Below are 144179 nucleotides of genomic sequence, written 5' to 3'. Positions count from 1 at the left end.
AACCACCGTACTCTGAACACAACAAAAGTCATGGGAGGACATCTATTATAATGTCCTATAAGGCAAGGCAACCATGGTGCTTACTGTAATCCTAGCAGTCCAGAGGCTCACAAGTTCAAGGTCAGCCTGGGCTATGCAGTAATATCACAAGTCTAGGACCAGCCTAGGTTACAGAGTAAAATCCTTCCTCAAAAGGGGGCATTTCCTTTCTACCATGCAAGGGCTTTCATCCTGCTTTATTTTTGCAAAGAAGTAAACAGTATCTTGAACATGTTGGCTATCTAGTTGTGGGAGTTGGGGGTGTAGTCTCTTTAACTACAGAAGTAGAACCACTAACATTTCTTGGGAGCCATCAGATCAGTAGGTGTCTTCTAGGGTACTTGTAAGCTAGTACTTAACAGTGCCTAGGAAAGGCAAGACCTGTACAAAGAGAGTGTTCCTAGCAACCAGGAGACATAGGTCCTATGCTCACTGCTCCCTCCTTCTCTCCATTCAGTCTAGATTGCTGTTATAGTCCAAGCATCCCACTGAGTCACCTGATACTCCCACCCGAATGGGAGACGCTTCAGGGTGAGCAAGTTCACCAAGGCTTGTCTGGCTAGCAGTGAGGTCTTCTCAAGGCAATGAAGGTAAGCATCTAGAGTGGTCATGACTTCGAGATCCCCTGAAGCAGGAGGCATGACCCCTGCAGCCAAGGTCACAGTGCTCCTGTAGCTGGAAGGTAGTTTTCTCAAGGCTCCCAAGAGCTGTTCAAAGCCTGGTTGTCACATGAGAGTCCAGCTTGTCACCTAGACAAGCTGCCAGCATCACTATCAAAGCAGCTGAGTGTAAGGGAAGGGTCCAACAGACGTCAGCCAGAGTCAGATCTGTCCAGCCCACCCACAACTTAGTTTATTTGAAGGAAGAATAGACATTACAGACTATTTACAGTAATTCTGTCTTTAACAATCTACAATAAACCTATCATTAACATCACCAACTCTGCTCCATCCTCAGCCCGACATCCTGGGAAGGCTGGGTGTTTCCTACCTGTCTCACTTTCAAAAGGCAAAGCAATTAGAACATGAGACCCACTGTGGCAGTAAATACACAGAGTGGCTTCTAAGACTCCCATGGCCACTACGGCCAGTTCAAGGTCCAGTCCCCACCAGAACCCCTTCTACAAAAAGTACATTACCCATACATCTTCAGGCAGTCACAGTTCAACGTGTGGGACACAAGGGACAGGGATAACTGAAAGTTCTCTTGCATTGGTTTACACTTTTGTACTAGGATTTGCTCTGAAACCTTTTCTATGATCACAAAGACTACCACAGTACTGAGGATATCTGTGTCTCTCTGGAGCCAGCAAAGACACAGGAAGTACTACTTTTTACAACTATATTTAGCAAAGATGTGTGACAAAGACATCAAAGGTTTTGTCATGGATGCACTAGCTACCTTTACTGTGCTAAACACCAGAGTTAATCAGGGTCTAAAAAGTCTGTTCTGGCTCACAGACTTGGAAGTTCCTGTCCACGATTGGGAAACTATTGGTAGGGGCAGCAGATCATGTTTTCAGGCCTTAGCTACTGAGGGTGGGACAGCATTTTATGGTTTGCAGCAAAGTGAAACCATTCGCCTCATGACTGTGTCTCAACAGAGAGGAAGAGGAGGGAGCTGGGCCCACTCTTCCCTCCAAAGAGCCTTTCTTACCAGGCCCCGTGTCTCAGTTTCCATATACACACACAGTTCCATTCTGGAGACTAAGCCTTGGGAAGCAGTGTCCAGGAGTTTACTAGATACCCATCAATGTTTTTTGTTGTTGTTGTTGTTGTTTGCTTTTTGTTTTTTGAGGCAGGGTTTCTCTGTATTGTTTTGGAGGCTGTCCTGGAACTCACTCTGTAGACCAGGCTGGCCTCAAACTCACAGAGATCCGCCTGCCTCTGCCTCCTGAGTGCTGGGATTAAAGGCGAGCGCCACCCATGAATGTATTTTTAACTTATCATTTATGCCCCAAATTGCATTAATTTTTCTTACCTTGTGAAGTGTGAGCAGGATTTACTTAACAAATTCAATAAACACATGGTTTTTCTTTATAAGTATGCTCACTTATTTATTTAGGTTAAATATAACAATTATTTAAATTGTTTGCCTATAATTTTAATTTCCTTGTCCTTGTTCTATGATAGTTTTTCATTTATTTGAATATCCATAATCTCAAAATTTTTTATTTAAATTTTCACCGTATACTCTCAGCTGTGCTTGGTACTGCATTACAGAAGAAGATCAAGACTTTAATGATGGAATAAAGGAACAGTTTTTTGTTTTTTGGTTTTTGGTTTTTTTTTTTTTTTTTGGCTTACTGTGAAGGGACTAGACCCTCACCCAGCCCCTGCTTTGGCAGCCATGACAGGCTGCAGAAAAGACCCAGCAGGATGTAGACCTCTGACTCAGCACATCTTCTGACCTTCTGACCTTGCTGGGCCTGCCCCAGTCACTAGGAAGCCGGATGCCCTCCATATAGCAAGGAACCAATCAGAAGTTATCTGGCAGATTCTTGATGTGCTTTATGTCAGCAGTGACTTACAGAGCATAGCAACTGCCCTGGGAGCCTTATAGGCCATAGCAACCAGTTGACCAACCAACACAGGACAGGTGGTCCAAGCCTAGAAATGTACCAATTCTGAGACTGTTGTGGACCCCAGACACTCTCCTTGCTCTGCCCCAATATATGCCCCACCCCTCGGTCCCTCCAGGTCCTCTTGGCTCCACCCACTGTGTCAGATGAACAGAGGGACCGAGTTAATACAGTTAACTTGTTAGAATTAAAGACTCTTTGCTTTTGTATTGATTGGGTCTCTTGGTGAGTTGGGGGTTCAGAATTTGACACAACAACTGCAGCTATATCAAATTTGCAGATTTTGAGGGACAAAGCAAGTGATGGCATGAAGGGAAGGGAGGGCTGACTGTAAGAAAACAGCCTTGTGGGAACTGGCCAGGGCCGGATTCCCAAGGGCAGCACCTCTCAATGGGACAAGATTTGCTTAGCTCCTGTTGAAAACATAGTTCAAAAAGAGAAGATGTTTAGCACAGCAACTGTGTGGACGAGGGCTGACCCCAGGGCTGTCAGTTGGTTCTCTGTAGCTTGAGCCACCCCACGTTTGGCTTCTCCCTGGGAAAAACTCTTATATGTCTAATTTAAAAAATGTTCTTCAGTCAAGATTGATTCAGAAGAAAAAAAAATCCAGGACTCACACACACCTCTTTTAAATACTGCTGTGTTTTCTCATAAGTTTGTGTGTTTAGGTGTGTGTAATGGGAGAATAACGAAAATCCTTTGGTGATGAATGTTTATTGATCCTATTTTAAGAACATATGAACCCTTGAATAAATACTGAGCCACATTATGCTTGGCCTTATGTAACTTACAATCTCTGACCTTCTTCTGGCTCGTGTGTTTGCTTCAGTTAAATAAAAGGCAAACAAAGAAGAGAGATAACTCATCCTGATATTATCAGAATCTCTTCCTGCTTTCCATTCAGAACAGTTTAAAATGTATCTGATTTGATTTGTTTTTCTTGGAAACAAAAGAGGAAGGAATGAGGGAAAGAGAGATTGAAATGGAACAGTAAAGACTAAGGTGAATCACTAACCTAAAGAAGGGGAAAATTAGCCATCAGGGAAATGAAAATCAAAACAACTCTGAGATACAATCTCGCTCCTGTCAGGATGGCTAAAATAAAAAACACTAATGACAGTTTATGCTGGAAAGGATGTGGAGGAAGGGGAACACTTCTTCACTGCTGGTGGGAGTGCCGACTTGTACAGCCATGTTGGAAATCAGTATGGAGATTCCTCAGAAAAATGGAAATCAGTCTACCACAAGATCCAGCAATTCCACTCTTACACGCATATACCCAAAAGATGTGCATTCATACAATAAGGACATCTGCTCAACAATGGTCATAGTAGCATTATTTGTAATAGTCAGAACCTGGACGAAACCTAGATGCCCCTCAACTGAAGAATGGATAGAGAAAATGTGGTACATCTACACAATGGAGTACTACTCAGCGGAAAAAAAAACAATGGAATCTTGAAATCTGCAGGCAAATAGATGGCATTAAAAGAAACCATCCTGAGTGAGGTAACCCAGTCACAAAAAGACAAACATGGTATCTACTTACTTATATATGATTTTAGGCATGGATCAGGGGATTGCCAGCCTACAATCCTACTGCCAGAGGACCCTAAAAGAGATGTGCATGGTAACCCGGAGAAGGGATGAGATCTCCTGAGGGGATTGGGAGCACGGGGGGGGGGGGGGGGGGGAGAGGATGGGAGAAGGAGAGGGGGAGAAGAGGAGGGGAGAGGAGGCCATGGGGGAGCAGGAAGGTTGAGTCAGGGAAAGAATAGAGAAGAGCAGGATGAGAGATACCATAATAGAGTGGCCATTATGACCCGGCTGGTGAAACCCACAGAGGCAGCTGACCTAAACAAGGGGGAGCACATGGACCCCAGACTGATGACAGAGAGACCAGAATGGGACTGATCCAGACCCCCCTGAACCTGGGTGTCAGAGAGGCCTCGACAATCTTTGGGAGTTTGGGTAGTATATCATTATTTATCCCTGGCACACAAATGGTCTCTGGGAGCCTATTCCACATGGAGGGATGCTCTCTCAGCCTGGACACACGGGGTAGGGCCTAGGCCCTGCTGGGGATGATACAGCAGATTTTAAAAATCTCCCATGGAAGGCCTTACCCTCCCTGGGGAGTGGAGGGGGGATGGAGTGGGAGGTTGGGGGTATTGGGGGGTGGGGGAGGAGGGGAGGGAGTGGGAGCTGGGAGTAACATTTGTAAAAAGTTAAATAAAAAATTATTGTAAAAAAAGAAGGGGAAAATCCTGGAAAACTAAAAATGAGTGATACTTAATTCCATCATTGCTATCTCGGTTTTTATTGTGTGATCAGAACAATCTTGTGGTGGTGCCTCTCTCCTAGTGCCTTTATATGGCTTCCAGGGATTGAACTCAGAGCACAGGCGTGCACCACATGAGTCCTTGCCTTCTGAGCCCCTAGTCAGCTCAGTTATTTATTCAGTAAACACTTATCCAGTATGCTATACCACACACCATTCTGTGCCCTGGGGGTACAGCACATAAAAGCCTTGCTTTCCGAGAGCAAGCAGAAGCTTTCTAATGCAATAAAGTAAGAGAATGAAAACAAATCTGTGAGACAATTATAGGAAGTAATTTGGAAGACACGATCAAGAAAACACAGAAGAGCTGGGTGCTATTGTATTTTTGTGTTGTATTTTTGTGAGGGAAACCGCAGCAGGGACAAACACACCAGGCAGACAGAGCTTAGTGAGAAGTTTTATTAGAAAGGGGAGGGAGGAGGAAGGGGAAGAGAAAGAGAGAGAGAGAAAGAGAGAGGAAGGCAGAGACAGGGAAAGTCCTGTCTGCCCCTTCAGAGGAACAGCAGGTAAGGAGGGCAGAAGTGGGTGGGGTTTTTCTCTTAAAGGTCCTTTGCCACTGCGTGCAGACTATGCAGTGATGGAGCACTCATAGGACTCCGGGCTGACCAGGGCACTGCCTGAGTGCATGCTGCCAGGTGACAGGGGGCAGACCAGTATAATGTCTGAATCCTTACACTGGGTATGGTGGCACGTGCCTGTAATCATTCTTGGGAGGCTTAAGCAGGTGGATCTCTGTGAGTTTGAAGCTGGTGTGGCCTACATAGCAAGTCCTAAGCCAGTCAGGCTACATAGAGAGACCATGTCTCACAAAGTAAAGTTCCATCTCTTACTAGCTGTGTGACAGCGAGTAAGGTGACTGCCTGGACTTCAATTTTCTTGTCTGTAAGGTGGGGAAATACATATATTTAAAAAGCAGCGGGTTTATCTTAGGGATTACAGGACTCTTGGTGTACCTATCCACTTCAAACTGTAGTGTGTTTCATGGGTTAATGATTTGATAGGAGTTCATGTATTTCTGACCATTTATTGCCTGTTCTTTGTGAATTGTCTTTTTTGTTGTCTGTGTCCATCAATTTTGGTTTATTTTTCATTAATTCTTTTCCAAGTACCCTTTGAATAGTAACAGTAAGCCTCTCTTTTGTGTCTTAGTACATATTTTTCCTGGTTTTCATTTGCCTTTCAATAATGATTATGGTATTTTTTCCTCCATAGCAATCTCAAAGGTTTAATCCTTCTGGCTCTATTTTATTTCAGCGGTTTAGTCTTATATACCTAAGATATGCTTTTGCATATCTGCTCCTCTGTTTTTCTAACACTGTTTACAACATTGTGTCTAAATTTTTCACAGATCACATTCGTAAAGAACATTTTGGTAAATACCTTTTATATCTCCTTCAATGGATAAATGTTTGCATAAACACACATGAATATAATTTCATGCCAGTGGAGTCACTGTATGATGATGTTCTATGCCTTGATGTTTCTTTTTACTTAGCAACATGATAGAAATCTTTCCATACACGTAAGTTCATATCTATTCCTCCTATTAATGTTTGCACAATACTATATATTTATGATACTTTGTAGACACTTAGTCTGCCTTCCAATATCAGTATGACATTGTATCTTTATAATTTTTATAGCAGAGAAAATATCTTGCTAGTATAAATGAGGAAACACCTAATTTCTGGGTGATTTACATGGTGGTAAAGACACTGATGTCAAACTGTTCTTTAGAAAAGTCAGTCAGACAGATTTGATTACACCAGTGGTGTATGGAAATGGAGCAATGTTACGTTTTCCAAGGTTCTGTATCTTTTGAATTTCTGATAATCTTATATGGTGCATAGAGAATATCTCATCTGCTTTTGTGATTTGTTAGTGAGCTGGAATCTCTCTTCATACCTAAGGTCTCTGGCTCAGGCAAAGAAGACCAGTGTCCTAGTGTGATTTCTATTGCTGTGATAAACACCATGACAAAGACTTGGGAGATCAAAGGAGCTATTTTATCCGACAGCTTCCAGGTCATGTGCATCACTGAGGACATCAGGGCAGGAACTCAAGGCAGGAACACGGAGTCAGGAGCTGAAGGAAAGACCATGGCGGATGCAACCTACTAGCTCACTCCCCATGGCTTGCTCAGCCAGCTCTTACACATCCCAGGACCATCCACCAGGGATGGCACACACCCCAGGACCATCCACCAGGGATGGCACTGCCCATTGTAGGCTGGGTCCTCTTATATCATTCATTTCTGAAGAAAATGCCCACAGACTTTCCTGCAGGTCAATCCGATGGAGACCCTTTCTCAGCTTGTGTCAAATTGAAAAACGCCAACTAACCAGTAAAACCAGGATTAGACAAGCCTACTAAACCAGACTGACACTTAGAGGGAGAAACTAAGGAATGGAAGGTAGGAGGCAGCTCAGGGAACCAGTGCTTAATGTCTGGAAGCTGTGATAGTCTGAGAAAGAGGGCAGGTTTTGAGGAAGAAAATACAAGAAACTGGCTGGCCTGGAGAACCGTTGTGGGAAATGCCAGCAGTGCTTTAAGGCACATCAGAGACAAAGGAAGCCATTCTCACTGCTAGGCGAGGGAAACCATCCTCACTGCTGGGCCGGAGGTTACAGGTAACAGTCTTACAGGCAAAGACTGAGAACTTGAGACAACTGACAATCGGCAGGAATTGGGAGGAAGAGGATGAGTGCAATAGCCACTACATGGTGGAGGAGGATCTGTGGTGAGTTTATGCTTCTATTCACCCAGGGGTGCACCACACTGGCTTCTCCGTCCCTGCTGGATACATATTGGGCATCCACATGTGATGGGAGATATCCTTCTGTGTATAGGTTTCTCTTATTGGTTGATGAATAAAACACTGATTGGCCAATAGAGGCAGGAAGATAGGCAGGACTAAAAGATGAGGAGAATTCCGGGAAAGGTAGGCAGAGAGGTGCCTTGAGGAGATGCCATGTAGCTGCCAAAGGAGTAACAGGTCTGGGCATTCTCTGGTAAGCCAAGATCATGTGAAAATACATAAATTAATAGTTGTGGGTTAGTAATTAAAAGAGAAGTAGTCAACAAGAAGCCTAGCCATTGGTCAACTGTTTAATAATTATATAAGTCTTTGTGAGCTTTTTGGGGGCTAAAGGGGGTGTGGGAGCAGGCTGGAAAGAAAAACCAGCAACACAAATGTGCTGCTGTTGTTCTTAGGGCTGATCTAAGTGGAGCAGTTGCTAAGCATTCTGGGAGAACTTGAAGAGTATCCACAGCAGGTGAGGTCAAGACAGGTGTCCAGTTGTCCAGTTCTTGACTGGTGAGCTCCAGAGACCAGAGCTTCTTGAAGTCATGTTGTGGGTAGAAAAAAATGACAAGAAAAGCTTTGGGAGTGTCCTCACCCACCTGTCCCCACTGTGTGTCAGCTTCTAGATTCTTCCCTGTGGTCCAAGGGTCCCGAGTTAGGAAGCTGAGAGCCATTCTCGGTTTCTGTTTTGCTCCCTACCTCCAGGAAAGCACTAACCGTTTCTTGTGTGTTCTCATTGTGTCAGTTTCTCCTGTGCTTCTGCTAACATAGTTCAAGCGCTAAGCACTTTGCTACTTTGTTACTTCAAGAACTCCTTCTTTTAAGATAAGTGAAACTCCGAAAATTAATCCTCTTGAGTGCGAGAGATAAATACTTCCTGCTGATCCCAAGCCAGGGAAACTAGACAGAGAATAATTTCTTATCACCAAATATGTTAATGGACCCTTACTACTAAGCTTTCCTTTTGTTTCCTCGAGACAAGCTTTCTGACTGTTCCAGGACAGTCAATCCTGGCTGTCCTGGAACTCGCTCTGCAGACCAGGCTGGCCTCAAACTCACAGAGATCTGCCTGCCTCTGCCTCTTGAGTGCTGGGATTAAAGGCGTGTGCCACCAACGCCTGGCTACTTCTGCCCTTTCATGTGTGTACACGCGTTCATGTGTGTGCGTAGGTCACATACACGCATGCGTGGGTACATGGAAGCCAGAGGGTGGCATTGGATGTCTTCTTCTGTTGTCCTCCACCTTGTTTTGGGGGGATGGAACCTCTTACTGAACCTAGAATTCATTGATTTTTCTTGGTTCTCCAGGAGGTAAACTGCCTCTGTCTTGACAACACTGGGATCCCAGAGGTGTGCTGCTACAGTGAGGTGTGTTTGCACAATGCTGGAGATCTGAACTCAGGTCCTCAACCTTGCATGGCAAGACAGATCCCCAGCCCCTTCACCTTTGTTTTTAATTATTTGTTTGCTATTTTTCACTAATGCCAAAGTGTGTTAGTTAAGGGTCTTTTTGTTGCTTGGCTGACAGAGATCCCACTCAAAATTTCTTATGCAAAGCAACAATGTTACAACTGCACAGAGCAAAGGTTGACCCACGTGCAAGCATGGCTTCACACGTGAATCAGTATCATCTTGATGCCACTTCTCCGTTCTGATTTGCTGTAAATCCCTCTCTATTCGGTCTACCCCAGGGATGTGCTTGGAGCAAGACAGTGCAATGACTCTCCTCTGTGTCTCCTTGGGCATCTAAAGGAACAAAAGTGTGTTGTAAGTCTGTGAACTAGTAACTGTGGCCGAGCTTGAGTAACAAGCCCCACCTGTAGTCTTCAGGGAAGAGATGACTGAAAGAGATAAAGTGATAGCCACAAATGTGCTGACAGATAAAAGCCACATATATAAATGGATATTGTTCTAATAGCCACAGTTTTTTTAAAATAAAAAAGGAACATGGGACTTGTGTGTGGTTCATAGCTGTTAATAAGCATTGGATGAATTCAAGGCAATCAATGTAGGCTTCACATCAAGGTGTGTATGTGTGTGTGTGTGTGTGTGTGAGAGAGAGAGAGAGAGAGAGAGAGAGAGAGAGACGCCAGTTAAATAAAAATATTGTTATTTTAACATGTAATCAATATTTCTGAGCATTTTACATTCTTTATTCACACGGAGACATCAAAACCCACCATTTTAACAGAGCTTCCAAACCACAGTAAACCGAAGGTGGAAGGAGATACTCTGAGAAACAGTGTCCTAGAGACACCTGCGTCCTTGGTGCTTCCAACCTCACCTTTGGCGGTCAGAGGCCTGCTGACACATTTGGCCATCAGTGAGGAAGGCTGGGTGTCACTGGGCAGAGCCAGGGTTGCTCAGACTCTACTGTTGCTGCTACATTGCTGCCCTCTGTTAGTCATAATGTATACCACAAGCCGTATAAATACAAATGAAACTGGGCTTTTGATGTTTCTGGCAGTCTTCCTTCAAGGGCTCTTGAGATGACTTTCTTTTGAATTTGGAAGCATCACAGAGCATGAGAAATCTTGTTATTATGGATTGTCTTATTTGTCTATCAGGTCTTTTTCCTGTGTGTTACATTAGACTCACAGTCCTTCAAATCCACCATTCATGTCCTTCAAAACCATTGCAAGTACTCCTGTTTTCTGTTTTTGCAGATTTTCTACTTCTTGAGAAGGCAAATGGAAAGATGCTTTGACATTCCTAAACCTTACTTTGTTCAGCCATAAAATATTGGATGATGATGTTACTTTTATGGCTTTTAAAGATACTGCTTAGTATATTGGAAGAACACATGTTATTATAAAACCTTAAAATTCGAACAATGACTCATTGTTTTCTGACAGAAACTTGAATTTATGCTGTCTTTTAAAAGAGAAATATTGGCCCCAATTTGGTCACTGTTGAAGCTGGATGAGAGGCACATGAAGCTTTTTGTTGTTGATGTTATTTTGTCCATTTGAAGTGAGTTTGAAATTAGTTCTAGAAATTTAAAAAATTTTAATTAAAAAACACAAACTTTTGTATTCTTCACAACACTGTGTATAGCACTGTATATAGTGTGACTACTACACACCGATCTGCTGGTTAGTTACTGCCGTGGGCTAGAATTTTGTCATTTCAGGGTAGGTTATAATTTTCCTAACAGACAAACTCAAGGCTGGGCATGCTGGCTCAGGCCGGTGACCTCAGCGTTTGGAAGGCAGAGGCAGGAGATTGCTGCAGGCCGGGGGCCAGCCTACATAATGAGCTCCAGACCATTTGCTGCTATATATGAGACTCTGTCTCAAAACAACAACAAAAAAAACCAAAACAACCAACCAACCAAAAAAAACCTAGGCCAGTGGTGACACACACCTTTAATCTCAGCACTTGGGAGGCAGAGGCAGGCAGATCTCTGTGAGTTCAAGGCCAGCCTGGTCTACAGAGAAAGTTCTAGGACAGTCTTTGGCATCTCTGGCAGTGGAACCAGTATTTATCCATAGTGCACAAATGGGCTTTGGGAGCCTATTCCCTATGGAAGGATACTCTCTCAGCCTAGATACACAGGGGAGGACCTAGGTCCTGACCCAAACGATGTGACAGACTTTGATGATCCCCCATTGGAGGCCTCACTCTCCCTCGGGAGTGGATAGGGGGTGGGATGGAGGGTTGTTGGGGGGAATAGGAGAACGGGACGGAGAGGGAACTGGGATTGGTATGTAATATAAGATTATTTTTAATTTAAATAAAAATTAATAAAAAGAACCCAACATCCTTGTTTGATTTGAATGTTGGCTTCTAAAATGTGGTGCAATGAAAGTTCTATGTCCAACACAGCACATAGCAGGGTTTACTGAATAAACGGAACCACCTATCAATTCCTATGAAGTTCTGTATATGGATTGGAGTCATTGAAAATTTTCCATATCAAAAATCAAATGTTAGCAGTTAATCTGAGGAATTATAAAAAAGCATGCAAAGCACCCTAATAAATGATCCCTCAAAAAACAACAAAACAAAACAAAACAAAAAGATCAACTAAAAAATAATTGATAGTACTCAGAGGCTAAGCATTTGTTCCAGCAGAGGACCCAGATTCAATTCCCAGCACCCACAGGATGGCTGACAACCATCCATAACCCTAGTTCCAGGGAGCCCAACAGACATGCAGGCAGGTAAAAACATCTGTTTATATAAAGCAAGATATATTTTAAAAGTAAAAAAAATAGATACTTAGTGGTAAAAAAAACAAAAACAATAACACCATGAAATTTTCAGGCAAATTGATGGAACTAGAAAAAAAATTACCCCGAATGAGGTAGCCCAGGCCCAGAAAGACAAACATGGTATGTATTCACTCATAAGTGGATATCAGATGTAAAACAACGGATAACCAGGCTACAATCCATAGCCCCAGAGAAGCCGGGTAACAAGGAGGATTCTCAGAGGGACACATGGATCACCCTAGGAAGGGGAAACAGAAAAGATCTCCTGGGTAAACTGGGGAAGGAGAGGGGATGGGGAATGAAAACATGAGGGAACGGTATGGTCAAGTTGGGGGGGGCAACAAAAGAGATATCTTGATAGAGGGAGCCATTATGGGGTTAGGGAGAAACCTGGTGCCAGGGAAACTCCCGGGAACCCATAAGAATGAACCTAGCTAAGACTCTTAGCAATAGCAGAGAGGGTGCCTGAACTGATCATCTTCTATAATCATATTGGTGACATCATAGAACCTTCATCCAGGAATTGATGGAGGCCGATGCAGAGATCCACAGCCAAGCACTGGGCTGAGCTCTGGGAGTCCAGCTGAAGAGAGGGAGGAGGGATTGAATGAGCAAGAGGGGCCAAGATTATGATGGGGAAACCACAGAGCCAGCTGACCTGAGGTAGTGGGAGCTCAGGACTCCCGACTGAGAGCTGGGGATCCTGCAGGGGACAGAACTAGGCTCTCTCTGCATGTGGAGGACAGTTGTATGGTTTGGTCTGTTTGTGGGGCCCCTGGCATTGGGACCAGGATCGGTCCCTGGTTCATGAGCTGGCTTTTTGGAGCCCATTCCTTATGGTGGGATGCCTTGCTCAACCTTGATGTAGGGGGGAGGAGCTTGGTCTTGCTTCAGCCTGTATGCCAGGTTTTGTTGACTCCCCATGGGAGGACTTACCCTTTCTGAGGAGTGGATGAGGGTTGCGGTGGGGGGAGGTGGGGAAGGGAACAGGAAGGGGGGGGTGGGAAGGGGAACTGCGGTTGGTATGCAAAATGAACAACTAAAATAAAATAAAACCCAAACCAAAGAGATCTGGTGTCACTCACCCGAAATCCTAACCCCTATATTCAGTTATGACCCACGATTTAAGCTCTGTATTGGAAAAGCCGCCTAATCGTCCCCAAAATAGTTGTGTTTGTACAGTAGTTACAGCTCACACATTGCCTCCAATTAATCTCTATATTACTGGTTCCTTTTCAAACATGCCCCTCTGTTCTTTAAAACCTGTCATGCCAAGGACATAAGTTTTCTCTTGTAAAAAAGATTATTATTTTACATGAGTGTTTTGACTGCATGTATGTATGGGCACCAGGTGCATGACATGCCCACAGAGATCAGAGGGGAATGTCAGCTCCTCTCGAACTTGAGTTACAGACAGTTCTTATCTGCTGGAAATGGAAAGTCAAATCTTTGAAGGAGCAGCAAATGCTCTTACACACAGACCCATCTCTCCAGTCCCCTAATAGCTTTCCTAACACTTCCATTTTTTCCTACATTATCTCTAGTTCCATTAACCCTGTGCATCACAACAAGCTCCTAATCAACATGCATATTTATTTGTGTGCCCCAAATGTTTTGATCATTTAACTTAATTTTTCTTCCAGTGTCTTGATGGCTTGGAACAACTCCTTCACTGAAACATCAAACGCAGCACAAATAGTGAGCATTTTCAGCTTAAGTGCTGCTTCCGCTTGGAGAGGTTTAATTCTGTGAGGACAAAGGCTGTGAAGAGGCAATCCTTCATAAGCTGGCAGAAAATGGCTTGAGGGACACACTTCACTTCTCCAGATCCTCTTATCACAGCTTTGCTGAGGGGGTTGGCAGATTGTCTCCTTTTCAATAAATTGAGTCAATCAACAGTATAATTGTGTTGGTTCAAATTCCACAAAAAAATATCCATGCTTGGAATCTGAAACCATGGCTATGAATTCTGCATGAATACTTACCAGACTTGGAGCATCAAGCGGCAGCTTAATCGTACAGGAGCAGAGGTCTCCTGCTTTGTTACAGCAAATGGCAGGCTGATGACACTGACATGGGCATCTCGTTGTGACCAGGGCTGGAATCTTCGGATTCTACCAGCGGTGCAATGGCACTCTATCAACACTCATTTTTAGAACCCCTGAGGGCCTTACACTGCACAACCACCTTCTTAACCCTCTATAGAAGAAGTCGAATGACTTAAAATTCATCTGGTAAACACTTGACAAGTTCCCCTGTGTAAGGCAGCCCCAGAGTAATTTCTGTCTTAAGTATTTTCTCTGAACCAGATACATGATTTGTAAGTTTTCTCTAATACTCTTCAATGGAAGCATCATCACTGTTAATTACTTCATTATCATATTTAGAGAGACAGGCAGACTAATTCCAGGCACAAGCAAAAGAATTACAGGAGGAATATTTCTAGCAGCAGGACTGACATAAATTATTATGCACATACCTCTTGTTTCTATTTTTCCCATGCCTCCCTGCCTCAGAGATCACATTCACTTTGGTGTCTATTTTGTATCTAATAAAATCCTCACCACCCTTTAAGGAGTTTCAGTCCATTGTGACACTGTCAATTCATTCATAAGGCAACTGTTTATAACATATTTGGGCAGTGGGGAGGTAGCTGGATGTCTCGAGTAAAGGCTCTTGCTGTCCTGCCTGATGACCTGAGTTCTATGCCCAGAACCTAGGGGTGGAAGGTGTCACCAGGCTGTCCTCTGGCTTCTGCATGCACTACGCACACCACCTCCTATAAGTAACTTAAAGTTTTAAAAAGCGTTTGAAGTAGAAAGAGCTGACGTGGGCACTGGGGGTGGCGGTGAACACAGCAGACAAGAATCAGCCTCCATGCAGCGTAGATGCTGCCGGCAACAGACAACGTTACAAATGAAGATAGCAACTTAACTAGAAGATGAGAATTGCCACCGGAAAGAAGCACCGGCTCGGGGAGGATGAGAGTAAGGGTGAAGATGGGTTTGCTGGAAATGCCATTAGAGTGCTCCAGACTGGCCCCTTGAGACTGAGTGTGTGGATGAGGCTGTAGTGAGGGGACGGTGGCAGCCGGGCGGACGGTGGGGGTGCTGTAGAGATAGCTTAGTAGTAAGACCACTGGCTGCTCTTCTAGAGGGTAAGCATTGGGCTCTCGGCACCCGCATGGCAGCTCACTGTTCCAAGGGACCTGTCACCTTCCTCTGGCCTCTATGGACACTGCTTGCACGCAGTGCACAGACACACACAAGCTAAACACTTGTGCACACATAACACTTTAGATGGAAGAAAATCGAAAGGGGGGAAGGAGTAGGTCACTCGGGTGGTGCTGGGTGGATAGGATGAAACTGTTGCATGTGTGGATGAAAGGTCCCGTCAGCTGCCTGACACTGCTTGTGCAGGTGGCCATTTCCTCAACTAGAGTGTGACTCCCCCGCAACCAGGGGTCTTGTTGACAATTCTTTTGCGTCCACTTCTGCGTGACAAATGATACTTTGTACCTAGTTTTTGTTCCTGTCTGTCCTTGTTTCCAGAATTATTTTTAGAGTATTATGGTAACCCTGTCCCCACACCAAGACACAGGGTTTCCTTTTTGAAGCTTCCTACTTTCTCCTCAGTAGCCATAAAGGAAATGCATAGTGGAGGAACACTGCCCCCTTCTGGGATGTTAGTGCTAGTAGCTTTTGGCTAAATTCCCACTTACAGGCTTAGACTGTTAACATTGTAGCTCTTTATTGATTTGGTCAGTCGATGACCACTGCTTAGATTATTATTTTGATAGAAATTTTCAAAATAAATCTCTCGGGAAAAGGTTAAGAATGAAGTATAATAAAACCATCAGATGCACAGAGCAATGGACTACATAGCAGTTAGTGTGAAAAACGCCTGGCCTGTTCTTCTGGTGTTTGTTTTAGCTCAAAATAGTTAAGGGAGATTTAACCCTGGAAAACCTGTGACAAGGCTAAGGTAGGTCAATTCCAGGGGTGGAGTCTTCAAACCCAAGAGTATGAGACAGCAGGGGCTTGGGAGCTGGGTAGCTCAGTGGGTGACGTGCTTGCTGCACAAGTGCAGGAATAGCTGAGACCCCCAGCACCCAGGTTAAAGTGGCCACGGCAGCATGAGTCTGCAACCCCACACTGGCATGTGGGGACAGTGGACCCTGGAAGAGACTTGGTGGTCGGCCAGCCAATGGAGAGCTCCAGGTTGAGCGAGAAGCCCCGTGTCGAACCACAAAACGGAGTGATGAGAAAGACATCATATATCAACCTCTGGCTCCCACACGCATGTGCACATGCCCCTCACAAGTTTTTTGGGTCAAAAGGGGTCCAGGTAACTGTGCTTGACAATTAGAAACGTGTCCAGCATGAGGAACCCGGGCATAGACTTGCTGGAGGACCTGGGGCAGATGCACTGAGTCTGACATTTACTCAACACACAGCCTCAGGTATGTTTTTAAAATTCTTCTCAGTTCTTTTTCCTTCTCTATAAAGCAAGTTTAGTCATACCTGCCTTGCAGTTATGATCTTAAGAGCACTATTTTATTTCATGTTTGCTATATGGTAGCTTCCTAACAAGTAGTAGCGTGGCCATCAGAGTTGTGGCGTGGATGGCCAGTGCCCTTGCCACATCCATCCTCCCCCCAAATCTCTGCTGGTGCCAGCATGACCTGTAAGTTGGCCCGATTCCTCCTTAACACCCCCTTTCCCTTAATTTTTTTGATGTATGTGAGTAGGTGTGTGTGTGTGAGGTATGCGCCACGTTTTGTTTGCCAAACACTAATGGACAGTGAAGCTGTTTCTTTCATGGGTATTATAAACACTCCTGTGATGAACAAGTTCTTCGACATACCGATTTCTGTTTTTTGTTGTTTTAATTTTTTAAGATAGGTTTCTCTGTATAACAGTCAAGGCTGTCCTGGAACTCACTCTGTAGACCAGGCTGGCTTTGAACTCATAGAGATCCACCTGCCTCTGCCTCCAGAGAGCGAGGATTGAAGGCATGTGCCACCACCACCCAGTCAGTATACAGATTTTCTTTCCTTTAGCTATATACCCAGCAATTAGATTCTGAATAATACAGTGGTTCTATTTTTATTGTTTCAGTAGTATGTGTATCAATTTACATTTCCATCCATGACATCTATGAGTTACCTTTTCCCCCCACAACACTTCTTATTTTTTGTCTTTTTCCCCCCAGATTGTTGATCCAATCAGGGCCTAGAGGCTGTTAGGCAAGGACTCTAACACTGTGGTAAATTCCTAGCTTCTCTTTCCTTTTTGATAACAACTGTTTCAACAGGCATGGGACTACCCTGTTACATGGTCTTGTATGAACCATCTCTTTACAGTGCTCAGACAAAGCACTATAAGCTTTGCTGTTGGGATGAGTCTTAGGGTCTGCAAAGCCACAGGACAGCAGACGGTAGATCACATGAAGAAAGTGAAGGAGCAGCAAGACCCAGAACCAGGCTCCCATCGTTCCAGCATCATTAGAACGTTCTTTCTCATCTGGAGAATGGAGATTGTGGTGACATCTTGTTTGTAGTCTAACAAATAAAGCTTGCCTGAAGATCAGAGGGCAGAGCTAGCCACTAGTTAACCATAGAGATCTGGTGGTCTGTACAGACAGACAGGAAGTGTTATGGCTGGGTGGAGAGAGGAATATAAAGTGGGAGGAGACAGGAGCTCACTCTCTTTTCATCTGAGAAGTTGTTGAGGTAAGGTGTGGCTGTGGCTTGCTCCTTTGTCTCTCATCTTTCAGCATTTACCCCAGATCTGACTCCAGGTTTTTATTATTAAGACCAATTAGAACTTAGGCTGGTATAGAAGCGGCTAAATGCTCAGAATATTGAAGAATCAATCAGCCCTTGGAATTACCCTGTATTTGTTATAAAAAAGAAATGGATATTGGAAACAGATCTAAGAGCTGTTAATAAGATGATTCAGCCAATGAGCTCTCTACATTCTGGAATTCCTTTACCTTCTTTATTATGTAAACCACAGCCTCTTATAATTATTGATTTAAAAGATTGTTTCTTTAGTATAACTTTACAAGAAAAAGACAGAGAAAAATTTGCCTTCATAGTGCCTACTTATAATAATTCTCAGCCTGTTATGAGGTATCAATGGAAAGTTCTACCACAGGAACTCTGGGTTTATACAAATTAAGTTTTTGTACTCTGGATGTCCGTAACAAATATTGGTCCTTTAACTTCTTTGAGATTTGCTGCATATGACATTTAAAATGTTTTAAGTTTTCTGCAGTAAATCATGACCAAGTCTAATAGTGACCTTTAAAGTCTCCAAAAAGGATGGGTGCCCCATAGAGATGATTTTTACCAGGACTCTGTTTAACACCACTAAGTTAGAAAACACCACCTAAAGATCGGCTTTGGACTACAAACTGCTCAGTACAATTTCAAGATGGCTAGCTGAGATGATCCAGCCTCACAGACTACTCTAGCCAGGACTTGAGACAAGCCCTGCACCTTCGCATTAGGCAGAGATTGGATAACAAAAGACACGGCCTTCTCTCGCAGAAGTTGACAATTAACCCAAAAAATTTTTCCCTTCTGGATCCTCTAAAGATGTTGTTGCTGGCTGGGCGTTGGTGGCGCACGCCTTTAATCCCAGCACTCGGGAGGCAGAGGCAGGCGGATCTCTGTGAGTTCGAGGCCAGCCTGGTCTACAGAGTGAGTTCCAGGACAGCCTCCAAAGCCACAGAGAAACCCTGTCTCGAAAAACAAAACAAAAAAAATGTTGTTGCCACCAGACAGCAGGAAGTAATTTTAAGAACACAATACCCACATTCCCAAGAGGTGGGGTGGGTGGTTTTTGATCATTCAATAGGTTATGGATATTTGTCATTGTTCAGGGTGGTTGCTTACAAGTTGTTATTGGTAATGGTGAGGAAAAAAGTTGAACAAAGGCGATTAGATTCACAGTTCTTGTTTTGAAAAACAAGGGGGGTATATAGATAGGATATAAGGGTAGATTTTTGCATCTACTCTGAAAAATGGGAATATAGAAATAGAATAAAAGGTAGATTATTGAATCTACTTTTAACACAAAAAAGCAGGTACTACTAGTTTAAGTATTTTATATTGATAAAGATTTTTGTATACTGATACAAATTTGGGATTATTTTTGTTAAAATGTGCTGTACATACATTTCTAATCTTGTCCAAGATATTGTACCTATGCAACTTATTTAACAATGTAATGCAAATTCTTAGCTCTTGATAGGTATTATTACCAACTATTTAGGATAATAAGGAAATGTAGGTTAGCAACTATCACCTTAGGTATGTCTTCTAGGTCAAACAGAGATGTATTTTGGATATCAGGTCATCTTCAAACACTTCAGAGAAGCCAGGCAGTGGTGGCCCATGACTTTAATTATAGTTCTTGAGAGGCAGAGGTGGGTGGATCTCAGTGAGTTCAAGGACAGCCTTGCCTACAATGTGAGTTCCAGGACAGCCAGGGGTGTTACACAGAGAAAACCTATCTCAAAAAAAATCAAAGCAAGAAACAAACCCAAAACAAAACAAAAAAAAAACAAACCCTTTAGAGATCTATAGAATACGGCATTTAAGATATTTTAATAACATAAGTCCTTTTTTTAAATGACAATGACACGTTTGCTCCTGGCAACACCAATCTACTTCAGAGATGATGGGCATTGAAGAAACTTCACATGGAGTTTACTTTCTTTTTTTTTTTTTTTTTTTTTTTGGTTTTTACGAGACAGGGTTTCTCTGTATTGTTTCGGAGGCTGTCGGTCCAGCCCGGCCTCAAACTCACAGAGATCCGCCTGCCTCTGCCTCCCGAGTGCTGGGATTAAAGGCCTGCACCACCACCGCCCGGCAGAGTTTACTTTCTTTGTGGTAAAAGCTAGACATTGGGCAAGAAAGTGCCCTTCCCTCAACTGTTGGCAGTGTGCTGTACAAATTGGAGATGCAGGACAAAAAAGAAAGTGCTGAACTTGGCCAAGACAAGGTAGGGCAGCTCCTAAGAATTTCCTACATCACAGAAAATTCTGTCAGATATGCTAGGCCTGTAGGCATAAAATGGATGCCCCGACATTGCAGAGGACCCTCGGGTGACTGTCCAGGAAGCCAGCTGTGTCTATCATTTCTCACATTATTTGGAAGTTGCTTGTCTGCACTTCCTGCTTATTCAGGTAATATTGTTTCCTTCTCAGGTCTCTCATGAAGTTGAAGACTTTATAGTTACAGTTTTCCTTGTTACCAGATTCAGAAAAGAAATTCACTAAAGAGGCGAAAATATACATAAAGAGACATTAAAAGATAGTTTTGGTGATGCAGGTTAGAATAGAAAGTGAATTAGGAGCCAGGTGTTGGTGGCCACGCCTTTATTCCCAGCACTCGGGAGGCAGAGGCAGGCAGATCTCTGTGAGTTTGAGGCCAGCCTTGTCTACAGAGCAAGTTTCAAGATTCAGGACAGTCACAGCAGTTACACAAAGAAACCCTGTCTTGAAAAACAAAACAAAATGAAACGCAACAAAACAACAACAAAAAAAGAAAGTGAATTAAGTACAACCTTTTGGACTCACCAAGATATGAAGTATTTTCCTCACTAGACATTGTTGATGTATTTATTGCCTGTATAGATTGTATGTAGTAGTGTACTCTTTGTATATAGTTTCTCTTATATTAGTTATAATCTTTTTATTTTAGAAGAAGGGAGAAATGTGGTGATATCTTGTTAGTACTCTAACAAATAAAGCTTGCCTGAAGATAAGACGGTGGGGCTAGCCAATAGTTGACCAAAGAGGTCTGGAGGTCTGTACAGACAGAAGTGATGTGGCAGGATGGAGAGAGGAATATAAAGTGGGAGGAGACAGGAGCTCTCTTTGTCTGAGAAGTTGTTGAGGTATGGCTGTGGCTTGCTCCTTTCCTTCTCCAGTCTTTCAGCATTTACCCCTATATCTCACTCGAGGTTTTTATTATTAAGACCAATTAGAACTCATGCTACAGAATGATGGTGGTGTTTCTGCCTAGAACAATCACTTCACCCTCCTTGTTTGTTTGTTTGTTTGGGTACTAGGTACCACTTCCTCAGTAGAGCTGGCTATCCCCAACTTGATCCTCATAGATTAGCATGCTTCTCTCCTTTACTTGTCATGGAACCATCTCATTATAGAACTACATTCCTACTAAGCTCTAAGTGACACAAAGTCATGGGATGGTTCTGATTTAGTTCTCTTTTGTTTGCCTGAGCAGTGGAGGAGTGAGTAGGTAAGTAAGCTTGCAAACAATAGGGAACTCATACTCCAGAAGCTGTTGGGCTGTTGGGCTGCCCCGGGCAGGCACTTCATCTGTATGGTTTTCTTTGACTTCTCCTACTTGGTTCCTCATTTTCTTCACGTCTGTGCCCTGTATCTGATGCACACTTGACATTCACTCTACTCCATTCTTCCCATTCTGAATCCAGAACAATCCTTTTACTCAGCTAGGTCTTTATTTCCTTGGCCAGCCAACCAGAAGAAAATTCACTGGTGAGTTGTTACACAAGAACGGAGTAAATGGGGTAAAGACCCCCCTTACACAAGAACAAAATAAATGGGGTAAAGACCCCCTTACACAAGAACAGAGTAAATGGGGTAAAGACCCCTTTGCACAAGAACAGAGTAAATGTGTAAGGACCCCCTTGCACAAGAACACAGTAAATAGTATAAAGACCCTGCAGCACAGAGCTTATAACACGTCTGCTCATATTCCCTCTGCCACTTTTCCCTAAGGTGGAATTAGGGACTTAATAGAGAACATTTGGAGAAGAAACAATAGGAACAAGTCTCTTAACGGGATGCTTTCAGGATAGAAATGAAGAATGCGACTGGGTGGAGTAGAACTATTTGGGGCCAAGAGTCATTTAGGGGAGTCCTCACACTCTGTGTGGGCATCACTTCTTCTCTTTGCTGGAGGAAGCTTGTGTACTTGCCCTTGAAGGTCTTGCAGCTGGCTTGGTTGTTCTGTTCTAGGTGGATAAGAATCATGGGTGGGTGAGAAGCTTTTCCTGTGCTGAGATGCCAGGCCCTTGAGTGTCCTAGGGCTTAGTAGCCCAAACCAGAGAACTGTAGTTCCTAAGAGCTAGGGACCAGTTTTGTTCCGGGCTTAAAAGTCAGAGGCTTATGGCTGTCTGAACTCAGGCTGAAGGACTGTTGTTTTGTACTGCAGGCCCTGACCCATGCTCCACACCTGTCATCCCTCGTAGTCCTGTATGGTGGAGGCAGACAGCAGTACACTACAGCAGGGAGCTTTCCCTAGTGTCGCTGCTTTCCTTCAGCCCTGGGCGCTGGGACCCGAGCTCTCAAGGGCAAGTGTTACAGGTGCTGCGTTAGGGTTTTGTCACCCTCAGTTACTAAAAGCAGTGCGTCTGAGACTAGGTCCCCAGGGCCTGGCTGTCTCTGGGAGCTCTCCCGGCAGCCAGGGCCTGCACTTTCTCCTCTCTATACACACCCTTTCCCTTTCCTCAGCCTGTCCCTCACCACCTCTGCTCCTGCCACTCATCTCTCTCTCCTGGCCACTCTCTGGACGCTTTGGCTGACTCTCACCCTTACTGCCACGTCACCACTGCTGGCCCCTGGTGCTGCTTCCACTATCATTTTCTCTTTTCTTGTCATTCCCTCACCCTGCTCTACAAAGGATGACAATCAAAAGGAGGCAAGAAAAGACCTCGACAGAGAAGTCCTTTATTAGACCCGAAATTTCAACACCAAAATGGTAGTGATCATCCAATTATGTAGCCAGAGGTGGCAAGGGTGTCTGTACCAATCACGGAAATCCATGCAAATAAAGGGCTGGACTGTTCTAGAGTAGGCCTGTAACTAGTGAAGTCCTCTGCTCTCGCCAGCATGGGAATGGCTGGTGAAGGCAAAGGCATTTCACCCTTGCTCTTTGAAACAGCTGTGTGCTACGGTGCCTTCAGGAGGCCGGTTATGTTTTGGTAGCCAGCAACAGTAGTTTCCTCAAGGCATCTGTGGAGTGTTCAAAGCAGCTAACACTAACACAACGATAATCTGATAGGCAAGATTAACATCATCCTAATCCCCACATTTTAGCTTACTTGAAGGAAAATGAGACATTAAGAGGCATCATTGTTGGGATGCTGTAGACTCATCTGTAACTTCAGCACTGGGAGACTGAGGAAGAAAGGTCACAAATTCAAGGCCTGCTGGGACTACATGTGAGTTTGAGGCCAGCCCAGACTGTTAATGAAACCCTGTTTCAGGAACCAAACTCCATACAAGGGAGGTGGTGGGGCAGGGAGAGCATACATGAGAGACTTAGCATTGACAGTGACTCAACAGTTCCTAACACTGCTCTGATAATTTGTAACTCCTGCCCAGTGCCCTCTATCTGCTCTGCAAAAGCAGTTACAAAGAATTGAACAGATGGCAAGTGGGGCTTTCTCTGAGTCTAGCACTGTGCTAAGTCCTCAGTTTCTCATATGCCCCCCATTAGATGTTATCCGTCTAGTCCTATAAATGTCACATGGCCCAAATATCAGCATATTTACAACTTTAATGCTTTGTGTATGTGTGTAAATGTAGTACAGGCACAAGTGTGGGTGTGGGAGCCCACACACAAGTCAGAGGAGAATGCTGAGTGGCCCATTCTATCACACTCTGCCTTATTCCACTCAGAAAGTATTTCTCATTGTACCTGGGGCTATGCCCATTACCAGCAATCCTCAATGACTCTCCCCTATCAGCATAACCATGTCTAGCTTTTTAAAAACTGATTGTGTGTGTGTGTGTGTATGTGTGTGTGTGTGCGCGCACTTGAACAGTGCACACAGTGTGCAGAAGAAGGCATTGGGTCTCTAGGAGCAGAAATTACAGGCAGTTGTGATATAACTGATACAGGTGCTGGGAATTGAACTTGTGTTCTCTGCAAGAGCAGTACTTTCTCTTAACCACTGATCCCTCTCTTCATTCCCCATGTCTGGCTTGTTATGTGGGTTCTGGGTCTAAATTCAGATTCTCATACTTGCCCAGCACACTTACCCACTAAGCCATCTCTCCATTCAAAGTCTAGTGCATCTAAGTTCTAGACTTGTGCTTCTAGTAACTTCTCTATTGGTTCAAGCTGGTGTTTCAAATTCAATGAACTCAACTCATTGCCATTCCTTTATTCTGCTCTTTTCCTGTCCTGCTGATCTTTGCATTGGGTTTCACTCTCCACTAATCATCTAAAATAGCTGACCTTGCAATTCAGTTTTAAGACATAAAAGTCACCTCTCACTGGAGAAAACAGGGAGTTAGTGAAAGTCAACAGTTTTAGCCTGTTAAGTCACAAGTATTACTAGCTAGTGAGAGACTAGGGATATAGGGTAAATCACTATATTAATAATTTTAAAAGCTAGTGAAAAGCAAATAAACTTACAGAGCTATGTGGTCATAGGAAGTAGTACAGCCATCATGAACAAAAGATTTCAGTCAGAATTTTGATCGTGGCAGAGCCAAAAGAAAAGAGAAGTTAAGGATTTCTTCATGGGACATATTTGCCAGAAATACCATCTTTTATGTGAGAGAAACTGGTTACTATGTCATTATTTTGGGACTCTGTCTTGTAATAGCTGCATCTCTACATAAACTAAATTTGCATATTCAGTCCTACTTTGTTGGCAGAGTGGCAATAGCTGTGGGGATGAACACTGTTTTATAATGAATAGTGGCAGTGGTAACGGCACCATAAAGAGAGATTTGAATAGCAACAGAGGAGAGGATGAGAATAAGGAGATCCATAGAAGAAAGAAAATCAGTTGTTTAATTATACTGACTGTTGGGGGCATGTAAGGGCTTAATCTATCCATTGCTTTACAACAAACTGTCCTACGAATCTTAGTAGCTAAAACAATGACAATATTTATCTTGTTCATAAATACGGCAATTCAGTAAACCAACAGCCAACATCTAACTAAACTTTGGACAGAAACTCAATTCTGATTCCTCTAAAATCAGGAACAAGACAAGGCAGTCCACTCTCTCCGTATCTCTTCAATATTGTACTTGAAATTCTTGCTAGAGCAATACAACAACAGAAGGAGATCAAGGGGATACAAATTGGAAAGGACGAAGTCAAACTGTCACTGTTTGCAGATGATATGGTAGTCTATGTAAGCGACCCAAACAATTCTACCAGGGAACTCCTACAGCTGATAATGATAAACACTTTCAGCAAAGTGGCGGGATACAAAATCAACTAAAAAAAAATCAGTAGCCCTACTATATATAGACAATAAAGGGGATGAGAAAGAAATCAGAGAAACATCACCCTTTACAATAGCCACAAACACCATAAAATATCTTGGGGTAACTAACCAAACAGGTGAAAGACCTGTATAACATGAACTTTGAGTCTTTAAAGAAAAAAGTTAAAGAAGATACCAGAAAATGGGAAGATCTCCCATGCTCTTGGATAGGTAGCATTAACATAGTAAAAATGGCAATCTTACCAAAAGCAATCTACAGATTCAATGCAATCCCTATCAAAATATCAGCACAATTTTTCACAGACCTCGAAAGAACGATCCTCAAATTTATATGGAAAAACAAAAGACCCAGGATAGCCAAAACAACCCTGTACAACAAAGGAACTTCAGGAGGCATCACCATGCCTGACTTCAAGCTCTATTATAGAGCTATAGTCCTGAAAACAGCTTGGTATTGGCACAAAAATAGACAGGTAGACCAATGGAATCAAAGACCCTGGTATCAACCCACACACCTTTGAACACCTGATCTTTGACAAAGAAGTTAAAACTATACAATGGAAAAAAGAAAGCATCTTCAACAAATGGTGCTGGAGTAATTGGATGCTGGCATGTAAAAGACAGCAGATAGACCCATATCTATCACCATGCACAAAACTTAAGTCCAAATGTATGAAAGACCTCAGCATCAATCCAGCCACATTGAACCTGTTAGAAGAAAAAGTGGGAAGTACCCTTGAACAAATTGGTACAGGAGACTGCTTCCTGACAGACACTGATATCAACAAATAAATAAATGGGACCTCCTGAAACTGAGAAGTTTCTGCAAGGCAAAGGACACAGTCAACAAGACAAAAATGGCAGCCCACAGAATGGGAAAAGATATTCACCAACCGCACATCTGACAGAGGGCTTATCTCCAAAATTTACAAAGAACTCAAGAAGCAAGTCTCCAAAACACCAAATAATCCAATTAAAAAGTAGGGTACAGACTATAGAGAATTCTCAATAGAGGAGTTTAAAATGGCTGACAGGCACTTGGGAAAGTGCTCAACATCCTTAGCCATCAGGGAAATGCAAATGAAAACTCACTCCCATCAAAATGGCTAAAATCAAAAACACTAATGACAATTTATGCTGGAGAGGTTGTGGAGAAAGGGGAACACTCCTCTACTGCTGGTGGGAGTGCAAACTCATGCAGCCACTCTGGAGATGGTTATGGAGATTCCTCAGGAAAATGGAAATCAGTCTACCACAAAATCCAGTAATTCCACTCTTAGGCATACACCCAAAAGACGCACATTCATACAACAAGGACATATGTTCCACTATGTTCCTAGCAGCATTATTTGTAATAGCCAGAACCTGGAAGCAACCTAGATGCCCCTCAACTGAAGAGTGGATAGAGACAATGTGGTGCATTTACACAATGGAGTTCTACTCAGTGTGTGTGGGGGGCGGGGACGGGACAAACCAATGGAATCTTGAAATTTGCAGGCAAATGGATGGCACTAGAAGAAACGATCCTGAGTGAGGTAACACAGTCACAAAAAGACAATCATGGTATGTACTCTCTCATATTTGGATTTTAGACATAGAGCAAAGGATTACCAGCCTACAATCCACATCACCAGAGAAGCTAGGAAACAAGGAGGATCCTAAGAGAGACATACATGGTTCCCCAGAGAAGGGAAAAGGGACAAGGTCTCCTGAGCAAATTGGGAGCAAGGTGGGAGGGGAGACCAAGATAGGAGAAAGAGAATGGGAGAAGAGAAGGGGAGAGGAGAACATGAGGGAGCAGGAAGATTGAGTTGGGGGAAAAATAGAGGACAGCAAGAAAAGATATACTATAAGAGAGGGAGCCATTATAGGTTTAAAGAGAAATCTGGCACTAGGGAAATTCCCAGAGATCTATAAGGATGGCACCAACTAACAATCTAAGCAATAGTGGAGAGGCTACCTTAAATACCCTTTACTGATAATGAGATTGATGACTACCTTATATGCCATCCTAGAGCCTTCATCCAGTAACTGATGGAAGCAGAAGCAGACACCCACAGCTAAACACTATGCTGAACTCCTGGAATTCAGTTGCAGAGAGGGAGGAGTGATGAGCAAAGGGGTCAAGACCAGGCTGGAGAAACCCACAGAAATAGTTGACCTGAACAAGGCAGAGCTCATGGACCCCAGACTGATAGCTGAGAAACCAGCTTAGGACTGTTCCAGACCCCCTGAACAAGGAGGTCAATTTGAAGGTCTGGTTAATCTATGGGGCCTCTGGTGGTGGATCAGTATTTATCCCTAGTATACAAATGGACTTTGGGAACCCATTCCACACAGAGGGATACTCTCTCAGCCTAGACATATGGGGGAGGGTCTAGGCCCTGCTCCAAAGGATATGAGAGACTTTGGAGATACCCATGGAAGGCCTCAGCTTCCCTGGGGAGCAGAAAAGGGATGGGATAAGGGGCCAGTGGGGCCAGGGGAGGAGGGGAAGGAGAGAGAACTGGGACTGACATGTAAAACAAGCTTGTTTCTAATTTAAATAAAAACGTGTACTTGGGTTAAAAATGCCTACAGAATGAAGGGTTGGGAGAAAGAAGAAGAGTAAGAGGGTAGGAAAAGGAGAGGAAAGAGGAGAGATGGAAAGGGAGAGAAGAGGGAAGGGAGAAGTATGAGGGAAACAGAAGGAGGAGGAGGGGAGAGGAGGAGAAGGGGGGAGAAGGAGGTAGTTTTGTCCCTAGCCTGAGAGTCACCTGATAGTACTTCTCTTTCAATCAAGTCTACTTTTTAATTTGAAAAGTACTACTCTTTGGACTTGGTCTAAATACACCACAATGAATGTTATTCCATCAAAGATTATCAGAAATAATTTAACATACAATAAATGAAGAAGGACATTGGTCAGTATTTGGTCTCATGCCTATCCTTAGCTGTTTGGCACAGGCAGCTGCTATTGTGAACACCTGTCGGTCCAGCTGAACACTAATATGAAAAGGAGAACGAGGACCGTTGGAAGAGAGTTTGCCTGGCGTCCTAGAAGGCCTGGGTTCCATTCCCACCACCCAGTAATGCATAAACTTGGTGTGGAAGTCGACACCGGCAATCCCACACCCAGGAGACGAAAGCAGGAAGATCATAGCCAAGTTCAAGGTCTTTCTCAGCTGTGTATGGGGTTTGAAGCCAGTTTGAGGCACGTGGGACAGTCTCAAGAGAAAAAAAAAAAAAGGCAGATGAGCAGGAGGGTGGGGATGGGGGAGGTGGAGGGATGATTATTTAACAACAGCTAGCTTTCTTCATAACATTAAAACCATTCACTCGCTCATTCATTCATTCAGTCAGTCTTCTCTCAAGATAGAGGAGTAATATTCATGTAATGCTCAACTCTATGGGGTTCACTACAGTGCCTGGGTTGTAACCTTTCGAGAAAAGTAGCGTTAAAGTTTTCTTACTGGAGACAGTGATTGCGAAGTGGGAATGAGATCTCAGACCCCCGTGCTCAATCCAGCAGACCAGCTCCCGACCTCCTAAGGTGCAGGGCCATTCTGGGCGAGCCCGCTGTGTCACCCGCCACCCCAACCCCGAGACACAGAAGGCAGATGTTTCCTAGTCTCCCTCGTTTGCGGGGTTTCCGGGCGGAGTGTGGGTGAAGAAGGGCTCGGCTGAGACCCAGGTGTGCCTTTCGGGGATCACAGTCAGGATGGGTGCCTGGTGACCTCCCGGTTGCTCCCCTAAGCTCCCAGCAGCAGACGGAGACACTAGCTGGATCTCCGAGACCCAGGTAAGGCCCGCGGCTGCCGAACTCTCCTCTCTCCCCTACCCACACTTCGCTTTCCGCAGGCCGCGCCGAGCAAACAACGCTTTTACTTATTCGGCCGGTCCCCCCCATCTCACGGACACCCGGGCCACAGGGTCCCAAAGCGCCGGCGTCCGTTACGACAGCGTACGACGCGGCGCCCCGACGGACGGCTTCCGCCCGCCCGGGCCAATCGCGCTGCTCCGGGGCGGTGACGCGCCGGCCTCGCGCATGCGCAGCGCGGGAGACCTTGGCTGGCCGGCCGTCGCTCCGCGGAGGTGAACGCTCGTCGCCAGGGTCGGCACTGCGGGACGACGATGCAGAGCTGGAGCCGTGTGTGCTGCTCCTGGGCCAAGGTGAGGCCCGGCCCGAGGCGCAGGGGGCGCCCGGGGGAGACCGGGGCTGTGCGGTGACCGCCCGCGGCCCCGCTCCGCACTTCCGGGCGTGGGCCGAGGGGCTGGGCCCTGACCCGGGCCGGGGACACCGAGCCTCGAAGTCCCCGCCCGCGCCTCTGAGCTCGTGCCCCGCGCCGCCCCCCGCCAGGCCTGCGGTTCCGCTCGGGTCCGCGCCCGCCAGTTAGTAAAGGCGGCCCAGCCGAGTGCGGGCGGCGCGGGAGCGCGAGGGCCCCAGAGGCGGCCCAGACCTCGGTGGCTGCGTCCTCAGAAATTAGCGTAGCGTGCGAAACGCTCCTTTAAGGGAGAAGCTGAGCCGGGGCTAGAACCAGGGACAGGCAGCTCGCTCCTCCTTGGTTGGCGCGCCTCGACCTCAAGCTGTCTCCCAGCGGAGGACGGCGCTGCCACATCGGAGCATGTGTATACTGTCACTGCCTCCCGCTAGCCACGGACTTGCCCGCCGTCGTAGGAGCTGGCACCCGCGTTGTTCCTCGGGTCTCTGGGCTCAGGAGACCAGTGTAGGCAGAAAGTGTAGGCAGGGCGAGGGTTAGGGAAAGTGTAAGCAGGGCGAGGTGGTGATGCAGTTGGTGGACCGTCCAGAACGTGGGCGCGCTGACACTGTTGGTGCGTTTCCTACTTCAGTTTTCTGTTCATGGTCGGCGGCTCAAGAACATCCTCATAAACGTTGTGACTGCAGACTGTTCACCAGATTTAAGTCAGGCAGCGTAAGGGCAAGTGAACAAATACCTGGATTCAAAGTTTCAGACTTCCAGTTAGAAACTGAAATGCTTCTTGGCATTAAAATTAGCTGTGCTTTCTGACATTTTAGTGACACTAAGTCATTGAGTGTATTTTATTAAGTTTAATACGAGGTGACACATTGAATATCCATATCAATAAGGCAGATCTGGAAAGGTGAGATTGTGAAAGTTTAGTATTATTGACAAGGAGGGGAAATTGACAGCATACCCTTTGTGGTAACAGAAAGTCCGTTAAGAGTCAGTGCTGGTTGGACTGAAGCAAGCCCCCTGAATGTGGTTGTCAGTTAGGAGGTCAGGGCAGTCTATAGAATCTCTAACAGTGGAACCAGTATTTATCCCTAGTGCACAAATGGACTTCAGAAGCCATTCCCTATGGAGGGATACTATTGCAACTCGGATACACGAAAGAGGGCCTCTGCGGGTCGGGGTGGGTTGGTGGGGGCTGGTAGGGGGCATAGGAGGAAGGGAGGGAGAGGGAACTGGGGATCGATATGATTGTATCTTAAAAATAAAAAAAAAAAAGAATCAGCGCTTGATACATTTGCCCCAGTATGTTGTCATCAACCTCCTAAATTACATTTGTGCGTGCGTGCGTGCGTGTTAGCGCGCGTGTATACACGAGTGAGTATAACTTTGGGGAGTCAGTTCTCTTCGTCCACCATATGGTTCCCAGGGATTGAACCTGGGAGTCATTCTTGGTGGCAGGAACCTTTACCCAACTATCTCACTAGCCTGTCGTAAAAAAATTTATTTTACTTAACAAGAAAAATTTCTTTGCCTTTTTCTTCTAGAGAGGCCATTTCAATCGGGTATCTCCTGGCCTACAAGGAGTTTCTTCAGTGCCTTTAAGAACTTATGCAGACCAACCAAGTAAGTACTCAGTGCAGCAGTTTTCAACTAGAGGAGCTGATAGCTCTTTTCCATTTTTACTCAAACTCAGAGATCCACCTGCCTTTGCCTCCTGAGTGCTGGGATTAAAGGTGTGTGCCACCACTATTTTTCTGTTCTTAATGTTATTTTCTGGACTGTGGGAATGCTTTTCAGAAAATGTTTGTTTAGCCTGTACCTGAAGTATTTTCCTTGAGCAGCTTCAGAGTCTTATGTGAGGGTTGTTGGTCCACTTTGAGTTTTTGTACATTGTAAGAAACGACACTGTAGTTTCAGTCTTATGTGTGCACAGTCAGTTTCCCCAGCACCACTTGGGGAAAGGTTTCTTCTTTGGTGTCCTGGTAAAAACAAACAAAAACCGTGTAGCTGTAGTTGTAGTTTTCTTTCTGTGTCTCACACTGCCCATTGGTGTGCACGTCTGTTTTGTGCACCTTGCTTTTTTGTTGTTGTGCTTCTATGGTGTTGCTCTTTTTCCTCAGGATTGCTTTGGCTGTGTGGGGTCTTTTGTGCTCCTATGTGAACTTTAGGAGTTTTCTTCTATTTTTGTAAAAGATTGCATTGAAATTTTGATGGATATTGCATTGAGATTGTTTGTCTTGTTTGGTAATATAGCCGTTTTCACAATATTAATTCTTTTCATGAATAGGGAGGTTTTCTGTTTTCTGGTGTCTTTTTCAATTTCTTTGTTCAGTGCTTTAAATTTTCATTGTAGCTGTCTTTGGTTAAATTTATTACTAGGTTTTAATTTTTATTTTGTTTATTCATTTGATGATACTGCAAATAAATCTTTTTTCTTTTTTTTCCCCCCAGCATGTTCATTATTGATTAAAAGAAAAACTACTGATTTCTGTACACTGATTTTGTATCCTGCTGTTTAGCTGAAAGTGTTCATTAGATCTGAGAGTCAGAGGAATTAATTTTTTGTGGACAGTGATGTTGGATTGCCTCCTTATTACCACAGAGCAGAACCAAAAATATATGTAGCAAAGAGAAGTTAGAAATCTCTTATGTTAGCTGCTTGGATATAGCAGTGATTTAAACAGACACAACTCAGCTGTTTTGGAGTTCACAGTCTTTGTGGGGAAGACAATCATTTAATAAATACTTGTCATCATGATTAACAGTCCAGTGGCTAAGGACAGGGATTTATGAGGTGTGTATGTGGATTGGGAGTGGTTGCATAGTTCTTAGGGATTTTATGTTTATGTACATAATGATTATTAATGTCAACTTGCCAGTTCTGGAATCAGCCAGGAGATAAAAAATAAACCTGGAGGCATGAGGTTAGGTTAGACTTGGAAGAATTATTCTGATTACATTGATTGATTGATTGGGAAAATCCACCTTAACTGTGGAGAGACTACTACTTGGGCAGGGAACTGTATAACGTAGAGAAAGTGAGCGGAACACTCAGATTTCTGGTTGTGGGTGTGATATCCCCAGCTTCCTGAAGCTCCTAGTGTCTTCACTTCCCTGTCATGGTGACTGGCACGACTTTGAACTGTGATCCAAAACGTGTATTTTGTCCCATCAACAGGAAAAGAAGTCCAAGCATTGTCTGAGGAGGGATGGATGGGCATGGGTGAATATTGTAATATGGGAAGAAGCACAATATATTTAAACCAATAAAAAGGCTACAGCGTATTGAAGATAGTTGACTTCTCAAATAGGAAGTTGGGAGTTAGTACAGTGCTTTAAGCAGAGCCAGGGCAGGAGAGACGGCTCAGCCGTTAAAGGCTAGGCTCACAACCAAGATATAAGCAGAGCCATCGTAGGACCAAATTGATTTTAAAAATCATTTCTGTTAAATTTACTATTTTTATTTCTCTCGAATCAGATCCTAAGAGGCAGACTAATCATGCACATATATTCCAAGAGTTCAGTGTTTGAAATGTGAAATGCATGCTGTCAGTATGTTCTAGATAATGAAACAATATAGACATAGGCTACTGTAATCCTGTGGTAGGCATGTCGAATGGGGTGGAAAATGAGACTGGAGAAATAGATAGCAAAAAGATGTTGGTGTTTTACTTAGTAAGATGGAGTTGTTTGAGTAGGAGACAGGGAAATCCATGAAGAGTTAGAAAATTGATCTGAGCTGGGCTTTTCAGATCCAGCACAAGGGGTAGCAGCATTGTCTTTTGCCAGGATGGGACTGAAGCTGGGTGCTCATTTTCTAAAGTCTGGCCAGACAGAATGTGGCAGGCAGATCCAAGGAAGGAAGTAACAGTTACTGAGTGCTTGGTGTGTACCCAGCACCTTCTTAGGTTTTTTACGTGTATTTTCTTTGGTTATTAACAACCTTGAACTATTAGACATCATCACCATTATCCATATGTTGTATCAACACTCAAAAGAAACTTTTTTTGCTCAAGAATTTATAGTTATTAGTTGAGCCCAGATTTGTTTTTAAATATTAGTTTATCTTTAGGTGTATGTGCACGTGTATATATGTTCATCATTTGCATGTCTGGTGCCTATGATGGCCAGAAGAGGGTGTTGGGTTCTCGGGGTGGCATTACTTCCATGTGGGTGCTGGGAATCAAACTCAGGTCCTCTGGAAGAGCAGCCAGTATTCTTAACCACTGAGCAGTCTCTTCAGCCCTGAATCTAGATTTGTTTTAGTCCTTATTTTACTCTTAAGGACTAAATGTTTTTAAGATTATGATCAGAAAGTGAATTATCCTGTTCAGGATTTCAGATGGTGAGCACTTTGGGGATGAGTATGATAAATTTATATGAGAAGCTTGTAAAATAGTTTGGAGTTGAAGGTCATTGATAGCTTAAAAACCACGGTAGCCCTCAACATTCTGCTTTGACTATAAAGTAAAAAATTTTTTGTAATTATTTTGCCGATGAAGGGTTAAAGCAAAACAGGTCAAATTACTTGCCTAGGGTCATCTTGCTAGTGGTTTGGAGCTTTGGGATTTTTAACTTATGAAGGCTGAAACTAAAGAAAGGGATTTTTTGTTTTTTTTCCAAGACAGGGTTTCTCTGTATTGTTATGGAGCCTGTCCTGGAACTATCTCTGTAGACCAGGCTAGCCTCAAACTCACAGAGATCTGCCTGCCTCTGCCTCCTGGGTTCTGGGAATAAAGGCGTGCGCCACCGATGCTCGGCAAGAAAGGGGTTTTATTAAATGAAAAGAAAAACACCAGATGTAGAGTCAAAAAGCTTAGTTTGCGTCTGCTACTTAATTACTAGATAGTTGGGGCTCGCCAGTTCATTTCAGAATATCTTATTTCTTGTTGAAAATGTTCTGTTTATAGCATCCTTGTCGTCTTCACATTACAGAAGAGTCACGTCAACTGATATGTGATGAACAGTAAGTGGCAGCTGCGTGTAAGGTTCATTCCCTAGGACGCAGCTGTGTCTGCACATGCTATAGAAGATAAAAGTGGGGTTTCAGAATGTGTACTGTTTCTATTTGCATCAAGGAACATCAGATATCTTGGAACAAAATAACACTTTGTGAGCCATGCTGATTATTTGGAGGGCTTTTGGTAAATGTTAGTGATTTACTATTGTATATCAATCTGCTCTTGTGATAGTTGATGCTGATGTGACAGTGATTGGTTCTGGCCCAGGAGGATATGTTGCTGCTATCAAAGCTGCCCAATTAGGCTTTAAGGTAAGATAGAACCAAAGTTGATGTTGCTTTCTTTTATGTGGGCCAAGCTTATTTTAAGCCACAGCATGTTTTGCAGGTAAAAACATGGAAAATGATTAGAAAATTTTTTTCAGCTTTTATGCATCTGGGTATTTTACATGCCTTCATGTATGTTTATGCACTGTGTGTATGCAGTGCCCACAGGGGCCAGAAAATGGTGTCAAATCCTCTGGGACTGGATTTGTAGATGGTTGTGAGCTGCCATGTGGGTGCTGGGAACTGAACCTGGGTCCTCTGGAAGGGAGCCAGTGTTGTTAACCACTGAGCCAACTCTAGCTCAGGAAATTACTTTTTTTTTTTTTAGCTATAGTTTTTTTTTAAATCTGAGACTAATGGGTTTTATTGATTGTAGTAGTACAGGAAAGTCAGCTTTTTTTTCTGAAATATTTGATTTTGGTTTCTGAATACATTTGTAATAACAGTAAAACATGTATGTGGTAATGTTGGACAAAAATCTTTTAGAATGATCCACTCTTGAGTTAGCCTCATTTTTTTATTATTCAGATGGTAGATTTCAAAGGACTCTTAGTTAGAAAAAGCAGTTTGAGGAGCTTACTTTGTAGAGCAATTTAGACATGTGTATTTTGAATTTTAGTGAAATGAGCTATGCATTTACATGTGATCAAGTAATGCTTTCTTTGATTGTAGACAGTCTGCATTGAGAAGAATGAAACACTAGGTGGAACATGTTTGAATGTGGGTTGTATTCCTTCAAAGGTGAGCATGTGTTTCAAATGCTGCAAGGATTGTTTTTCAGTAGCTACTACTGACTGCAGAGCTGTACTGATATTAGATCATTAGATCAGTAATCTAACACAGTTCCTTAAAAGGAATCTGAGTACATTTACAAGACTTTTCCCTTTGTAAGTGGTCAAGTGCTGTCACAGCCTATCATACATTCTGGAAATTCCTCCTATTCCAGATTCCATTGTTGCAGGTTTGTTTTTTCTTTAGTTTTCCATTGCCAGTGAAAAGATAATTAATTTTTTTTTATGTTTCTGCCTGTGAAAGCAAGAAGTCCTTTTTGACCTGCCTCCTTGAAATGTGTTCTTATTGTTTTACTTTTAAAGATAATAACTTTGTTTTGTTGTTTATTCTTGTTTGTATGTATTTTATGTCACTATTGTTTGTCTTAGGCTAATTGTATGAGAAGGAAAGATGAATTCGTATTGTAGTGTGTATCATTCTAAATAGAAAATGTCATTTTGTAAGTTTGCTATAGAGTCTGTTTATGAGTATTTGATAAATTTGCTACTTCTTTTAGGCTTTATTGAATAACTCTCATTATTACCATCTGGCCCATGGAAAAGATTTTGCATCTAGGGGAATTGAACGTAAGTATACTTTTTATAGTGAGTAGTATTAGTCATGCTTGACTTTCTTGCTGAATACTGGTATGTGTGAACGGATGTGTATTCAAGGATGAGTGAGATAAAAATCTTGAGATTTAGAGAGATTTACATAAGAATGCTTAGGTTCAAATTTCTTTTCTTTTTTTTTTTTAATTTTTTATTATATATTCATATAGTGTTCTATGCTTGGACACCAGAAGAGGGCACCAGATCTCATTACGGATGGTTGTGAGCCACCATGTGGTTGCTAGGAATTGAACTCAGGTCCTCTGGAAGAGCAGGCAGTGCTCTTAACCCCTGAGCCATCTCTCCAGCCCCAGGTTCAAATTTCTACCATGGCAACTTCTCTGCCTTTGTAAGATTTTCCTAAGTTCTATTTTTTGGTGTCAGTGAAGAGTTGGGTTTTATTTCCCTCACAACGTTTGATCATGGGAGAGGCTACATTCTTGAGTGCTTTGCTAGGGACAGGTATGATTGAAGGAAGGAGAGCAGGTCTATTGAGTTATTGTTGTAAAGAACAGAACAGAGAGCTAAAGGAGAGGGGGAGGGAGAGATTGAGTGAGAAAGGAAGACTATAACATTTGTATTTAATCTGTAGTTTTCCCATGTTTTAGAGGGTTGTTTTTATCCTCTTTTCCTAGTTGTATTTGACACATATACCCAGGAGATAGACCTAATGTACTTTTTGGCTTTTTTTTTTTTTTTCAGTAGTAGTTTCTGAAAGAGGTTGTATAGGGAGTCAAGCGTATAGATGATGTGTGTGTATGTGCTACAGCAAATATGCCACACTCTATGAAAGAACCATGTTAAGAAGACTTGGGATAGTCAGGAGACATGCATTATAGGCAAACCTTTCAGCTGGGTGACCTTTGTCAGTCAGGAATGTCGCAGTCTGTATATGTATTGGCTGCATAGACTGACTGCTGTGCCTTTTCCTCTGAGTTCTGTTGAATTGAACATTTTTATCTTATATTGTTGCTTTAGTATTCTGAGTTAAATGAATTTTAAAATCTAGTTGATTAAACTAGACTCATTATATTAAGCTTTTATATTTTGATATGTTCAAATACATGTTTTTGTTTAATGAATTTTTAACATTTGTCTTTATAATTTCAGGTAATGTTTTACTTTGCCATTTTTACTTAACTATCTTCCAGACTAATAGTATAACAAACTCCTCATAGAGTGTCAGAGTGGAATAGGACATTTGTATTTGGTCTGCATTTTTGGCACAGGTGCACGTCTAACAGTTGGGGTCTATTGTTGGGTGTCATGATTTAGTTTTGCTGGCTGTGCTTATGACAGTTGCTAAATTTTAAAAGTTAACACTGCTTTTTGTATAGTTTTAGCAACATTGAGATGAATATTTTTAGATCTTGGTTACTTGGAAACTATCGCATATTGCTTTCAGAGTTTAAATAATGATAAGATTTATCTAACAAATTGCAGTGTCAGAAGTTCGCTTGAATTTAGAGAAGATGATGGAGCAGAAGAGTTCTGCAGTAAAAGCGTTGACAGGGGGAATTGCCCACTTATTCAAACAAAATAAGGTTGGTTGGTCATCAGTGCTCAGATTCACATAGACATGAAATAATAGTGATGCTCTATGATCTTGGCCTGCTGTGGGATATTTAATTTAAAATAGTACTAAAACATTTAAAAAATGATGTAATGCATTTGTCATCATCCAAATTATACAAAGAATAAAATCCAAAATAACAGTACCCTGAAGCAGATGTCCATGAGACATTGTTTTTGCTGCTGCATGTGCTATGCGTTATTAAGGAAGTATTTTATGTTCTGTGTTATCTAGAGTACAGTTCCTGTTATTTCTATCAGAAAAACAGTTTAAGCATATACATATTACTTTGTAAAGGTTGTTCATGTCAATGGATTTGGAAAGATAACTGGCAAGAATCAGGTCACAGCTACAAAAGCCGATGGAAGCTCTCAGGTTATTGGTACAAAAAACATCCTTATAGCCACGGGTTCAGAGGTCACTCCTTTTCCTGGAATCACGGTATGTATGTCTTCTAATTCATTTCTTAAAATGTTTCTTACAATAGATTTTTTACAGATTTGTTCTGTTTATAAATATTTAGTGATTTCTGACTGCAACACTGTAATTAGGCAGCCATTTATCTTTGCAAAGATTTAATATTTCGCAGTGATTATGATCAGATATAGAACATTTTATAATATATTTGAATTCAATATGAAGTTAAACCAGGCATGGTGGAGAATGTCTGTAATCCCCGTGTTTGGAACAAGAGGCAGGAAGATTGCTATAGTTGAATGCTAAGCTGGTTTAACGGCAAGGACTACCCAGTGACACTGTTTCAGAAGAAGAGCTGGTTGATGAAGCGCTTGTTACACACCTGTGTATACAGCTCACAAAGCTTCTCAATGATGGCTGAGGTTGACTTTTTGCCTCCACACACATAAGCATGGATACACAACAAAGCACAAAATACGAAGTTAAAAGTAACCATTTTTATTTTGGAATATCAAATGATACAATTTCAAATGAGCATCTTGAATGAGAGTTGATGAAATTGTGATATATAGAAGCCATGACGTAATATTTTATGGCATGAGATCATATAATAACTTCCTGGTTTTTCCAAGTAATTTTACTTGTTGCTTTTGCTTTTTTTATAGATTGATGAAGATACTATAGTGTCATCTACAGGAGCTTTATCTTTAAAAAAAGTTCCAGAGAAGTTAGTTGTTATTGGCGCAGGAGTAATTGGTGTAGAATTGGTAAGTAGTGTCTTTATTTTACTTCTGTGGAGTTGAAAGGGACTTACAACCTCTTGGGAGGCTGGAGAGATAGCTCAGTGGTTAACAACACATACTGTTCCTCCAGGGGACCCGAGTTCAGTTCCCGGTACCAATATCAAGCAACTTACAACCTCCTGAAGGTCAGCTCCAGAAGTTCATCACTTATACTCATGTGCACATACCCGCACACACACACATAATTAAAAATAAAATCTCTCAGAAAAAAGGACAAGATGGGACATGTTTAAGGTAGTAGGCAAAAGGGAGCGATGGCTCAGTGGTTAAAGGGTACTTCTGCTCTTGCAGAGGACTGGGTTTAGTCCCTACTTTTAACTATCTGTAACTCCAGTTCTAGGGGATCTGCACCCTCTTCTGGCCTCTGAGGGCACCTGGTAATGCATGGTATCCAGACACATGTAGGCAAACACCTGTTGAAATACAATTTTTAAAATCTTGAAAGAAAAACCAAAGGCAAAAAACCTTACCTCTATTTGATTCTTTATATAACATTTTAGGTCAGTCAGCATTGAATTTGGCTTAAAACTTCTAGTAATAGCAAATACAGCTTTTCCAACCTAACTTATTCAGGTAGACAAAAGCATGTTTGTCTTATGGCTCTCCTTTTGGTTTTCTTTCCCCTACTGTGAAGATACGGTTTCCCAAGAGTAATCTCTTCACCTCTCTTTCATACTTCATAACATGTTTTTCTGCCTTTACAGTGACTTACTTTTGTGGGGTTTTTTTCTCTCTTTTTTTTTTAAACTTGGTCTACTTTCTATCCCTTTCCCTTTTATTGACAGAAGATTCTATGTAGCCCTGATGCTTAGAATATGCTGTGAGATCAGACTGGCTTGAACTTGCTGTAGCCCTCCTGCCTCTGCCTCTGTTCTAGGATTGTAGGCATTTTCCTTTTTTTTTTTTTTTTTTTTTTTTTTACAGTTGAACATGCCTCTGTGTTTATACCTGGGTGTCACATACATGCTCAGGTGCATTTCTTTGCAGATACATACTTTATGTTTGTGTGAATAAGAGTTCTTGTGAGCTTGTCCTTCTGTTACTAATTTCCCTCTTTCTTTTCTCCATCAGATTTCTCACAAGAGTGTTCATGTTCTGTTTCATCACCTATGTAATCCTCAGGCTAAGAAACTGCTCTTGAAAGGACACATGCGTTTTATTGTTCAGTCTAGGTGGCTCTGTGACTTCTGCCTACCCTCTGGGCCACCTTTCTTACTTACTCACTTTCCTTGTTCAGTTTCCCTTCATTACTCTAGATTCCATTGCTAGGTTTTTTTTCTTGACCTGTTTTGTCTATCCATAAGACGTTCTTTTCACTATCATCTCAGTTACCAAAGAACTCACAGAATCTATAGCTTAAGACTCTGCTTCTGAGTGTGCAACATCTCCACTTAATGTTTTTCATACGGTTATAATAGTACTTTCTGTCTTCATTTTTCCTTCCCACAAAGCCACATTCATTTCTTATCTAACATCCCCTCCTGAGTGCATCTGCTGTTAATTCTTGTAGCGGCACCCACAAGAACTCCGAGGTTAGACCTGACTTCTTACCTGGCTTCTTGTCCCGTAGTCATTCCCTGGGGTTCCTAGTTCAGGCCAACATCATGTCCTGACTTTATTTTCTAATTATAGCCTGATCCTCACAGCGGCTATAAACAGGTGTCCCTTCCTTTCCTTAGCTGACGTCTTTGAATGGCTGTTGTTTGAGGATAAGTACTTTGTGGTGCTGGGTTATCTCTCTAGCTTTGGCCAACCCTCCTCCCTCTCATACTATGTTTTGGTTTTATCAGAGTAAGTTCTGAGCAAACATTACACCTACTAGTAAACATTCTCTCTGGATTGGTTCTTTTTTGTCTATTTTGTTTACTTTGGATTGGTTTTTAAGATGTTGTATCATTTTGTATCCATGCCTGGCCTGGAACTCGCTATGTAGATGAGGCTGACCTGGAGTTTACAGAGACTCATCTGCCTCTGCCCCTTGAGTGCACTCAGTGGGGTATTTCTCCCTTCTCACTTCATGAGAGAGGAGGTTCTTTGATGCTCCTACTGTTTGTTCTATTGTACCTAGAAGTTCTGTTTCTTGTAACATTTGTCTTTCTTGATATTACCTGATCCCTTTGATTTCATCAAATTATAAACCCAAGGACAGGGATCATAGCTGTTTCGTTCACTATGTGTCCTTATTACATATCAGCAGTTGTGCTGGATAACTAAGTATTCTTGTCCAGCTTTTATTATTTCTCAGTAGACATATGACTACCTTTCAAAAGCTAGCTTAGTAGGTACCCGTTTATATTTTTGAGACATGATCTTATTGTATGGCCAGATTGGTTTGAAAGCCATGATTTCCCTGCCTCTACCTCTTAGTCGCTGGGAAGATGTGTTCTGGTGTTTTATCTTTTCCTAACTTGGCGTCACAAAAGGCACCTTGTATGCTTTGTTCTACAAGTTTTAGTGTCTTGGGTATTATATCCATGATTCATTTTGAGTAAATTTTTGTATGTATTTGTGGAGTTTTTATAGTCCAATGTTATCTCCTCTTCTGTTCATTGTCATCATAAAAATGCATGAAATTTGTAAATGACTATGTAAATCTAAGTTAATTAGAAAGATATTCTTGCCATTTAAACTTACTAGATGATTTTAATACGGAATGTTAAATAATATCATTTTAGAAGACTAGCTGTTTGCTCTTTTTCCAGTTCTAGGGTTAGAACTTAAGTCCTGCACATTCCAGGCCAGCGTTCTCCTACTGAGTTCTCCTAGTCCTAACTTCACATTTTCTGTTGTTTTATATGTTACCATTGAGAAGTCATAGCCATGCCACTTGTGTAGAATGCAGTATACAATTTACGTGAAAGTTTTAGTACGAAAGTAAGCCTTTCTCCTTTGTTGAGCAAATCTTTTCTCAGCCAGCTTAATATTTTGCAGGCCTTAGTGATTATTAGTAGTAAGAACATATTTCCTTTTTTTCTTTGTTTAAGAATTTCTTACATGCATGTAATATTTTTTGATAGCATCCACCCTCCATTCTCTGCACTCCAGATTTTCCCCTATCCTCCCATCACATTCCCCTCTCAGTTTCTTTTTTTTTTTTTGGTTTTTCGAGACAGGATTTCTCTGTGGCTTTGGAGGCTGTCCTGGAACTCACTTGGTAGTCCAGGCTGGTCTTGAACTCACAGAGATCCACCTGCCTCTGCCTCCCGTGTGCTGGGATTAAAGGTATGCGCCACCAACGCCCGGCTTCCCCTCTCAATTTCATGTGTCTTCTTTTCTAAGTTCACTGAGTCCTTGTAGTCTGTAGTGCTATCTGCATGTACATGGGTATAGGGCCATCTGCTGGAGCGTGGGTAGCTATTTGGTGCTCCATCCTTGAAGAAAACAGTTGTACCTCCCCCAGCCCTGTCAGTTGCCAGGAGCTTCTCACCTGTGGGTGTGACTTTATCAGCCCCTCCCCGTCCATGCTGAGATGTTAGCTGTCTTAATCTTGTACGGGTCTTATGCATGCAGTCATAGCTGCTATGAGTTCCTGTGTGTAACAGACCTGCCATGACCAGCAAATATTGCTTTGCTATAGATGTTTTTCTACTACTTATGTTTCTTAAAAGTCTTTCTATCCCAACTTGTGCAGTGATTCTTGAGTCTTGTGGGAGGGGATATTTTGTAGGTTTAGAGCTGGGCACTCTATTACCTATAATTTTCTGCATGGTGATCATTTGTGTGTCTCTCTTAATAACATCATCTACTGCACAAAAAAGCTGCAGTGATGAAGGCTGAGAGATTATTCACTAATCCAGGTTCAGGACTGGCCCTGCCTTGGATTTACAGCTTTGGCTGAAGTCAGTGAGATCAGTGTCATACTTATTTAATCTCAGGACTCTAGGTTTACTCTTCCCTCCGTTCCTGCTGCTGCCCTGGTCCTGCCTTCTCTTTTTCTCATAGCACTTCTTTATCCTCTAGCATCAAGTTTACGTATTTGTTGACTTCCTCTATCATATTGTAAAGTCCCCAGAAACACCACGTTTTAGAAACACTAGCAGCTGTAATGGCACCTGACCTGTGGTAAGTAGATGCCCAGCAAATGTGGAATAGGTGAATAAACAGATAAAGTTATGTTCCCTTAAACACTAGAGCTCCCCTTAACAGTTGCAAAAGGAGACAATGCAGTAAATTGTTGGAGATAGGTAATAAACGTTGTTATGAAGGCTTGTATGACTTTTCTTAAATTCATTTCAGGGTTCAGTTTGGCAAAGACTTGGTGCAGAAGTGACTGCAGTTGAATTTTTAGGTCACGTGGGTGGAATTGGAATTGATATGGAGATATCTAAAAATTTTCAGCGCATACTACAAAAGCAAGGCTTTAAGTTTAAACTAAATACAAAAGTTACTGGTGCCACCAAGAGATCAGATGGGAAAATTGACGTGTCGTAAGTATGCTGCATTTGTTTTTGACAAGTCATCATTACTTGTCTCAAAAAAGCACTTGTTTTCAGATTAATAAATGTAGAATCATCTCATTGCTTTGTATTACACAGCATTGCCTATCAAATTAGCTAGTTAAAATTTATGAATAAGTTGATGCTAAAAAACCTAATTAGTTAGTCTCATTGTGATATATTTTTTTGCTGTATATTTTCATAAAATATAAAGCTCCTTATGTTTAGTAAAATTCATCCTGCACTTATTAAATACTTACCTAGTTTAACAAAGTGACTTCTTCACAGTCACACAGTTGGTGATAGGTGGAGCCAATCAATACTTGACCGTGGATCTTTCTAAGATCTTTTGGGGGGGGGTAGGGAGGAGTGCTTTTTGAGACCGGGTTTCTCTGTATTGTCCTGGAACTTGCTCTGTAGACCACGTTGGTCTTGAACTCACAGAGATCCTCTTGGCTCTGCCTCCCAAGTGTGGGCCACCATTGCCCAACCTATCCTTTTATATTTTTATAGTATTGGGAACCAAACCCCAAGACATCACGCATGCTATGCAAGTGCTCTACCAGCCGTGAAGCCTGTGTTTTACCACTGTGTTACAGTGCCTGTTCTTATAAGATCTTAAGAATGAACTTTTAAGAATCTGTATGTTGGATTTCATGTCTTATTTTATAATTAGCGTCACTAGAAATGCCATGGCTCCGTTTAGCTGTCAGTGTAGGTAGGCACATGACTAACAGTCACCACTGTTTGTTTAGGGTGGAAGCTGCTTCTGGAGGTAAAGCTGAAGTTATCCCTTGTGATGTGCTCTTGGTGTGCATTGGCCGACGGCCTTTTACTCAGAATTTGGGACTAGAAGAGCTTGGAATTGAACTAGATCCCAGAGGTAGAATTCCAGTCAATACCAGATTCCAAACTAAAATTCCAAAGTAAGTTGAATAATTACCTATTTTCTTTTTACAAGTGTTCTCTGCATGATACTATGTTTGACTCTTTATTAAGATTAAACACTGACACAGGATGAGGCATGCGTGTTGTAAAGGAATGTGTAGCACTTCTACCCGAATAATTCACCAAGCTTACAAAAATGATGGTGATAAAGACTTTCTAAATCCTTGAACTATAAGTAACTTATGTCTTTGTTGCATGAATGTTTGCCTGCATGTGTGTCTGTTTGCCTTGTGTGTCCCTGGTTCCTGTGGAGGTCAGAGGAGGCATCAGATCCCTTGGAAGAGGAGTTAGAGGCAGCTGTGAGCCACTTTGTGGGTGCTGGGACTTGAACCACTAAGCCATCTCTCCAGCCCCAATTACTAATATTTTACTCGAAAATACTTTATTTACATTTCAACTGTCTGTCTTTAGATACGAAATTTTGCTTTGTGGTTCAGACTAGTCTTGAACTGGACTCAAGTGATCTTGTCTGTCTTAGGCTCTCAAGTGTTGGGCATTTTCAATAATATTAAATTTATTTCAGACATTGTCTTGAAAATAAGACTTTAAATATAACTAGTTGAATTTCTCACAGCTCAAAGATTAGATACTTAGCTCTGGTTTTTGAAGAGCTACATTTGATTCTTTTCTGGTGACTTATTAGCTAGAAATATGTTTCTGTTGTATAACTAACCTTCTTAGATTTTAGACGTTTACTGTGCTTCTTTTTTCTGGTAGTATCTATGCTATTGGGGATGTGGTTGCTGGTCCAATGTTGGCTCACAAAGCAGAAGATGAAGGCATCATCTGTGTTGAAGGAATGGCTGGCGGTGCTGTGCACATCGACTATAATTGTGTGCCTTCAGTGATTTACACACACCCGGAGGTTGCTTGGGTTGGCAAATCAGAAGAGCAGTTGAAAGAAGAGGTACCTAAGTGTGGGATTGGAAATGATGGCACTAGTGACTAGAAAACATGTCTTGCCAGGCGTGGTGGCGAATGCCTTGATCCCATGACTTGGCAGGAGGCAGAGGCAGGTAGATCTCTGTGAGTTTGAGGCCTAGTCCACAGAGGAGTTCCAGAATAGCCAGAGCTACATAGAGAACCCTGTCTCACAAACAACAACAACAGCAACAAGCAAGAAACACAAAACAGACAAATACTCCACGTTAGCCTTTTTTTAGCTCATGTATTTGTTCCTTTTTTAGAATCATAAGGAGATATTTACTCCTTCACTTTGTTAGTGGTAGTAGACAAGATGGTAAGAAGCCACCTGTACTCAAAAGCTGCTAGCTGCAGAGCCTTTTTTGAGACTGCCTTGGTTGTCCTGGAGCTCACTCTGTACACAAGGCTGACCTCAAAATCAGAGATGCACCTGTCTCTGCCTCACAAATGCTGGGTGAAAGGCCTGGTTGCAGAGCTTTTTAATATTTGACTTTGGAGTACAGTCAGAGGACTATATTTCTTCCTACATTAAATTTTATTAACCTGTTTTTGGTTGTTCTTTCTGTGTGTCCTGAACAATTGCTTTCTTGGGACTTATTTTCTTAACAAATGGAAATAAACTTTTACCATACTTAATATATATTCTCATTTTTTGTTCTCCACAGGGTATTGAGTACAAAGTTGGCAAATTCCCATTTGCTGCAAACAGCAGAGCTAAAACAAACGCTGACACAGATGGCATGGTGAAGATTCTTGGACAGAAATCAACAGACAGAGTGCTGGGGGCACACATTCTGGGCCCGGTAAGTGTTGCAAAGTCCTAGAAACCCAGGAAGACTTCAGGGACCCTTTGATGGGTAGAATTTAATACACTTGCTGCTGATGATCCTGGCCCTGTAACCCTGACTAGTGACAGCTTGCTTTTAGTGACAAGGTACCACAGTAGCACTGCCTGCAAGGACACGAGGCCTGGCTGATTCTGGCTGCACTCTGCCCTGCCCTGCCCTCCCCACTCTGCCCTGCTCTTCCCACTCTGCCCTGCCCTCCCCACTCTGCCCTGCCCTCTCCACTCTGCTGTTCCCTCCCCACTCTGCCCTGCCCTCCCCACTCTGCCCTGCCCTCCCCACTCTGCCCTGCCCTCTCCACTCTGCCCTGCCCTCTCCACTCTGCCCTGCCCTCCCCACTCTGCCCTGCCTTCCCCACTCTGCCCTGCCCTCCCCACTCTGCCCTGCCCTCTCCACTCTGCCCTGCCCTCCCCACTCTGCCCTGCCCTCTCCACTCTGCCCTGCCCTGCCCTCCCCACTCTGCCCTGCCCTCCCCACTCTGCCCTGCCCTGCCCTCCCCACTCTGCCCTGCCCTCCCCACTCTGCCCTGCCCTCTCCACTCTGCCCTGCCCTCCCCACGCTGCCCTGCCCTCCCCACTCTTCCCTGCCCTCCCCACTCTGCCCTGCCCTCTCCACTCTGCCGTTCCCTCCCCACTCTGCCCTGCCCTCCCCACTCTGCCCTGCCCTGCCCTCCCCCCTCTGCCCTGCCCTCCCCACTCTGCCCTGCCCTCCCCCCTCTGCCCTGCCCTCCCCCCTCTGCCCTGCCCTCCCCACTCTGCCCTGCCCTGCCCTCCCCACTCTGCCCTGCCCTGCCCTCCCCACTCTGCCCTGCCCTGCCCTCCCCACTCTGCCCTGCCCTCCCCACTCTGCCCTGCCCTCCCCCTCCTTTTTGACCTCATCTCTCTGCCCATCCCGTTTGCTCACTAACTTCTCTTTTAAACTTTGTTTTATGTGAGAGTGTTTGCCTGCATGCATGTCTGTGCTGCGTTAATGCGGACCTTGCTGAGACTCGGAGAGGGTGTTGGATTCACTGAACTAGAGTGTGAGCCACCATGTGGGTACCGAGGATTGAACCTGGGTCCTCTGCAAGCACAACCAGGCCTCTCTAGCCCCACTCTTTATCTAATGTTTTACAGGTAGAGGGAGTCTTCTCCTTTTCACAGCAGGCCAAGCTTGGTTTGCATTTGGGTCCTGTATGTGTGCATATTGTACCCATGGTGTAGAGCACTCTACTTCCAGACATTACTTCCTGAGGGAAGGCTTAGACTTTAGTGAGTCTGAAAGGTGTGTTCCTCTGCTGTGTGGCAGAACAGTAAAGTTAACAGTGTTTGGATGCTTTCTATGCCTCTTCTAATAACTTAATAAACTAACTCATTGTTAATACTTCACGTTTACAGTGTTGTGGGAGAGTTGCTATTTTTAAGCAAAGACATTGCATGAAACATAAAAACAGCAAAGTATAGGACCTAGGCCATTGGCTTTGAAGCCCAAGCCCCTCCCTGTTGCATTTTATGATAAGCTTTGCTTGCTTGACTTTTCTGTGGCTGCTGTAATAGGCAAAGATTTCTTTTTCTTATGTCTTATTGTTTTTTTATTTAAATTAGAAACAAGATTGTTTTACAAATCAATCCCAGTTCCCTCTCCCCCCCCTCATTCCCTGCCCCCCACAAACTCCTTATCCCATCCCCTTTCTGCTCCCCAGGGAAGGTGAGGCCTTCCTTCCATGGAGGAGCTTCAAAGTCTGTCACATCATTTGGAGCAGGGCCTAGCCCCCCCACTCCCCTTGTGTCTGGGCTGAGAGAGTATCCCTCTATGTGGAATGGGCTCCCAAAGTTCATTCTTTTGCTAGGGATAAATACTGATCTACTACCAGAGGCCCCATTGATTGCCCAGGCCTCCTAACGTTCAGGGGGTCTGGGTCGGTCCTATGCTGGTTTCCCAGCTATCAGTCTGGGGTCCAAGAGCTCCCACTTGTTCAGGTTAGATGTCTTTGTGGGTTTCACCAGCCTGGTCACGACCCCTTTGCTCATCACTCCTCCCTCTCTGCAACTGGATTCCAGGAGTTCAGTTCAGTGTTTAGCTATGGGTGTCCGCCTCTGCTTCCATCAGTCACTGGATGAAGGCTCTAGGATGGCATACAAGGTAGTCATCAATTTCATCAGTAAAGGGCATTTAAGGTAGCCTCTCCACTATTGCTTAGATTATTAGTTGGGGTCATCCTTGTAGATCTCTGGACATTTCCCTAGTACCAGATTTCTCTTTAAACCTATAATGGTTCCCTCTATTATGGCATCTCTTTTCTTGCTCTCCTCTATTCTTTCCCTGACTCGATCTTCCTGCTCCCTCATGTCCTCCTCTCCCCTCCTCTTCTCCTAGTTCCCTCTCCCCTCCCCCCATGCTCCCAATTTGCTCAGGAGATCTGGTCTCTTTTCCCTTCTCTGGGGAACCATGTAGTCTCTGTTGGGTTCTCCTTGTTTCCTGGTTTCTCTGGTGTGTGGATTGTAGACTGATAGTCGTTTGCTCTGTGTCTACCATGTATCAGTGAGCGCATACCATGTTTGTCTTTCTTTGACTGGTTACCTCACGATGGTTTCTTCCAGTGTCATCCATTTGAATAGACAGAGATTTAAGAATAAGATTTAGTGTCTAAAAGCCTAAAAGCGCGATTTGTTAATTAGAGTGTATAGTTATTCTCGCCTTGGAAATATAATTGCTTTTTAATTTTAAGGGTGCTGGAGAGATGGTGAATGAAGCTGCCCTGGCTCTGGAGTACGGAGCTTCCTGTGAAGATATAGCCAGAGTCTGCCATGCACATCCGGTAATTATTACGTGCAGCTTACTGCTACCCAGGTTTCCTTTGACTTACCACTATTTCATGATTAACTGTCCATCGCTTCCCTTGCAGACCTTGTCAGAGGCTTTCAGAGAAGCAAACCTGGCTGCGTCCTTCGGCAAACCAATCAACTTTTAATTAGAAGATGGCTTTCCTAAGTTCTGGAAGTTTTTGTCAAGGTTACATTTTTGAACAGGATAATCTCCCAGTTCCAAGAATTTGTAGGATGAAACTATGAAACTTCTGGAATGTATTTAGTAGGTTAAACAGAATGGAATAACCTTGTCCTATATTTTAAATTTGTCCAGTGCATTATTGTGGGCAGAGAGCTACATGCAGTAGCATCCTGGGAAAGTTTGACCAGTGTTTTTGTGTTGTCTGTGAGATTCGACTTCACTGAATTGGCATTCATGAGTTTTATCTCTGATTCAGTGGAGGTGAATCTGTTCACAGGAAGGAGCTGGAGAATTCATGTGAATAGCCTGAAGAAAACTGACCAAGTGAAATTTGGTTTTCATATTGGAAACGAGTCAGTGATTAGAACAAGATTCAAATATGTACAAACAACTTATGTAAATAAAATTGATTGTCTCTCATTTTATTTAACTCTCAAATCCCTGGTAGTTTAGAGGTAATGAAAATTACATGTTTCAACATTGAGGTTGTAGTTGTAGTAAGGCCTATAAGTTAAAGGGTATTCACTTGCCCAAATGAAGATTCTGTCTACAAAACTATTAAATGGAGCTTGATTATACCAGGGAATGAAGATACCAAAATAAACATGTCTTAAATATTTATTTACTGGTTATTCTGAGTGCATATTAAAATGGTTCTAATTCTTTTAACTACCTCTGATTGTCTTTCAATTTTTATTCTTTATCACTTTCATGGCACTGAATGTCTTCACATTGTACGATAATATTAAGATGTTTGAGCAGTCATTTACCCTTCCCTCCATGTGTCTTACAGATAACTATTAAATGTTTAGCCTATACTTTAGGAGACACAACATAAGAGAACCTGTAATCTTCTGTCTTTTCCAATGTGGATTGCCTTGGCTTAGTAAATAGCTTTCTGAAGGTTTTTTTTCTTTTTCATTTTTCTTAAAAGACTTGTTTATTTATTATGAATACAACATCCTGCCTCCATATCTGTCTGCAAGCCAGAAGAGGACACCAGATCTCATTACAGATTGTGAACCACCATGTGGTTGCTGGGAATTGAACTCAGGACCTCTGGAAGAGCAGCCAGTGCTCTTAACCTCTGAGCCATCTTTTTCATTTTTATCTTTTTAATCTTAGTAAATTTTTTAAAGAGGGCTACAAAGCTGGTAGGTGATAGCACATGCCTTTAGTCTCAGTACTCAGGAGGAAGAGGCAGGTGGACCTGAGTTCGATGCCAGCTGTTCTGTAGAGCAATTTCTAGGACAGCTAGGAATACGTAGAGGAGCCCTATCTGAAAAAGCTTTAAAAAAAGTGCTACAAAATTATATTTACTGATAAATGTTATTAAATGACAAAATGTTAAAATAATTAAGTATCTCAAGAAGGGCCATGAACTAAATACTTTATATATTACACCTAAATTTGTCATGTCAAATTTATTGAATAGCCCTAAATATGGTAGGTTTTTAAAAAAGAAAATTGGAAACTACCTAAAAGTATACAAATGAGGTATTCATTTGACTTAAGTAAACTTGGAATAATATTGATTCTAACAATACTGTGTGAAGTACAAGCTAAACATTTCATAATTCTCTGTAATACAAATGAAAGGACAATGACCAATCAGGTGCTTTAATATTGTTGCACAATGGAACTGTAGTTCACTTTTTTTTTTCCCCAGACAGTTTCTTTGTGTAGCTCTGGCTGTCACGGAATTCATTCTGTAGACCAGGTTGATCTCAATTTCAGAGATCCATCTGCGTCTGCCTCCCGAGTGCGCCGCCACTGTCTGGCTACTAGTTGGACTTTTTTAAAAAAATGTCTGGTGGTTTTAAGACTTAGGGTAATGACCATATATTGTCCAGGCTGGATTCACTCATAAACCTTTCTCTATAAATACATTTTTCTTTAATCAGAGTTAAAATTTCTCAATTCCAAACTTTGTTTGGTAGCAGTGTGCATTGGAAATAGTTTTGTTTTGTGCCAAAAGTGTGAGTTAGGCAGTTTATAACACTTTCTCCCTTATATTTGCCTCAGATTCTGTTTGTTTTTTCCCATAGAAAGATGGCTTTTAACTTTCAAGTGAAAGCTTTAAAAGCCAAGACATTCTGCTTTGCTGTTTGCTCTGCAGTGCCTTTGCTTCTTTTTTTTTTTTTTGCTCAGAATTTGCAGTTAGCTGTAGGTACTAATGTATTTTTAAGATCTAAAATGTCAATTTTAGGTTGGGTGATGGTTTATTTAAATCTCAAACATGTCCCCCTCCTCTCTTGGAATTTTGTAATTTGGAAATAGTAAAACATAATTTAAATAGTAAGACATAATTTAATATGATCTCCTGGCTGTACAGATACACACAAAAAAAAGTAGTAGTTGTCTAACTGAAGGATTCTCATTCAGTATGAGAATATAATCTGGGTGAAGAAAAACCTAAGACTTAAAAGTGTCTTAGCTAGGGGGCTGGAGAGATGGCTCAGAGGTTAAGAGCACTGCTTGCTCTTCCAGAGGTCCTGAGTTCAATTCCCAGCAACCACATGGTGGCTCACAACCATCTGTATTGATGCCCTCTTCTGGCCTGCAGGCATACATGCAGACAGAACACTGTATACATAACAAATAAATAAATCTTAAAAAAAAAAAGTGTCCTAGCTAAACGCTTAGTGTTTGTGGTCTTATGCAAGGACCTTACAGGGACAGTTCTGTTAACAATGAGCTGATTTAGTATACAGAAGGGCTTTTGGGAGAAAAGACATGGGGAGTGTGTGTGTGTGTGTGTGTGTGTGTGTGTGTGTGTGTGTGTGTGTGTGTGTGCGCGCGCGCGTGCATGAATCAGACATTGTGAAGTATGTCTGTTATTTACTAGGATTCGTATTTAGATGAAAAAGGACAATTGTGTTAGACCAGAAAGACTTGCCTTGTTGAAGTTACAGCTATTTTCCTAACTTGTGCAGGCCCAGCTTCATTTGTGCCTGTGTTAGATAGATATGGGGATCTAAGATTAGCCCACTCTGAACTTGAGCTACTATGTAGTTGACACAACTTATTATAAGCTAATGATTTTCTTTATGCACTGGACTACGTACTTGTTTAGAATAGTTGATTGTGAAGTTACATGAAGCATAAAAGTGTTAAGTTGTAGCCGGGCGGTGGTGGTGCACGCCTTTAATCCCAGCACTCGGGAGGCAGAGGCAGGCGGATCTCTGTGAGTTTGAGGCCAGGCTGGACCGACAGCCCCCGAAACAATACAGAGAAACCCTGTCTCGTAAAAACCAAAAAAAAAAGTGTTAAGTTGTGTATTTGAGTAGCTTTGCTCCATTATCAAAAGCAGTTTCCATACATTCACTGGCCTAAATCACCAAAATCCTGCTCATCAGGTGGCAAAACATAGAAGCCAGAGTTCTTCCTTCTGATGTTTAGAAATGGTTGGAGCAACAAAGAAAAGTGGTATAAGGTACCCTGTATCCTTCCTGTTTAACTCCCACTCAGGATTCTCCACTGGGGGATTTAAAAGGAATAAAGTTTTGAAGATAGATGTTGACCTAACAAATGGGTGAATATTGTTAGCTTGTTTATACACACAATAGAAATTAGCGTCTTCTTAAAGTGCTTTACAAGTCCATCTTTACACAGAAAGTAACATTTCTTGGTAGGATTCACGAAGACCAAATCAATAAAAGAAACAGGAATTGTAGTAAATACATTTATACAAAACCAATGTATTTTATTGAACTCCATACAAAAGTAGGTGGATAAAAACATTAAATAGGTAATGAGTTAATTGTCACACATAGTTAGTTTACTTTGGTCATTGCGGCCTCCTTACAGCCCTTTCCCTGGGTTATAAGCAAGTGCTGTAAACAGCAACCTTTTCACTTATGTCTTTAAGGAGGGAACGGACCTCTCCTTCCAGTCGTACTAATTCCTGAGCTTTGTCTTCTAAGTATTTTTGATTGTCTTCATACTTCCTTTCTAAGGCTGTGGGATAAAAACAAGGTTATAAGTTAGTGAAGAAGACTGAACACCTATGCCTAAGTGAACAGGTTTCCCCTTCTAAGAACAATAAACTGGAGGAGGAGACCCACCTTCCAGTGTGAGAACAAACACTAAACACCTACGCCTACGTGAACAGGTTTCCCCTTCTAAGAACAATAAACTGGAGGAGGAGACCCACCTTCCAGTGTGAGAACAAACACTAAACACCTACGCCTACGTGAACAGGTTTCCCCTTCTAAGAACAATAAACTGGAGGAGGAGACCCACCTTCCAGCAGCTGCAGCTTGCTGTTGGCCTGAGCCAAGAGTGCTTTTGCTTCATTTTGTAGCAGCTCAGCTTTCCTCCTGGCATCTGCTGACTCTTCAGTTTTTTGGGCAATTAAGCTTTCTACCTTCTTATACTTTTCATCAAGTTCACCATCTAGAGCCTGTAGTTCCACATTAAAAGACAGAAAGGTGAAAATGGTAATGCCAGTAATGAAATTCAGGAGCATTAGATCAAAGACATTTTTTTTGACAGGCAAGCATTCTGGATTAAGGAACACCAAAGTACCCAGTCGTAAGTTCTAAAAACATCTTTCGGGATTGTAAGTCTACTACTGTGGGGCTTACCTGTTTTACTTGGATGAGCAGTTACCATAGAAAATAAGCCCAACAAGCCATACAAAAGCACACTGGACACCAGAAAACCAGAAGGGACAGATAAAGAGGTGAGTGGCTGGCTCTGGTGCACACTTTAATCCAGGCACTCCCGAGGAGGTGGTAGACATGAATTGCGGCCAGCCTGGTCAATACAGTGAGATTGTCAACAACAACAACCCAAAATAAAAAATAGAGAATACGGGCTTGGAATAATAGACACAGTAATTATGAAAATTCATTCCTAGAGCATTAAAAAATTTCAATAGGGACTGGAGAGATGGCCCCTATTAAAAAAATTCAATGGTATCATTTTTCTTTCAATGGCTCACGAGTATTTGAAAGGTTTGTATGTTCAGAACTACAGACAAGTAAGAACAACAGGGAAGAGTTGTCTGACACTGGCAAGTTAATTTTTCTTAGGGTTTGCCTCTCTCCCAACTCAGGTGCAGCAAAATTACTTTTCTGTAATCCTGAAAAGCTCCAAGAACAAATATTTGTTTTTTAACAGGAAGGAATCACAATTAGGTTAAATAGTAGTTTTAACAATCCTGACTCCACTCCCAAGTTTAAAAAGCTATCTTTGGGCCAGGTAGTAGTGGTGGCACACGCCTTTAATCCCAGGAAGCAGAGGCAGGTGGATCTCTGTGAGAGGTCAGCCAGAGCTACACAGAAACGGTCTCGAAAAACAAGAAACCAACACTACAAAAAACTGTCTTTGGAGGTAAGTTTAGAAATGTGTGTGTAAAACAGAAATCTGCTAAATTCAGTGCCTTCCAATGAGAAGCAAAAGATAGGGGATTGAAAACAAGCCTGGCAGAAAGGGAGGCTTGACTTCCGTCTGCTCCTTTCTGTGAGGGGCTCTTTAAACTTTCTCAAGTGGAGCTAACTGCCACGTTGTGAAGACCTTTCTCTCTGAATGCAGTACAGAATACCAGTCTAGCGTGCATCCTTTTAGACTACCTCCCCAGGCCCCTAATCCCATTTCCCTAAACTCAGACCCATGAGATCTGAGGGCCTCAGTTTACAGTTGGGCCTCATAATTCATTATTTTTCCCGTGTCTCTAAAGACTTGTGTTAAAACAGGTCATTGGGGTGTTTGTATCTTATTAATGTCCAGGAAGGCAAAGTGAAAAACTAGTTGTCTATTTATCGATTTAGCTCTGAAGTCACTTACCTTCTTAACATCGTCTGCAGTCTGTTTTACATTGTACACCACTTTTTCAATGTATTCCGCCTCCCCAGAGTTCTGGGCAGCTTTCCGCTTGAGCTCTCCCACGTCCCTCTCGAGCTTGCTGATGCGCTGAGAGGCGTTGCTCAGGCTCTCCTCAGAAGCAGCGGTTTCAGATTCAATCTAATAACAAGGGGAGGGAAGGCTGCTGTGCTAGTTTGCACTACACTAGACGCTTTGACAGTTTTAAGACAGCTTAGTGGTTCTTAGTCTGTGGGTGGAGACTCCTTTTGGGGAGGTGTCACATGTCAGCAGGCATCCTGCATTTCAGATACTTACGATACATGACAGTAGCAAAATTAGTTAGTCTGGGGTCAGCACATGAGGACTGAAGGGCTGCAGCATCAGCAAGGATGAGAACCACTGCCTTCCATAAAGGGCCCAGCCGCAGTCACTGCCGTGCCCATCATTCTTTTAGCAACATTCGCTGGCCTAAGCTACAATGGGTGTGGTTTTTCTTGATATTAAGAACCACCTTCAGGCGATGTGTTTAGCTAAAGAATATTCACAAATGTGAACTCTGAGAAGGATTTCCAATGAAAAGCTCTGCGTTGAACTCGGTAGTGGAATAGAGTTAGCTAGTAACTGAAGACAGACTAGGGGGACGAGAAATACTGAGTTACCCAGAGGAGAAGATGCCTGGGCAGCTGGTAAGGGTCTGTAATCAATCTCATTAAAAAAAAAAAAAAAAGCCAGCCAGAGTAAGCAGCCTGGCCTTTAGTCTGTTTCATAAAACTAACTGAAAAGCAAGACATCTAACAAAGGTAATGTAGAGAAAAGGCCACAATTTACAAATAAACCCAAGACTCTCAACTCTTGAGATTACCGTTAACTTGGGAAAAAATTGTAAATAATAATTAAATCAAAGCAGTGGCGCTTTGATTTAATTACTTTAGAGTAACTGTTTTCCCTTTAGAGGGAAAACAAAAGGGTTTGGTGGCTCAGTGTCTTCAGAGTCTTTTTATTTTTCATACAAACTAGAAATACTTCACACTGAATAATCTTCAGTGTTACAAGAATCCTTGTCCCTATGTAATAGTTATTTGAGTGTTTCTCCCATTCACCCCGCTGTAACACCTTACCGACGTCAGCAGGTTTTGGGTTCCCTGGATGTCATCATCAGCCTGTTTGATGGCTGCCTCTGCTGCAACCTGGGCCTTCTCGGCCTCCTCTAATGCTTCCTTTACCATGTCTGCAGTGACTTTCACGTCTGTTGCACTTTTGCTGAGCAGAAGAACAAACACTTTTTAATATGAAAAACAGCATTTTCTTTGGAAGAGTATCTGTGGGAGAATATTATTTTAAGGTGTGTGACTTTTGCTTATGCTGCATTTCTTTAACCCTGTGAAGCTGTGTTACTGTGCCTGTCTAAAACACCTGTGGTTCTAATAAGGAGCTGAATGGCCAATAGCAAGGCAGGGGCAAGGATAGGTGGGGCTGGCAGGCAGAGAGGAGAAGTAGGAGAAACGAGGAGAGAACAGGAGAGGAGGAGGTCAGGGCCCGCCACCCAGCCAGCCATGGGGTAAGTGTGGAAGTAAGATCTACAGAAGAGAAGAAAGCCCAAAGGGCAAAGGTAGACAGGATCATTTACAAAGTGAAGCTGGCTAGAAACAAGGCAAGCTCAGACACTTATAACTCAGAATAAGTCTCCATGTGGGATCATTTGTGAGCTGGGTGGTGGCCCCCCAAAAGAGAAAAATGTCATTACTACACACAGCGTCCTGAAGGACACTCCATTAGTTAAAGTCCTCTTTTATAGCGTGCTAATTACAGCAGATGACCCCGCCCCCATTGCCAGCTTCTCAGGTACCTTGCTCTCTTGGCTTCTTCCAGCAACATCTCAGCCCGAGCAATGTCAGCAGCACTCTGCTGCAGAATGACTTCCACTTGAGAAAGGGTTTCAACTCTTTCCCGGATGTCTTCTGTCAGGTTCTGTAACTGCTGCGGAGTGCTGGGCATTTCCATTTTCAGTACTTCGTTAGCAACGGCTTCAATACTGTCCAGATCCGCACCGTCCTCTGTAAAAGCCAAGACAGAGAATCACAGAGCTGGCCGGCTCACTCAGCCACAGCATCTCATGTCTCTGCCACTTCAAGGTCACAAGACCCTGTTTCAGAGACAAGCCCCTCACACACACACACACACACACACACACACACACACACACACACACACACACACACACGGAGAAGTGCCACTGGCTGGCGAGGTCACGAAGGTGAGAAACCAAGCAGGTTTGAAGGGCATTTTGGGCTGGGGAGAATGGGCTGACAGCATTGTTGTGTGTTAACTGTGGCTTTAGGTTATGGAAGATCGAGGCTGGCAAGGCAACAAAAACCTTTGCACTAAATACAAGGTTGGTACATATTGTGTCCCAGCCCTTAGGAGGCATGGCTGGGTTCAAGACTAGCCTGGGACTGCATTGAGATCTTAAACAAAAACAAAAACAACCCCCCCCAAATAAACCCCGATATTCCTTATCCGTTACCTAAATTTAGGAAATTCTAGAAGAGATTGAGTACAACGCTCAATCTTCAGGAAAACTGGAGCTTGATGTCTGCTATGGGTTGTTAAGCTTTGACTAAATAGGTCAGGGTTTAAAAGGAAAAAAAATACATGGTTGAGTCATAGCTTCCACATCATGTCCAATTGTCACTGGAAAGCAATTTTTGTTAGTAATTCCTCCCTTCTGCTAACCAGACTGTTCCCCTCCCCATATCTATGTGAAAATCAGGCGGAGGATCAGGTGAGCATTAAGTCTGCCTTTTACAGCGCACCCCCCTTCCAGTGGCGTCTAGGTCCGGGCCACAGCTAATTTCTGGCCAGAGATGCAAGGGGATGTCCTAAGCTTTCTTCCTCCTAACAGGGTCTAGCAAAGGGGTATGGAGGGTCCTCTTCTTCCATCAGCCAGTGTCAGACCACAGCTGGTAATGATGACGGGGCCATCTCAAGAATGGGGTCGGTAGGCTTAAAATGGCAAAACGGAAAAGGCAGAGCGAGGGAATCTCAGACCCTGAAGTCACAATACTGTTAGGAGACATGAGAAATACCCTTCTCGACCAATTCTGATTCAATTACAAGTTTCCTTACAACCCATTAACAACCATGTTGACAGCATGTTAACCATAATCAAAACTTAAAATTTGGACCAGATTCTAGAGAATCTTCCTCTTCAGAAAACATTAACTTCCGAGGTTCTGGATATAAATGACAAAGGCTTGAGGGCATTGCCAAAATAACAACTTCTTCAGGGTCCTAATGATAAAAGCTCTAATTCAGTTTTCAGAGTAAATGTTTTGAGTTCTTGGTAGATTGCTTGGGAGCCCCAGCAGGTAAGGCGGTGCCTGCATAACACCTGGGAAGGTTATTTATGACGCATATTCCAAGAAAAGCAAGTCTACAGAAGTGCTTACTGCCCCTCAGAGTAGCACTCAATCATTTGGGCGGTTTCCAGGTGCCCGCAATGCCAACTCCAGGGGATCTGACATCCCCTCTTGCCTCTATGGGCACCTCTGTGTACAAACGTGCATACGAATGCCCCCTTCCCTTTCAAGGCAGGCTGGGTGGCCTGTGGTTTTTCTATGTAGCCAAGGGTGATACTGACACCTGTTTCCTGCTTCTACCTTTCAGGTACTGGGATTTCAGGCATGTACCTACATGTTCTGCTTGAAATGAAGGTATTTCTTAACAGGGATATTTTCTGTTACTTTAGCTAAAATGCACATAGGAATTCTTGCCTCCACAACAGAACCTCGCAGGAACAAACGTCCGAAAGTAGAACACACTGCTTACCAGTCAGAAAGTCTCGGATCTGCTTGATGAGGCTCCTCAGGTCCTCGTTGCTCTTGTCCACTTTTTCCTTGGTGGCGTTTGTTTTCAGCAGGACATCCTGAGCGTTCTGCTTAGCCTCGTCTGCTCTCACTTTTGCTTCCGCGACCTAAACATGAAGAAGAAGCCATCTCTGAAACCATTGTGCTCCCTCTAAAGTAGGCCAGATGCCAAAGTGTTGCTGGCAAGCACAGAAACGAATTCCTCTGGAAACAAAGTATTGTGCTTTAAGTAGACTAAAGTCACACAATATACACACAGGCATCGAAATGCCTGTTCAGTATTCTTAGGGCTAGCATTTGAAATGTTTCAAGGCTGTTTTGGAACTTGATGATCTAAGAAGAGTAAAGCACTTTGGAGCAATGCCCAATTTGTGTGGTATAACAACGTTCTCTCCAATTATTGTTAATCTACAATGTATGTTGCTTTCTCCTAACACACATGCTATCCCATGAAGAGGAAGCAGATTGGTAGTCTGCATAGGAACCTCGCCGCCACCGTTTTGACTGCACAGCAGCATCAGCTTGCACAGTGGACGTGAATTTGGGCCGCATGTGGAGCTAACTTCTTTTCAGATCCTCCCTACAGCCGCCAGCCAATAGACAGCAAAGCCTGAGTCCACGCAATGACTTACCATCTTGGAGAGCTGTTCCACTTCAGCTAGGGCGCTTAGAACATCACGGTCAAAATCCATGGCTTTCTGCCAGGCGCTGCGGGCCACAGTGACCAGACCGCCACAGCCGGGGCCCCCACACTTCTTCTCTCCCTCATCGGTCCTGCAGTTGGGGCCGCCACACTCACTCTCAGAACAGTCAGCCCCTGGAGGTGTTCCGCAGGTCTGCAAGAAGCCGAGGGGCAGGCAAAGGGGATCAGGGTCAGTCAGCCACAGAAAAGTGTTCAGAGATGCAGGAGTTAACCAGCTTGCTGGACTTCACTCATCTCCATGGCTTCTAACCAAATGCAGAAGGATCGCGTTTGAGCCCTGCTGGTGAAGACCATTACCTGCTTTATCAGACTCTGTCAGTGTGAGAGTTAGAACTGCGTTAGACGGGATGGGAAGGCTCTGGTGAATACGGTCTGCTATGGCACCCAACCTTGGCTTGTGACTCGCATCAGCAAGAACGGATGAGACGTAGTGAGAAAAGCTGCCAAAGGAGTTACTGTAGGGTGGGGCTGGAGTAAGGAAAGTTCTAGAACGTTTCCGATGGGAAGGAAGACAGTTCGTATGAACAAAGGTGGGTGTAGCTTTTCCACATTCCCTCAACCACCCCCCTACCTAGCACTCAGTCCCTTCTTGCTCTACCAGAGAATCAGATCGTCACATGGTTACAGCACACAGATGCAAGTAATCATCACATGGTGACAGCACACAGATGCACGCACATTCTAAGCACACGGTATGACACGCAGTATGACAGGCACGGGCTGTGCAGGAAGAAAGCTGTATTTAGCACTTGTATGGAAATTGTACTGAAGAGGCAGGGATTACTGCAATGGGAAGCAGTTACAAGAGTTCCCTAAACAGGAGAGTACTGTTTTAAAGACACAATGGTTTTAGTAGAGATACTGTGAACTCTTTGGCCCAAATAATTGTAAAATAACTATAATCCCACACAAGTTAGTAACTAAAATAAGGATCTTTCATGTATCTGGTTTATAGCCCATAAAGCACTCCAGAGTAATTGTATTCCATGAGCTATGCAAGAAAATAAGTCCTACTCAAAACCTAGAGCCTCATGAATGTTTTCTAAAAATAGGCTGGCAGCACACTAGACCTGCTTTGTTTGAATCAACAAGAGCAGGGACAGCAACCAGCATGGCTGAGCTTTTCTCTATGGAGGATGAGAAGTACCTGAGGGACAGAGAGGAAGGCTCTTCACAGGAAAGGGCCGTACAGAGCCCTCCGAAGTCTCTCACAGAATTCTTACAAGAACAAGAAAGCAAGCTGCACCTCACCAGAAAAGCCTGCACAGAGAGAGGTGCTTATTTGGAAGGCCGGAGTCATTCCTCCACAGACCACACTGCCCTCTGTTACCAAGCAGAGCCCCATTAGCAAGCTTAGCCGCACCTCACGGCAATCTGCAGAGATTTAAAAATCTGCAAAGAAGAAAACTAGCATTCCATATGGAAATGTGGAGAGCTGTCACTCTTAGGTGTTAAGTCATGTTGAAGCTAAGCCTTCATTTTTTTCACCAGAATCATGGTAAGAAATTTGTGTAGTAAATCATCGTGAGATAATGAGTACCTAACCTTGTAGACACCCATAAAATTGGTGACAGTACAGATAGTATGTGGACGGTCGGCAAGAGGGAGTGTGGTCACTACAGGTTTTCACCGTGTCCAGTAAACGAGAAGCAGCTCAGCTCGCTAGATTGCCGTGGTGGGCAGGCGTGGGAGCCCCGCGGGTGGTGGGCAGGCGTGGGAGCCCAGGGCCTTATAAATGGAAGTCCTCTTTGCAGGGCTTGCAGGGTTTGCACCTGACTCCTGTCTTGGCAGAGAAACACTAGAAAATAATGTTGGTGTGTATGTAAAGCTACCTCTCAGTTCTCTCTGGTTCCCTCCCATGAAAACCAATAAGGAAACCAGAGGAAAAACTGGTTTGGCTTTCTGCCTGATTTTCATTAAACTCAGTACTCACGTTTCATATGGCTCCAGAGTTACTTTTTAAAAGCTTCTAAGAAATTAATCTAGTTTCTAGGCCAGCTCAGACTTTAATCTTTACTAGGTAATATTACCAGAACAAAGGAACATTAGCAAACACCTAAAGAAAAACTTGGCAAAGGCTGTCCCTGAACACTTCTCAGTTCTTCTATTCGGATGTTGTACTTCAAAGGAAAACATGCAAGGCTTTTTCTTTTGTGTGTTACGGTACATTATAAAAAGGGTGTAGTCTCAGTAAGAAGTCCCTCAGCTGATGCAGGTAATGGGGGCGTGTCCTGACTCTTGGGGGTCTCAGAGGAACAGCTAGAGGGGAGCAGGCTGGGACTCATGTACTCTGTTCCTCATGACTTGGTCATGGCTAACCCACATTGTAGCCCAGCACCTAGGACACTGGAGTCACCCCGGCAGGTTTGCAAACGCAGCATCAAAGACAAGGCAGAAGAAGATTTTTGTTTTGTTTCCTCTGTCTCCTAGGAGACCACAGAAAATGAGACCAAATCCCAGCCTCACCATCTCGGCAGCAGCTGACAGATCTAGACTTTGCAGTTTGCCAGCCAGCTCGTCCAGAAGGCGGGACTGTTCCTCTTGCTCTTCCTTGAACAGGGACTCTCGCTCCAACATCAAATCTTCTACTCTGTCTCGGGTGAGAGCTGACTGTTCCACTACGCTGTTGGGATCCGTGGTGGAGGCATTCACCTTCTTTTCTGCCTCGAGAGAGATCTGGAAATACTTGGTAACACTATCCAAGGCACCTAGGGCAGGAAATGAAATTGCCTACAATTAATCTCCCTGTCCGTGGTTCCTCACCAACCAGAGCCCATATTTGGTATCTTGTGGCCCTGAATTAACTATAAAGCTTTAGGATGCAAGGAAAATCTTTAGAAATAACAATTCCCTCTAATGAACAGTGGATCTCTTCTATCCCATTAGTATCTGGTCAAAATATGGAGGATGCCAAACACTGGGGTGAAAAGAAGAAACTAAGTCATCACACACATTGTTTCTACACATTGGCAAGCATCTAAAATCCTGGTGTTGGGCAGCCTCAAGATATCCAGATGACTCTTTCTGCTTATTTATCTATTTGGATCCATTCAAATGATTATTACAGACATAAAGAGCATACATAGTACATTTTGGCATTGGGGGCCTACTAAAACAAAATGTATAATGCAGAATTATGTCATTAATGTATTTCACCTCTGCTTTTTGGGGGAGGGTCTTACGCAGCCCAGGGTATTAATAAGTAAAACATTTTCAAAAGTTACTTCTTAAGTGAGCAGTAATCTCAAATGTGATTTGCAGAATTAACAACTCAAGTCTAATGGTTAAATTGGGAAATGAACCACATTTTAACTCAACAGAGCCTCTGCTATGCCCAGTCCCCAGGTCCCATATTGGAAAACCAAGAACTTTAAACCCATTTGTGCCAAAGGCTCAAATAGCAAAGATTAAGAACTTCAGAAAAAATATTTTTAAGGAAGTATTAAGAGGGTTATTTATTATCCAGGTTTGAGATTCCTGTGCAGCAAGTCCTCACCCTGAATGTCGGAGTTTTTGATGAATTCTAGCTGCTCGGCCAGTTCTTTTACAGTCTTGTCCAGGCTCCTTGCTTCTGTCTGCAGCGCAGCAAGCTCTCCAGCTGTGCTGTTACTCTGGGAAGCTGTGTCAGCCAATCTCATTTCCACCTGAGCCATCTTCTCTGTAACATCTTTGGTTAATTTCCTGTAAAAAGGAAAGTAAGCTTACCTAAAATTGGCCCAAACTGTCAAATCTCACTCCATTTTCACCAATGTAACCCCTCACCCTCCACTTCAGACAAGCCCAGTTATAATCCTCTGTTCTAGTTTTATTCCTAGAAGACGCAATTGAAGCTAACACCTTTTCATCAAATACTTTGAAGAAAACACAAGCGAAACCTCAGTTCTGTGGTGGAGGGGGGTGGGGGTTCCAAGCTTCTGACGTAAAATGAACAGAGGTCAGTGTAGGCTGCCAGCTCTTAATGCAAGCAGCTGCAAGCCTTGTAAGACCACAGACTCAGTGCAGAAGAATGTCTCCCATCCCCGCCAAACCCTTTCCTCTGACCCTCACCTCAGGGCTCTCCTTCAAGACAGAACATGACGAGAGGACGCCCTGTCGAGAGGACAGCAGCAGCCAACCGTCTGCTGCGAGCGGAGCTGCATCAAAGAAGTCTCTGCCGGTCACAAAGCAACGCCCTTCACTGAGAAAAAAGCTGGGGGGGTGAGCGTCTCTGCAGAGGGAAACATGGCTATTACACTAGCTTCCTCTGGCCTCGAGACCCGTCTCCTCTCCTTTCCGTGTCAATTTTCTGAAGCTGTGCCTCAGGACTGCTTGTGCACATATAACATAAGATGTCTGTGCGTACACACACCACAGAGGAATGTTCAAGATGACCTGGTCTCTGGGGATTACTGGCTCACGTCAAAGACTAGTCTTACAAGGAATATGTAGTCACTATAAAGTTCTGGAAAATCATCCAGCCCTTCTGGCAAGGCTTTTCTCATCAGCTCTGGGGGCTGAGGGAGAATGATCACCTTAGACCAAGAATCTGGGGTTCATTAGGCAACAGACTAGACAGTTCCTGTCTCCTAAAGAAATCAACAAGGAAACCTGTAAGATTTACAAATGCTACAAGCAGGCCAACAGAACGGCTCGGCAGCTAAACTATGTACCAGCCTGACAACCTCCTGGCTTGATCTCAGGAGCCCCACAGAGAAAACTGACTACCATTGGTTGTCTTCTGACCCCTGCATGCATTCTATGGCACAAGTTTGCACACACACACACACACACACACACACACACACACACACACACACACACACACACACACACACTAAGAGGATAAAAGGCTAAAACCTTGGGTGGGGCTTTTGTTTTCCTTCTAAGAACATTACTTAAGGAGCGATGAGACAGCTAAGTCAGTAAAAGTGCTTGCTGTTAACCCTGACAAATCAAGTTCCACCCCAGAGCCCACGTGACAGAAAGAGAATTGGCTCTTCAGCGTTTGTTCTCTGCATGTGCTCCGAGGCATGGGTATGCCCTGATTCCCAAATACGTAAGTAAGTATTCCTTTTTTTTTTTTAATGCTCCTTAAGCTGAGAGGATAACACAAATGACCCAGCACACAGAACAAGCACTGGAAAGGATTATGGGATCTGATAGAATGACTTTCCCGGTGATAATTCCCCTACTGTTTCACTTTTATTAAGTGACTGGTCCTAAGGGCTTTCATATCTTTTCAAGTCTCAAACATCTTGCAATTAACAAGACTATCTAGAGCTGGTAAGATGGTTCAGCACATAGAAAGATCTTTGCTGCTAACCCTGATGACCTGAGAAAAGAATGACTCCTACAAGTTGTCTGCCGGCCTCCATAAGTATACTACAACAGGCAGGTGCCCACACATGTACAAATAAATGACGACTTCAAATATGTTAAGATTTTCACCGGACTGGGAGCAAGCCTGATTCGCGCTCAGTGCTGAGCTATCCCGTCAGCGCAGAGAGTGCATTTGTACCTTCTTTCTTGCTGCTCTCTGTTCTCATCACATAGCCCAGGCTGGCTTCTAATTTGTGATCTTTCTGCCTCAGCATCCCTAGTGCTGGGATCTACAGGCCTGTGTCACCACAGCCTCCTCTATTTTCCTTTTTTCTCCTTCAATTCCTAAGTCTTACTGCATGCTGTTTGGGGCTCCTTTCAACAGTAGTTGAAATGTTGAGGGCAGGGAAAAGGCTCAGATACAGGGTAGAAACGTGACCCCCTGGTTGGCATCTCCACTCAATTCATATTGCTTTAACTGAACAAGATGATCTGTATTGAATCAAAGGGATGGACATCCAGAGAAGACCCAATGAGGAGGCTGCTTCCACGTAGGCATTTCACGAGACAGCACGTGAATAGAAAAACAATTTGGGAATAAGGGTCTTAGTTGTGGTTATGAGAGTTCCCTAGTAGTAGCAACACTTAAAATGACAGTTTAGGCTCATAATTCTTCTGTGTGTTATTGTACAGAACAAACCTGTGTTACGCTGCTGGACAACGGTAAGAGAGACTCGGGAATTAACATGCCAGCCATGTTCACAAGCCTCACACATGCCAAAGCTGAGACTCTACGGGTCCTCTGCCTCAAATCCATTTCTGCTGCAACAGAGCTGGGTGTGGCTCTGAGTCTCACTCACGCTCTGTGCTCCTCACGTGAACACTGTTGATAAGCAAGGGGCCCAGGGCCTGTGCAGCCGGACTAAGAAAACCCAGCACAAGCACCACCTGGGAAATCTTGAGTACTCAGAAGTTGAAAACCCTTCAGGAATGATTTTCGGCTAATTAACTACTTACTCTGCTTCTTCAAAGAGATTGCCAATGTTTTTCAGTGGTTCTGTTGCCGGGCTCTGAGCCAGGATGTCTCTTATCTCATTGACTTTCTTCTCCACAGAGTCCACGGTCTCCCGATACGGACCAATCACACCACTGAGTTTCAGAGCTTTGGCTTTCTCCAGGAATTTGTGGGTCCTGTTGGTGAGCTCGCCGATGATCACATCCCAGAGAGCAAAGCACTGGTGGCAGGGTATGCAGTCAGGGAAGACCCCCGAGTACCCTCTCGTGCACTTGTCACAGCGTGGACCCTCGACACCCTCCACACAGACACACTGGCCCGTGGACTGGTCACACTGTGGTGTCTCAATACCCCTGGGGTCACAGTCACAGGCTGGAAGGAAAACAGAGAAAGCTTCAGTGACAAAAGCTGGCATTTAAATCCTCGATCACTGTCACAGTCTACTGTGGGGCTTGGCCTGACATATATGACTCACGTCTGTTGACCCCTCTTAATGAGAGTATAGTAATTTAAAAATCAACAGGTAAGCCTTGCTGACACTTACTTGTGGCAGGCTCTGTAGACATGTTCTATATGCATCACATCATTTAACCTCACACCATCCCTGTGGGCTAGGCAAAACAGTCATAACCATTTCTCTGAAACGGAAACTAAGGTAGAAACATGGCATGACCTGCGCCACGTCTCACAGCGGGGAAAGGACCAAGCAGGGAGTCGAGATTGAGCACTCTGCATCTCCAGAGGCCATCCTGGCCTCCATTCCACCTCTGCCTGTCTCTTAAGTCTGAGCTCCCACCTAACACAGTAGTACAGATGACCACTCTGCATCCCGATGTGAGCCCTTTGCTAGAAGTAACGTTTAAAGGAGCAGCACTCAAGTAAAGCTACCCGCTCACAAGACAATGCACTGTGTACTGGGGAAGACACAATAACCTTGATCAGCAGAAAACCAAATCTAAACGAAATATGAAGAATCCAAAATACCTGGCTTAAAGATGTCCACTACAGACAATCCACCATGCATCTGCCGCCGTGACTAAATGCCCTCACAGTATGAGCAACAGACTCATAAAAATGTCAGAAGAGACCCCAGGGGGTCTTGGGGACCACCTGGACCTAATCTGTGACTGATTGAATATGGTTGGCACCTCATCTTAGAGCCAAATGACAAAAGGGTAATCCTGCCTGGCACAGGGAAAAACCAGCATTCCTGGCCAACAGATGACTGACATTAACACATACTTTCTGAACGCTTGTTTGGAATTCTGAACCTCAGGTCCCTGAATTATTTTCTGTGAACATTTGGCATTGTACAGTATTTGTGGAGTTTGAACAGCAAAAGGTCTGTATATGCATCTCTGGCTTTAAGTCCATTCTGGGTAAAGGGTGACAGTAAAGTAAACATGGCCTCTTATTTCCCTAAGCAGAGTATAGACTCCCGGGACAAGGGCATATCGGAAGCCCTTTTTCCACTTGGCACCAGGCACAGAGTTCACTTGTACTCAGGAGTCCAACAGTCTTTGCCAAATGAGGTCCTAAATCCTTGTACAAGCATTCAAGAGGCATTTCACACATCAGTGTGAGAAATAACCAGCCCGAAGCAGCAGCGTCTCTCTGGCAGAGCTCTGTTCCCCGCCTCTACAGCATCAGAAGCTGAGATTTGCCACCTCAATGCTCTCTCATGGGACATTATCCAGGATCAGTGGGACTGGCAGCCAAGAGCCGCTTTTATCTCCAACCACTTCTCAACTCAAAGATGCTGCAGCCTTAGAGGGCTGACGACCCCTGCCCCATGCTGCTCTGTATCCCTCACTTAGTACTGCATCTATAACCCTTAGCAAAGCTAAGGAATCCAGCACCATGGTTAGAATACAACTATGGGCTACAAATCCTGTCTTCCCCTAAAGCCCTCTGTGCCCCAGGTAAGGAAAGGGAGGCTAGGACAAAGTGGGGGGCGGGAAATCCTTGAAATGAGACAGGACTTCTACATTTGTAAGAAGGGTAAGGCTCACACCCACCTCAGAGAAATTCACGGCACGTGTCCTAAAGCTCCCGTGAGAGCATGTGGCGCAATGCTAGGTCTTCCTAGTCACTACGGTGTCCCAATTATTTGGTCTCTTGTTCCATTTTACCTGACCACAGGTACACTGGATAAAGATTAAGGGTGCGTGTGCGAGTGTGGTTATTTGATTTAGGTTTATTTTTGTGTATTTCCAGTAATAGCTTATTCAAAAATTTAAGCCTTCAACTTTCAGGACTGAAAAGTATGTTTTCCTTGGAGTCCTGATGTTTTAGAACTAAACTTGAGGATTTCAGAATTAAGCTTTTTTTTCTAAGAAATGAACAATCCCCAGATCACCAGGCATCTTGTTTTCCGGCCTTCTTTGTAGGCAATGACTCATCAAACCAGACGTCACTTAAGCTGTCACTGTAAGTGTGATCCCTGCACCATTTGTCCTCTGTGTTCCTTAAAAGAAATCTCATGGGTCAATTTGTGAGGTTATCTTCCCTTTGAAGATTAAAAAGAGATTTCAGCCAGTTGTGGTAGTACATGCCTTTAATCCCAGCATGCAGGGATCTGAGGTTCCAGGCCAGCCAGGGCAGCGTGCGCGTGTGTGCATGCGTGCGTGCGTGTGCGCACGCGTGTGTAAATGGAGCTGTGGGGTAGACAGGAAGAGTATTAAAGTCACAGGACTGCAATAAACCAAACTGTGCTTTAAGTCATTCTCTCCCCCGCTCCCATCACCTTGAAGGACTGTAAAACAACACAAAGTAAGCCAGCATTTTGAAGGAGCCATAGTAGAGTATTTGGATGGGCTAGTGGCTCAGGGCAGCAGATACAACAGAAGTCTCTGCTCAAAAAACTACTTAAGAGGCTTTAATTTTGAGCAGCTAAAGAAAATGTTTAAATTGTAGTATCAAAAGAGTCTTCAGTAGTAAGGAAGAGACCGACTGAATATATTAATTACTGCCATTAACTGGTCTACAAGAAGTAACTTTGCCATCCAGGCTGCATACCCAGTCTTGGGAAGTCTTTGCTGATGGTGAGGGACTTTATCTTTGCTGGCTGAATCAGCAGCCCAGGTTAGGCACTATCAGCATAAGAATGCAATAGGTATTTCTCAGATGTTCAAAACCAAGGAACAGAAAGCTAATCTGAGAGAATGTGCCAGAAATACTATTAAATGCTTGTCAAATGATGATTATTAAATTGTCAAAAACTGCAGACCCTGGTTTCATTAAGAATTTTTGTTTCTCAACAGTGAACTGATCTCCCAGTAAATGGAGTTCAACTATACGCCCTTAGAAGTTGGCTGGCACATTCCATCAAGAGTGTTCTCTCTCTCTCTCTCTCTCTCTCTCTCTCTCTCTCTCTCTCTCTCTCTCTCTCTCTCTCTCTCTCTCTCTCTCCAGAGTAAACATCTGGATATTATAAAAGCTTGGAAACTTGCCTGTGATGTCTGCCACAGAAAGTACACAAAACTCTATGACAAACTGGACTATCTTTTAGAGAGAGGGAATCTTTTTAACTAGATATAATGAATGAGGCAAACAACATTGAAGATGAAGGATTCATGGAAGATGATGAATGAAAGATAGACTGTCCCAGGCCAATTAACCATAGGGGGTTTTACCTATGATACATCTGACCTGAAGCTCCCAAAACAAAACAAAAGCCTATTTGAGGAACAAACAGATATGGTCCTCTAAGCGGTAGGCAGTAGATGAGCTGTGCAGTTCTAGGTAGGATCTGCTATTGCTCAAATGATTGCTTGGTATAACCCTTAAAATACCTCTGTATTGCTTAATCTGGTATGGTACTAGGGAATGAAACAGTTTAAAATACATTTATGCAAAACTGTGTACTGCCCAGACCTTTTGAAAGAACTGCAGCGGTCTATGGTCTTGACTGCTCAGACATCCCCTGCTGTGGCTATCTCTAACACGCAACCTTGTCCCTCGTCAGTTAACAGCTGTATCTCCTTTGCCAAAGTGCTGGACCATAAAGGAAACAGATGCATGCCTTCACTGGAACTGACCCATTCACTGCACACCTGTCAATACCGAAGAAGCATGATAGAGCAGAGATAGACGTTCATAAAGGAAACAGATGCATGCCTTCACTGGAACTGACCCATTCACTGCACACCTGTCAATACCGAAGAAGCATGATAGAGCAGAGATAGACGTTCATAAAGGAAACAGATGCATGCCTTCACTGGAACTGACCCATTCACTGCACACCTGTCAATACCGAAGAAGCATGATAGAGCAGAGATAGACGTTTATAAAGCCTGGGAACCAGCACCACTTTGGATCACGAGAAGGAATGGCATCTAGTGCTTTTGCTTTTCACAGATTTTGCAAAAGACTGTAGATGACTTATTCTCCCGTGTTCTCTGCATCTGTAGCTGGAAACTACTTCCACAGCATCCTCACAGCTGCCATCACGGGCAGACACTGACATGCTGGGGATGCGGTAAAAGTGAGCACGTGTTGGATGTTACTGCATGAAGTGGTAGCCGCTGTCATGGCCAAGGATGCAGTATCCTGGGAAGAAAGCCTGCCCAAAGGATGCAACTTCTTTTGCTTTTGAACATTTTGGGTTTGGAGTTTTAATTTAACCCGCAGAAGTCACAAGACAGAAGAGAACTGGTCCCTGCAAGTGGTTCACTGAGTTCCCTATGTGTGCCATGACAGCCTCCAAATACTACAAACTGGTTCTGACAACAAGGGGATCTTAATACTTTTATCCTCGTATATGCAAGCTTTCATTTTTCTGACATTCCAGTTCCTTTCTTTTTTTGTTTTTCCTGGCCTTGGTGACAAAAACCTCAGTTCTGGAATGGAGCTGAAGGATAACTGATTTCAGCTTTGGTAAAGACTAGAGGAGTAAGCATGTCAGGCTTTACTGGCCATTCTGTCTGTCTGGACTACCACGTCTGGCACGGGAGCGCAAAGGAGCCGTAAAAACCTATCAGGAAATGAATGCAAAGCTTTATTTACAACAAGTACTCTGGGTACATGTTCTGTTCTCAGGGTTATAAGACAAGACCTCTTCCTAACTCAAGTCATGATTCTCTAAAGCTCAAAGTCTTATTTCTTGAGTCGCAATGGAAGTGACAATAAAAGACAGGCAGGCCCGATTTGGAGATGTCCCCTTGTAACTGTGGCACTTGGGAAGTCAGAGCAAGAGGACAGATAAGGAGTTCAAGGCCAGCCTGGACTACATGAGTCCCTATCTCAAAGGGTAGAGGAGCAGGGAGGGCAGTAAACTGTGGAAGAATGAATATGTAGGCAAGGAATGTGTGGTATTTCCTTCTTTTTTTGTGGTATTGGGGAACTGCCACATCGGAGGCAATCGTAACACAAGAGTCTCCCAGCCCACCACCCAGAACCCACGCCTAAGCCTCGATGTTATAGTCTCACTGATTGGAAAGCCACTGGCCTTTTAAGGAGCCTGTGGCTTTACAAGGGCCCACACTCTTCCCTTTGCCATCTATGAATAGACAGAAAGATTCCTCTTGTGACCTCGACCCGGCAGGATACAGAACAAAGCTTCCGGCTGTAGATTGAACCAGCAAGTTCAGCCCTGGGTATATGAGACTTTCCATCCCAGCACAGTTGTGGTCTTGTTCGGACTTGGCACAATAGGCTGAGAGCCCCAAGCTGCCCGAACAATAGGAACATTCAACCATTTGTATGCTGAAGGCTCCAATCATTTGTCTTTCACAAGCTACATTTTTTTCCCATAAGGAGACGAGTTAGCTATGACCTAAGTCCTTCTACAAGCACAGCTTCTGGATGGCAGAAGAAAGTCTAAATTTGTGCCCTCCAACAAAGTGTTTCAACTGAGACTAGATTGACAATCCATTACATAATCCCAGAAGCGTGTGGTCTTTAATTTCAGATGGCTCTCTGGGGTCCTTCCATTGTCAACGCATTCCAGTGCAGAGAACCTTGAGCTGTCACTCTGCACTGCTGTCCCTGCCCTTAGCCTACACAGAGCCTCGTGGTCACCCAGGCCACCCACAGCCCCAGGGCTGGCAATGAACCCTAGTCTCCAACCATGGACGTTCCAGTCTCTCTGGGGGCTTTGTAAATTCTGAGTGTATTTTGGTCTCTATGGCATTTGAGGGCCCAAAAGATTCTTGTTAAGGGTCTGCCTGGAGGGCAGCAGGCAGGCTGGCAGATGGAGGGACCCCATGGCAAGGAGCAACAACTGACCCATCGCAGTGATCCGCTCAGTTCTCTTCTACGAATTCCTACAGCGCCTCCTTCCCCGTTCAGTCTCAGAGTGGGAGAGACAACGTCAGCCATAATGTTCAAAACCATGGTGAGATTTTATAACCAAATCGCCAGTGTGAACAGCTAAGTCAAGCACCTTTTACCCTAGACTTTGACCCTTTAGGAGATGGGCGTTCCTGCTGCATCTGAGATCGAGGAGGTTGGAACGATGGTCTGATTGATGAGGAGGCAAGGAAAAGCAGAACTCCACATCCAGGCCCTATCCATCTCTCTTAGGGCGTTTCCCCCTTGAATCTACACCCAGAAACAGTTATTTCCGGGAGTCTTGAAAACAACTCGTTAGTGGATGGGCTACAGGGATAGAGTTGGGACCTGAGGGTGACAAATGTGGAAAGATCTGAGATTAAACTTTTCAAAGGAAACTCGGTGTATCACATTGGAAATTATGTGTGTATAGGATGTGTGTATCAACGCAGAAACAGAAAATCAATGCCGCACAGAGAGAGGTGCATGGGAAAAGCCAGGCCTCTCTTCTAACAGAGACACGGCTGGAACCCCATTCCCTGCCCTCTGCTACAGGGTCACTCCATCGCCCGCCTTTCCGCTGCTCTTGTGCCCTGGGACCAAGCTAGTATATGATCTTTGTAGTTTCTTTATAACAAGCCTGGTTCTCTTAAGGAGAAAAAGGAAACACGAAGAGGGAGAGCAGACAGGGCAGGTGTGCCCGATGGTGTAGCATCTGTCTTGGTACACACACTGGCAGGTCTTGAGACTTTCAGGACCACCTAGCCAGGAACCCACATCTGGGTTCGAGAACTGGAAATGGAAACACACTTATTTATGGACGTAACAAACATCCCCGTGTGAAACAAACCATGACCTAAAAAGTCTGTAAAAACCCCGCTGACAAACCTCACTGAAAAATCAAGTCAGATACAATTTGTTCAGGTCTCAGCCACTCTTTCAGTCTCCCATTGCTGAGGCATGAAGGTTCTGCGTCTCTATCTTCTAAAGGAGATACTGAGTGAGCAAGCTACTCCAAGATCAATCATTGTGCCCAGAAGAGGAAAAGGTCATTCCTACATTTTGAGTTAGACAGGGCATACAAGTAAAATATATCAAGGAGCATGTAGGAAAGTACAGGAAATATTTACCCACAGATATGCTTAAAACATAGAGAAGAAAGAGTAGGAACAGACAGGAAAGAGGTTAAACTTTTTTTCTTTTTGGTTTTTTAGAGGCAGGATTTCTCTGTGTAGCTCTGGCAGTCACAGGGATCCCCCTGCCTCTACCTCCCTGAGCGCTGGGAGTAAAGGCCTGAGCCATCACTGTCCAGCTTAAACAGCTTACAAAATCCTTTCATAAATGCTTCTTAATGCATGAGAAATAACTTGCCTGGTTCAAACAATGGTAACAGTATAAAAATCACTCGATCCTCCTGACTGATGAGGTTTTAGTGAGTGGGCTTTTAGTTTGCTTTTGCTTCTTGAGATAGGGTCTTGCTATGTCGGTCAGGCTGGCCTGGAGCTTCTGTTTCCCTGCTTCAGACTCTTAAGTGCTGGTAGCACTTACAGGCAGTAAGTTTCTACTGAGTAAAGGTCCCATTTCCCTAAGTGAGAGTCGGGGTTCGAATCACACTGACAAGAGTTGGAGCCCCAGCCATACTCGCTTCAGGCCATGCCACCCCTTCTAGTGACACTGGAGGGCGCTGTAGCAGCAGCCTGTTGCAGTCTGCGTGAGCCTTGGAATTGGCATATCTTATTATTGTAACTGTATCTACGCACGCACGATTAAGGAGGCTGCCTGCCCACGGAGCATTGCTCAGAGGAGGAAACAGATCCACTTGTCGGCATGTGTGGCTCATGTAGCCTCACCTTGCTGAAAACCACTTTTAAAAGGTGACTATGTGGGGCTGGAGAGATGGCTCAGGCATTAAGAGCACTGGTTGCTCTTCCAGAGGTCCTGAGTTTAGTTCCCAGCAACCACATGGTGGCTTACAACCATCTGTAATGAGACCTGGTGCCCCCTTCTGGCCTGCAGGGATACATGCAGATAGAACACTGTATACATAATAAATAAATCTTTTTTTTAAAAAGTGGCTGTGTACACTGCAGAGTGTTCACATGTCCTTGCCAGTGTGTGTACCAAGACGGACGCCACCCCCTTGGCGTGGGGCTGAAGAAACGAGCCCATCCTCCGTTCCCTAGTCACGTTCATCACAGGCTCGATCAGGAGCTCTTTAACCTCAGGGTTACCAAAGGCCCTTGCAGATGTAAGACCCCTCCTCGCCCCACCAAAGCATCAGCTTGGGGTCCCGCCTCACCTCGGCATTCCACATCGGGGTCTCCCCAGAAGAGCTCCTGGCACTCGCTGCAGGTCCGGCCCCCGAAGCCCGGCATGCACTGGCACTGCCCGGTGAACTGCAGTCCAAACACAGAGCTATCAGGTGTCTCAGGGGAGACGGCTGCCCCAACCCAGGTAAGTGACCCAAGTGGGACCTGGACACGTGCGTGCAGACTGGGAGGGGCATCACACCGGCACCTCCGAGCTGTCCTCCCGAAGGGGCTTGGGAAGGTCTCTAGCATGGTAGGATTCTGGCACCTTCACTCTTTCTACAGGCTCGTCCACTCTGGGGGAGTGCCAGTTTCTGCCTATGTCAGCAATGCTACGTCGTTCCTTTCCATCTGAGCAGCTCTGAAAACTTTGACTTGGGGGCCAGACAAGGGAGAGAGATGACACGTGGGTCTGCATCCACGGCGGGGCACGCCCCTCAAGTGAATGCCGTGGGTGCCAGACGAGGGCCTCGTGCACGTGCTCAGCCAAAGGGCCAAGACTGACGGCCACGCTGAGGGCTCTGTGTTGGCCTTCCTCCACATGGGGCAAGGTCACCTCACGGACTAGCTGTCACTGAGCCTCTCAGAGGCCTCGACCCCAGCCACAAGCAGCAGAGACTGACGGCCAAGCTGAGGGCTCTGTGTTGGCCTTCCTCCACATGGGGCAAGGTCACCTCACGGACTAGCTGTCACTGAGCCTCTCAGAGGCCTCGACCCCAGCCACAAGCCTCACCTCATTGCAGGACGGCCCAAAGGAGTGCACAGCATTGCAATTACACGGCTCACAGCCCGTCCCGCTGGCCAGCTGCCAGGTATTGGGCGCACACTGATCACAGTTCTGCCCGATCACATTGGGAAGACACAAGCACTGACCAGTGGCTTTGTCACAGTGGCAGTCAGTGCCATTACAGTGCTCCTGCACGGTGCCCAGGTAATTGCAGACACACTCTGAAACAGAACAACATGATCAAATAAATGCACATCTGGTCACATCCATGGATACACAGTAAGCAGAGGTTAGCTCCATGTAAACAGCTGGGCTTTTCTCTCTCCAAATCTCAACGCTGACATGCAAGAAAGAAAAGCCACAGTCAAGTTTAAAAATCCCCTAAAATTAGCATCCTTTGAAGTTCTCACGATAACTATGCATTTGGCACTTCCCAGGCAGATGACATGTCCACAAGTGTAATGACATATTTTTTTGCTTGTCTAGGAGTATTTTCATGATATACAGATTCAAAAGATTCAAAATTTGAAAATTTTCCAGCTTTAAAAATTTAACTGGAAATTATAAAAACACACCAGCAGGAACTGAAACATTCGGCGATTTTAAACTCTTGGCAGGAAGCAGCCATAGCATATGTCAGAAGCAGCAGGCAGAAAGCCTGTGGGCTAAAAAGACTAAGGAATCCAGTCCTGCTGGTCCCGTCATTCCACGTGTTTCTAAACAAAAACAGATGCCTCTGGGCTTTGTAGCCAGACAGCCTGGTTGATCTCCTGATAAGACAAATAACAAGGTCTGGACAATTTTATTGCTGTTACTTTTTTCTCTACTTTAGGGGAGAGGTCCTACTCCACCAATGACATCAGAAAGGTGCAGCCCACCCACAGTGGAAACTCAGGTCTCTGAGACCCACTCAATCATCAGGTTCACGGAATGAACCACCACCATGCACTCTACTGCACGGCATTTATCTTGGTGACAGCCACAATGTCCCCTGGCACAGAGCCACGTCTTGAGACGTGTCTTGCCAAAGAATGAAGATTTACAGATTAAAAAAAAAATCTAGTCTCATCTTTCATTTGCTGACTGTGAAATTTTACCTCACTTGTGAAATAAGCACCCCGGTAACAAACCCTGATTTTAAAAGAGGGGTGGAGATCGCCACAGTGGGCATGCCAAATCAAAGTGCGTCTTACTTCTACAGTCTTGCCGAAGAGCGTCACCATAGTATCCATACTGGCAGAGCTGGCAGTGGTCCCCTTCTGTGTGGTACAGGCACTTGAGGCACCTTCCTGTCTCCTTGTCACAGGCTTCTGGATCAGCAGTATCAATGTTGTGGTGACACTGACAAGGCTGACATGATCCCCCAAAATCTGAGGGATTGCCAAAAAAGCCAGGGGCACAGTCATCACATCTGGAGCCTGTGTGAAAATAAAACCAAGCACATTGTTCAGTTTAGCCTATGTGAAAGCCTGTTCACAAATTCATTGGCATTCCCGTTCTGGCGGCCAGCCAAGCAATGACTTGTTAGTATCACTATGTAATTTACCAAGCCCAGTGGCTATGATCTCAAAGAGAAGGAACAGGCTTTTAACTATGAAGGAAGCGTATAAATGTGCTCCCCAAAACTGCCGCAGCAGCCTCAGAGGCCACAGCACAATGGGCAAGAGAGCCTTAGTGTCTATTCACACCAGGGTGGAGTAGGCAAGGAGCGAAACAGAGATGAGACCACTTCAGTGTGGCTGGGTGTTAAAATTCTACCCAAGCACTAGCTAGAAATGGAAGAATCGATGATCGCCTATGAACAGCCAGGAAATGAGCTCCTCTTGGTGACCTGTTTCTTAAAAGCTCTAAAATTACACGCATGAAGTACTCTTGGGCTGGGCATGAGCAGCTGATCAGCATCTTCATGGCTGGAATAAAAGACCCCCAACACACACACACACACACACACACACACACACACACACACACACACACACACACACGCACACACACACGCACACACACACACACACACACACGGTTAACTTCACTGCACGTTAGTGGTAGAAAGAGTATAAACGGTGAAGAACACATTCAGCTATGATCCATCCGTCCTGCTCTCGATTCTCCAGATGATCTTTTCTGTTTCCACTCACGTGGGCTAGGTTATGGGAAGAAAAAACCTAAGAAGTAAATTAAATTAATCTTCCTTGTTCTGAAAACTGAGAAGTTATTCCTAAGAATTGTCCTGTATTCAAATGCTGGAGATCCTGTTGCTTTCACTGCATTATCTTGTACACCCAAGGATCGGCTCTGCCTCGTATGCTGCACGGGTAAAGGGCAGGATCCTCCCGAATCCTCTAAATTTTAATGAAGGACTGTAAAGGTGAACTTCATCTTTTCTCACTAACAATGAACTCAGACACATGTCCTGCCTCTTTGCCTCTTACGGTGTGTGCATACTTACCAATGTACCCAGGATCACAAACACATGCAAGCTGCAGAGTAATGGGGTCTTGATAACAGCTCCTGGCAAACTGGCGTCCACTGTCAGGACCATCCGGACAAGGGCACGGGCGGCAATGATCTCCCGACCCGATGATGGGATCACCGTAGTAACCAGCCAGGCACCTGCAGCAGGTGCAGAAGACAGTGAGCCCTGACCCAGGCCTCAGAACAGGCTTGGAAACGGGATTCTGTTTGAGGACATGATTCCCTGGATTCATCCTGTTTCCAGACAAGGGGCTTTCAGAATAGCAACAAACATTCTTACATTTTAGTTACAATTCCATGAAGGACTTCACCAAATATTTTGATTAATAAGGTTCCTAGTGGTGCTGAAGCTGTCTGATATGTGAAACACTTGCAATAATGTATCTAGGATGATACCCTGATTAGTGTGATGGTCTTCACTAAGTCTTCCCCAGATACATAGTTTCCCATGTGGACTTCACTCGCCCATGGGCTGCCTACCTGGCTAGCACACTTGGCATCCCACTCTTTGTTTTAAGGAGTCTGTCTGCATGACTTTGTCTTCTCAGTGTGTGAGGATGGAGGATGGGGGGAGGCAGAGGATGCCAGAGGAGGTACACTACAGTCAGCAAGCTCAGCGTAGTCTCAGATGAGATACACTACAGTTACCAAGCTCAGCATAGTCTAAGAGGAGGTACACTACAGTTAGCAAGCTCAGCGTAGTCCCAGATGAGGTACACTACAGTTAGCAAGCTCAGCGTAGTCCCAGGTCTAAGCCACTCTTCAGCCCAGCTTTTACCCAACAAAGCTGACAAGGATGCTGTGCAGTGTGGCCCCCCAGTCAATCTCTTACAAGGTTCCAAACCTCGGCTTTCAAATCCATCACACACAGGGCTTTTAAGACTGGGGATCTGTGAGGCTTGAACGGTTTCCGCAATTCTGACTCAGCCTCCCAACTGTGAGCAACAAGTTACCTTACCATGTCACGCCGTTGACCTCAAACTAGAGTACTTTTTACTCCCCATGTAACACAAAAGCTTGAAGGAGCTTTGGGTTCAACCTGGCTACTGCATATACGGAAGTTGGACATTCCTATCCAGTCTCTTACAGTTATAAAGCAGTTGGAAGTACAGCTGGGCCTGCCGCTTACCTTCAAGGATTCCCACTTCATGTGCTATCCATGCTTTTTGTTTTTATTGTTGTTAGATGAGGAGGAAATGAAGAAGTACAAGAAAGCTCTCTACAGAATATTAACTGTATATTTAATTTCATGCAGAAATAGCACAAGAACACGTTCCCTAGTTACGTGCTGGGGACTTCCATGGTGATAAGCAGCTTCCTGTAAGGGCAGCTGAGGAAGTTTCCAACACATTTGTAGGTGAAACGAAACCAAGGATGTGCCAGAAATGGAGTGTTCATTTCCTGCCTCTCCATATATTTCAGTAAGCCGGCACAAGCCGACCACCTCCCTCTTAGGTCAAGAGGATTAAAACTCTGATTGCCTCGGGATGAAGTACAGACTGAGAAATTCGCTTACACTAGGTAACAGAATGTCCAATGATTTGATCAAGTGTTCTGCAAACCTAATCCTTGGTCTTTCCCTTCTCCCACAGCCTTTCCCATCCTCCACTAGAAAACAAAGTTCTTTTAAAGTAAGACCCAAGGCTAGGTGTAAATGGCCAGCCATTCTCTTAAGTACACCCACCACACCTCTTTTGAATCGGCATGGGACGCCTGCCTCCTGGACCCCACTCTTCATACTAGCCTTCTATGTCCCCATGAAAGAGCGGCAAAAATTCAGGGCAGATAAAGACAACACGGGGTACATTAATCTCCTCCTTTCACTCTAGTGTGATCTTACTTTCTTTCTACAGAACAGCTTCGAGGCTAGAACCCGTTCACAGAAGTAGCCACTGTGACCTTCTCATTCCCCTCGGCCACACCAGCCAGAAGCCATGGGTTTGTTTCATCGACAGCTTGACACCTGCGATGGTTAATCTTGGTTGCCAACTTGACAGAGCCCGGAAGACGGACTGCCGTCTTAATAGGCGATAGAAGCATGAGGACCCAGCGCACTGAGAGTGGTACCATGCCTACTCGATGGGTCTAGGCTGTGCAAGATACGTAGCTGAATGTAAGTCTAGAAGCCAGCCAGTAAGCAGCATCCCTCCACGGTGTCTGTTTCATGCCGCTGCCTTGAGTTCCCATCCTGACTCCCCCAATGAAGGACTGTGAACTGGAAGACCGGCCAAATCAGCTTTCACACCCCCATTGCTTTTGGCTATGCTGTTTGTCACAGCAACAGAAAGCAAACCACAACGCCTTACAACAACAGCACACTCCATTTCCTGTGCCGTTCCTTCATCCGATGAGCAGCTTCTGCACCAGCTACGGTACTCAGGGTCAGGGTGGCTCTTTGCAACACACGCCCCCCCTTGTTAGTGGTGAGGGTAGGTAACGACTCCTACCCTACAAAGCGGGCCCTAGCCAGTCTGTCGCGAACAGTATAAAGCAGCATGCTTGTGTCCACTTTGCAAACGGACGGAGAGAAACTGCTCAGATCACTGGAGGCACACTCCATGTCCTATTCTTAAACTCTACTGTGGTGGTTTGAAAGACAATGGCCCCCAAAGGGAGTGGCACTACTAGGAGGTGTGGCCTTGATGGAGGAAGTGTGTCACTGTGGGGATGGGCTTTGGGGTCTTTTGCTCAAGCTTCCCTCAGTGTGACAGTCAGTTGACTTCCCGTTGCTGCAAGATGTAGAGTCTCAGCTCCAGCGCCACTTCTGCCTGCAGCCACCATGCTCTCAGTCCTGGTGATAATGGACTGAACCCTGAACGTGTAACTGAGCCATCCCAGTTAAATGGTTCCTTTATGAGTTGATATGGCCATGGTGTCTATTTTTTTAAAAGAATCTGTCTTATTTTACATATCAATCCCCCCATGCCCTCACCCTCCCATTCTCCCATGCCCCCCCACCCACTCCCCAAAAATAGTGAGGCCTTTCATGGTGTCTCTGCATAGCAGTAAAAACCATAACTAAGGCATCTACCTAGTGTGCCTTGTATCCATGGTAGTTATTCAATTAACATTTGCTAACTGGAGAATAGCTTTACTTCACACATCTTATATCTCCAGGAAACCGAGTGCATATAATGTTTTAAATAACAAAGTTATATAAAGTGAACAGTCCCATTTGGATGAGGTTTCTGCGTTGACCCAAACTAGACAAGAATATTTCTCAACTCTCATCCAAGCCAGAAAGTATCAGCGTGGAGGTTTCCTCAGTCCAAGGCTGAATTGCCAGGAAATTCCCAAAGGTCAGACTTTAGGTGGCTGTGACGCCACATCTCTAGCTCCAAACAACGCCGGGCACAAACTGGGTGTAAGCTACACTTGTACTAGATAAACGAGTGAGCTTTTTAAAAAGCTGGAATGATCAAAAACGAAAGTCATTTGGAGATGCAAGAGATTCATTCTGTGGTTTGTCCAAGAGAATATTTACTTAGGCAAAGATGATGTCATTCTCTTTCTTCCTTTTTGAGACAAAGCCTAATGTAACCCAGGCTGGCCTCAAACACCTGACCCCCTTGCCTCTGCCCCACAAGTAAAACAGCGCTACAGGTGTGCCAGCCACCACGCCCAGCATGAGGCCACGCCCACATACCTTTCACAGTTGTGGCCTGTGGTGTAGTCCTGACAGCTCAGACACTCCCCTGTCACTGTGTCACAGTCTTCAGCATGGCCGTTACATTGGCAGGGCTGGCAGCTGGGAAAGCCCCAGTGCCCGGGGAGACATCGGTCACACTGCCGAGCATATATGCCCTGGAAACAGTGGCACTGGCCCGTGACAGCATCGCAGAAAGCGTCCACGGATCCTTGTAGGTCGCAGTCACAAGCTGCAGACAGGCAAACACAGAAGCCACTGAGAAGACAGACACGCCCGCGCATGTGCATAGCCCTGATGGATGGTGAGCCAGTGCTCACACGTCAGGTTCAGAGCACAGCACTGCCATCGGAAGTCAGGGAGTCCCCCAGGACCATCCCAGGATTCATTACGAAGTCTGTGAAACACCTACGTTTGCATCCGTTGGGGCCAAAGCCAAAGGTGCCTGGCGCACACCTGTTGCATGTTCTTCCAACCACGTTAGGCCGGCACGGACACTGGCCGCCGCTGGGGTCACACACAGAACTCAGGGAACCCTGCGGGTCGCACTCACAAGCTGCAGGGGAAAGAGCGGTTAGACTGAGGGCAGGATCAGCGCGTCCCGCCCGAGTCCCCAGAGCACCCCCTGACCCCTTTCCTACTCTAGTTCTAAACTAGACTGGGAGGGAACAAGCAGCTGCCCTGGCAGATCAATTCGGTTCTGTAGGCTGGAAGCCACTCAGGTTTTCTCCCCTTGGCTCAGAGCTCGAGTGTCTGACAGCATTAAGGCTCTGTGACCCCTGAGAGCTGGTGTAAGCTTCCCTAGAGAAAAGCAGAAGGCTTCAGTTAGCTGACGCTTCTGACTCTCGGTCCTCCTCGTCCACAGCCTACAGACGGCTGCATCCTCACATACCGTGTCACCACTCCTGCACACTTGTGATTTACTTCCATTATTTTTAACCGTGTGTATGTCTGTGGGGTAAGAGCACGTGAGTGCGGGTGCCCACGGAGGCAGAGGTGTTGGGTCTCTGGGAGCTGGACTTGGGTCCTGTTAAGAGCAGTGTGAACTCTTAACCACGGAGCTATCAATCTAGCACCTTTGTAAATTTCTTTAATGTGAATTCCATCTTTGATGGTGCTAAATGACAAAACAATTTCTTATTTATTGTTATTATTATTTGAAACAAGGGTCCACTATAGAGCCCAGGCCTGCAACTTGCTATGTAGACCAGGCTGGCCTCAAATTCACAGGTGTCTGCCTGCCTCTGCCTCCTGAATACTGGGAGTAAAAGTGTCCTACTATCACATCAGGCCAACCAACACATCTGTAAAACAAAGTCAAAGTCGGGTTAGGATAAGACACTTCCTTCACGCTGTGTCACCAGGAAGCACAGGTGTGTACCTTGTACCTCCTAGTGACAAAACCAGCCCTGCAGCCTCCACAGCTGCTCAGTGCCACCCACCGAGGCCTGTCTGGTGAATCAGGGCAGAGATGCTGAAGATGATGTTTCTGCAGACATCCGTCATTGGTGTTTTCACTACACTCCGGCTGTTCTCCAGACACCGGTACCTCTGGAAGGTTTCCCACGCACTGTTGGTGACCTCCCCGTCTCCTGAGCCTCCAACAGTGAAGATGTCCAGGGATTTACAGTAGGGCATGAGAACAAGCTGTGGGTGAGCAAGAGAAACACGATGGCCGCGTGGAGGAGACCACGCTATCGGCCACAGCGGAGTAATCGCGCCAAAACCCACAGCCCTCTGCTTTGGGAATAGAAGCTCATGACACTCGTGACACAAAGCAGAAACCTTCCCAGTAAATGTTTTGGCCAGGAAATGTTGAGGTAAACTGTTTGGTGGACTTGGAAGAACTATCGCTGAAGCAGTTCACAGATTTGTGGGGAAATGGTTTGAACACATTCTTCCCAGAAAGGTGGAGTGCTATTTTAATTAAGTGTTAACTCTGCGGAGGAAAGCCTTCCCAACGGAGGTGTCACAGCTCTGAAGAGAGGTTTCTTTGATGGAAGGGTATAGTTCTGCTTGGGCAGGGGAAGGCCTCCTCATTGTAATGTTACAGCTCTGCAGGGAAAGGTATCCTGGCAGCCTGAAGCCAGTAACTACCACAGAGTAACACCACCCAGCAAACCTCACACAGAGTTTACCGGGACAAGCACAAAGTGGCCACCTCTGCTTGGGGGAGAAGCAGCAGGGAACTGGGCAGGAGTCAGGCTCACTTAAGGTTTGCGGGGAGGAGTTTCCCAGGGTAGAGATTTCCAAGGTGGAGACTGGTGAGATCCCAGTCCTGAGCTTGGAGTGAGCCCAGAGATTGGTGGGATTTTGTGCTCAGGGATTGGTGGGTTTTGGACAGAGATTTTTTTTTTTCACCTAGAACTGGGCTCAGACCTTTTACCCTACAGCTATAAACAAGGATGCTCTGGAAGCAAAGAGGGCCATTCTGTCCCAGCGCCCAGAGCTGCCGCTCCACACAGAACTTAGGTGGCAGCTGGGCACTTCCTTCAAGGCGCTCTCGTATGACAGGACCCTGGACTCACTGAGTCGATGAGCGTGTAGGGGTTCTCCACATCACTGCCAGATGCTGTGTACTGGGGCAGCTCCAACCTCACGGTGTAGTTCATCCCTTTCTCAAAGCACACTGGGCGAGGGAGGACAACATATCTGCCCAAGACAAGAGAGAAATAACTTCCAGTAACAACAACAGGAAGAAAAACACCCCAACAGCAGACTTTCCACCGCCAGCGTCTCACTCTGGGATGGTGACCCAGTCTGTACGACCCCACTGTCACACTGACCTCGAGCCTGGTGACAAAGACACCACCTGGTTGTCATCATCAGGAACGGTGTTACCACAACGGCTGCCGGTTGGAATCTTGCCAGGTCGCTGTACGGTGATGACAGCTTTCTCCCAGTGGTCCGGTAGCTAGAGTGGAAACAGAGTGAAAGGAACTTCTGTGGTAGCCACCGCAGCCAGTCCAGTTTGGAAGGTCTCTCCACAGTGGCTAAGCTTCAGCAGAAACCACACAGTTGCTTTCCTGTCCCTAACGCTTCCTCTGCGACTGCCCAGCTCCAGCCCTAACACCTGCTTCCTTCCTGAGTGCCGCTGCTGTCTACCCTCAAGACGCTCTGTGTGGACAAGCTCCCGCTCAACACACAGCTCTGAAGCCTTTCCTCTTCCTGGACAAGCTCCCGCTCAACACACAGCTCCGAAGCCTTTCCTCATCCTGGACAAGCTCCCGCTCAACACACAGCTCCGAAGCCTTTCCTCTTCCTGGACAAGCTCCCGCTCAGCACACTGCTCCGAAGCCTTTCCTCATCCTGGACAAGCTCCCGCTCAGCACACTGCTCCGAAGCCTTTCCTCATCCTGGACAAGCTCCCGCTCAGCACACTGCTCCGAAGCCTTTCCCCTTCCTGGTACTCCCCACAAGCGCACCTCTGACCAGATCCCTCATGTGGCATTGGGAGTAATCAACGTGGCCCTCTTCACCTCCTCCCTTTCCCTCCTTTGGATCAGTCTACCGAAACTCCCCTTGTGTGCTGTACGAGCTGGTTCACACCTGCAACCTCAGCACTGAAGAAGCTGAGGCGGGACTTCAAGCTCAAGGTTAGCTTCAGCTACAAAACAAGACCTCATCTCTGAAGAAAAAAAAACAGCATTTAACAATTCCCACTCATGCTGTAAGGCCTAGAGCTGGGTCTGTAGGAAACATTCTAGAAGTCCTAGCTCATTGCGCCTGTACACAAGTCTCCCATCTTCATGTCTGTTATAATGTCACCTCTGGCCTTTTACTGCGCTAGGTGGAACAGCCCCTGGGCAGCCAGGCCTCAAGGGAGGATAGTTTCGATACACCAACATCACCTCCTTAACTTAGCCAGGCCTAACAAGAGACTGCTGAATGATTAACTAGATTTAAAAAAAACATGTGGAGATTAGGAAAACCACTGGCTGGTATTTATTTCAATGCAAACTCATCTTCATAGAATGTTCCAGCACTTACTAGGACTAACATTTTTTCTAGTAACAGCCCCTTAGGTCCCCCACACAATGTGTATTGATGGCTTTCTTTACCTGTGGCTCGTAGCGAATCAGGATGTCATACTCCATGGAATACGGTATGTTGTCAATGAAAAACTCCAGATAAGCCCCCTCAGGCACTCGGACGAAGCCAGGCCCAGTCCAGGAAGGAATCCGGTCCTGGATGTACTGCCGTTCCACAACAATGACTCCCTGGAGACAAGGACACACCAGTTATTCTCCGTATGAAATGGAATTCACCTACACCTCACGGCCAAAGACGTCCAGTGATTCAAAACTGTGGCTATCTTCTGTTTCCTAGCTACAAATTCCCCGGCAGTAAGTTGCTTCTAGGTTTGTGTGTTCGGTTCCCCCCCATCTCACATAAACAGGTAATTGGATACTTTCACTTTTGTGGTTGGAGTCGTCTTGGGGCACTGGAGACGAATGACAAATGTTTGGAACGCGCCTTACACGACGTCACCAGTGGGTAAACAAAGGGAGGGACATGGTGGCTTCTGAGCATGCGTAGGAGAGCTGCGTCCTCCTCAAGTCTGCACAGCAAGCTCAGTATCCAGCGCAGTTCCTTACTCCTCTCCTCCACTGTAGTGTGTGAGATGCTGCGGAGTCCTCCTGAGTGATGTGTCCACCCGGCGGACTGCTCACAGTTATCACACAGAACCTGAGGCTGGCCATCCAAAGGGGGCCACACGGAGTCCTTCTTAGCTTTGCCCGCTAAGAGGCACAGGCAATGTTTCACTGCCCGTGAACTATGCTGGCCCGGGGAACTGTGATTGGCAGAGTATCAGGGGATGATACCCTGAAAGCCTTGCTCTGAGGATGCTCAAGGCAGCAGGTCATGTGGGGAAAGATACCCGGCCTCCAGCCGTGCCAGCCCGTTACGCTTAAGTGCCAGACATACATTTTACAACAGAAAGCTTTGGGATGGGAAGTGAAATACGTCTGAACCTACGTGATATAAGATCTACAATAACCCGGAAGCACACACGAGAAGAGTGGAAAATACTTATTCTTGTAGACACACCAACCAAAAGCCTCACTGGAGAACTCCCTAAAGTCTACTTGTGAATTCCATGTCGACTTACCTTCAAGTATGACAGCACACCCCCACCCTTATTCTGTGCTGACAAGATCTACAAAAATATTCCTTAAATGACACCCCGATGAGGCACGTGTGTCCCTTAACAGCCCCCACAAAGTGCTGCTCTGCCATGCCCGCAGAAGCGCCCTACTTACAGGCCCCAGATTGGCGTCCTCGGCTTCGTAGATGTAGTGGTCCAGGGTGATGAAGTAGAAACCAGACTCCACCTCGTTGCACTGCCGGCCAACCATGTGAGGCAGGCAGGAGCACTGGCCAGAATCCTCGGAACAGCTGAGGAGGAAGCAAGGCTCGTCAGAGCCTCCCGAAGACACAGACCAACCCATCACAAGTCCTTCTGCTTTGCAGTCAAACTTCCCATGGGGCAATGTTTTCTTATTTTATTCAAAAAGTAGAGTACATGGGGAAAAAATAATGCCTGTAAATGAATCCCAACCTTATCTAAACACATGACCCTGAATGTTCTAGGCCTGTCTTTCCCTCTTTTCCCCGATGCTCCTTCAACACCACATTGAGACTTTCTGCAGACATTACACATTTTCTTGCTTCGGAATCTTACACTGTTTGCTTCACTTTATTTTATGCATATGGCCTGTATGTATATACATACCACATGCATGCCTGGTGTTTGAGGAGGCCAAGAGAGAGCACTGGATAACTGGAGCTGTAGTTATACATTGTTGTGAGCAACCATGTGGGTGCTGGGACTTGAACCCAGTTCCTCTAGGACAGCCAGTGATCTTAGCCACTGAATCATCTCTCCAACCCCTCTTTTGTTTTTCTCCTAATTACAACCCCTTTTTTGACCTCAGACCCAAATACCCAACTCCCTGAAGGATATCTTTAACTCAGCTGCCCCAGAGATTTCTCAGAACAATGGATCCAAAGAAGCACCAACCACGCCCCCTTCTGTATTCTTCCCTGGGCTGATGGCTTCCCCTCCGCACCGAGTCACAAAGAAACAACTTCTTGCCCTTCCCCTCCCAGTGGCCATGCTACGCTTTGTTGTTCTCTCAGCAAGGGTGACAGTTTTCTAATTAGTGTCTATGATGGTTTGAAAGAAAATGGCCCTCAAAGGCAGTGTCACTACCAGGAGGTGTGGTCTTGTTGGAGGAAGTGCGTCATTGTGGAGGTGGGTTTTGAGGGCTCAAGCCATGCCCAGTGAGACAGTTACTTCCTGCTGCCTGCATATTAACAAGTGTTAGCTACCTCTCCAGCACCATGTCTGCCTGCAGGCTGCCATGTCCTGTCGTAATGATAACAGACTGAACATGCAGTCTGCTACCTCAGCTTGACGGCCCGGGTATTAGACTGAATCACCACACCGGGCTTCAGCCGTCCATCTTCACTCCACTGAAAGTCAAGATACGGTTTACAGCGGTACCTAAGCCCACTCCCAAAGTTTAGGGGAAAAGACGCTCCAGACAAGCTGTAACTCCAGCAGATGGAACAGGCCAAGGTTTGCTGTCCCAGGACAGCCTTACCAGCAGAGCAAGTCATCATCCCAGAGGAACGGGAGTTCCTAGAGCCAGAACCAGTCCCAAGGAAGGGAAGCCTGCTCTAACTAGGATCTGGCACTCCTGGCCCAGGCCACCAACAACGGTGCGTTCATTCCGTAACTCCGATCATGAATGAAGCATGCCCAGCTGCACTCTTAATTTCTTCTGTCCTGCAAGACTCAGCATCATTCACACCACGTTCTCCTTCTCTCTTCTTAAACACAGATTTTAAATCCTTTCTCACGGTGAGGTAAAACTTTACTCTTTCTCAGTATGGACATTAGAGTCTTCAGTATGTTTCTCCACTTAGCAGCCTCCCTCTCCTGCCTCTGTCATCACCCTGGGCCATGATGCCACCATCTCAAGCAGTTTCCTAAGCCAACCCCTCCGGTGCTCACCGTCACTACCCTGTCCACCTTCCTAGAGCCTCCTTCCATAGGTAAGTGTTTCTTGCAGAGAAACAAGCATTTCTCTCTCTGCACCCTGTCCTATCAGGTGATGATGCCTCTGTTTGGCTTCCTGAAGCTCCACAGCTCACCCCCTGAAAACAGCTGCTTGTCTTCCTGGCACAACCCCATGCCTTCAGACGAGCCACACTCCTCGGACTCTTCAGCAAAAATCTGCCCAACAAGTATGGTCCCCAGACAGTGTGTGCGGTCATCGGCGCCCTCACAGTCCCATTTGCTTCTGAAGCAACCCTTAATTATTTATGGATAAATAGTATGGGATGGGCAACTTAGAATGGGAAGATAAGTAACAAAGCAGTTAACCAGGACAAAACGTAGCCAGAGGCAAAGCACTCTGGGTGTACACAGGAAGATGTAATTCATCTGATGGAGAAAACTAAGGGAGACTTCCTGGAAGATGTGACCCTAACACCCCAGGAGGACGATTTTAATGCGCAGAGAATGAGAATGGGAATGAAAGCAAAGAAAGAGGAGAACCTGACCCCCCATTCCCGGCTTAACCTCTACCCTCTCTTCCCCCCAGCTAGAAGGCCCTTCCCCAACAATTATGAGGCCACTCAACCTTACTCTGCTTTTGAAACTCATTCCCAAATCCAAGCCCTTCCCCAACAAAAGATGACATGTAACTGTGCTTTACTGGTCTAAATTCAAACAAATACTATGTCAGAAATACTACACAATTTTCCACACTCTCAATACAAGTTTTCCTGCAACCTGAATACAGAGTTAGTTTAATCAGTAACACAAAGATAGCAGAGCACAGAATACAGGCTTGAGCAGCGCAGGCGTGGCATCGAAAGACACATTTATCCTCTCTGGGACCTGCTGGTCCATGACCACACATGGCAGAGAGCATTTTGCAGACACGATGAAGGGCAGGAACCCCCAGATGGGTGAGATGATCATGGGTTATCTGGGTGGACTCGATCTAGTCCCAGGAGCTCTCAAAAGTGGGAGAGGTAAGCAGAAGTGGGTTAGAAAGCCATGCTGTCAAAAGGATTTACTCACCGTGGCTTTGAGGAAAGAGGAAGGGAGTTGTGAGAGCCAGGAATGCTCTCTCTAGAGGCTTCCAACAGCCTTTAGGTAACGGCCAGCAGAAAACAGGATGACCCTACAGCACAGGACCCTACACCAACATCTATCTGTAACCCACAGAGACAGCTGACCTACCAAACTGCAAGACACTAAGTTTATACTGTTTTTAGTCACTAAAGTGTAGTAATTTGTCTGGCAGCAATCAAAAACTAATACAAGATCTAGATTTCCCAATAGGTCAAGGTTAAGATTACTTAGCACAGATTTCTTACAAATACAAAGTTCTAATGGAACATAATTACTTTTAGTTCCGCATGAATGAACAGGAAGAGTGAAGTTCAACTTTTCTCTATTAACAGTGAAAATTTCTGAAGTATAAAAAACATCGTTCATAAGGGCCAACTGCGGTACTCAACACGGTCGTCTGGTTCATAACGGATTCCAGATTAGAGCTGGTGTACCTTGAAGACAAGCACCACCGCTCTTTCTGGGTACTGTCACCGCCACCCCAACTACGCTTCCTAACAGGAAGAAATGACGTTCCAGAACCCCTTAATGTCCATCCCTTGTGGCAACTAACCAAGGGCTAGAGGAAGCATAACTATTCAGAGAGCTGAAGAAAGTGTCGTGTGACCTGTGCTCTGGCTTCACAGTTGGTAAATTTCAGAGCCTACGGTTGAGGCATCCGCACACCTCGGTGCCAAGGGAGACAGAACGCAGAGTAAACTAACACTGAAGGAAGATCGGGAGAGTGCTGGCAACTCCTGAGAAAGCAGCACCCTAAGAACAACACCCACTTTCATCTGCCCAGGGAAGACCTGGCAGGCGGGTAGCAGCTCGGAAGGGAGGAATCGGGATTGCATACTGTGGCAGACCAAAGCCTCCCCGCATCACGGGGCCATTCAAGAGTTTCTAAGAAGAGAGTTCTCTGGAGATAGACGCCACAGGCTGCATTGCATCCCAGTACACTCCAGGACAGAACAAACCCAAACGGAAGGACCAGGGAGAACACATTCTCAAGATGTCACATCTGAAGAGTGCTGGGAACTTCCGAGAAAGTAGTATGCACCTTCTCATGCACCTCTAAGAGGGAAGACAGGGGATACAGCTTAGTGTGCTTGCCAAGGCATGGTGGGCTGCAGGCCAGATGCTCAGGGCTGACATTTAACTGAAAACATTTGGAAGGATGCTGCAAAAATGTTGATTTAATCAGTATGGCGGTTTCTCTGGAAAAAGGGAACCAGTCTACCTCAAGATCCAGCAATTCCACTCTTAGGCATATACCCAAAGGATGCACATTCATACAAGGACATCTGTTTAACTATGTTCATAGCAGCAGTATTTGTAATAGCCAGAATCAGGAAGCAACCTAGATGTCCCTCAACCGAAGAATGGATACAGATAATGTGGTATATTTACACCATGGAGTACTTACTACTCAGCGGCAAAAAAAAAAAAAAAATCTTGAAATTTGCAGGCAAATGGATGGAACTAGAAGAAACCATTCTGAGTGAGGTAACTCAGTCACAGAAAGACAAACAAGGTATGTACTCACTTCTACATGGATTTTAGACACAGATCAGGGGATTACCAGCCCACAAGCCTCCAGAGAAGCTAGAATACAAGGAAGACTCGAAGAGAGACATATACGGTCCCCCAGTGAAACAGAAAGGACAAGAGCCTCTTAACAAATGAAGAGAATGGGGGAATGGGGAGGAAGGTAGAAGAGAGAAGGGGAGGAGGGGGAGGAAAACATGAGGGATCAGGAAGACTGAGTGAGGAGAGGAAAAGAGGAGAGAAAGAAAAGAGACACATCAATAGAGGAGCCATTGTAGGTTTAAAGAGAAATCTGGCACTAAGGAATTGTACAGAGATCCACAAGGATGACCCCAACTAGGAACCCAAGCAATAGTGGAGAGGTTACCTTAAATGTCCTTCCCCTACAATGAGATTGACGACTACCTTAAAGCCACCCTAGAGCCTTCATCCAGTAGCTGATGGAAGCAGAAGCAGACACCCACAGCTAAGCACTGAGCCAAACTCCTGGAATCCAGTTGTAGAGAGGGAGGAGTGATGAGCAAAGGGGTCAAGACCAGGCTGGAGAAACCCACAGAAACAGCTGACCTGAGCAAGTGGGAGCTCATGGACCCCAGACTGACAGCTGGGGAACCAACATAGGACCAAACCAGGCCCCCTGAATGTGGGTGTCAGCTAGGGAGCACTGGGCAGTCTATGTGGCCTCTGGCAGTGGAACCAGGATGTATCCCTAGTGCAGGAATGGACTTCAGAAGCCCATTCCCCATGGAGGAATACTCTCTCAGCCTAGATACACAGGGGAAGGCCTAGGCCCTGCCCCAAATGACTTGACAGATTTTAATGATCCCTCATGGAAGGTCTCACCCTCCCTGGGGAGTGGATGGGGAATGGGATGGGGGGGTTGTTGGGGGGTATAGCAGAGAGAGGGAACTGGGATTGATGTGTAAAATAAGATTGTTTCTAATTTAAACTATATATATAAATATGTGTATATATATATACACATATATATAAAGTTGATTTAAAGTACTGTTAACGGCACCCACTTCCATTATTTACTTATTAAAGGAGACAATTTGGACAAAAATTCATTATCATGGCTTAGTTCCATTACTTAAAACAATTAGGTCTGAGTTCTTTAAATATTTAAAAACTCAGATTGGTTGCCAACATACTAGATATGGATGACAAAACTTTTACTGTACAACTCAAATTCCATCTGGCTAGCTCTACAAAACGTTTCAAGTGTTTTCCACTTTAAACACTTTTGTACTTGATTCTGCCCCCAGCTAAAGTAACCAAAGGGTGTTTGATATCGTTATTTAGAGACTGCTTCACCTAGGAAGCATATGTGTAATTACTACATCTTGAAAGCTTTTTGCCTCTCTCGCTCTGTCTCTCTGTCTCTCTCTGTCTCTGTCTCTGTCTCTGTCTCTGTCTCTCTCTCTCTCTCCCTCTCTCCCTCCTTCCCTCTCTCCCCCCTCTCTCGATAGGGTTTCTCTGTGGCTTTAGAGATTGTCCTGGAACTAGCTCTTGTAGGCCAGGATGGTCTTGAACTCACAGAGATCTGCCTGCCTCTGTCTCTTGAGTGCTGGGATTAAAGGCGTGTGCCACCACCATGCCCTCACATTCTCTTAATCAACATTTATCCAGCCAGCATTACTAATGGGACCACAGAAAGGGAAGGGGGCTGAGCAGATGGGTAGCAGTGTCTGGTGCCAAGCCTGGGACGACCCAGAGATTGATTTCTGGGACACCTATGGTGGGGGGGGGGGAGAACCAACTTACTGACGACTGTCCTCTTACACACACACACACACACACACACACACACACACACACACACACACACACACACACACACAGTGTAAAAATAGTTTTTTGAAGGGATGTAAAAAAAACATCATCTGTGCTACATGTCAATTAATCCAGCAAGAGTTCCCAGGGTGCCTTGGATGTGCCAGTTTCCTAGTTGAAATGATAGGTTTTGGAACAAGCCTAGTAACTCTTTCAGAGACTCTCCTTGGAGGAAACTCTGAACATGATCACCATAGGACTCCATCCTCTCTGGAACTGTGTCTCATCAGTTATGCGAGACTGGGGGACTACCCCTTTTAAAATCCTCACTAAAACTTTTTGTTTCACGAATTCTTTGGATGAACATATTCTGATGTTTGACATTTTTGCAGGAGATTAGAAGACAGGCTAGGATGGAGACCAAGACTGGAAATGTGTGTGCCGTCGAGAGGAGAACACGCGGTGGAGGAACGCCAGACACCCCTGAATTATGAGAATTATGAGGGCCACTTTTATCTGCCCAGGAAGGGTTGGCGGGGTGGAGACAGCTGTGAATGGAGGAACAGGATTGCATACTGTGGCAGACCAGAGCCTTTCCTCCCCAAATACATGGGGCCATCCCAGCTGCCTCCAGTCAGGAGGCAGGGCCACAGGCTGCATTGCATCCTAGTATACTCTGGAACAGAACGAACCCAAATAAAGGGGCCAGAGAGAACACTCTGGAGACCTCGCATCTCAGGCCTTCCTAGCACTGTGCAGTTGGGAAATAAAGTTGTCAGAAAGTCAAGTTATGAGCACACAAAGCTTGCTCAATGAATTCAGCATGTTCTCCGAGGGAAGATTGAGGAGACAAGGAAACATCTGTCCCTGCAGTCACTTACGCTCTCCCTGCCAGATGTTCTGAGTTTGATCCAATGACTGAGACCAAAGTTCTTTTCAGACTCAACTGTGGTTAACTCAACTCCCACAATTAGAACAACTGATAAACACATATATTTCTGTAGAGATTCATGTTTTATCAATTCAAAGAAAGCATATTTCAGTAACTAAAACTGGTATGTAAACTTTATGAATAGATTAAAAGTTACAAAGAAAAAAATCATTTGGTTGAGAATCTATTTTCTATCTGTTAAATTGGTGAAAAAGAGCTGGGCGGTGGTGCCACATGCTTTTATCTGCAGCACTCAGGAGGCAGAGGCAGGCGGATCTCTGTGAGTTCAAGGCCAGCCTGATCTACAGGGGGAGTTCCAGGACAGCCAAGGCTACACAGAGAAACCCTGTCTCTGAAAAAACAAAACAAAAACCAACAAAAATTAGTGAGAAAGAAACAGCTGCTACCGGCTGAGGCCGGGGTCAAGGGAGCCAGTGCTTCGGTGACAGACAAAACGGAAGCCAGCTGGTTTAATCTCCAAAAACAATATGGCAGTCTCTGAAAATGAAAACTTAGCAGTTTCATCACTAATAACCTGGTCTATAGAGTTGCCCACACTCATCAAGACATGTCCTTAAAGAGTTTCAGTGCAACACAGTTAAGAAGGCAAGACAAAAATAACCAAACTGATTACACATCTTCACCTGATAGATACAAAAGCAATCGAAAATAAAGATGTGGATGAGTGCAAGACAAAGTTCTACAGGTGGAAACTTTGCAAGTTTCAGGACAACATGTTTAGGGCTGGCTCGATGATTTAGTGGGTTAAGGTACTTGCTATCAAGCCTGACGACCTGACCAGCACACCAGAACGAGAGAAGCAATTCCCTCAAGTTGTCTTCTGACCTCCACATGTGCACACATGTGTGCTGTGGTGTGTGGACACAAGTAAATGAAAGCAAAGGCAAGTGGGAAACCAGGGGCTGGTTTTCTCTTTGAAGTTGTCTATTAAAATATGAAAAATAGGGACCTGGGGAAAGGGCTCGGTAGAATGCAAGAGGACCAGAGTTTGGGTTCCCAGAACCCATTTAAGTGCTTGGAGCCCACCTGGAATCCTAGCCTCACAAGCTGGAGACTGGGGATTGCAGAGCAGGCTGGCGAAGGAGACTAGCCATACAGGTGAGCTTTGGGCTTCACTGAGAAACTATGCCTCAAAAGATGAGGAAGGAGACCACTCAGAGAAAACTCCCCCTGTCAAACAACAGGCTGCCACACACACAGCTGCCATACACACGCACACATGTGTGCACACAATAGATACATGGAAAGAAAAAGGAAACAAAAAAACGAACAGATAAAGCCTAACATCATTTTCAAACAGAGAAGAAGCTGGGTGATGATGGTGACACCTTTAATCCCAGCACTTGGAAGGCAGAGGCAGACAGATCTCTGTGAGTCTGAGGTCAGCCTGATTTACAGAGTGAGTTCCAGGAAGTGGAGGGGGGGGGAGGAGAAAATAACATTGACTTTTAGCAGGCATATTTAACTCATAACTGCCTGTACTAATCTTTAGGGAGCATCAAGACGCTGCGAATAGTGGCACTTCTAGTATTACCCAGAAGAAACTTGGAAGAGAGAACAGGAAAATAAATGCCTCTGCTTTTCAGTTCATAGTTCTTTGAACTGTCTGAACTTTCCATGGCTTCCATCATTAAAATGTATAGAGAAAGAAAAGTACAAAACTGAGAAACAGCATTATTTAAAGAAATAAAACAAGACATAAATTTCCTAGATTCAAAAACCTACCCTTTAAAAAAATTTTCTTAATAATGAGCATGTGTGCATCTGTGTGTGTATGGGTACATGAGTTCAGGTGCCTGTGGAGGCCCGAAGGGGGCGCTGGAGCCTGGAGCTTGAATTACATGCAGTGATGAGTGAGTGACACGGGTGCTGGGAACCAAGCGTGGGTCCTCTGCAAACACAAAGCCACCCCTGGGCCACACACACAATTTTAACACTAACTCCTAGCATGATAACAACCATTGAGCTCACTGAGACCACAGTAAAAATGATTATTAGCTGGTGCTCAAACCAAAGATGAACATACTATACGGACTATCTCCACAAGTCTTGAGTTTCCTCGGTGCCTGGGTCAGAGTACAAATGAGAGTGCACTGACCTATTGTTTAATGCTCCTCCGAGGTCACAGTCACAAGGTCGACATCCGTCCAAATCATTGCTTAAGCCCCAGTGCTGTGGCTGCAGAACAAAAGATTAAATGTGTAAAGATGGGAGCCTTTACTATACAAGAGACTCAGCAGAGAACAAGCCGCAGCGTGTCTCTGCTACTCCAAGCATTTCTTTGAACCATGAGTACAGAGGGTGGGAATGTTCTAAAAGAAAAGCCAACTCATCTTTGAGTCATTTGAGGGAAAGTGTTGTCCCGCTCTGAGCAAGCAGTTTTCTTCATCAAATGGCTCCGGCAGGAGATGGCTCCGGCAGGAGATGGCTCCGGCAGGAGATGGCTCCGGCAGGAGATGGCTCCGGCAGGAGATGGCTCCGGCAGGAGATGGCTCCGGCAGGAGATGGCTCCGGCAGGAGATGGCTCCGGCAGGAGATGGCTCCGGCAGGAGATGGCTCCGGCAGGAGATGGCTCCGGCAGGAGATGGCTCCGGCAGGAGAACAATTATGGCAAGCATTTGGCAAGGCTTTACATTCCCCTCAATTCTCCAATAAAAAGGAAGGCAACTGCGAGGCCTTGGGATGCTCTTGGTATGGAGGAGATCCCTGCATCTCAAAAATGAGCAGAGGTTCATCTGCTCACACACTCACGAATTTAAACCAGACTTCCAGGTACTAAGCATCTCTCAGAGTTGTGCAAACACACTTGGCGGCCACATATACATGTATGTACGGGGTATGTGGATCCCCTGAGCAAAAGTAAATAAAAGCAACATGAAGGTGTCACAGAAGCTGTAAGGTAAGTTTTGTTAACTGCCCTCATGCGTCTCCATCCAGGGCTGTAATCGAGGCTCAATGTTAAAGCCAAGCATGTGTAAGCAGAGGGTTCAATGGCAAGCGCCTCCCACCCCAAGGAATTTCTCCACTAACTGTTTTCATCGGTATACTGGCTCCAGATTTTGTCATTCTTGATGAAATTTTTTTCCTGCATGAAGTATGAGTCACACCTTTTGGTGTCTGTTTTACTGTTTTGTTGTCAGTAAAACAATGTAAACATTTCCTTGCGTTAGTGTCATTTTCCACAGGCACTGACATCACTCTGTATGGAAATCTCCAGATTTACGTGACTAGGTTCCCACTGCTGAGTCCAAGTCTTCTGCCATAATTAGTGAGGATGTAGTGAATCTTGTCCAGTTCTCTGAGGACCTCATTGGGAACCTCAGGAGAGAGGTTACTCGGTTAGGAATACATACATTTTTACTAGCTCCTGAGACACCTTTCTGAAACACTTTTTCACAGTATGAGTCAACTTGCATTTCTGTTAGCAGCTAACAGATCTTAGCTCATGTTCTCACTAGCAGTTAGCACTGCCATTTTTAAAAGCTGTTCACTTGTCTTCCTGAGTGGTACTTGTGGTGGTTTGTCCCTAGGAATTCTCATTTTGGCCTTTCTCCCTGGGTCTCTTAGCATTACCTTGTAAGGATAATGGTAAAATCCCCCTTATGTGTCAGGTATGGTGGTACCCACATACCATACAGGACCTGGGAGGCAGGGCTGGGAGGACTGTGGTTTCAAAGCCGGCCTTGGATGTATATTGAGACCCCACCTCAAAAACAAAACAAGACATGTCGTACTCACCAACTCTCACCCCGAGATTACTCACCAGACACTGGTCGCAGCGTTGTCCCGTCACCAGCCGCTTACAGTAGCAGTGCCCAGTCTCAGAATCACAAGGATTCCCACCAGGAATCGTCCCCAGAGGACTGCAGGCACATGCTGTATTAAAGACAAAAGAAGCAAAGAAACACAAACCAAGTGAGCCCAAAGCTACGGTTTAGCTTTAGAGCTTCAGTGTAAACTGTGTCCCTGAAGAACGCCCAAGTGACTTACATTTACAACCAAATGGGTCCTCAGCACTTAGGTCATAGAAGCCCTCTTTACAGACGTCACAGCGTTCTCCTTCTACATGCAGCTTGCACCGACACTGGCCAGCAATGAGGCCCACAGAGAAATCAGTGTAGCCGTCACAGACTCCTCCGTTCTCAGAGCCAGCCGGGTCACAGGTACACGCTGAGAAGAACAACTCCAGTTAAAGGCACCAGGAATCAGGCCACGGCTTTTTGTAAACACGTCTCTTCCGCCCCCCAAATCCAGTCAAAGAGCTTCTGCCAGCCTCCTAGACAGCGGTTAACTAACAGCGCTGGCTATGCTGCTCAGCCCTGACAACAAACTGCTCTGCCTGCAGAGTGACAAGAACAGGTCCCGTGAACGCCATCCCCAACGTACGTTCACAGAGGTTGGGGTCCCGGATGTCCCTCTCGGGGTGCTGGTAGTAGAAGGGCTTGCACTGCTCACAGTTGCGTCCCATGGTGTTGTGCTGACAGTCATCGCACACGCCCCCGCTGACGTTCCCAGTGGCCATGAAAACCGCCATGTCGAAGTGGCAGGAGCTGGAATGTTCATTGCAGTTGCATTCTGTACAACGAGACCGACGTCAAGAACAAAACTTTAAACCTACTCACCGATGGAGGGCGTAGTGGGCACCAAGGACACCCGCTTAGCAAAGTGGGGACTGAGTTTGAGTGAAACAGCAACTGGGAGAAGGCTCTGATGAAGAAAAGGGACTTGTTGATCCTGGTTAAACCGCAAATCAGGTTAGCAAGTGTAAAATCGCTAGGCTGGGTCATGGCAGCACATGGAGGGAGAGGCAGGAGGATCTCTGAGCATGAGGCCAGCCTCGTTGATTTACTTGGCTATTTTCTTAGTGGTGTAAAGTGACCGACATAGGAAGAAGGGAGCCATTCCACTGAAGGTTCCTTCGGCCCCACCCAAAGCAGAACCGATTGAAGTACTTTCTGCTATTGTAAAGGCCACGCTGGACGATGAATGCCTAGAAAGTCTTTTTGGGTGGCATATTTGAAGAATACAGCTGTGTGTGCTGGGGATGACAGTGGCTGGGTAATTCCAGCACACAGGCAGCCCAACAATAAGCAGCCTTCTTTCATCACTGTGACAAGAGAGGGGGGAGGCTTTACTTCGGCTCACAGTTTCAGAGGTTATACCCTACAGCTGGCCTGCTCTGTGATGAGGCAGAGAACCAGGGCAGGAAGGCATGGAATCGCAGAGCAGCTCCCTTCAAGGCAGCCAGGAAAGCAGAAGAAACCAGAAGGGGCAGGGAGTCAGAAGCAGCATCAGAGGCGTACCCACCTTCTTCGACTGGACCTGACTCAGTAAACCAGTCAGCAAGGAACTCATCAGTGGACTGACCCACTGGTCAAGTCCCTGCCCTGGGACCCCAATTACTACTCAATAGCACCACCAGGTGAGGACCAAGTCTTCAACACACGGTCCTTTGGGGGCACCTCAGACCCAAACCAAAAATATACTGTCTTTATCTTTCATTTATCCTGCTGTCCTCTTGTCTTAAAAGCAGATACAATGTCATGGACACCACTGCCATTTACCCAATGCCAAACATACTAGCCCCTGCTAATTTAATTCAGCGAGTATGTGTTATTGCTCTGGGACACACACAGCCAGGAGAGGCGCTGTCTTTCTTCCCTTTGGCAAACAGTGTACCTGCAGAGCTCAGATTCCCAGGAAGCAGACCCCACCCGCCTCAAACAGTCCTCCACACTGACACTTACTTTTGCAGGCATTGCTGTTCCGACCCTCAGCAGGTCTCCACGGCAAGTCATGGTAGAAATCCATGCACTGCTCACAGTTCAAGCCTTTGGTATTATGCCTGCACGTGCAGTGCCCGTGAACCTGGGAAGTTGCAAGCCAGGAGAGGCAAAGTCAGAAACACACACACAAAAATGGCCACATTGTTCCCAGTGAGCGGAAGAGACAGTCTCTAGCTCCTCACAATGAGGGCTTAAAACTTTTTGTTTTCTTTCCCCAACTAAGCAAGGTCCATCCATGTAAGTTGATGACCACCATCCTTGTTTCTGGAATAGTTTCTATGATACAATGGACGTTGAATTGAGCAGCTATACAAAGAATCCCCTCAAGTTGTGCGCTGGCCTCCATATGAACTCAGTGGCACATGTGTGAGGACACACGGACACACACACACACACACACACACACACACACACACACACTGAATTTTAAAATGCATTATGTTTTTGAACTAGGTATCTAAGAATAATTTTTAAAAGTCACTGTATAGAAACCTGTAAAAGTGAATGTAAACTCAATATGTACTGGTCTCCAAGAACCAGCTCTGACCTCTGTGTATTTTACACTGCACCAGGTGATCATTTCCCTTAAGAGGTTCCTGCTTCCCCCATCCCCCACTTTAAACACAGCACTTATTTTTTTTAACCATAACAAAGACCATTTTTTTTCCAACCATTTGCCAAGTTTTCCTTCAAGTAAGAAAACAAAGCTATGAGAAAGACACATTTATTTTTCTAAAAGATTCGGGATGCAGTGCTGTATGCCTTTTACTGCTTAAGACCCCTGCATTTCTACAAACAAGTATGCACGCACGCGAGCCCTTTGTGTAAAGGCTTACAGAAAGGTACTGTCTACTGCATGGAATTCGGGAACAGCGCAGACAGGTCCCTCCTCTCTTGCACCTGTCCTGACAGGCGTGCAGTTAGGTAGAGATTAAACTCCTCATTCCCAGGGGTTGAACTGAACTGAAGAGCAGTCAGCCAGCCCACAGCACAAGACACTCGGCACCTTAATGCGCATACTCTGAGGCCGTGAGAATAGCTTGACATGAAGCCACCAATTTTTATGCTGCCGAGTAAAGTCTGTGTAGAATTCTCAGCAAGATGTGCTGATTAGAAACATATCCCTTCCTTCGGGCAGTTAAAAAGCTGACTCGTTTACCCATGGAGACTTCCAGCTGGACTAAAAGGAAGACCAAGGTTTAGAAGGGCAGAGTACACATATCATGCACCCTGTGGACAAAGACTAATGAGTTTTGAAGAGACAAGACAGCAAACAAGCCTCACATACCTGTCGTCAAGGGAGGCCCACAGACTATGGGAGGTGTCTGGGGCAGAGGTAGGGACTAGGTGTGAATGCCCACACTAGTTACTCATTTAGTAATTGCTAACGTTTTCTTCTCATCTCTCAAGGTTGGCCGAGTCCCTATGTGGCATTAAACTCCTAAGGGTTTGAATTTTTTTTTCTAGAAACCACTTAAATGGATTAAAGTACAATATCCCAGCCTAACTGCTGAAGTTTGCTGCTCTGTTGCTGTAACCAAAACCAACTTGGGAGAGAAAAAGGGTTCATTTGGCTTACATGTCATTATTTTTGGTTGTGAGCCTAGCTTTAATGGCTGAGCCATCCCTCCGGGCCATGGCTTAACACTTCTAAGTCACAGTGAACCACTGAGGGACGTCAGGACAGGGACTCATGCAGGAACCCGGTGGCAGAAACTGAAGCAGAGTCCGTGGAGGAGCGCTGCTTGATCCCCAGGAGCCCAAAGGTGACGCCACCCATAATGAGTTGGACCCTCCCACATCAACGGCTGTGCAAGAAAATGCCCCGCAGACTTGTCTACAGGTCAGTCTGACGGAGGCAATTCCTCAGCTGAGGTCATTCTTTCCAGGGGACTCCGGTCTGGTCAACTAGACAAAAACTAACCAGCATATTAACCATCTGGCAAAGAAAGGAAATCTCAGATTTCAAACATTTCATTTGCAAACAATATAAAATTGGCAAAGACAGCTGAAAGAGAGAACAGAAAGAAAACGCCATTGGTCTCTAAGTGGCATCTCTGGGTTACAGTTGCCAGTTTCTCTGGGCTGAGGCCACTTCGTTCTTGCTAGCATAAAGCCTGGAGGATTGTGATGTTTAATCTTTCTTAATGGAAATACAATCTAGATTATTATTTAGACAAGTATTTAATCTTTGGTAACTAAAATACTTCAGCAACAGCCTATAGCAATGGATTCCCAGAACGAATCCAGGGTCTATGAAGCTAGTAGTTTTTGCACACGTTCTCATAGCCTAAGCAACTCGTCAAGAGGGGAAATCAGTGCTTGACCACCAACATGGCACACAAAAAAATCGAAGTCTGTTTCGGGAAATGAAAACCCCTTAGACAGTGAGACAGGCTTAAAGGTGAGTTTTGTCTCGCCTTTCAGACCGCCCATGCGGACCTCCACAGTACTTACCATTCCTTCAACTTCTTCGCCAACGCCGTCCACGGGCGCACATTCGCTGGCATGGCCGTAACAGAAGCAGTTGCCACGAACCACCATATCATAAACGGCATAATAGTACTTCTCTCTGATTTCCATCCTAGAGTCCAAAAGGTTATCTCCCAAAGTGTGCAGTTTCACAAACTTTATTCTCAAGTTGGTGATTTTTAATAGATCTACAAAGGTCACCAAGAGGAAAGGTCTCATCAGGCAGGCAAGCATGCTGTGGCAATTGTACGTTGTTTCTCTTTAGGGATGGACTCGACAAATGACAGCAGCCTACGTAACTTCGCCCCTCCTGAATGAACTAGATGATGGTTGTAAACCTCTCACAGTTAGCCACTGTGCAGGGAAGGGCCCGGTCTCCTCAGCTTAGTAAGAATGTCAGCTATAGTCTCAGATTCTAGAACACACTGCCCCTAATCTCAAATACTGCGGTAGCTCTGCCTCCCACAACCACTGTGTCAGTCAGAATTCCTTTCCGGTGGAGATGGGTTTCTCCTGGATGCCAACTTTAACTATAACAGGAACAGATATGTGTTTGTTTTTGAATAAGAAAACACTATCTGAAATTTCCTGCCACTTAAATCCAAGTTACAAGAACAGCTTTAACACTAGAGAATACTACCTTTTTTAGGGGAAAAATGTCTCAACCAAGCCTTTCTTGAAGTAGTTTTTCAAAAGTTTATATATGTGGATTTTATTTCTAGCATCCTGACTCTCCTCCCTCGTCCCCCCGAACTCCCTCACAAATTCATGACCTCTTTCAATCAAGCTGTAAGCAACACTGTAGTCTACATTTTAAAAAAAGTTTTCACACTTATTAGTGCAGTCTAGTGACAACGAGGACAAAGGGGCTTAGTTTAGGTTGCCAGGCAAATTGTTTTTCCTACACCAATGTTTCTTACAAATCAATGTCTTCTTTTATCTCCCTTTTCCTCCCTGGGTCTGCAGTCCTCAACTCACGCCAGAAGCTGGGCTGTCAGTCATTCTATATAACTGGATAGACCAAGGGTCAGTCAGCGTGCTACTCAAGCGTTTTTCCTTAGTGGCCACACTGCTCCTACTGAAGTGGACCCCGCAAGATCTGGTCAGTCCACTGCCTCTGGTAGTTTTGGAGACCAAATGCAGTTTTAGATAGTTCTAACACATGCATAGTCCACAATGAAGACCGAAATGGCTGGGGATGGAAAGGGAAATTCTGAGCATTAAACTTGGGCTCTTTGTAAAAATCAAATACAGAACAGAGAACGCACAATCTTTCCCTGAATGGCTGCGTGAATGGTAACAGAATGCTCACGCACACAGTGAGCACTATTGACAAGAGGCCAAAACACAAACACAAGGGTAGCTGGGATATTTAGAAGCCCTTGAAGTTCACAGAGGGCAAACAGCCCCCACTCTCTCCTGCCAGAGGAGCAACAACAGAGCCTCAGGCGGTCTGCTTTCCTCAGAGGCACCCCTTTGAAGTGAGTCTTCAAGGTCTAAATGACAGAAAGAAGTTCTGTTCCCTTGATTACTAAGTAAATCAGAGGTACAAGCAATTAGCATGGGGACTTCCTAGAAATAGGGCCAGGAGCTACTGAACAACAAAAGGCAAGAGAACAGAGTCACGAATTTAATGCTTTCTTCAAGCCTCACACACCTCAGCTGCAGAGCAGAAGTAAGTCTTTTCAGGGACTCCGGGGCTGTTTGTCACGACCAGGTTCAGGCCTACATCAACAGTCTCATGGCTTGCTCAGAGACTGCATGGACATGCCTTAAATACTTGGGTTTTTTGTTGTTGTTGTTGTTTATTTGGTTTTTGAAGACAGGGTTTCTTTGTGTAACAGCCCTGTCTGTCCTGGAACTCACTCTGTAAATCAGGCTGGCCTTCAACTCACAAAGAGATCCGCCTGCCTCTGCCTCTGCCTCCCAAGTACCGGGATTAAAGGCGTGCGCCACCACCCAGCTAACTACTTGTTTTACAACAGAATGAATGAGTACAGGCCTGAGACAGTCTGGGACATATGTCAAACTAGCTTAAGGTGGAAAGCAGACTTCTCTGTCACTGTCCCCTGGATATTTTCTGCCCTGTCCTTCCATGTCGCAAGCTTGGAAGTCCCAAGAGAGCTTGGTTAAGCAGGGCTGTGCACAGCTGTCAAAGACGGAGAACTAGCCCTGTCGCTTGACTGACTGCAGCCTCGCAGCCAGGCAGAAAAGTGCAGGCTGCCTCCCTCTTTCACTCTGACATTCCCCACTGACAGGGACCGGCTCTGTGCAGGACGTGAGCTGCTGGCAGTAAAGTTAACACTACCGCCACCCGCAGCTTCCATCAACTGAAAACTCCCTACCTGTCTGGTTCTGGGCTGGCCAGTTACCTACGACCCATTTTCTCTCCAATAGCCCTCTGGTTGGGATTTCTATCTCCACTCAAAGACGGGAAAAGGAAAGTTTTAAGTACTTGACCAGGCCATGTAACTACACTGTGACAGAATGACATGAAAGCCAATGACCTTAATTATTGAACATCCTGCTTCCCAAGATCAATGCTTAGTCCTGCAGAAGCACAGGCAGTTGTTGAGCAGTGGCAAGAGCTCTGATATAAGAACTGTGTCATATGAACTCAAGACCCACCTGCCGTGTCTCGGCCGTATCCCCTTATGCATGATCCAATTCGCACTCAGGCTAGACAATCCTCACCTTGCCCCACACACGGTCAAGACCGGCATGTCTGATATTTCTCAGTATTCTCGCCTCCCACTCTGTGTGGATAAGACCCCCCTTGCCAAGAACTTTAGCAGAGCACAGGCCACATAACCAGAGATACTTCTCAGTGCCTTTTGTGCTCTAGCTACAAGACTAATTATAGCAATGAACAGACGTGATACGCACAACCCCCATGTCTTATCTTCATTCTTGACCTCTAGAGTGAGGTCACAGTGATAGTGTGCTAACTCTGCTAGTGTGGATAATTCTAGGAAGGGAGATAGTCATACAGCTACAGTTACCAGATTTAGCAAATAAAGTATGCTCGGTTAAATTCAAATTGATGATAAACACTCATTTTTAGTATAACTAGGTCCCCAAAAGCAAATGATACAACACTATATTAACCATTAATGTTGGATGGGACACATTTGTACCAAGCTCAAATATTACATGTGATCTTAAAAAAGAAGATGTATTTATCTGTCACTTAAATTTAACTGGGTATCTTCTTGCATTTTATACAGTGAGACTAACTGTGGCAACTGAGCTGTACTTCTCTGAGAACCCCTCCCGTGCTGGAGAGATAGATGGCTCAGTGGTGGCAAGCACTGGCGACTCTTCCAAGGGACTTGGGTTTGATTTCCAGCACACACGGTTGGCTCACAACTGTCTGTGGCTCCACTTCCAGGGGATCTGACCCCCTCTTCTGGCCTAGAGCACCAGGGTTGAACATGGTGCACATACATGTAGGCAAAACACCCATACACATAAAATTAAAACTGGAAAATCCCTCTTCCTAGTTTCACACAAGCAAAAGAAACATCTGTTTTATTTGAGCAACTGTATTTGGGGGAGGCTTTACTACTGTACTCTAGTATACTGAGCAATGAAAAATAAAGGTGGCGTGGCCAGTATGATAGTTCTGCTGACATGGTCAAATGTGTTCCTATCAGTGAAGACTGGAAACTTGGAGAGCTTCTGAAGACTGTAAAGGAGGAGGAAATGTAGGTGGGTTAGGACTGAAAATCAAGAGTCTGGTACCAAGGCTCTGGACAGGATGACACTTGTCTCATGAGAACTGTTTCCCACCCCAGCATTTACTTACTCTGTATCCTTGGGCTATAAGGATCTTCTATTTTGAAAGCAGGATCTAAAGCACGAAATATCACCTAAAAATAGGTAAGAGGATTAGTATTTCTGCAATGAGCAAAAACAGACTAGCAAGCAGAATTAAAGCAAAGGAGCATACAAACCTCTCCTTCTGTTGAGGGCTCAATATCAGAGTACCGAGAGTCACAGATGATGTCATCCACTTTCTTCATGGGGCCAGTTGAAATGCCGGGGAATGAGCTCTCACAGTCATAGGCAAAGTATCTGTACACACCCCAGGTCTTCCCAAAGTCAGAAGAGCGCTCTATCAGCATGGCAGCTGGACGGAATGTCTGAAAGCAGGAGACAAGTTTCACGTGACGCTTTTGATTGCTAAGCTGTCCTTTTAAAAAATGCCACTTAGTAGTATGCCACGAGCCCGACTGCGTGTGGTTGGAGTATTAGACTCGGTGCCTACTGTACACTGTGTGCAGTTCTGTGGAGACTGTTCTTGCAAGGAAACACAGGTGGATCAACCAGCTGCTTCTCTTTGAAACCGATTATAAACGGGCCTTTGTAGCTAACACGTTTTGGTGTATTCAGTCACTGTTCCCATGACAGAACTGAATTTGAATGCTTGCCCGTTCGCTTCTTCATGTAATCATTCAATAGACGTATTGAGTGCCATCCATATGCTACACAGTCTAATAAGGAATATATGTGAGCAGAGAAATCACAGTGCAATATGTCAAACAGCACAGTGCAGTCACATGAGATGTGAGAGAATAGCAGGGTTATTCACAGCAGCTGGAGTGGCAGCAACCCAAGTGCCTATAAACTGCAAAGGAGGAACAAACGTGATAATACAGCAGAGTATAATTCAGCTGCAAAAACAGGGGGACGCCATACTTGCTGTTACACACGTGGTCCCGAAGGCACTGCACTAAGTGAAAAATGCCATGCAAAATTCCAAACATTGTAACTCCATTTGCGTGGAACACTTAGGACAGTAGATGGAGACAGGAAGAGGTCACGGGAAGGGGTGTGACACAGTGAGAAACTCGTGCTCGGCGACTAGCAAGTCTCTATCTGGGGGTGGCGAAGTCCTGGAAACTGATAGCAGTAATATAGATGCATGATATCCTGAGTATGTCTAGCATCACTGAGTTATGCTCATAAAAAGGGGGATTTTTTACACATACTTTACCACAAACGCATTTTTAAAGAAAAGAAAAAAATTAGAGAATATTTCACAGAGAAGATGACATCCAAGGGGATCTTGAGGGCTAGATCACTTCAATAAATGAAGAGATTATACTTAGAAAAATAACTCTGATAGCACTGTCATTAAACATGGAAGATGACAAGAAGCAGGCCGTTATAACATGAACAGAGAGATACGGAACTTTGTACAGTTAGTGAGAGTGCAAAGTGCTGAATTACACGTGGTCAATTAGATTGTTGTGGAAACGCAGACAGGAGAGGAACACGAGGCCCCAGAGCAAGGTGGCTGTGTTGAAAACGCTTCTTTGGGGCCAGGGACACATGGGCGGGGCGCTGAGCTTTGCAACATGGATTTGGAAGTCACTGCACTCACACCATGAGCATGTTGTGTGCACGGGCAGAGGCCTCACACGGTGAGCATGCTGTGTGCACGGGCAGAGGCCTCACACCGTGAGCATGCAGAATGCGCAGGCAGATGCTCACACCCATGAGCATGTTGTGTGCACGGGCAGAGGCCTCACACCGTGAGCATGCTGTGTGCACGGGCAGAGACCTCATAACATGAGCATGCTGTGTGCATTTTAGGCTGCGGAAGTCATATTACCATGGGGGATGGCAGGGATCAAAGGAAAATTCAGTCAACTTAGGAGACAGAACTTAAATAAAGATGAATTTCTGAACTAAAATCATCACTTGGGAAAAAAAGTAAAGTTAAATAAGTAAAATAACATCATCACCTGACAGAATCCTTTGCATACACAGTGCTGATCTTGGAAATTAGCAAAAATTCACTAACGTATCTTCCACTTTCCTTAGTAATTTCCACGTACCCAGGTATAGAAAACACTTTATCAAACTGGAGAGGATTGCAGACCTGGTAGGACAGGCATAGCCGATCCCATGAGGCCAGGCTGGGAAGGCGTGAGCAGGCTGGGGAGGGGCACTCAGGGTCTAATGTCTCAGTGTCAAAAGGCAGCAGAGAAGGGACACACAGCAGCCAGCCCTGGCTCTGCTTCCTTCTCTCTTACTTCGGGAACTTCTAAATCCCAAGGGCCACTGACCAGTCATCCAGCTTCCTGTGGCGTTACGACGCTGCGGGAACTGCAACAGCACACTTCACCTACAGGACGGAAGCCTCCCCCCACTCTGCTTAGTCACCAAGCTCCTCCAGCCCTAATTGCTACACAGGGGCTGCTGAATGCACAATAAACAGAGGGATTGGAAACATCTGTCTGTAACAGAAACAATGGGCGAGCGCGCGCACGCACACACACACACACACACACACACACACACACACAAACACCAATGAGTTTTCCTAGTCTATGAAAACCCAATCCAGCTAGCAACCAGCCATACCCCAGCCGGCCTGAGTGAGAATAAACGAAGTTCCTCGTCTTTGCCCTGCTCCCACCTACAGGGCTTTAAGGCCCCATCTTCCCTGGGACTTGGACTTGTAAAGCTATTTTGGACACAACCCTTTCTCTGCTTCAAGGCCAACCTTCGATTCTGAAGCATCCAAGTGCGGTTCTTAGAAAGCAGGGGCCCCTCCTCTCCAGTCGTTCTTAAAGCAGAAAGGGCAAAGGGTGGCAGAGGGCGGAAGCCAGGGAATTAGAAGTGTCCAAGAGCAGGTGAGCTTCTGGAATTTAAAATGATCTATAATTCAACATTAAAAAAAAAGGACAGGGTCTGGTTATGTAGCCTAGGCTAGCCTGGAACTTTCTATATAGATCAGGATGGACTTGAATCCACAGAGACCCAGCTGCTGGCGCACTGGGCTTGTGCCACCATGCCTGGTTTCCTTGGTGAGCTTTTTCTGTGACCTCTGGGTCAGCGGCTCCCTACTTCCTATAAAGCTTACATTCCTCAGCAGCCAAGGGCCTTCTGACTTAGATCCGCCTTCCCACAGTCCCATCATCACTCTGAGCCTGAAGCATGTGGCTGTAAGAACCTAATGAGTAAGCCCTGCCCAATGATCACACCAAAGGTGCACTGCTCTCAGACTCACCCATGAAGAGTGGTTTCCCTCTATCTCTTCCCTGGGAAATCTGTCTCATCCCTGAGGTTTTCTCCTTATGCCAAGCTGTTGCGTAATCATTTTCTCCAAGATTAAAATATTCTATCCTGCAGGAAGCTCGTTAAGCAGGAAGGTAAACAACTCAAGATAGCTTCAGGAAGTCCCCAAAATTGACCAGAGACTCTAGGTCCCAATAAACGCTCCGAGTTCCTCGAGGGAGAAAGCCAAGATGCAAAGAAAACCCTCAGAGTAGACCAGTTACAAGACAAGCAGAGAGTTGTAGACCAGTTACAAGACAAGCGGAGATCCGTAGACCAGTTACAAGACAAGCGGAGATCCGTAGACCAGTTACAAGACAAGCGGAGATCCCCTGAGCTTCCTGGAAGAGGATGAGGCCAACTGAGGTACCTGGAAAGGACACCCTCCAACCTACTGAGCTGCCTGCAGGCTGGGCAGTGTGCTCCAGGTTCCCAGCTTTAGTGAGCTGTCACGATGCTGGAGTCCTTGGTGAGTCATTGTTCCTAAGTAACCCTCACCCACAATCCCGTAACTCCACTAAAACTCACTGGTTCACCAGGCTGGGCTCTGGTGGTGTCTGAGCTTTGGTTTGTCTTGGGTTCCCTATCTGGGGTGAGTAGATGCCCACGTTTTCTCTCCCCAGAAAGTTTTGTCACAACACAAGCTGACATTAATATCACCATCTTCTGTTGAAGTACAGCATTTACAAAGGGTGTCAAGTTCCCAAATACGCCAGGTCAGAAAGACTGCCCTGTTCCCAGAGCACAGGGGCATGCCACACAAGCTTTTGATACAGGCATTTTCCTTCTCACTTACAGTGGGGAAGCCAAAGGTCACACCCCACATGCCAGAAATGGGCAGACACAAATTACCCCAAGTCTGCCCTACCCCAGGGGTTCTGCTGTCTCACGGAAGCGTGGATCCTGAAGCACGACCCTTCTCTCTTACACTGAAGTTGACATCATGTACCCACTGTCTCGCTGCCTCCTCAGCCTAACCTTTAGCGCCTAGGTGCAGAATAGAATTTCATTTCTGGCCGGGCGGTAGTGGCGCACACCTTTAATCCCAGCACTCGGGAGGCAGAGGCAGGCGGATCTCTGTGAGTTCGAGGCTGGGCTGAACCGACAGCTTCGAAAACAATACAGAGAAACAAACAAACAAAAATTTTCATTTCTGCCCCAATGTAGTCCCTGGAATTCATCAGACTTCACACTCAAAGGACTGTGCTGTAAAAGAGCTCAGAGACACACATGTATGTGAAGCAGACGCTTTCTCCAAAGTAAGACAAGACCACGGCATCGATAAAGAGGACCGTGAACATTTTAGAGATTCACATACCGCTCAGATAACATCCTCACGTGATGTGGGGCTGAGCTGGAATTTACCCACTAGGTTGAGTGCGGTCAGTGGAAGGATAAAGCTGGAGTCTCTGGTAAGTTAGCGATAGCCCTTATCCAGCCACTTTCAGTATTAGGTGTCACTTTGAACTTCCCTGCCCCAGCAGTCATCACAGCGGCAGGTTTGGGGGACAGCACGGGCAAGGTGCAGAGACCTGGAGCTGTGGGGACTGATGCTCTCATAGCCGTGCGGGGACCCCACACTGCCCTTGCCCCTTGGCTTCTCAGGCTTGAGGACGGCAACGAAGCCAGACTTCGGAGGTTCCTTGCCATTGAGGTGAACTGATCCCCAGCCCCTTTTCCTCAGCTGAGAGAATGTCAACAAGGCCCCCAACTCCAACTGAAAACTATTCAAAAGTGATTTTAATCTGGGGAGCAGTAAGTAAATTATGAGTTTTGTGAGTGCCAACACGTACTTTAAGCCGTGTGAAGTCTGTCATTTCCAGGCAGCTGCCCGAGAAACAAAGGCACTTTGTACAGAGACACTCCTTAGTCCTAGAGTCATTTTACATCTTGAAAAGAAACATGGAGAGAGAGAAAAACCTGCATTTAAGAAAGCATGCATGTTTCTTTAGGAACTGAGAAACTTCCCACAATTTTTGCAAAATCTTGAAACTTAAGATAGCACACTTCCTTTTGAGTTACCAAATTCAGGATTTAAAATATAAACATGAAGGATTAGAGATATACTTTGCAGATGTTTTGTTGTAATTTGGGAAGGAGTCAAATACTGTCTTTCTCTATGGGAGAAATAAAGAGACCTCTAATTAAAAGTTTATAGATGAATTACCCTGGGATAGAGATTCTACTTATTAACATGAAAATACTACATGGGAAGGGCAGATATCCATGCCCGTTTGAAAGCTCCTCAACCACCATATGACAACAGTAACATTTAAGTTCTCATTTATGCCAGCTCACAATAAACACTGTTTTTTCTGAATGTGGAGATCACAGCGCTCTTGAGCCTGCATGTAGGAAAGGGAGGGAGGGATTCCTTACCTTGAAAGTCATTATGAGATGAGTGAAATGGAATTCTGCTTCCAAATCCAGTTGGATAGTTACATTCTCCACGCCTATAGATTTTTAAAACAATAAAGGAGATGGTGAGATCCGTGGGGAACATCTGTGAACAGCTGACTCTCTTCCTAAATGGCCTTAAGCTCCTCATTCAAATTGCCCTCTTCCGTCTTAAAGCTGGACTTGAAGCTATTGATGGGGGTCCTCTGCACTTATTTAGAGGTGAAGTACAAGTCAGAATGATTCTTTAGTTTTCCATATATCACTCCAGAGCTCAGTTTACTGGATTTGCTCACTGCTACAAGACATCTGAGAAAGCCTCTCAGAAGGCCTGTTTGCTTTGTAAGCCATAACCACTGCCCCAACCCTCTTGGGGGGGGGCACAGCAGGGGGTCGGTTTGCAGAGCCACAGCAGAAACACAAATACTCCCTTTTTCCCTGAGCAACAGGAAAGAAAGCAGGTGTTAGCACATGCTAACTCGAAGAAACTCATCCTTGATGGGAGCGACCTTCCTCTACACTTCTACATCCAGAAAACAATTTTATTTTCCAAGGAGGCAAAGAACCAGTCAGATAAATAAACCTGTCCCAGAACAAATGAAAACGTCTTCCCTTTCGGGGGAAAGCCTGAACAAACAAGCCTTTGCATGTACATGGTGCCCCGAGGGTGAGAGACCCACTTGAACATACTAAAAAAGCCAGTGGAATTCCAGGATAAGAAGCAAGGCCCTCAGGGCCTCTAAGGCGCCTCCTGGGTTAAGAGGACTGTTCGGTTGTCCCTGTAAGAAGATGCCTTTAGGGTCCATCCTCCCAACAAAGAAGTCTTGAATGCAGGAAGACAGGAATGTGTCAGAGTGAATCATGTTCAGCTGGTATATTTTCAGGAAGTCAGTAGGACCTTTTGAAATAAGCTCGCCTGCTGGAAAATGGCCAAGTCGGCCGAGGGGGACAAGTGGTCACTGGAACGGATGTGAGTTAGTTGGAATGCTAAAGAAAAACACCATAATCACAGCCATGAGCCTTATCTGAATTACTAAAAAGAACCATCTTACAAAGCTACTCTAAGCGTTTCTTTTTGAGTGAAGTATCAGCCAAGCAACCACACATTTCTGCTCTTCTAGGCTTTTGAAATAATGTAAAGCACAAAGCAAGGCCAGCACCACCCCTGTAACAAAGAGACTCTCAGCAATGTGTGTCCCCAAAAGCACATTCCATTATATTCACAGCCTGATGCAGCAGGGCCCTGTACCCTCTTTCCTCTTCCCATGGGAAGGAAAAAGATCTTCAGAGAACAGAATATGATTATTGTACAGTGCATCCCTGTGACGAGTGAGAAGTCACTGTCATCCCAGGCCAGTCCCTAAACCAGAGCATTTAGACTCAACCTCACCCTCTAGCCACCCCGCGCCTGCAGAATACACAGCAAGGAGATAAAGTTACAATCCAGAGAGTCTTCAATTGTGAACTAGCAGCCAACAGATGTGACAAGGTACAGGGACAATCAGTGACTTTCTGGACACTGAGCACCATCTGTCTAATCTCATCTACCCTCTGTGACAGAGCTCAGGCCCCACTGTTTGCAAAATCTTTCTGGCATTTGGGATCTTTTGTTCCCCTCAAAGCTATTGAAACGAATGAACTCCTGACATCATTAAGAAAAACCTTTAACATTTACTATTTCTTAACTAAAATGGGGCCATCCTTCTCCCAAAATGCAGGAAGCTTTGTATTCCCACTTCACTGCAGGGTCGGTGCAGAAGGGGGGTGGTCAGGGAGAGCTCCCAGACTCTGCATCAAAAGGCCTGCGCTGTTCCTGCACTCCTCTGGGACTCAGATTGGAGAATCTTTCTTCTCTCTGGACTACCAACCAGTGTATTCCCCTGTAAAAACAGCCCATTCTAAAAAGCTAATCTCCATGCTTTCTGAGGAGCACCTCTCTCTCAAGCAAGTTTGTAACCAGTCACATTCTCAAGACTGACCAAGAAACAAGCAACCATCCCTAGAAACCAAGACTTCTAGAAAGCCTGTAATCCATAGCCAGTTACTCAAAGTCGTACAGGAATTCCTCGTAACAGAGGGGTAACCGGGAGGTGGTTACAGGCACCCAAGAACTCCTGAGACACAGGATCTGTAGTCAAGAGATCTAGTTGTTTCCAGGTTGTTTAAGACTAAGTTTAGGTTCACTTCTGTAAGGGCTTCTTCCATAATTAAAAAAACTATTTAATGAATGCAAGCACGCATGGCAGCGTATACCTGCAATCCCAGTAATCTGAAGACTGAGGCAGGGGGTTTCAAGTTTGAAGCAAGCCTGTGCTTCATATAAAGCAGCAGGTTGTTCAAAACTGAGTCTAAGATCTAACATTACATGGTTAACTAACCAACACGCCAACTCTTCCTGGACTCCCTAAATTTCACATGGCTTTGGTTTTATACCAACATCGACTCATTAAGCCGAATGACAAAGAGAGACTGAATTCCCATCACTGCTAACAAAGAAGCATGTTGACAAACTGTACGATCCCACCACAGTGCTTATTTTGTTTGTTTCATGAATCTCTTGTAGCTGGAAGGTGGGGCGGGGGGGGGGGGGGGGCTGGTAACAAAAACTGCTGCTGTGTTCTGTAGAAGGGCTTTGCATGCAGTTTTCCCGTGCTCTCTCCTGACTCCCTCAAGATGCACCCATCCCCGAAGCCCCTCGGGGACGCCTACTAACACCAAACGCTGCTTCCTGACAGGACGGGGGTCACATTTGATGGAGCAAGTTGAGTGCTCCAGATAGCATTCTAGAGCCAGGGGCTTTGATCACAGGCTGAAGAGGGCAATCAGTACAAACACCGCGTGAACTTCTTCCCAGTTAACAGTCATTCTCCGTGGGATTTGCTGCCACATCAATCACGTACCGTTTTCTGATTGCCACCAAATCTTAAGGCGATTTGGAGCAAATGTAGTGACCACATTTTCAATGAGATGGCTGTCAGGATTGAAGGCCTCATGATAAGGGTCTTGGGAATCACATATGAAGCATTTCTTGTCCTCCTAAAAACACAACAGTTTCATGAGTCTATGAAATAATTCCATCTTAGAAAAACCATTAAGTCCATAATACAAAAAACAAGTGACCGCCTTCAAGAAGGGTGAATATGTAAAAATTATGCAATGTTTGTCATATTTTTCACTTTTAAACTTATTGAAATGTCTAAAATGCACTGGAAAATTATCTCCTCCTTTCTTGCAAACTTAAGATAGAGAATAAAATAAGGCATTGTTTCCAAAATAGGGAGAGCGTTGTTTCCATAAGCTACTAATTTAATCAAATTTAAATTTCTAGGCTTAACTCTTAATCTTGGTAAATAGCTTACTAAGAAGTAAAATGCAGAAGAGGTATTAGAGAGTCTCTGCTGACATGATGCAAACCAAAAATTGGGGGCAAAGAAACAACAACAAAAAACCCCAAATACCAATTCAGATGGCCTGATTTTCTAGGGCTTACATGAAGCAGAGACCACATGAGACAAAGTATAGAGTCCTTGGGAGTCAGAGGGTCATATTCTTAGTTTCTATTTTGTTCAAGGTTGGGGTGGTGAGCAGGGTAGCCTGAAAACTGCTCAGAGTGGGGGGAGGAAGACCTGTGCTGGGATCACACAACAGGGGCATTTCTGAGGACCCGAATGGACACAAACTAAAATGACAACGGACTTCGGTTTCCATTAAATGGCAGTCACAGCTACCTCGGCATCAGATCTCTACTCTTCACAGTATGCTACAGTGAGCCATTAACAGAACATTTTAGGGATTCCTTTCCCACATGGAGCTTGGCTCTGTGCCTTTATTTTCTGAATGCAGATTATTTTACACCTGAAAATGATGTTAAGCCCAAAATATCTACAGACTAATAAATATCTTATAAACAGAATTTGGTCAAGGGTGATAATATAAAGTTAGTACAGACTGCAATTTTACAATTGTATTTATTTAACTTCTTTTTTAAAAAGACTTATTTATTTATTTATTTATTTATTTATTCATTGTGTCTACCTGCATGTTAGAAGAGGGTGCCAGATTTCATTATGAATGGTTAAGAGCCACCATGTGGTTGCTGGGAATTGAACTCAGGACCTCTGGAAGAGCAGTCAGTGCTCTTAACCTCTGAGCCATCTCTCCAGCCCCTTATTTAACTTCTTGACAAGTGATTTGAAGATGGGGGTGAGGGGTAGCAATCCTGGAACAACCCAGGGTCAGGATGCCTGCTTTCATCTTACACCCACTCATTGCAGAAAGAGAAGACCTTGAGACCCGTGACAAGCACTCCACAGTGTCACAGATAATCAGACAACCCAGGGAGTCTGGCTCTACTTGCTTTTAAGTGCAGTTTTCACTGTGGGCAAGGCTGATTTCAGAATCTGGTGATTCACTGACAAAAACACCCCGACCTCTGAAGCGAATGTTAGCAAGGCAGTTAGGTGAAACCGAAATGCTAATATTAGAAAAGGTAACATTAATTGCCTTCATTAACTTGTAGTCAAGGAAACTAGTACTGGAGAACAATTACCAGAACTTTAAAAAAAAAAAAGTTTAATTATAGCCTCTCTTCTAATCAGGAGGAAGCAGTCTAGACAGCTCTCTATAAACCTGGAAGCGAATGAGCAGAATCCACTTTGGCACATTGGGACTCCATTTTACTACATGTGCGAACAGATCCCAGGTCACTGTCCCAGTGAAGCAGTTACTCACAAGCCTGGGTGGACTGCGAGGGTTCTGTGTGCAATTACTCTGCAAGTCTCCCTGCACGGGAGCACAACACCTTCTTCTCTTACTGTTAGAACCCCATTTATTTTGCAGCCTGTTTTTCTTTATTCCAGGGGTGTGGGAGCTGGGGGAAAGACTGAGCAAAAAGACTCTGCTTCAAGATACTATATGGTGTTCTTTCTTTTATATTAGCTATTATATAAGTACGGCTTCTGAAATCTAAAACCTGAGTCCACGTTTAGAGGCAGGTACAGCCCAGAAATTTCACTTTGGTCCTCCACCATGACGATGCCATGACAACCAGGGCACTTTTCAGTAAGAGTGTCTGATCTGACTGCAGCGCCTCACAAGGCTTCAGTGCTTGGAACATCCCTACACTCAGTGAAAGATGGAAAACCCAACACCACCGATCAGCACACAAAGGCGATGACCGAACCATCTTCAACACACTTTCAAAAGGGCGCAGGACCCTACACCGGGCACAGGGCAGAGGCCGAGCTCCTCTGCAGCCCTGGCTTCCCCTACTGATGATGGCAGGAAATGTTTGGCGGATGCGACTGTGCAAACTCAGCCTGGGGAGACAGGGTGAGCTACCGGCCTAATCCCAGGGCTTCTGCTGCCTGTACTTCCCATGTGAATTGAAGCAGGATGTGAAGTGTCCTGGGCATGCCCCTTGGGTCAGCCAGGAGGAGGAGGATGCAGCCCACAGTGTGTTCACCAGCCAGATCCGCCTTACCTGCAGGTGGCTGACGATACAATAGGGCTCTGGTTTGTGCAGTCCGCATGTCGAGGTCACCGAGAGCTTTTGAGCTCGACCGATAAGAAGGTCGCCAGTGGCAGGGTAGCAGCTGCCTTCTGCACAGCCATAGCTGAACTCTGGTTCCTGAGCACACACTCGGGTACCACACAGGGCTACAGGAGAGAAAAGCGACAACCGACAACGTTAGAGGGAAAGGAAGAAAGCAAGCGACAAGTCAGAGGAACACACACACACACACACCCCAGGAGGGCAGACAGGAAGGATTCAGAAGAAAGGAGAATACAAAGAAAAACACAGAGGGCAAATGAGCGCTGGAGAAGGCAGGACATGCAGAGAAGGGAGAGGAAAGAAAAACAGTCAGCTGAGCACATCACCTAGGAAATCCACCTGACTCTTGTCTACTCTGATCTGCCCCGGCCAAGCAGCCCATCCACTGAAGGTGGACGCTGTGCCCCGGCCACTTGGACGCGCCTGGGCCAGGGCGCAGTAAGGTGGACTCCGCCACGCGCCGCACACCCGCTCGGGAGAACCCGAGTGCACATGGCAGTGCGGACATCCTCGCGCGAGTGGGGTAACTCTGTGGGCGTGGGGACACAAGAATATGCACTCGTGCACGCGCCAGGGTCACCGGCGATCACTCCTGGGTGAGGCACTGCGTCTGCTGTAGAAGCCGATTCCCTGAGCTAAAAGGTGGCTAGTGTGTGTCTCTGCAGTTCGGTAGTGGCTTCAACGCTTCGCCATTCCAGCAAAGCACCCGGCCCAGCTCTTAATGGTGCCACCCCAAGACAAGCAGCGATAGTTAATTAAAGCCACATGGCCCCAAACTGTTTCCAAGACGAAGCCTTTTCTGGGCTCTGACACTTTTGTGCGTAATGGGTTTTTCGAGGATCCTCCGCAGCATGGCCAGCCACGCCAGGGGGTCTGTCGGTGGTGGGGAAATAGCACGAACTGGTAGAGGGTGCAAAGCCCCGGAGCGATGGCCTCGGGGGTCCGCAGGACCGCGAGCTCTGTGCGCAGAACCCGGGGGTACGGGTCCGCGGACCACCGTGTGCGCGTCCTCGACCACCACCGAGGCGAGAGCTGTGGCGATCGGTCCCCAGATGGGTCACTTCCAACCATTCCCTCTCTCCCGACCCACCAAGGTGGCCTTCAAAGCAGGAGCAAACCGGTTTGGGGATTTTCTTCCCGAATGTGCGAGCACACCCCTCCCCCCCAAGCCCTTTGCCTGAGTTACCTAGGACACCGAAGGCGAACACCTGGAGCAGCCCCATGTCCAGTCCCTGTCGCCGAGGGGACGCGGCGGGGGAAGGAGGACGCGGCAGGCAAGCTGCCTGCCTTTTCTTCTTGTCTTCCTTTCTGGAGAGGTAGAGGGGGAGAAAGGCAAATGTTGAGAGAGAGGAGAAGGGCTTTTCCATTTCCTGCAGCTCCCACGGACGCGGAGTGCTGGACCCCGGAAGGGGTCAAGTCTCTTAGATACTTTGTTCTCCTCGGCCGGCCGGAGGGACGAGCGCTCTATCTGTCCCAGGAAGCCCACCGGCCCAAAGAAGGGAATTTCAAAGTTTCGCCTTGGGAGGAACCGAGGGAGGCGCCTCTGCTCATGCGCACACGGAGAGCGGGGGTGGGGTGGGGGGGCGGAGGGGCGGGAGGCAGCAAGGGGTGGGGGCTGAGGTCCGGGTCCCACCTCCCTAGGCGCCTCTTTTGTTTTAAGGCAGCATCTGCGGTCGCAGTGGAACTTTGGTGCTTCCAATTCCCAGCGTGGGCTGGTGGGTTCACTCCCGGGCGCGCTTCCCGAGCGCTCGGAGGGTTCCGGAGGGATGCGTTGGGACTGGTCCTAGAGGTGGGCGTACAGGTCGTCCAGCAAAGCCCCCTCCCCCCCCCCCCGACCTCCCGCGGACTCATACATTTGCTTTTGTAAGAAGTCACGAAGTGTGCCCAAGGCTAAGAACTCCCGCACCTAGCTCTGGGGGAAGGTGGATTAAGTTAAACCATTAGAAAAAAAGGTCAAACTGCTTGCTTCTTAGGAGCTTGAGCTCCCATAATCGTCGTTACCCGACATCTCAGAATGAAAGAGCTAGAGCTTTGCATGCATGCTACATGTGTGGTGTCTTCATATTTCACAGGAAGGGCACCATTAGCTGCACATTCTTTGCGCACGAATTTATTCAGGACACACCTACAGACCCAGGGAGTCACGGCTCTGAATTATCTGTTCAAACATACACCAGGTTAATAGCCCACGTCTTGCCTGAACGCAGGTAACTTTTCCACCCCAGGGTAGGAAGGTTGACACAGCCAGAAAGCAGGAGGTTTTTGAAGAGAGCCCTTCTCCATACTGCAAAACAGAACCCTGCCAGTAACTCCACGGTTTGCTCACGCGGAGAGGGGAGGGCTCTAAGGAAGCCTCTCACAGCACTGAATGGTTAAGTAGGGGGAAGCAGAAGGCCCCCATTACTGAGGGTTAGAAAGGAAAAAGATCGGGGAACAGACCCCAAATCTAAGATCCCAATTCAGTTGCCTTGAAGCTTTCTTTAGTTCTGCCCTGGGTAAATGTTCCTGGAGTGAGGGGCGCATCAGTCAGTGTTAGGCCGGTCAGATCAAGAAGGGAGTAAGTGACTTACTTACTTAGCTGCAATTAGATTGGGCCCAGGGAAGTTTATAATCTTTGGACCATAGAATAAGCTGTTTTTCAAGTTTAGAAATGTGCATTAATTATTCACCAAATTAGCCCTTACTCTGCTGCATTTTCTTCAACCTCCTGGATGCTTGGAATCCTCTAGGGCTGTCTGCACACCCGGCTGGGCACTGAGAGGGTACCCTACTGTTGAAAGGGTCTACTGTACAACTGCGGGCTACAGACTTCAACAGAAAAGCAGTCAATGCAAACTTCTTTTCTCCTTGATCAGCTTTCAGGGCCCTGGACCAAAGTTTTACATTAACCTTTCATCCACCCCGGTTGCAAGTGCCATGCCATTCCCCTCTGAGACTGGCCTCTGCTGTACCAACAGACAAGCCTTCTCGTAGCCTCTTGCCCCTGGCCGGTGTCCCCTCTCTTTGGAAAGGGTTTGGCACCTTCAGCACTCTTCAAGAGATGGCTGCTCTCCTGACCACCTCACTGGCCCAAGTCAACTTAACACTATTAAAAACAAACAAAAACACCAAAAGAGGAGTTATTTGTGTTTGTGTGTGGCGCAGGTACACACAGAGGACAGCGTGAGGTCTTCTGTCTTTCTCAGTTGTTCTTATTTACTGAGACAGTGTCTCACTGAGTCTGGGGCTCACTGGTCCCTCCCCTTATCTCCTAGGAGAAATGTGCTCACTTAAAAACCTGCTGGACCGGGCGTTGGTGGCGCATGCCTTTAATCCCAGCACTCGGGAGGCAGAGGCAGGCGGATCTCTGTGAGTTCGAGGCCAGCCTGGTCTACAAAGTGAGTTCCAGGACAGCCTCCAAAGCCACAGAGAAACCCTGTCTCGAAAAACAAAACAAACAACAAAAAAAACCCTGCCGGATTCCTTCGTCTTTATTAGAAGCGAAAGGAGCCCTGACTTTACCTCACACACCACGGTCCTCCACACCTTCCGCTCGGCAGCCCGGGCTCTTGTCCTTGGGTTCCGCCTTTGCCCTACCACAGTCCTGCCTCCTTTTGTCCCCACCATACAACACATATCCACAGACCCTGTGGTCCTCTTTGGTCTCTTAGGGGGGGTCACACCCTTCCTCCTGAAGACTCCTTTAGTCCCAGCTTCTAGGACACAGTTCTCAGTGTTCCTTACTGGATTTGATACTTTTCTGTTTTAGTTGACCCCTTAAACACCAGTGTTCCTAAAGGTTGTATCGTCATCATTTCTAACCCACACCGTTCATTCATGTCCAGGAACCCCACCAATTGGCCCAGTCTTCCTCTTCTTGAATCCATGTCTGTCCCCAGTATTTGACTCAGAATTTGCACCTAGTTTCTAACAGGCCACCAAGTAGCTCCACCTTGCTGATGAATAGACACACAAAATTACTGCAAAACTGAGCTCGTCTCTCCATCCACCCTCATAGAACAAGATAAGTCTTTCTTTTTTTTTTTTTTTTTTAAGCTTTGGAGGCTGTCCTGGTGCTCGCTCTGAGCCCAGACTGGCCTCCAACTCACAAAGATCTGCCTCCCGAGTGCTGGGATTAAAGCATGTGCCACCACCTCCTGGCGATAAAGTTATTCCTAGTTTGGACTATTTATGCTATAGCTCACCGCTCACCTCCAGACAGAAAGGTAGACATAACCCTGGCTTGGCTAGCAGGGCACAAACGTGGGATTCCTTTAGTCATAATCATGTTAATAGTGACAGTGACAGCAGAGTATTAACCGGGTACAGGGCTCTCCTGAATGTAGCTGTGCAAAGCGCATGTCAACAAAGCCAGCCGGGCTTGTAAAGCATGGCTACGTCTCCTTCACCCTCTTGGACCCAACTGTGAGGTCCTGCTATGATTTCTTAGCAACTAGTTGCTGTGTGTCCCTTGATATAATTGTTATTTCCAGATCTCCCCTCCAGTCAGCTCCTCCCCAGTACTCACGGGAGTCTTGAGGGGTACAGCCTTGATCACAATCCTCTTCTTCAGAAGCTATAGGGTATGTCTTTATGACTCTTTACTCACGGGCCCTCTGCAGGGACTTAGTTGTATTCCCCATAGGCCTTACACACCCTTTCCCTCTTACAGCACCAAGTCTGATGCACCGTATGTGAGACAATGCTGTAACTATGCGCTTGCGCGCTTATCTCTCCCAGGAGACAATGAGGCAAGGACAAGTAAAACATGCCCCACCCCCCCAAGCTAGCATACCATCAGGCCATCGCAGATGCTTAGTAAACAGTTTTTAATCAAAGCGAAAACGAGTCTGTTTTTAAATCTTCCTTAATTCGTATGTGCTCCCCTTCTAGCTACCTACTAAGAATTTGTTTCTAGTCAGAAAATATCACTGCCCGCTTGAATTTGTGTTAGGAATACTTCCAAATTTTACAAATGAGCAAATTCTTGCAGCCCATTATATTTTGTACAACTTCCTTGATTTCTGAAGACAATTCAAGTTCAGAAGGTGTAGATGTCCGGTTAGTAAGCCTTCACTCTGCCTGGCAACGTGCGCTTATACTCGCCTGCCTCCATCCCTGAGAGCGCTCTGATTTAGAATGACAGGTGGGATTGCAAATTATTGGCTATTTGTCTCAAAGAATATGGGTCAGTTATATCTCCTGGAGGTGTTTATTATTTCCACTTGAAAAACTTCCACCAATATTTATTTTCAAGGTTATCTTCATTTCACAGTATTTAAATGTCAAGTATTTGTCTCATCTTAAATGCTGATTAACAGTGAGGCATCAAGGACTTTGCTTTCAAGATTTTGATCTTTTAGATTGGAAAACCTAATTATTTACATAAGCTTGTTCTCAAGAAAAGTATTGGGATTTTTACTGCTTTGAAAATTGGATTGAAGTGTATTTCTAGATATTGAGAATTGATCTCTCGCACACACACACAAGGTCTTAGGCCTTGCATGTCTGTTTTTTTAAATATGAATAATCACACTTTCTTTGGTTAAGGAGAAAAATAAACAACATTGTCTAACTTGGCTAATTTCAAGAATACAGAATTTCACTTATAAACCAATTCTTCGTGTGTACTGTAGCTCTTACAACTTCCTTGGGTTCTGAGCGTGTTACAGGCTTGGGAGGCAGCAGTCAGATGTCACAGGTATCTTTGTGAGATGCTCTGAATGGCAATGTCTTCCATAGGCTTAAGTGTGTGAGTACCTGGTCCCCAGCTGGCAGCACTCTTTGGGGCAGTTTAGGAAGTACAGCCTTGCTGGAGGAATTGTGTCACCAGAGATGGGCTTTGAGATTTCATGCCACATCCCACTTCCAGTTCATTTTCTCTGTTCCCTGACAAGATCTGAAGATGGGATCTCTCAGCTTCTTGCTCCTAATGACATGCCTGTGCTTGTCACATACTTCCTCATCAGGACAGACACTCACCCTCTGGAAGCCTAAGCCAAAGTAAACTCTTCTGCAAAAGAGTAACTACTATGCCCCTTTTATAACATGCAGATCAGTATTCTGCATGTTTTTGTTTTGTTTTACAAAATAGCCTTGCCCCTGGGAACTCTCTGAAGGCAAAGCCTGTATTTCGTCTAATGTATTCCCATCAGGGAAAGTTTTCTAGTATATTATAGATGTTGAATATCATTTGCCTTTTCTTTCACTGCTTAGAGATCACACAGGGACATTACTGTTATTTTCCATCATATGGAAAGTGTAGACAGGGGTCATGGCATGCTGTGCCTCAAACTTTACAATAGAAGTTGCTATTTGTGCTTGTGGTTATAGCAAGTCTCCCGCTGGTAACTTCCCTTTAGGGATGAGTCCTCTTTGTTTCAGCCCAAATGTTCCAATGGCGTCCAGCCATTATCATCTCTGTTCTTCCAGGGACTGGTTCAGGGATGGCTGTGAAACTCACTTTCTCCAGTTACAGTGACTCTGAGGTTTTACGTGTGTGTGAATTCCTTGGAAGAAACTCTCTCTTAGTCCCTGTAACTTAGAGTTTTGTAGCTGTCAGCCTGCAATGGTGGAGGGTCGCTTGAGCTTAGAGTCAACACCCAAGAAAGCAGAAGGTACATCTTTAAAAGGATGATTTATTTATTTGTATGTGCATTGGTTTCAGTCTGCAGGTATGTCTGTGTGGTGGTGTTGGATTCTCTGGAACTGGGGTTACAGACAGTTGTGAACTGCCCATGTGGGTGCTGGGAATTGAACCTGGGTCCTCTGGAAGATCAACCAGTACTCTTAACTGCTGAGCCACCTCTCCAGCTCCCAGAAGGTATATCTTAAGAATCACCTTGAGACGTCTTAGTTCAGCTGTGCCTGAAGTCATCCCTTCCTCAGCTGGTTAGTATTTTTGGATGTGTACCCTGAGTGGGGAATAAATGTGGTCCTCGCTTATGATTTAGGCTGCAACCGATTATAGTTTGTACTGTCTGAAGCTATCAACCCTTTATTAATACTTTCTTACAAATGACTAGCCTTCTACAGAGCACTGCAAAGCAGGTATCCCAACTAGGAGGACCCAAGTCTGTACTAGAATGCTTTAAGACAGTCACTGAAGTGGGCATTTAGGTATTGTCCAGGCTTTTCAGGGTTTAGAAAGTCTACACACCAACTGCACTGCACTTCCCAAGAAGATGGCAAGACCAAGTCCTGAGTAACTTGCTTTTCCTTTCTTTTCGTAAAGACTGAGTGAGAGGTGCATCTGGTGGGTGCTAGTGCTCATGGAGACTCTGCTTTGTAGGAATTAGAACAGGGTGCTTCTGTCCCCCCCCCCACCTCTCTGATCTCAGACCTGACATTTTCTTACTACACAGGACATTATCAGGTCCTAGCAATCCCCTTGTCTTGGCCTTGAGCAGAGCTGAGGTTACAGGGCTGGGCTGGAGTTGGAATGACGTACAGATCCTGGGATCTCAACTCTGATCCTCACGATTGTACAGTAGGCTGAGCCGTCTCTCCAACCCACCTTTGCTTGTTTTGTCTATGACAGTCTATCACTGTTGACTCTTGTTTATGGATTTGGGCACCTGGTTGCTAAGCTGGCTCCTTAAAAATAAATCACAGAGACTGATATCCGAGGTGGGTTAGATAGCTGTAGGGAGCTTTTTAAGGAAAAAATTTAAAGTAGATTTATAAGGATTAACATAAATGTAGCTGGCTAAACACTTAAGACGTGAATCTAGCCATCAGCCCCAGTTTCACGTTCTCTGGACTCTCTGTTAGGAATAACGCTCGTGGGGGACCTTGGCGGATTCCATGGAGGGCGAGGGTGACCAAGGCAAGGGACAAACATGCCAGGCAGACAGAGCTTTGTGAGAAGTTTTATTAGAAAGGGGAGGGGAGGAGGAAAGAGAAAAGAGGGAAAGAGACACAGAGACAGAGAGAGGGCAGAGGAGAAGAGGGAGACAGAAAAAGTCCTGTCCACTCCAGGGGAACAGTGGGAAAGAGAGTGTTGGGGGGGGCAAGTGTGGGGAGGACGGGAGGTGTCTTTCTTTTAGAGGGGTCCTTTGCACCTGGGCTGACCAGGGATCTGCCTGAGTGCATTCTGCCAGGTGACAGGGGCAGGCCAGCGTAATGCCTGAACCCTTACACTCTCTTAGCTTTTATTCATGAGTGGCTCACCATGTCTCCTGGAAAACACCCTTAGAAGATTGAACAAGCAGCTGAGTATTAACTCTGTGGTGCATGCTAAGTTTTACAGAGGACAGCAACTTACAATGAAGTTTAGTGACTTCATCTTTTAAAACAATCTACCTAAATTCTTTTTAAAGGTCGTTTCCAAAAACTTCATTCGGGTTGATGGGACCTGCCTTTCCTAGCTCTGTAAGAAGCTAAAACCCATAAAAGCCAGGAGGCTCAATGCCAACTGCCCTTATTCCCATACCTCAAGCTCTAATTTTTCCTTTACATTGTTGTTTAATTCAGACTCTGTCTTATTAAAAGGTCAAGGCCAAACTTTCCATGAGCACCTGAATCTTCCCACCCCTCCCCACAGCTCCAAGTGCACAGGGTGAATCCTCAGGAATGCAAACAGACTTAAAACAACAACAACAACAGAAAACTGGTCTACCCCTGGTTTAAACTAGTTGGGTTCAGGGAATGTCTTTGTACCGGAGACATGTGACATGTTTGTAACCATAGAGTTTCTGGGTTGTTAATTATTACCTGGGGTCATTCAGGAACTGGGTTTCATTAGCAAGCTGAACACTCTACTATTTGTGGCTTATAGCAGAACAGATTCTAATTCCTAGTCCAGGCCTCCTTCCTCAGGAAAACAAGATCTTTGCCCTGATTGTGTTTCTGAAGTGATGGCAACGTTAGTAGAAACCTCGTCATTTCTCAGTCAGTGGTGTCTCGCCTCAGCTCCACCATAATGTCTATGGCCTTCTCGATGAGTTCAAGCTCTGACAACAGTTCACCTGAAATAAAGGGCTACCCCTCTGGAAAGAGCATTTTATTCCCTCACAGGTGACCTGCTAAGGCTGCTGCTAATCAGCTTAAGGGAAGTCAGTCCACCCTGAGGCCAGTGACCCATTTTTATCACACCAGAAAACAGTCAGCCAATGTATTGATACTTTGTTTGTGATCCAACAAATAAAGCTTGCCTGAAGATCAGCATGTGGAAATAGCCACTGGTTAGCTGTAGAGGCCAGGCAATGGTGGCTCACACCTTTAATCCCTGCATTTGGGATGACACGCCTTAAGTCCCAGCACTAGGGACGTGGAGACAGGAGTGATATGGCTGGGTGGAGAAAGGAATATAAGGCGGGAGGAGACAGGAGCTCACTGAATTTTGTCTGAGTTTTTGTAGATCCGGCATTCAGTCTGAAGATTGATAGGAACAGGTCTGAGGTTTGGCAGAGGTAAGAGCCAGTGGCTGGCTGCTCTGCTTCTCTGATCTTTCAGCATTAACGCCTATAACTGACTCCGGATTTTTATTAATAAGACTGATTAGACTTCATGCTACAAGTCCTATGTTTCTCTTCAGAATTAGGTGCTGCTTAAATATTGGCCTCCTGTTAACCCAATATAATACAGGGCATGCTGGTTCTCTTCACTTAGCTAACAAAATACCTCCTTTCCAGTGAGGGTCTAGGGCTCAATGATGTCTAACTAGTCCTGTTCAGAAATCATGAAGTGTGATGCTTACAATCTACAAAGAAGCCCCCCCCACACACACACATACCAGTGATGATGCTACTTCTGTTTGGTTGGTCTGTAGCCTTGGAAGCTTCATCTACCTGATGATGCTACTTCTGTTTGGTTGGTTTGTAGCCTTGGAAGAAACTCTCTCTTAGTCCCTGTAACTTAGAGTTTTGTAGCTGTCAGCCTGCAATGGTGGAGGGTCACTTGAGCTTAGAGTCAACACCCAAGAAAGCAGAAGGTACATCTACCTGATGATGCTACTTCTGTTTGGTTGGTCTGTAGCCTTGGAAGCCTCATCTACCTGGTGAACAACTTCAGGTCTACCAGGGCACAGCTGTCATTCTTTGTGGACATTTCTTCAGAACCTATTATATGTTAAACATTGCTACACACAGTGACAAGCAGTCTACTCACAAGAAAGATCAGACTTACATTAGTGTATATATTATTGGCAAAAATAAACAGTGGCTCCAATTTAAGATGATGAGAAAGTCATTTTTTTCCCAATGCTAGAGCTAAGATGTAGGATTTTGTTCATGTTAGGAAAAGGCACTACTAGTAAACCACAGGCCCCAAAGCATGACCTTCTGTTTCCAGAAATGAAATATACATTTATATAAAAACATGATGATAAAAGAGATACATGGGTGATGATGCTTTTGCCTGTTTTTTTTAATTTTTATTCTTCTCTCATATGCTACATCCTGAACACAGTTTCCCTCACCCATGCCTACCTCCCTCTCCCCTCAGAAGAGAGCAGGCCTCCTAGGCACATGGCATGATATGCTATAATAATACACAATACAAAAGGACCAGGCTCATGTCATCAAATGAAGACTGGACAAGGCAACCCAGCAGGAGGAAATGGGTGTCACCAGTAGGGAAAAGCATCAGAGACATGTAAATGGAGTTCTTAATTGGTCTGAGTAGTAAAAACCCCGAGTCAGATATAGAGGAAAATGCTGAGAGACCAGAGATGAAGGAGCAACCACGGCCATACATTACCTCCTCAGCATCTCAGCCGGCCAGACAGCCAGTTTCTCCCTGCTTATATCCTGTTTCCTCCCAGCTACCTCACTTCCTGTCTGTCTGTACAGACCTCCAAACCCTATGGTCAGCTAGTGGCAAGCTCCATTCTTTGACCTTCTGGTAGACTTTATTTGTACAAGCAAGATGTCACCACAGAGACACCCTCTCCAACTGTTAGGAGTCCCCCAAGAACATCAACCACACACAGACACCCTCTCCAACTGTTAGGAGTCCCCCAAGAACATCAACCACACACAGACACCATCTTCAACTGTTAGGAGTCCCCCAAGAACATCAACCACACAAGACACCCTCTCCATCTGTTAGGAGTCCCCCAAGAACATCAACCACACACAGACACCTTCTCCATCTGTTAGGAGTCCCCCAAGAACATCAACCACACACAGACATCCTCTCCAACTGTTAGGAGTCCCCCAAGAACATCAACCACACACAGACACCTTCTCCATCTGTTAGGAGTCCCCCAAGAACATCAACCACACACAGACACCCTCTCCAACTGTTAGGAGTCCCCCAAGAACACCAACCACACACAGACACCCTCTCCATCTGTTAGGAGTCCCCCAAGAACACCAAGCTACTTGGCCATAACATATATGCAGAGGACCTGAGTCGGACAGACCCATGCAGGCTCAGTGATCTCTGTGAGTCCCCATGAGTCCTGGTCAGTTGATGCTGTGGACTGTGTTCTCATGGACTCCTTGACCTCTCTGCTACTCCTAGCCTTCCTCCTCCTCCTCCGCAGGACTCCCTGAGCTCTGCCCAATGTTTGGCTGTGGGATCTGCATCTGTTGCCATCAGTTTCTGGGTGAAGTCTCTGGTCTCTTTGATGAAGATTCTGCGAGGCTCCAGTCCCAGGACACTCTGCAGGCAGGACAAATGATAGGTCGAAGGGTTGCTGGCTGGGTTGGTGTCCCAGGCCCAGATCTTGCCTGTTTACAGAAGATGGTCTTTCAGGCTCTGGGTCAGCTATTATTTGGGAGTCTTTGCTAGGATTATTCTCATAGATTTCATGGAATTTCCATTGCATGAGGTTTCCACCTTGGCCCCCAAATTGCGGCCCCCAATACCAGTCATTTCTTCCAGTATTTCCTCCCTCCCCCCATCTCTCCTGTTTCCAATCCCATTCACCCCCAGCTCACCTGTAAAATCTATTCTATTTCCCCTCCCCAGGAAGACCTTTCATATCCCCTTAAGTCTTCCCTGTTACTTAGGCTCTCTGGGTCTCTGGACCGTAGCATGATAATCTTTTACTTTACTTATATCTATGAGTGAGTGCAGACCCTGTTTGCCTTTCTGGGTCTGGGCTACCTCACTCAGAATGATTTTTTTTCTAGTTCCATCCATTTGTCTGGAAATTTCATGTTGTTGGTTTTTGTTTGTTTGTTTAACAGCTGAGAAATACTCCATTGTGTAAATGTACTGCATTTTATTTATCCACTCTTCAGTTGAGATATCTAGATTGTTTCCAGTTTCTGACTTTTTTTTTTTTTTTTTTTTTTTTTTTGGTTTTTTGAGACAGGGTTTCTCTGTGGCTTTGGAGGCTGTCCTGGAACTAGCTCTTGTAGACCAGGCTGGCCTCGAACTCACAGAGATCCGCCTGCCTCTGCCTCCCAAGTGCTGGGATTAAAGGCGTGCGCCACCACCGCCCGGCCAGTTTCTGACTTTTAAAAAATATTTATTTTATGTTCATTGTTGTTTATGCCTGTATGTATGTCTGTGTGAGGGTATCACAGGTATCTGACAGTTGCTGGCTGCCATGTGGATACTGGGAATTGAACCTGGGTCCTCTGGAACAACAGTCAGTGCTCTTAATCACTGAGCTGTCTCTCTAGGCCCCCAGTTTCTGACTAGTATGAATAAAGCTGCTATGAATATAGTTGAGCAAATGTCCTTGTGATAGATGGAGAAACCTTTGGGTATATACTTGGGAATGGTATGGCTGAGAAATAGTCATATTGATTTCCAAAGTGGCTGTACAAGTTTGCACTCACACCAGCAGTGGAGGAGAGTTTCCCTTTCTCCACATCCTCGAGAGCATGATCTGTCACTTGTGTTATGGATATTAGTTAGCTATTCTGACAGGTGCAAGATGGAATCTCAGAGTCATTTTGATTTGCATTTCCCTGATGGCTAAGAGTGTTGAATATTTCTTAGTGTTTCTCAACCATTTGAGATTCCTTTGTTGAGGATTCTGTTTAGATTCATACCCCATTTTTAAATTAGATTATTTAGTTTGTTAATGTCTAGTTTCTTGAGTTCTTTATATAATTTGGAAATTAGGCCTCAGATGTGGAGTTGGTGAAAATCTTCCCATTCTGTGGGCTGCCACTTTGTCCTATTGATGGTGTTCTTTGCCTTACAGAAACTTTTCAGTTTCATGAGGTCTCATTTATTCATTGTTGATCTTAGTAGTGGTACTATCGATGTTCTGTTTAGGAAGTTGTCTCCTGTCCCAGTGTGTTTAAGGTTATTCTCCAATTTCTCTTCTGTCAGGTTCAGTGTATCTGGTTTTATGTTGAGGCCTTTGATCCACTTGGACTGGAATTCTGTGCAGGGTGATACATATGGATCGATTTGCATTCTTCTACATACTGGCATCCAGTTGGATCAGCACCATTTTTTGACAATGCTTTCTTTTTGTCATTGTATGTTTGTGGCTTCTTTATCAAAAATGTGTTCAAAGGTGTGCAGATTTACATCTGGGTCTTCAATTAGATTCCGTTGATCAATGTGTCTGTTTTCATGACAATACCATGGGGATTTTATTACTGTAGCTCTGCAATACAGCTTGAAATCAAAGATGGTAATACCTATAGAAGTTCTTTTATTGTACAGGATTGTTTTAGCTATCCTGGGCTTTTAGTTTTTCCATTTGAAGTTGAGTATCATTCTTTCAAAGTCTGTAAATAACTGTGTTAGAATTTTGATGGGAATTGCTTTGAATCTGTAGATTGTTTTTGGTTAGATGGTCATTTTTACTGTTAATCCTACCAATCTATGAGTGAGAGAGATATTTCCATTTCCTAATATCTTCTTCAATTTCTTTCTTCAAAGATTTGAAGTTTTATCAAAGGTCTTCACTTGCTTGGTGTCATAGGGTTTCTATTGCTGTGAAGAGACACAGGACTCTGGCAACTCTTATAAAAGAAACACATTTTAATTGGTGGTGGCTTACATTTTCAGAGGTTTAGTCTGTTATCGTTATGGTGCACTGTCCCGACGTGCAGGACATCAACCTGGAGCAAGAGACCTAAGGACGGGGATGGGGACAAGAGACATGAAAGAAGGGCCACCAGACAAGTATCTGATCAAGTGGCAATTTTTATTTTTCTCAGGGCAGTTAATATACTTGGTAGAGCAGGAGAACGGGAGGGGAGTGAGGGGGTGAGAGGGTTGCTTTGCGCACCAGGTGTGTACATAGCAGGGTATGGTTTAAGCACATAGAGCAGGATATTGGCAAGGTAAAAAGTTCAGGAGGGAGAGGAATGGGTGGTCTAATGGCCATTGTCTAGGTGATGGTTAGGGTTGGCTGAGTTTGGACAAGCTTTCTGGGTCATGGTGTTCCCATGGTCTACCTTTGTGGTTCCTCTTCTGAGTACCCCCAGAAGGCTCCTTTATTAGGGCTAAAGGCCAATTACATAAATCTTTAGACTTAAGAAAGTACAGGTTTGGCTCCAAAAGATCAAGGTACCTGAGGCGCTCCCAACAGTGCACTGTGGTGACATGCAGGCAGGCATGGTGCTGGAGAAGGAGCTGAGAGTCCTACATCTTTGACCTGAAGGCAACAGGAAGTGGTCTGAGTGTTACACTTAGCATAACTTGAGCATAGGCGATCTCAAAGCCCGCCCCACAGTGATGCACTTCCTCTAATAAGGCCATACCTACTTCAACAAGGCCACACATCCAAATAGTGCCAATGCGCTATGGGGACAAATTATGTTTAAGCTACCATACTTGATTAGCATTACCCCCAAGATATTTTATATTATTTGTGGCTATTATGAAGGGTGCTGTTTCCCTGATTTCTTTCTCAGCCCATCTGTCATTTGTATATAGGAGAGCTACTGATTTTTCTTTCTTTTTTTTTTTTTTAGTTAATCTTGTGTCTAGTCACTTTGTTGAAGGTGTTTGTCAGCTGTAGGAGTTCCCTGGTAGAATTTTTGGGGTCATTTGTGTATACTGTCATATCATCTGCAGATTGTGATACTTTGACTTTTTCCTTTCCAGTTTGTATCCTTATGATCTTCTTCAATTGTCTTATTGTTCTAGCTAGAATTTCAAGTACTAAGTTGAATAGATATGCAAAGAGTGGACAGCTTTGTCTTGTTAATGATTTTTAGTGGAATTGCTTTGAATTTCTCTCCATTTAATTTGATGTTGGCTATTGGTTTGATGTATATTGCCTTTATTATGTTTAGGTATGTTCCTGTATTCCTGATCCCCAAGACTTTTATTATGTTGGGGTGTTGAATTTTGTCAAAGGCTTTTTAAGCATCTACTGAGATGACCATGGGTTCTTTTTCTTTCAGATTGTTTATATGGTGGATTACATTGACAGATTTTCATATGTTGAACCATCCATGAATCTCTGGGATGAACCCTACTTGATCATGGCGACTGATCTTTTTGATATGTTCTTGGATTCAGTTTTTGAATATTTTAGCTTTAATGTTCATGAAGGAAATTGGTCTGTAATTCTTTCTTTGTTGAATATTTGTGTGGTTTTGGGTGTCAGGGTGACTGTGGCCTCATAAAAGGAATTTGGTAATGTTTCTCCTGTCTCTATTTTGTACATTACTTTGAAGAGTATTGGTATTAGCTCTTTGTTGTAAGTTTGGCACTAATACCATCTGGCCCTGGGCTTTTTTTTTTTTTTTTGGTTGGGAGACTTTTAACGCCTGATTCTATACACTTAGGGGCTATAAGTCTATTTAAATTCTTGGTCTGGTCCTGATTTAACTTTGGTAAGTGGTACCTATTGATTTTCCAATTTGTGGAGTACAGGTTTTGAAGTATGAACTAATGATTCTTTGAATTTTCATGGTATCTGTTGTTATGTCCTCCTTTTTGCTTCTGGCTTTGTAATTTGGATATTCTTGCTCTGTCTTTAAATTAGTTAGGATAAGGGTTTGTCTATCTTGTTGATTTTCTCAAAGAACCAGCTCTTTGTTTCATTGATTCTTTGTATTGCTCTCTTTGTACATTGATTTCAGCCCTTAACTTGATTATTTCCTGCCATCTACTCCTCTTGAGTGTGTTTGCTCCATTTTTGTTCTAGAGCTTTCAGGTGTGCTGTATGAGATTTCTCCATGTTCTTTATGTAGGCACTTAGTGCTATGAACTTTCCTCTTAGCACAGCTTTCATTGTGTCCCATAAGGTTGGTATGTTGTGCACTCATTTTCATTGGAGTCTAGGAAGTCTTTAATTTCTTTCTTATTTCTTCCTTGACCCAGTGGTCATTCAGTAGAGAGTTGTTCAGTTTCCATGAGTTTGTATGCTTTCTGTTGTTGTTGAAATCCAACTTTCATCCATGGTGATCTCATAGGACATAGGGGATTATTTCAACTTTCTTGTATCTGTTGACACTTGCTTTGTGACTGAATATGTTGTCAGTTTTGGAAAATGTTCCATGAGATGCTGGGAAGGAGGTATATTCTTTTGTGTTTAGGTGAACTGTTATGTAGATATGTTGGATCCATTTGATTCATAATGTCTGTTAGATTTATTATTTCTCTGTTTAGTTTTTGTCTGGATGATCTGTCCACTGATGAGAGTGGGAGGTCCAAAGAGTGATTTAAGCTTTTGTAATGCTTCTTTTACAAATGTGGGTGCCCCTGCGTTTGGGGCATAGATGTTAAGAACTGAACATCATCTTGGTAGATTTTCTTTTTTATTATGAGTATGAAGTGTCCTTTTCCATTTCTTTTGATTAATTTTGGTTTGAAGTCTATTTTGTTAGCTATTAGAATAACTACACCAGCTTGCTTCTTGGGTCCATTTCCTTGGAAAATACTTTTCCAACCCTTCACTCTGAGGTAATGTCTATCTTTGATGTTGAGGTGTGTTTCTTGTATGCAGCAGAAGGATGGATCCTGTTTTTGTATACATTCTGTTTCCTTTGTTTTTTCATTGGAGAATCAAGCCCATTGATAATGAGAGATATTTATGACCAATGATCATTAATTCTAATTATTTAGTTGTTGTTGGTGGTGTTATGTGTGTTTCTTTCCTTTGGGTTTTGCTGTTATAAGATTATTCATTGCCTGTGTTTTCTTGGGTGTAGTTAATCTCCTTGGGTTGGAGTTTCCTTCTAGTATCTTCTGTAGGACTGGATTTGTGTACAGATATTGTTTAAATTTGACTTTGTCATGCAATATCTTTCTTTCTCCATCTATGGTAATTGAAGGTTTTGCTGGGTATAGTAGTCTGGGATGGCATCTGTGGTCTCTGAGAGTCTGCAGGACATCTGTCTAGGCCCTTTTGACTTTTTGAGTCTCCATTGAGAACTCTGGTGTGATTCTAATTGGTCTGCCTTTATGTGTTACTTGGCTGTTTTCCTTTGCCATTTTTAATATGGCTTATTTGTTCTGTGTGTTTAGTGTTATGTGGCAAGAGGACTTTCTTTTCTGGTTCCATTTATTTGGTGTTCTGTAAGCTTCTTGTACCTTTATAGTCATGTCCTTCTTTAGATTATGAAAAATTTCTTCTATTTTTTGTTAAATATATTTTTGGGGGATTTTAAACTGGGATTCTTCTCCTTCTTCTATTCCTATTATTCTTATGCTTGGTCTTTTTAAAATGCTCCAGATTGTCTGATGTTTTGTGCTAGGAATGTTTTAGATTTAACATTTTCTTTTCTTTGACAGATGAATCTGTTTCTCCTATCATATCTTCAATGCCTGAGATTCTCTCATCCATCTCTTACATTCTGTTGGTGACACTTGAGTCTGCAGCTCTTGCTAGCTTACCTAGGTTTTCCATTTCCAGAGTTTTCTCAGTTTGAGTTTTCTTTATTACTTCTACTTCCAATTTTAGGTCTTGAACAGTTTCCTTTGCCTGTTTTTTTTTTTCTTGGCATTCTTTAAGGGATTTATTGCTTTCATCCAATTTTTGATCGTTTTCCCTCAATTTCTTTAAGAGATTTAAAATTTTTCCTCTTTAAGGACCTCTATAATCTTCATAAAGTTGTTTTTTAATGTTCCTTACTTGTTCTTCAGCTATGTTGGAATAGTCAGGTCTTGCTGTTGTAGGATAGCTGGGCTCTGGTGGTGCCATAGTGCCGTGGATTGGTTGATTGTATTCTTATACTGACTGGCCTTTAGGCATCTGGGTTTGGATTGATTATAGGTGTCGGTGCTGATTTCTGAGTTTGTCTTGTTGGATGGGTGTTTTGTTCATTAGTTTCTGTTTCCTCTTTGGTCTTCTGGTCTGTGGCCTGGATTTCTGGCGGCTGTCTTGACCTCTAATCCAATAAGGGAGTCTCTGTCCAACGGCAGCTGGTTTGGCCTTTGGTGCAGCAGAGATTCTCTGCCTGAGTTGGGGGTGGGATACAGTGATTAGGAGGGGAGTGGGGGATTGTGGACACTGAGTGATTGGAGGACGTCTGCTGCTGAGTTGCCTGTTTGTGGTTCTGGTGGCAGATGTGGTCTCTGGTCGTACCCCTGTATGATCAGGAGTCTCTGCCTGAGTTCACTGATCTGGTTTTCTGGTTGCTTGTCCTGCACCTGTTCTTCCAACGGCTGTGGCCTGGACCAGTGCTTCTGATTGGCGGGGTCTGCACCTGAGCAGGGGAAGGCTGCTTGAGTCGAGGGCAGGGGCCTGGCAGCCAGGGGCACGGCGCAGTGGAGTGGGGCGGTAGAATGGGTCTCTGGGAACCTAACCGAGGGAGTGGTCGGCTCAGCCGGAGCCAACGCCTTCACCCGCTCTTTTGACTTGGTATTTTTGCTTTTAAGCAAGGAGAAAGTGTTTGAACTGGTAAAATTAATTGAAAACCCTAACAAAAAGTTTGTTTTGAAGTAAAATATTTGTTTTCCTTTGAAGAAAGCAGGCTGAAGTGCTAAGCTGTGGTTCTTTCCCTTAAATAAAACCCAAAGACCCACGGGATTAAAACGCACGCGTCATCAGTGAGAAGGGCCCTCACACCCACCGCGTTCCTCGGTTTTCCTATCTGTGGAACAGTACAAGGTTTAGACTCCCTCATCAGTATGCAGACCATTGAAATAAGATACATTCCCCATCTCTCAACCAGCACCTGCCCCCCCCAGCTCTAACTTCAGTCGTCTGCAAATAGTGTTCACTGCTTGCACAACTGATTTCGAGTCTTCTGATTCCTTTCATTTAAAATGTTTTCCTTCTTGCCAAGCCGCTTTTCCCGTGTTCCACAGGCAGCTTAGCACTGATGACCGCTCACATGCAGAAAGAACCTTCCCAGTCCTACCCCAGGGTAGGAAGGACTTGTTCACAAGCTGCTTGGAGAGAAGCTTTCTGAACAGCTGTAGTATAGATGAGCCGTAAATCCAGGCATCTTAACCTCTGTTACCCACTGTTATGTCCCTGGCACTAGCACAGAGCACATCGTACACTGTAACCACCCTGAGTGTCTGCTAACTTAGCAGGCATTGTATAGATACAGTTTTTCCTGTGTATTTTGTTTTAAGTGGCCTGGGAACATCTTAGAATAACCATTATTGTGCACAGAGCTGCCACCTGACAGATGTTCACCCCTAATTGTTGAGAGCACTCAGGGTGAGGAACTAAATACCTGGGACCAGACCCATTGAGCTTTGGAGAAGTCACTGACAGATGAGTCTTTCACCAGAATACATCATGGGGATACACACAAATGCTTTTAAATGCATATAGCGTAGTCACTTTTTGTAGTCGGATGCGCAAAAGAGAAGTAATTTGCTCTGCTCTGATTCAGATACGTGGAATACTAATGTATAAACTATGAATTCAACGCAGGTTTGTATAGTGACTGCTCGGTATTGTAATGAAGAGAGTGTAATCTCTGTGAAGGCTACTAAGAAGTAACCCAACTAGTTATGCTGGAGTTCAGTGGTGACAGTTCAGTGGTAAGTTCATGTCCCCAGGAATTAGCTGCTTTATCTGTAACAAGGTTCATGAGGACAATAGTGTAAACAGTTATTGACATATTAAACGGTGCTTCTCTGGAAGGCAATCTGAAATACATAATGTTAAATTAGTCCAGATCTGATTAGGAAAATGCACCAGATTATGTCTACAATATTATTTCAATATAGAAAAACTGGAAATAATACAAAATGTCTTTCCCTAGGGGTTCATATAAAAGAACTAAGAAATAACATACTCAACAGTTGCCTAGAAATATTAGAGGAGAATATCTTGAATTCATAATGGAGTGAAAACCACTCATGGTGTCTTAGTTACGGCTTCTGTTGCTGTGAGGAGACACTATTATCATGGCAGCTCTTATAAAGGAAGATGTCTAATTGGGGTGGCTTACATTTTCCAGAGGTTTAGTCCATTATCGTCATGGCGCGACATGGTTCTAGAGAAGGAACTGAGAGTCCTACATCTTGACTCACAGGCAACAGGAAATGGTCTGCCACACTGAGCACAGCTTGAGCATAGAGGACCACAAAGCCCGCCCACACAGTGACACACTTCCTCAAAAGGCCACACCTATTCCAACAAGTCCACACCTCCTAGTAGTGTCACTCCCTATGAGTTTATGGGGGCCAATTTCATTCAAACTACCATACATTTGGAGCAGTTACGAGTACTTATTGCTTTTCCAAAAGACCCAAGTTCTGTTCCCAGAATTAAATGTAACTCTGAGGGATCTGCTGCTCTCTTCTGGCCTCCACAGGTACCCACATATAGGTGGCATATGCAGATATAGACATAATGATTAAAACAAACAGACAAATAAACAAGCAAACAAAATCTTGCTGGGTGATAGTAGCACATGCCTTTAATTTTAGCACTTGGGAGGCAGAGACAAGTGGACCTCTCAGAGTTCAAGGCCAGACTAGTCTACAGAATGAGTTCCAGGACAGCCAGGGCTACACAGAGAAACCCCGTCTTAGAAAAAACAAACAAACAACTAAAAGAAGAAATCAAGCTTGCTAATGTTCCCTTAAAAATTCTAGTACTTTTAAATAAAAATTTGAGTTTGAATATGGAGCGCTATGGTCTGTTTTGGTTGGTTAAAAATAGCTATGATTATTTTTATATAGCTAAGTCAGGAACCCCACTACACCCACTGGACGGTATACTCAAGACAACCAAACACACACAGTCCCAGGACTGCCTGACACCTACTGGACAGCATGCAAGCAGAGACCAAGAGACATCTGGGGAGACACCGTGATCTGCCCTGCAGCTGGAGAGTCTCCCCCGGAATCCTGACCCTCAAATCAGAGACTGTTAGAGACTGAACCTGACCTTTAGCTAAGATATATCACACAGCTGAGCAGCCTTGGGAAGACAGGCTTAGGGCCTTGGTCAGGAATTTAGATGTGAACCTTGTGTGATGACCCTCAGCATAGCAGAATATAAATTTTGTCATACTAACTAGGTGAATCTACCTTCTTGCTCTCAATACAGTCAAAATACAGAAAGTTGTGTTAAGAGCAGAGACAGGGCCAGGCTTTGGTGGCGCACACCTTTAATCCCAGCACTTGAGAGGCAGAAGCAGGTGGATCTCTGTGAGTTCGAGGCCAGCCTGGTCTACAGAGCAAGTTCCAGGACAGCCTCCAAAACAATACAGAGAAACCATGTTTCAAAAAACAAAAAACAAACAAACAAAAGAACAGAGACAGGTTTTTCTCCTGCTTCAAGAAATGTGTCAAATCTTTCATATTGTTTGCATATTAATATGGCTCCCCAAAGTGGGTTAGTAGGTTTTCTGTTTTGTTAAGGAAATGAAGTTTAGAAACATCTATACATTTCTATATATCTGCTCTGTAGCCATCTGAGCGGTGGAAGAATACAACCAGGATGATTTGAAAAAGAAACATGAGTATTCTAAATATCTGGGACTAGGGGTATAACTCAGTAGCAGAGCACTTGCTTGGCATACATGAGGCTTTGGACTTAATCCCCAACATAAGACACCAGTATCACACAGGACCCCCACACCAATGCTAATTATGTCTAAAGAGACTGATATTCCAGTGCTGGCTTAGGAGAAGGGTTAGCATCCTGTTCCCAGTGAAAGCAGCTGTGCTCTTAACCCAACTGCTCCATTTTTCCCATTCATGCCTTGTCTCCTTTAAATGAGTCACAGGGCAGCACGGCTGAACCTGGACATCGTAAAGATCCCCATCTGTTTATCTCTAGATACCCAATGTTTATACAGCTTTCCCAAGCGTTGAGTGTTTTCCCATGGCACGGATCTCTGGAATTCCCAAACACTGGCTTGCTTGTCAGATTTACAGACTCCATGTAACTTCTATTTCTAATTCTTTCCAGAGAGCAAGGGACACCCTTAGTTGGCTCAATAAACTGAGACTCAAGAGTTAGATTCTTTCACGGAGACATAATTTGGATTCTTGTTGGGGTTTTTGGAAAGTCCTAGAGATTTGTGTTACATGATACAGGGATATTGTTCTTTTGTGTTTGTTTGTTTTCAAGATGGATTTCTCTATGTAGCTCTGACTGTCCTGGAACTCACTCTGTAGACCAGGCTGGCCTCAAACTCACAGAGATTCCCCCTGCAACTGCCTCCTGAGTGCTAGGATTAAAGTGTGGACCACCACTCCCAACCAGAGTCACTGGTCTAAACCAAGTATTTTTTTTTAGTAACTGTGTGTGTGTAAATGTGTGTATGCATAGTTTTCATGCATAATCATATAGATTTTATTGAATGAATACATTCTATAACATGAAATTTGATACTTATAATTTTGCTCTCTTTGTTGTTTTTAAATTGAAGGCTGTTTTTAAAAACAACACAGAGTGTTTTGAGGAATCTTAAAATAATTTCATCAGCTGTGTAATAACTTAAGCTGTATGTATGTTTGCTCAGTTGCCTATTCTCAAAAGATTATACAATTTTATTCAATTGCATTTCAAAGATAGAGCATGCGTATTTGGTTAGCTGGTGTGCTGTTTCTCTTTTTTGAGAATTACTTCCTGTGGGAGCTGGAGAGATGACTCAGTGGTAATGAGTGCTTGCTCCTCTTCAGAGGATCCGAGTTCGGTTCCCAGCTACCATGTCAGGTGTCTCACAAACACCTATAACTCCAGTTCCAGGGGATTCAGCATCCTTTTCTGACCTATGTGGGTACCCACACCCACACACACACCCACACACACACTCACAAATAAAATTAAAAATAGAATTACTTTCTGTGAAATTCATCACATGTTCAAAATATTTAACTTACAACATTGACAATTTACATAAAAAATTAGTAAATTTAAGAAAATCTTATAAGTATATGAAAATATATGGCTTTATATTTATAACTGTTTTTAGATAAGTCCTTTAATTTTCTTTAGGGGCAATCTGTTTTCCGATGGAAGCTCCTGGAATGGAAAAGAATGCTGTCCATCCTTTGGGCTCAATAAACTCCATCCAGGAAGTACAGCTGGTGCCTGTCTGAGGCCATGACCTTCCTCAGGGACAACTCACCCTAATTTACGGTCAAGTGAACTGGAAAATAGCAACCGTGTGTTTAACTTAACATAAGGATCTGTGGAAGATGACTCAGGGCTAAGGGAAGAGGCTAGATCCGGGAGGCAAGAGGAAAACAAGAGCAAGAGTGAGGAGTTGTGTATTCTTGGTTTGGAAACTAGGGAAAAGAGTTTTAAGAACTACTGTAGTTATTATAGCAACACCATCGCTATCATTGTGGTTGTGTATGTAGTATATGAATATGGTATGTGTATAGTATATTATTTAGTATGTGCGTAGTATATATGTGTATTGAGCCTAGGACCTGCACATCTAGGCAAGTGCACCGAGTCACATCCCCAGCCCCACGTGAAAGGACATTTTCAAATTTTGTCTGTCTGTCTGTCTTCTATTATTTTTACAGTGCTGGGAGCTAAATTTAAGGCTGGTGCAAGAGATGCATCCTAATACTGAGCTATACTCTGAATCCTAAAAGAGAAGATTAAATAAAATTAAAGAGAAGATTTTTAGTGGCTCCTGTAAGGCATAGCTTCTTTAAATTTTGTATTTTAACCCCTGTGGGTCTTGCAACTGAAAGTCGTCATCACTACAGGCTTAGTTCTGAACACGCAGCATGTGCAGATTACACTGTGCTTGGTCACACTCTTCAAGGCCAGGGAACGCTCCCTGGAACACCTTGACAGATTTCAGATGGATGTGCATCTCAAATTGTCTTTTTTAAACTATATGTACAGATTTTCTCACATCTATTTATGTGCATACACATCACAAGCATGCCACAGCGCACACGGGGAGGTCAAAAGATGGCGATCACGATTCCGTTCTCTTCTGCTGCCATGCGGGACCCAGGGATCCAACTCAGGTAGTCCGGCAGCTTTACAGGGTGAGCCACACAGTCTTCTGTCCTTAAAGAAACACAATGGTTTAATTCTAGAGAAGACCTTTGCTGTTTTCCTTCCCCATCCTTCGCCATGTGAGTGTGGGTTTGTTCATATTGGGAGTGTATTTCTTAGAACGTTTGATGTTAACAATTGCCATTTGATTTGCTGCCTTGGATTTCACAGAAAGCATTTAAAGGAATTTTTACTTGATGAGTAGGACAGAATTTGCAATACTTTTTGAAATGTTTCTAATTACACACTTGCCATTTTTGTACTATGAATTTCTGAAAAATGATATTTTCAACATTGATGATTATAAATAAAAATATTTGTCAACACTGTTGATGACTCCCTGACTCTGTAGTAGCATATGCTCAGCCAGCATTCAGCGTTTTCCTTGTGTGTGTGTGTGTGTGTAATTGTATGTGTGTATGTGTAAGTGTATGTGTATGTAAGTATATGTGTAAGTGTATGTGTATGTGTGTAAGTGTATATGTGTAAGTGTGTGTATGTGTGTAAATGTATGTGTGTATGTCTATGTGTGTAAGTGCATGTGTACGTGCATGTGTACGTGCGTAAGTGTATGTGGCATGTGTGCCTGTGTGTATTTGTCAGATTTCCCTGTGGGTTCCACAGATCCTGGTTTGTCTCTCATCTCACGACAAGGTGCTCTGCGGCTGTAGATGCCCGTGTTACTGTGGTCAGATTTCCCTCACGACAAGGTGCTCTGCGGCTGTAGATGCCCGTGTTACTGTGGTCAGATTTCCCTGTGGGTTCCACAGATCCTGGTTTGTCTCTCATCTCACGACAAGGTGCTCTGCGGCTGTAGATGCCCGTGTTACTGTGGTCAGATTTCCCTGTGGGTTCCACAGATCCTGGTTTGTCTCTCATCTCATGACAAGGTGCTCTGCAGCTGTAGATGCCCGCCTTACTGTGGTCAGATTTCTCTGTGGGTTCCACAGATCCAAGTGGTCTCTCAAGCTTGAGTGGCACGTGCTTTAACAACTGAACCATCGCTCAAGCTCCCTTTATTTTTTCTACGTTTTTAATAAAAATTTTACATACCAACCACAGTTCCCCTCCCTCCCCTCCTCTCGCCTTTGCCCCACTCCTCAGAAAGGGTCAGGCCTCCCACGGGTCAACAAAGCCTGGTACATCAGGTTTAGGCAGGACCAAGTCCCTCCCGCTGCATCAAGGTTGAGCAAGGCATCCCACCATAGGGAATGGGCTTCAAAAAGCCATCGAGCTCCCATTTAATTCTTTGTGTAAAAAGAAATATTATCTTGTTAGTATACAAATAGTAAAATTATATGTACATGAAAGAATTTTTAATCTGAATTTCTTTAAGATGTATTGTCAGTAAATGTTAATTTTTGTAACTATTTTATAGACCTATATTCCCAGGGTTGTGTAAAAAATTTCTCTGACACAAAGGGTCATGAATGTAAACAGTTTAAGAATTTTGTTATAAGGAATTCTAGTTAAGATGGGGACATCTTTTTGCCTTAAGCCTATATGCATTCCTATTTGACACACTCTCTCTGAATGCTGAGATAAAGATATTAATAGTTCTCAGTGTAAACTTCTAGAGGCCCTGATCACGTGGTACCAACCAGTTTCTTACGACAATTGAACATATTTTTGTTCATTGACAGTCTGAGGACCACCTGGCTTGCATCAATTTGTGGTTAGTTTCTCTAATAAGCGATTAACGTTGCTTTAAAATGTTCTGTGCTAGGCTAGCTTCTACGGGGGACAAAGAAAATGTGACTGAGCACACGCCCTGTGCTGTCCTGGATATTACTATCTGCTTCGCCGGCCAGATAAGGCATATCAGCCAGCCGACAATGGAGAGGCTAGATTCTCTAGTTGGTTGAGCTATTGAATGCAGGGGATGGGGCTCTCCAGGGCTTTTTCTGTGAGGTAGGTTCATTGGACTGGAGAGATAGAGAGACTTCAAGAACAATAGTGCCAGAGAGACCACTGCCCTGGGTGTGAGTTACACAATGTCGAGATGCCTGAGGAGTCCAGGGTTCTCATTCTCCCCAAACATGAATTAGCTCAGTCACCCTGGTAAGCTGCCCTTTTCCAGCTGAAGGAAATGCGCAAGGTCAAGGACAGGATCTGTACGCATTGCCTAGCCCTTGGTCGCCCATCCCCTTGAAGCAGGGAAGACGGGGCAGTTGCAGTGGGCTGAAGAGGATTTGAGGCCCCTAACGTCCCAAAGATAACTCATGAAGATGTAGCTCCGGCCGTTAAAGAGAAATCATGCAGCTTGAGTGGAAAGTATCTGCCTCTCACACACAAGCCTGCAGTCTGCAAGGGAGAGCTAACACACTTGTCACTGTAAAAGGATTAAAATATATCAGCTAATCATATTGACAGTGAATAATTTACAGTATATAGGTATATGTTTGCCAGCTTTCTTTACTCTGATGAAATGCCAGCAAATGAGGAGGAAAAGTCCCTTTCCACTCACATGGTCCCTTCGCCCTGTTACGTTGGAGATGAGGTGGCATGGCACATCATTACTCGGTGGAGGTCTGTTGCCCTCATGACGGCTGGAAGCAAGGGAAACAAGGGAAGGTTGGGTTTCACTGGGTCCTCCAAGGGCATGTCCTGCCTCCACACCTAGACTTAACTTTCCCAGTGCTGACCCACCTTGTTAAGGTTTCACCAGCTCCTGTCATTGACATAGCTGGGAACCAAGATTGACACGTGGGTATCTGTGGCATGAATAATAAAAACTCAGAGACAGATATTGGGGTTCAAGCTGAGGATCAGAAGAGCAAAGCAGCCAGCCCAGAGCTTTTACCTCTACCAAGCTGAAATGGAGATCCTGTTTCTTCTCTGTGGCTGGAAACTGAATCTTACATGAGACCTTTGCTTCTTTCTTATAGACCTCTCTAGTGCTGGGATTAAAGGCTTGAGCTCTGTTACTCTTTTAGACTGATTCACTCTCTTGTAGGTCAGGGTGGCCTTGAACTCACAGAGATCCATGTGCCTCTGTCTCCTGAGTCCTGGGATTAAAGGTGTGTGCCACCACTGCCCATCTTCTACAGCTGACTTGTGTGGCTGGGTTTGCATTC

General features: G+C 44.8%; 2 protein-coding genes and 1 long non-coding RNA gene across 3 annotated transcripts in view; 2 read left to right on the top strand and 1 right to left on the bottom strand.

Moving 5' to 3' along the window:
* LOC121139405 overlaps positions 1-13882 on the top strand; it is a 15423-nt gene extending 1541 nt beyond the window's left edge. Inside the window, exons 1-2 of the long non-coding RNA XR_005876368.1 lie at positions 1-629; positions 13625-13882. The exon at positions 1-629 is cut by the window's left edge and continues 1541 nt beyond it. This is a non-coding gene — a long non-coding RNA (uncharacterized LOC121139405). The remainder of the gene's footprint in view (positions 630-13624) is intronic.
* Positions 13883-29239: 15357 nt separating this feature from the next.
* Dld (dihydrolipoamide dehydrogenase) lies at positions 29240-49705 on the top strand. Its single transcript, XM_005076230.4, has 14 exons — positions 29240-29389; positions 30978-31056; positions 34626-34705; positions 35393-35461; positions 36009-36078; positions 37546-37646; positions 37973-38116; positions 38758-38859; positions 43132-43322; positions 44087-44257; positions 44997-45186; positions 45869-46006; positions 48756-48845; positions 48933-49705. Exons 1-14 carry the CDS (start codon positions 29351-29353, stop codon positions 48996-48998), a joined length of 1530 nt encoding a protein of 509 aa, XP_005076287.1. The 5' UTR covers positions 29240-29350; the 3' UTR covers positions 48999-49705.
* A 3012-nt stretch (positions 49706-52717) lies between these two features.
* On the bottom strand, positions 52718-118389 carry Lamb1 (laminin subunit beta 1). The gene is made up of 33 exons (XM_005076229.4): positions 118039-118389; positions 116781-116956; positions 114199-114334; positions 111281-111354; positions 105787-105975; positions 105639-105702; positions 101816-102018; positions 99320-99440; positions 97959-98147; positions 97563-97742; positions 97336-97448; positions 95671-95750; positions 86424-86559; positions 85221-85379; positions 83946-84073; positions 83688-83811; positions 82602-82806; positions 81572-81715; positions 81160-81391; positions 77488-77651; positions 76232-76456; positions 75045-75259; positions 74302-74398; positions 65732-66101; positions 62913-63097; positions 61883-62124; positions 59346-59549; positions 58676-58820; positions 56694-56901; positions 55966-56107; positions 54830-55006; positions 53282-53441; positions 52718-52996 (listed from the first exon to the last, which is right to left on the bottom strand). Exons 1-33 carry the CDS (start codon positions 118217-118219, stop codon positions 52860-52862), a joined length of 5505 nt encoding a protein of 1834 aa, XP_005076286.1. The 5' UTR covers positions 118220-118389; the 3' UTR covers positions 52718-52859.
* Between the last annotated feature and the right edge of the window lie 25790 nt (positions 118390-144179).

The sequence above is a fragment of the Mesocricetus auratus genome, unplaced genomic scaffold (genome assembly GCF_017639785.1).
Source record: "Mesocricetus auratus isolate SY011 unplaced genomic scaffold, BCM_Maur_2.0 Super-Scaffold_15014, whole genome shotgun sequence".
NCBI classification, from domain to species: Eukaryota; Metazoa; Chordata; class Mammalia; order Rodentia; family Cricetidae; genus Mesocricetus; species Mesocricetus auratus.
The sequence above is the reverse complement of the archived record's forward strand: the minus strand, read 5'-3'. Positions and strand labels throughout refer to the sequence as shown.

Excerpts from the sequence above, each read along its gene's own strand:
- Lamb1 (XM_005076229.4), bottom strand. The coding sequence starts at position 118,219 with ATGGAAAAGCCCTTCTCCTCTCTCTCAACATTTGCCTTTCTCCCCCTC. Across the intron at positions 86,560-95,670 it reads GGAGGAGCATTAAACAATAG|CTGTTCCGAGGATTCTGGCC; the intron begins GTCAGTGCACTC and ends CTTCCTCCTCAG. Across the intron at positions 56,902-58,675 it reads GATCCGAGACTTTCTGACTG|AGGACGGTGCGGATCTGGAC; the intron begins GTAAGCAGTGTG and ends TGGCTTTTACAG.
- Dld (XM_005076230.4), top strand. The coding sequence starts at position 29,351 with ATGCAGAGCTGGAGCCGTGTGTGCTGCTCCTGGGCCAAG. Across the intron at positions 31,057-34,625 it reads AACTTATGCAGACCAACCAA|TTGATGCTGATGTGACAGTG; the intron begins GTAAGTACTCAG and ends CTCTTGTGATAG. Across the intron at positions 46,007-48,755 it reads GGGCACACATTCTGGGCCCG|GGTGCTGGAGAGATGGTGAA; the intron begins GTAAGTGTTGCA and ends TTTAATTTTAAG.